The sequence below is a fragment of the Neolamprologus brichardi genome, chromosome 19 (genome assembly GCF_056152115.1).
Source record: "Neolamprologus brichardi isolate AB-2024 chromosome 19, ASM5615211v1, whole genome shotgun sequence".
In the NCBI taxonomy this organism is placed as follows: domain Eukaryota; kingdom Metazoa; phylum Chordata; class Actinopteri; order Cichliformes; family Cichlidae; genus Neolamprologus; species Neolamprologus brichardi.
Genome location: NC_142122.1, coordinates 11,817,776 through 11,927,447, shown reverse-complemented (window position 1 = coordinate 11,927,447; position 109,672 = coordinate 11,817,776). Strand labels below are relative to the sequence as shown.

Here is a 109,672-nt window from a genome sequence, read left to right as displayed (position 1 = left end):
ATTCTTAAACTACACTGACAGAGAGAGAGAGAGAGCTGTGCAGGAAGTGTGATTATTATCCTGGTGGAAGCAAAACAGCAAAAATAAGAGTAATTAATGACCGTATTTATCAAATTTAAAGCGTAGTTTGATCTTCTTTTGCTGCTGGTTCAGTGAATTTTGGTCGGAGAGCGACAAAACCTGCACCATCAAAATCTATGAGGTGTCGGCTTTCTGCGCCGAGTCTGCACTTTGTGTTTACGTCTTTGTGTTAATAAGAAAATCGATAATATAAACCCAGCCCTACTCCATGTGTATCCCCCGAACATTTGGGATGCCTTCATATGTTTACTTTTAGTATTTACCAAAGCTATTATAATTAACTAAACGAATAGTTGGGGAATGCGTCTATTGAGATTTGTGTACATTGTAATGCGTGCATGACTGTGAATTCCCCCCCCCCCCCCCCCTTCCTGGAAAATAAATGAAACTAAACTGAATTGAACTGAAAACAAACATTCAAAGTAAAAAAAAAAAAAAAAAAAAAAGCTCAATTGGAAATGCAAGTCTTTAGTAACTCTGGCCTTTACCTTATACTCTAACATGAGACAGGTAAAGGGGAATCCTGTATAACAAAGATAATTCAGGCTGGGACTCATGCTACCACACTGTGTGCACTGAAGACCACGAGGCTGCAGGGATGCCTCTATAACTTTATTTACAGGTCTACGCATTATTGCACAATTGGAACAATACTATGCTTAGTTTCTAAACTGATTTTACACCAGAGACATTTTAATGGTCCAGATGTCCCCTAAGTGCTGCTCTGGTTGGCCCCAGTGATGTGACCTTAGGGTAAAAATAAGCAGTAAACCAAACCACATTTTTACCACTGCCCCTTAGAGAGTCTCTGCGTGCCTGTGCCAAATGACAATATGCACTTGCAGTCATAACCAGTCCTGAGCGATTTTGTCCTTTATGTGTGTGTGTAGTTCCCATCTCCCTTTCTGCTCATTGCATATTCAAAAGATTGTCCAAATCTCACATGTCAAAAACCTGATGAACCTGATCATTTAAAGCTATCACCAGCAGCTGTTGAAATGCCGTGCACGTAAAAGTGACACACTGACGAAATATGCAAGATAAGTTCTTAAATGTATCAAAATGCACAAATAGTAAGTTGAGAAAAAGGAAACAACCAAGCATGCAAGCCGTTTCCTGTTTAAAAATGATTGTTGCATTTTTAGAATTGGCACTGAAACACACAAAGGCTTGAACTTGTTCAAATGTAACATTATGTGTAATACAAAATAATGACAAAACACACACACACAGGAACCTGGAGAGACTTCCTAGTTTTTATTTTGTTTCTTTTATGGGCCCCCTGGTGGCTGTGGGGCCCCAAGCAGCCATGTAATTAGCTGATGCCTGAAGCCAGCTTTGGGGTCTGGTGAAGTAACACTTGTGTCATCTATACCTATTTTAATTAAACTGCAATATGTGTTTTACTTCTTGACGCTGGTGTAGACTTTTTCTTTTAATGCCCCACTTTGTTTTTTTGTTTTTTTACATATTTATGGATTGTAACATTCCCTGTACAGTCTGTTCATCCCTGTTCAGACCCTTCAAATTACTCGTGAATGTGCCTTTGTTAGATTTAGACATTTATGATTCCTTTTTCATTCTTTTCTTTATCCTAGATTTCTTATTCTGTACGCTAATTGGTACTTGCGATGCTTTGTCTCTGGTATCTAATAAGGGATGGGAGGACAACAGTATCCTTCAATCCTTTCTCGGTCAAATCAACAGTTTTAGAGAAGCAGACAGTTCAACTGGCGAAACGCAGTTGGGACTAATAAAATGTTCAAAGTTTCACTGTGATGCCTGTAAGCGCTGGAGTGGAGGCTGTGACAAATCAAAATTAATTTCTGTGAAAAAACTTTGGTACGTTTCCTGTAAAAGAAAGTTTACTTACACAAAGACAATTTAAAGTCATTTACATTATGCATTGATACATAATAATAATAATAAGGCGCTTAAATGCAAATTACAAGAACAGAACATCAAACAAAAGGAAATAAAAACAAGTTTAGAGATGTAAGAGTAGGATAATTCATGATGAGCTTTTAAGGCTCAGCTGAAGGCAATACACAATATTAAAGGTATTAACATTTAGTATCTGAGATCTTTGCTCGGTTTTACTCAGTAACTTCTAAGTCCTTGTTTCATTTGCCCCCTGGGAACAGTTAGCATCCTTTATATGGCAGTAAAGAGTCACATTAGTAGGATTTATTAAGATGGCAAAACAACACATTAAAAGAGAAGCTGGACAAAGGTATGAGTTTAAAAAAAAAAAACAATGCGAAGGTCTAAGCCAAACCCTAAATATCCAGTCCTTCTAGATTCACTTTATTTCAAATGTATTTTAAATTAAACGTGCAAAAATACCTGCAGTATATCAAAATGTTTGGGACTATAGTCCACATAGAATTCTTCATCTGGCACCATGTCTGTGGTTTTATCATTTTAATTTTATTACCTCACTATTGAAAACAACCATCTATACCCGTACATGCCACTAGACGGAGTCGCCCAATGCCAGATTCTAGGAAGGCTAAATGTTCACTGAACAAATCCCTTTGGGGCAGCTTGAAGGCTTTTCATGGGCAATGAGGAAGAGAGGACGTGTGCGTAGCAGGCAGATGTGGTTCACTGATGTGGAAGTAGCAATGGCTCCTCGTTCTCATAATGTCATTGGGACTGAGTGGTTCATCTGAGGATAGCAGCAGCAAGACGATGGCACATGACCTACAGACATAAGCAGCGTGCTGCTGGCTGGTGGATACCCTTTGTCTATTCGTGGAAACCCCAAGAGGAGGATACTGAGAGGTCACAGTGTCCCGACCTCATGTCAGCTTCATAGCTTTTGATATGATCTACGCCTGACGTATCCGGAAAAAGGCCACACTCTTTTTGATTTAGAGTTTGGTGGGCTTCATTTTTTGCTGGGTTATTCTGTTTCTCTGCTTCTTGTTTAAAAGAAGATGCTGAAAAGGTGGTCGCACACAAAAGATTAAAATCAAGGGTACTCACACTTTCTTGTGTCTGCAACTTGGAAATACTTGTGTAAGGTTGGAGAAACAAGCAGTAACTGAGATGTAAAGAAAATAGCCTGTTAAACAAGTAAAATATGGATGGATATTACACTGTAGACTTACCTATATATTAACAAAGGATGAAACACTCATAAGACAGCAAGTGATGATTTGTCCTTAAATACACACTGCAGTAAACGTTTTTTTTAAATCTACTCTACATGAATGAAGTGCATATTAAATAAAAGGGATGTGATCAACATTACTTGCAAAGTTTCTCTGTTTCCTTGAACTCTATACTTCCTGTATTAAGTGAAATACATGTTAAAATAGCATAACAGCACGTGTCTTCACCACTAATGCATTAAAATAAAGGAAGTAATACTTTAAATGTGTAAGAATGACCTCATTTACAAGTGTGAACATCAAACTAGACAAAAAAAGTGATCAAAGAAACCCAGCTCAACATTTGCACTGCAACAAACTTGCAAGTACATTTAAGGATTCAAAAGCAGTTATCTTAATGTTTCTATGTTGCAATGAAACCTAAGACTTTTACTGCCCCTATTCTTTTAATTGGTATTATTAATGCTGGAGAACGTAGTCTAATTAAAAATAATAATACTGCTATGTAAAATTCAGCAATGAAACACTAACTAAAATTACTGAATGAGATTTTTGTAAGAACATTCACTATAAATTAGTAGTGATGAGAGTTGCTATGAATGATGCTTCCATTATGTGTGAATTGTAGCCTCAGTTTCCTGTTCTTAGCTGACATGAGTGGCACCCAGTGTGGTTTTCTGCTGCTGTAACCCATCTGCTTCTAGGTAAGACATGCTGTATGCAAATTTCTGCATACCTCAGTTGCAAAGAGTGGTTACTTGAGCTACTGTTGCTTTACTGTCACCTCAAAGCAGTCTGGCCATTCTCCTCTGACCTCTGGCATCAACAAGGCATTTTCTCCCAGAAAACTGCCACTCACTGGATATTTTCTCTTTTTTCTGACCATTCTCTGTAAACCCTAGAGATGGTTGTGCGAGAAACAGACGACAGGCCAGCAGTTTCTGAAATACTCAAACCAGCCTGGCAACAACAACCAAGTCACCTAAATCGCTTCAGTTTGAACTTCCGCACATCATCTTGACTATGTTTACATGCATAAATGCATTAAGTTGCTGCCGTGTGATTGGCTCATTAGAGATGCATGTTAATGAGCATTTGCCAGTGAGTACATGTTACTTGCCACCAATGATAGCTGATGTATGCATCGAGTGATGATAAATAAAAAAACGTGACCAGCCGCAGCCATATTTTAAATCTTTTTAATATATCTCACATTTGATTTATTTACAAAAGACAGTGGCTTTGTGACATAAAACTCTGTTTTGTAAAATCAACATGAGAAACAATGGGTACCAGAAGCATAACCATACAGAACACATACATAGATAAATAACATCAGGGGAGCGTTGTCGCCGAGGTTGTCCTCGTTACACATTGTCTCTCTGCAAACATTAAAAGGATCACGATGTATGCACCTCTGTGTGACCAGCTATGTTATAATTGTAGTACCCCGAGTTTGGTCTGACAGGGTATGTACATACAGTATTGCCTCTGCGTTGGTTAAAATGACATCAGTGACTCTCTATCAGTAGATCTGGAATGTGTGTGTGGTTTTTTTAAGTTATCTTTTTTTCTGGAATATTTAATATGAGTTTGTTTTTGTTTGGGTTTTTTTTTCCCCCAGCGGATGAAATCATTAAATACGAACATCTTCAGGCATTCTGTGAATAAACTATGAACAACAACGTACTAATGCAGATATACTTTGATATATACCTGGAATTTGACACACAATGTCTGCAAACAGTTTGGCACAAATGTAAAGGCTGAGCATGAGTAAGTTTCCCCCAGAACATAATAAATAAAATCAAAAGCTAAAACTGACATAAAGGCTGACAGTATTTGCTGAATGGTTACTTTGTACAGCACTCTACAGAACAGCTACAGGCACGAACTGAAAGAACAAACGGAAAGCTCAATTTTGCACCGGAATGCATGGTTGAAATGACGGGGAAGACAGGAACTTGCTAAATTTTTACCTGTGCAGTTTTGTAATTTTGGGACCTTTGACGCCGGATGAACTTTTTGACAGCAGGGGTCCCAGAATTGTAATTTACTTGCTATATATTATATTTGGGCAATTATACAAGTGAATCCTTATTCCAACAAAATCATTACAATAACGATTCTCCACTAATATTGTAAACCATAATAACAGTAATGATAACGCGGAGCAGAAAAGAGAACTTAATGAAAAACATCACATTAAGAACAACAATAACAGAGGAGTGTCTTTTTGTTGTTTTTCTTGACACAGTGTAACAGGTTGTTCAAACCCTATACTTAGCTTATAGCACAGGCTTAATTTACAAATCTCAAAGCAGAAAAAAATGTAAATAAATAGATCGCACTTTTTGTAGTTTAACTGAGGCAGACTTTACCCTGCGCTTCTTTCTGGGACTGAACACATCCCTCTTAAACTGCTCACCAACGTTTACCAATCAAACATTTACTTAAAAACCCGACGTTGCCTGTTTTCATATGAGATGAAAGGCTACTCTGAAGGACAAAACAGTGAGCTAGACAAAAATGTAAAATTAACTGAGACTCACTCTACTAGTGACGTAGGATAAACTTCCTTTCATGTTAACAGCTGCCTCCTTAACAGGCGAATCACTCTGCTTTTCCACAAAAAGTACAAATTCACACACAGACAAACTATATTCAACAACATGCTTCACTGAAATCTCCTTTTCTTTGAATCCAATAAATAAAACAAACTTGACTTGGTAGAATGTGAAACTATTTTGGGAAACTTCAACAAAACCTGTGACCACAACTGCACTATTCTGCAGTTAAATCCTCCATCTTCAATTAACATTGATCTTAGTTTGTGGCAAAAGATTTCTTCATGTTACCATCACATTTCACTTAAATTACCTCTGCAGTCCCTGAGCACCTACCTTCATTGCACATACACATTGTCAATATTCTCGAAATAATTAAATAAAGCTATTAAAACATTATCTACTTGCTCACTAAAACCTTAAATCCTCAAATTTTGTAACTCAAAACTAAAAGTCAGTGCCTAATTCATTACTATTTAACATCCTGAGGTGCTTCTCTATACTTTAAACCAGTGTTTCCCAACCTTTTGGAGCCATGGCACATATTTCCCATTAGAAAAATCACACGACACACCACCAACTAAAATGTCACAAAAAGCATATTGATCATTTTTGCCCGGCACCGGCCATAGCGGAATTGGTTTGGTTTGTCCCCAGTATACCTTTTTTGCTTTCTTCTGACCACTACTCATGCTAGGGCAACCCATTTAATTAGAGCAGCTAGTTGTACTGCCCTCTAGTGGAACAGAATGTAATAGTTCTGCCAGTCGCTGAGTACTAATCAGGTGGAAACAGATAACGGCACACCTGATCATTTCTTACGGCACACCTATGTGGCGTGGCACAGTGGTTGGGAAACACTGCTTTAAACAATAAATACTGAGGCTACCAGCTAGTCAGTGTCATTTGCAAGGAGGCACCATGCTGTGCTGAGCGGTACAATGCCCTTCAGGTGGTTCAGTTTTCACTGGGAGGAAACAAGGCGTGGCTCATTATTGTGTATAGAGCAGCCCCTCGGTTTGTAAGCGCACAGCCCTCTTTATTTGCAAGGGTTTGCTCACTGAGAGCACATTAGCAGCAGAATAGTATAGACTCATCGAGTGTGTTTACATGCTCCTGATATTCTGGAAACAACAGTGGTGAAAGTTCCATGCTATTCCTTATTCATTCCAAGATGTTTTTAAATGATTAAAGGAAAAATTCAGCCTTGTGGAAACTACACCTGCTTGTTTTCTTGCCAAAAGGAGAAAATCAAAATCAGTGTCAGATGTGTACTCTGGTCTGGAAGGTAAATGCAGGACAATAGCAATCCTTGCAATCACTGTGGTCACTGAAAGGTTGCCATGGTCACCAGCAGTTTGCATGAAAGACTTGTCTGCAAACATTTGCAAACTACTCACCAAGCTGTAGCGAAACTGTTTATAGTAAAACAGAAACCAGAAATGGAGAACTTATGCCGTCAAAGTAAAAGTTGTGCCTTTTGAAATGTGTTAGTTGCAGACGATAAGGAAACTTTGATATATTTTTTTTCTCACACTTTTCACAGCATCACTGTTGCTTGCAGACAAATTACCATCTCCACTGCAAACTACAGGTAGCCAGATAAAGATTTTTGATGCATCACCTTATGTGCAACTAGTTTCAACTAGCAACCAGGGGCTCGTTGACTGGTTTCTAGACCTGTGTGAGTCAGGCTTAAGCCAGTATTCTTGGCTAGAAGCGGGTGCTCAACAGCTTACTTGGTTTTGCTTGCTTTTAAATATTCGTTGAAAGAAAAATAGAAGAAACAACCAAATCTAGTGATTTTATTTTATTTTTCCCAGACAAAGCTAAGTTAGCTATTTCCCAGGAAAAATTTTTTTGCGTTGAACAATTTCTTAGACAGTTTTTGCGATTTTTAATTGCCAGGCCAATGACTTCTGACAGACCAGCTAACCCTCCTCCGGCTTTTATACTAGATTAATCTAATTTTGTCCCAGCTTAATCCTTTCATAGCACTACGAGAAAGGAAATGAAATATTCCTTAATATGAAGCTTTTCTCCAGGCTGTGACCAGAGCATAGAGCGTCTTTGCTATTGGAGACTAGAGTGGCAGAATACAGATGTGCAGGTAAACACACTCAGCATGAATTCTGAGGCAGGACACTTCTGACACTCCAGCTGTCATCATAAACCCACAAAGAGCTGGCATAGTGTGGTACAGTACCTTTATCAAGACACGAGTGCAACGTCATGCAAAAAATATCAAAACAGAAAAAAAGAAATGCTAGTGCTAATCATACAAAAAGCAATGACAGGGAACATGTGGTGACAGCAGGTCGCCTTCATGTCGGGGCATTCCCAAGGTCATGTGTGTACAGAATCTTATATACAGAATGATCTGCTGCGGTGGAACAGTTGGGAGAGAAAGCACAGCAAGCCATTCCTTAGCAGTCATGAGGGAAATCATTGGGTAATTACAGCAGTTTTTGTTTACAGGACAACATACATACTTGCTAATTATACACATCTTGCTACCAGCAAGGTGTGAAGAAACTTTTTTTTTTTCACATAGTGAAATCCTGTTAGATTACAGCATGCATTACTCTACGTGCTAATGCCAGGGGAGTTCTTGTTGTTATTGTTGCTGATTCTTCCCAGTTAATGACTGTATGTCCTTACAGGATGGGATGGTGTTCTCTTTCCCTCAGTGCTTCTGTAATCTCACTGTGCCTGGATACACAAACAGAAGAGCTTGTTGACAGCCCGAAGAGTCTAGATGAATTCGTTTTTTTTTTTTAAAAAAAGAAAAAAAGATTGTGGCAATACGCTACAGTGCATCGCTGCTTTTGGATGGAGTGTGACAGAAGGAGCCCAGTTCGAAGAGCCAAACAAGTATATTTTTCTTGGCTGATAAAGGTGCCATGCAAATATTTAGTCGGAGCCAATCATTCAAATCCAACAAATGAAGAAACAACACAGTCATTGTCATCAAAAGCTGCTGTTTCTGCAGTAATTTTATATTATCCTTTCAAATTTTGATTGATTTTATGGTGCAACAGAAAAGAAACCAAATATTGCATATTTTGATCCTGGCCAATCGTTATAATTACTATTACTAGACTTACCTCTGTCTCCACCATTCCTCATGTTGGTCTCCTCATCCTCTGCGCCATCGTCCACTTTAAAAAACAAGAACTACATTTCAGTGACAGCAGTTCCTTATGTAAATACTTGGGCACAAAAGGCTAAAATATAGCAGAAAATGCAAAGAGGACAGAAGTGCCTTTTTTAAGATAAGAAAAAAGGACTGAAGGCGAAGAAGAAGAAAAAAAAAGCTAAAAACCTATTTTGTCTAGACTAACCTGAGTGAAGCTCTTTCACCAGTGACGACATGGTGTTTGTGATTGAGTCAGCAGCAACTAAAAGATCATTCCGAAGATTTCTAGGCACACCTGAGGAACAGAGAACGGAGAAGACATCAAATGACTAGTCTTGGAGTGTAACTTTGCATAAGTATAATCTGCTTCAAATCCTCTTTGTTTTACTGGTTTCAGACGCACCCTGAGCAAAGGCCTCCAGCACATCCCCTCCCACACCTGCCAGGCAGTCCTGTGGTGTGTGAGTTGGGGTGGACCCAGCCGAGGTGGAACGTATGGGCATAGGCATCGAGCAGCCCGCACCGTGGCTGGGAGAAGAGTGAGGGGAGCCTCCAGACTGTGACTGCAATGGATAAAACCATTTATGATAGTTACAGTAATCATCAGCACATTACCTAACCTCCAAACGTAGGAACCACATGCTGAAAGTTCACATGCAAGAGGGTAGAGCACAACTTCCAGGGAGCGCTCTAAAAATAGTAGCAAAGTTGAAATTGGAGAGGTATACAACCAGATAAGCTGAAAGAAGAGACTGGCTACATTTACATCAGGACTGATTTCTGATATTTATGTGTTTGACCCTGGCAGGTACAAAGACACTAGCTGACCAGTGTCACCAGGCATCTTCTTCCAGAAGCATAGTAAGCGAAAAACAGTGATTCTACAGAAAGATGATAAAAAAACAAAGAAACCTAAATATCAGCCTAACATCAACTAATCAAATTCTCGAACAACCAGTTTAAATAGATGATGCTCTATTGGGATCACAGATTGCAGCTTTAGGAAACCTTTTTGCTTCTAAAGGTGACTTCTAATGAAATAAATCTTGACACAGATGTGACCAAAAGAACTTAATCCTTACTGGGAGAACAAACAAACAAACAAACAAACAAAATATTGGCTAAAAGCCACAACCCCCCTCCAAAAGACTTGTGGTAAAGCTATACTGATTGGCTTTACCTTGTCTGTCTATAGTACACCTTTACTGCATTCACAGGCTTAATGAGAACCATGCGTAGGTGTGCATGTGGGGCTTGTGCTGAGTTGGGAGCTATATCTCATAGAGAAAGGATCAGTGTGTGTCTCTGGGACTGTTGCAGGCCCGGGTTGATGGCTCCGTGCCAGGCAGCAGATGGCCAGCCAGACTGCAGTCATATTAGAAGTGAGTTTGTTAGCGCCAATGAAAGGAACAGGTCCCTGACATTTGGACCAAGAAAAACACAGTTCTCTCAACTCGCCGGGGTTAGAAAACAAATTTTAAAGATTGTGCTTCTACCGCTCTGGCATGAAGCTAACAAGGAAGTGGTGGAGCAGAATCAAGTTTGACAACTAGATCAGTGTAATAATGTTAGGTAGTGGAATCCCATCATCTTTCTTAACAGTCGTCTTAAAACCTATTATAAACGCTTCCTTCAATCACATCTGTGTGGAGAGGGGAGCAGTGGACTATATGATGTGACTAGAGCAGGTATTGAGCCTTGCAAACTGAATTAAGGGCAACTTACAGCCTGCTTCTGCTCCTCATCCTATCAGCCAGCAAAGGTAAGCAGAGAGTGAGAGAGCAGGGAGAGTGAGAGCAACAGAATTAAAGCAATAAAAGAAGAAGAAAGGGGTTTCTGCATGCACCACATGGCACGTTTACATAAGATTACTGCAGTCTTGGTTTTGAAGACTTAAGGAAATTTTCAATTCATCAAATAAAGCCTAATTATGTAAGGTAGAATATCATTGATAAAACCTGTGAAATATAAAAGAATAACGGCAGATTTAGGACAGTTAATATCTATGTTCTGTTCTGGGTTATTATATTTCCCTACTTGAAGATAAATCTTCTCCAAGCAGCTGAAAGTTTTACCTTTAGCAGCCTCATGAGACCCTCCAGCTGCACCATCAACTCCCGTCTGCTCTCTTGCAAGGCTGACATGCGCCTCTCCAGCTCATCCTTCCTGTGTCTGCCGAGGAAGGAGGAAAACAAAAGATTTATGGATTTCTGTTTTATTTGTAAGGCATAATTGTACACCAGTGCTTTGCTTTAAACTCCAAACAGACAACAAAAGATTCCTGGAAAATATTCTGTAAAGAAGGCGGTGTCATCTGAAACTGAAAGCATTTCAGATGAAGTCTATTTCAGAGACTTCATCAAAGTCTATTAGCAAATTATTTCATACACTTATGCACTTCCTGAAGAGCAGCTAAGTGAGGGTATTATTTTTGTGTCTGGGAGAGAGACTTGCCTTTAGGTCCAATAATCCCCGGATCAATTAGAGCCACTCCAGTAGGCAGTCCCACTGCATTTGCATCAAGTATGTGCACCATACCCGGCATTATTAGGTAATATGTTTCCTCGATATTGAAAAAATGACATCAATGTCACACCTTAAACCAAGTGTGTCAACCTACAGCCATTAAGGTCAAATCCAGCCATTAACCCTCACCCTGACACTAACACTATGCTATCAGAATATGTGTTCTTTCACGTTTTGGCATTCAGGAAACAAAGACTCCTGGATGCCAAATAACAAGGCTCTAGTGTTTTTTTTTGTTCTTGCTATGATTAAGCCCCAGTGTTCCCTTTTATTCTTCATGTGTTCTTTGTTGTTCTGAGGTCTGTTTTAGAATAAAGTTTTGATTTGCTGCTTTTCATAAAGTACATGCACAAAAAATGCTCTAAAATAATTCTTTTATATATAAAAACATGACTGTGACTGTTTGTGGCCTCTTTTCAATTATGCTTCTGGCTCTTTATCACCCCCTGGTGTCCATACTATGTAACTTTATATTGAAAAAAAAATTAAAGCACAGTAGCAATCGTTTGTATGGCTAAAGCTGTCCTATAAGAAACTTACAAACATTTGCAGATTGTAAGCAGCGGTTATCTGTTCTTCATCCTGTGGCTGTAATAAATGCAATATGACATCTGTCCAAGTACAGCTCCACACAGAACACTGTGCTGTTAAATATTTACCATTTGATGATGTCTGCCCTAAAGCAAACATACTAAGAGAGCGTATTAATATATGAAAACCTGTTTACTGGTAAGAAACAATGTGGTCACGTGACATAAGACAGAAATTACCTCATAATTACCATATTATGAAAATATTATCAACACTAACATGCCAAAAAGAGTCTGCGTGGGGAGTAAAACCGAAAAAAAAAACATGATGCAAATGGATGAATGACTAAAGATTAGTTTAGTAGCTAAACAGTTAAGCTATAAAACATTAAAAGAACATGTGATCTGAACCTTTGGCACAACTGTTGACTTGCAATGTTGCCTCTGATGCATTATTTAGGCCAGTTGACACAATCAAGGAGTCGTTCAAGGTAAAAAGTGCTGTAACATGTCCTCACAGGGTGACTCTCTCCCAGCAACTGAACCCAAGGGTCTCAGTGTCCTGCCAGCAAGACAAATGTCCATGCTGTTGTGCAAGCTAATGCTCCCTAATTAGGCACACATTAATTTTACGTAAAGAATGAGTTCAGTCCAAAAAGGTACAACCGCCTTGAGGTTTTGTTTGTTTTTATTTATTTATCTTTTTGACCCCTTAATGAGGATGTTATATGTGATGTATCGTGTCGGCAGGTTGATACCTGAGGAGTCGTAGTTCGGTCAGGAGTGTCGGGTTCTGCTGGGCTTTTTCTGGTGTCGGCTGAGAGGCCTGTTCATGCTCCAAACGCAGCCTCTGGATTTCCTGCAGGATCTCTCTGAATATAGCAGACAGCAGAGACGAAACGTGAGCTTTATTACTAATGCTGTGTTGTCACATGTCGGTTTAAAAATACCTTAAATGCAAAACTTGCATTTGAAATGATTTAAAATGTGAACGGAAAAGCACATATTGTTTACATACTGCACTCAGATGAGTCAAAGGACAAAGATTTAATAATGGGTTTACTGCTGATGCATTCACATGCAAGCAGCATTTTAATATTACAGATGGCTGAGAAACTTTCAAAGGAACAGCTTGATTAGCCACGCTGTGCACCGATGTAATATTTTTAGCACACATATATCCGTGATCATCATCTCAGCTAAAGGCTGTAACGGAAAGCAAATGAGTGCAACAAAATCATGCATCACTGCTTTACCACCAACAAGCCAAAAAATCAAATCAAAACCTGTCACACATGTATGACGATGGTCGCATGATAAGCTGTACCTGTTTTTGTTCTCCAGCTCTGCAATCAGCTGCCTCTGCTGCTTATTGGCATCAAAGTTGAAACTGAGATCTGTTGGAGGACATTGTTGCTGAAAAACAAAATTATCATAAAACAGTATTAAAAACACGGTGGGGAGAACAAAAGTTAAATACAAACAGCTATCGCGCCTGACCACAGCGAGCAGTAATGATGCTCCGCTGGAGACTTATTATGTTTCAGCATAAACAGGAACCACAGCGTCGCTTTATCCCTTCCATATATAACAAACAGTGACAAAGAAATCTACTGCTGCTGCTTCACAACAAAAGAGTTCAGCTGGCGAAACCAGCGGGGCGCTTTTTATTTTGAAGCATGTATGTGTCATCCTCGTTACCATTTTTCTTCACCAAAATGTGCCTTCAAAACGTATTTTTTTCCATTTCTTGGAGAGGTTTAGGTTTAAATTTCTAAAAGGTAGCAATGGAATATGAAAGAGTTAAGAAGGAGAGAGTTGTACTCTTCCAGCTCACGACTAGTGGAGCATAAAATCAGAAAGCAGTTTCTATTAAGACAACCTGATTTTGTTTGGCTGCAGAGTAAACAGACCCAGCAGTTGGTGTATTTGTGATAAGGAATCTGGCTTGAGGAGTATTTGTTGCATATTTGAGCCACACTTTGCTGTTAACATGTTACCAGCATAGAAAGGACTAGAACTTTTAATCAGATGACATGTGCTCCTTACTTCGCTGTATTTCTAGAAAAGTCATCAACGTAAGGGCTACCTTTCCCATTGCTTAGAGATTTTAATGCCCGGAACAGCAAAGTACCAGGTTCAACTCCCAGCTTGGCTGACCTTCAACTTGAGTCATTTCCCTGCTCACTGCCCCACGTGCCCTGCCTATTTCTCTACAGCGCTCTGCCAAAAAGCAAAAATTCCTTAAATCTTTCTAAAACAAATACAAGTCATGGAAAATAAAAGCTCACATTTCAGTTTCAAAATCCAAGTTCCCTGTGCTGATGAAGAAAACCTGACAAAAACTTCAAAGCATCAAATCTGAAATACAGGGTGACTGATGCCCACCATGGGGTCTCATACTCACTGTGGAGTTGCCCGCCTCAGCTGCCAGGCGGGCAGCGTATCGAGCGATGAGGCGGTGCTCTTCATCTAGCCGGCTGGGACTCTCCAAGACACTGCCCAAAGTCAAAGATAGAAAGACACATCATGCACGCGTGCACACATGCACACAAGCATAGACAGCAACAGTGACTCAAATGTCAAAAGCGCTTATGTAAGTAGAAAGGAACAAAAAAAAAAAATTGCATGGCGCAAGTGATTATATAAAATAATTTGCATGAAAACAAAACTTCATAATTAAGGCGACCTTAACAAAGGACAATTGGCTTTGACTGCAGCGTTGATAGACAGTCTGAGGTACAGTAATTGGTCATAAAAATGAACTGTGATGGATAAGAGAGAATGCAGCATGCCAAATGCATTTGTGACTGTGCCAATGCCCATTCTGGCCATTTCATCACTCACTGGAAATGTCAAATAAGGCGCAAGACTTTAAATGACCATGGGTGTGGCATATGGTGCGGACAGACGACAGGACATATGCTGTTCTTTCTCGGCAGGCGGTCTGCAGTGAAGAGTGAAGGACAGCTGATATGGAGTTGGGCGCTATCTGAGAGTAAGTGATGATTAAGACCATTAAACCCAATCTGGCTTCAAACCAGCTGCATCAGCAACCACACGGCCTCAAAAGGACTGATAATCAGCCTCTTAATTAACATTTGAATCTTATCTATATACAAAAATCTGCTAGTGTACTGAGATCATTTCAGCTATTTTTTTCAATGTTTTTTCCCCATAATTTCACTGATTACATCATTAAATAGTCACTGAACGATTTGACATATTTTTAGATACTGTCACCTGACTGGAGGAGATTAAACTTGGTCCACTAGAGGAGAAATCACTCAACCAACATGTCATAGCAGTCGTTTTGAGCCAGATCTCTGAAAATGTCTCGTTAAGTGGGGCACTTTCTAAATAATTTACCTTCTCGTCCTCAGGCCAAAGCACAGGCAGAGTCTGAGGTTTCTTGTAGAATTAAAGTAATGCATTAACATACGTCAGGGAGCTGTTTGGAGTGAATCTTCAGGCTGGAAGCAGCTCCAGTGTTTTGTTCTTCGGGGAGTTTCTTGGCACCACCTGATGGCCTGAGCCAGGTTTCAGACAGAGATCCATGAACTACCTTTAAGCGCTCCAAACTGGCATCTTTCCCAGATACTTATTTTAGTTGTAAGCATTTTTACTCAAACACGATTTCTCAGACACCACTGTGTCTGTCATGTTTACCTATTTCAGCTCAGCGTGGGCAGGCTCAGAGTTCAGATTTCTGGTTTCTTTGACGCTGCTATAAATAAAGACTAAATGACTTTTAAGTGACAGATTTTGGATATCAAGTGTTTACAGCACTAATATCAATATATATGATTTAGAGTAAATTCATCCATTTTCATAAAAGACAGCAAAACATTACATTAGGTCATTTGCCAACCACTATAAGTACAATAGAGTGACGTTAATATGTTTTTGAACAATGACGCAGTGTTTGTAGTTTTACCTAGGTCACCATCACATTGGATTTTAACCAAACACTAAATATGTCATTGAAATAAAGACATTCAGCTTTAATTCAAAAGCTTTGCATCAGCTGTTTAGGACATTCAGCCATTTATACATAGTTTGCCATTTTCAGAGACTCAGAATTAATTGGACAATTGGATGACGAGCAGTTTTGTGGCTAGGTGAGGCCTGTTTCCTGGTTATTTACAACGATCTAAGTGGATAAAAGATCTAACGCCTAAATCCCAAGTGTTGAACATTTGGCTGCTTTTTGCTGGCCAAATATCAGGTCCAAAGAGATTCTGATACAACTCAAGGAGTCTATCATCAGCCAAAAATCAAAATCTATCAGAGAGAGAGGAAAATTTCACACCCTACGTCAAGAACACTCTCAGGGATGAAGGTGTATTATTGTCGAAGTCTATAATCAAGAGAACCCTTCACACATATAATTACAGGGGGCTCACAACAAGATGCAAACCACTGGTTATACTCAAGAAGTAGAAGGTCACTTTGCTAGGAAACGTCTAAAAGAGCCTGCACACTTCTGAAAAAAATTCTTTGGACAGATGAAACCAAGGTGAACTTGTACGAATGTGATGGGCAGAGAAGAGTATAGACAAGAAGAGAAACAGCTCTGGGTACAAATCATATCCCATCATCTGTCAGACATGGTGGAGGCACCCCTATGGCATGGGCACGTATGGCTGCCAGTGAAACAGTCAGTGTTTACTGATGATATAAGTGCTTGTAGAAGTATCAGCATGAATTCTTAAGTGTACACGGCTCAGATTCAGCCTAATAGGACAGTGTTTTATAGTAGATAGATAATGGCCCAAAGCAAACTGCAGAAGCAACCTAACAGTTTCTCAGGTTAAACAAATGGTATATTGTTCACTGACCAAATCAGTCACCTGATCTCAACCCAACAGCACATGTTTTTTTAGTTAATAAATACAAATCTGAATGCACAGAGACTCAGCAAAGGCCTGGTAGGCCATGTCATGTGAGGAAATGAAGCATTTGGTGATTCCCACTGGTTCGGAAGTCAGACAGCCATTGATTTTATTTAAAATCAGGTTAGTTTGTCCGATTACTTTCAAGCCTGTAAAAAGCTGCCCATTATTCTGTATACATTTTAAAACCCTTGAATTAAAGCTGAAAATCTGCACTTCAGTCTAATATTAAATGCTTGACTAAAAAAATACAACGACGGTGTACAAGAATTGTGCCTTTATCCAAATGTGTATGGACCTAACTCTATCTGTTCTGTTTCATTTACTCACTAAATACACCAGGTAAGCCTGCTTCATGAAAATTATTCTCAAATTCAATGTTAAGCAAGCAATAGCAGTTCATCAATCACATATAACTACAGCTGCTTTGTCAATAGTGCTTTCATACTGACGTTTGGTCAATAGTGAGTTGACTCTGAGTTAATGCCTTTTAAGTCTGAGACAGCATTTTGTTTTTTGCTGCTATAATGCGGCTAATAAGTTCTAAATTGTGGGCTGTTGGTTTGCTTGCTTATGCTGAGATATTGCTGTGTGAGAGGGAGATGTGGAAAAGAGCAGATGCCCTGTCAGCAGAGCAGACAGTATCAGAGAGCACACTGTGATGGAGGCTAGGAGCACAACACGCACTATTTTTTTTTTTAGAGAGCCTCAGTTTTTTTCTTTTCCCTGACATCTTATAGTTCTGTTTCTGTTTTTTCTGTTGTTTGTTTCCCTGCAGTAAAAATTCTGAAAGAGTCAACAAACAAGGACTGCACTGGTGCTGCTTTTCAGTTTGAGGCTTTCAAACTGAAGCAGAGCCACAAGGAGCTTTCCATTATTCAACAGTAACATCTTTGACTCGTACATCCTTAGTAAAAAAGCGGGCAGGCTAGTGCTGCGCAATTATCAAATACAATAATATGAACCCACTTTGACCTGCCTACTGATGTCCTCACTGCCACTCACAACACAACCTATTTTAGAAGCGTCGCAATGGCTCAGTGCACAATTCCTGCCCTAAAAATGGCAGCTTCGTGGTTGTTAGGACCCCTCCGAGGCAACAGCATCTTCGGTGCATGACATCTTCCCATACAGCCATGACTCACAGAGCAAAATGTCAAGACAAAGGTTATCGGGCTTCTTCAATGCTGCCACAATGAAGCAAATCTCAGGAGAGTGTCGCCTTCTGCCTGGCCCATGCTGCAAAACGTAATGTCTTCCACTGACCTCCACAGGTTTGGATGTGAGGTATTGTTTACAGCCTCGGGTGACCCTATCTTGTTGGCTTCCCTCAATGCAAGCTGTAATCTCGATACCGTCGGGCCACACAGACAAGACTGCACTGCACAAAATGTTGATCTTGCAAAGAAAACTAAACTGGTATTGATTGCTACTTTGCTTTTAGCAAGGTTAAATAATTACACTTTGTTACCAGGTGAAGTGACTGATCTTTAAAACAGAAAAACAGGCTCATATTAACACGTCTCTTTAAAAACACAGTTAAGGGCTAAATCTAGTTGCACATCATTGGACCCTTCTTTTACAAGGTGCCCTTCAGCTGCGAGGGTCCTTGGCATAGTATTGTATGATACCTCAGCCTGGAGAAACACAAGTGGATTAAAACAAAAAACAAAATAAAAGCATCCACAGGACTTCATTAAACTGCACACTGAATTCTTAAATAAATTCTTTAGAGTTCAATCAAACACCGCATGCTAAATAGGTTTGATATTCATGCCTCTATTCATTCTCTACAGTGGACTGTAGCGTGTCTGCTAATGTGCCTGTCTTGCAAACACAAATTGCTGAAAAGATATGATAAAGAGATTGTGAACACAAAAAGGAAAATTTAACCAGCACAGACCTGCGCGAGAGAGTGCAGATACATTACAGCTCCCTCGGAGTGCTCTCCATTATTGAATTCATAACCACAATGGTTCATTAGCACTGTGAGTAAATAATAATTGAGCTTGCCTTCAACTGAGAGGGGCAGAAATAAGAGGACAATTAGGCTGCTTTCACGGGGCCCTCGCCTGCTATCTGCTTACATGATAAGGCGCCAGTTCTTTCATAATCTATTTGTCAAATCAGCCCTTTAAGTAGGAGTGCTCGCATATTCTTCACGACAGCGGAACAAATTTTCATCTAAAATTACTCACAAGGCAATGCTGTTCGGATGCAAAAAAAACAAAAAAAAGAAAAGAAAAAAAAGAAATGTGTGTCAAGTGTGAAGGAACAAATAACATCTGTAGTTTGATTCACTGACTGCCCTCTGTTATTTCCACTGATGGGAGGATCTGAATCCTGTGATTAGAAGAACTGACAGCCAGAGTGTGTAACTGCAAGTGACGTCTGGTCATCTTTTAAAGATGTTATACCTTCAAAATGACACCAGGCCTGAGGGTCGCTTACCTTTTAGTAGGAGTAGGTGCCCCAGAGGACATGAGCATTGTGTCGTTCATGTTGTTGGCCGCTGGTTTCGGCTGACTAAAAGACAAGATTAGAGGTCTTTAATGCTGCGCTGCAGAGGTCTGTGGTGCTTGTCACCAGGGAATGGAGGAGAGGGCATTTGCATTTTATTAATAATCATGAATCAGCGATCCTGGCTTCAGTTTAATCCAACTGTACCAGGAGGGTGAGGAGGGAAGCAGGAGGATCATTATAAACCACTGAGTGTGTTGCAGGAAAAAAAGCAACATGCTGTACCCCAGGTAACTTAAAATTGTTGCAAAATAATTGACTATTCCAGGAACAGCGAATTAGATGTTTTTGGGCTATTAGCTTAAACCTAATTAACATGAGCAAGAGCAAGAGCAGCAGACAAGAGATCTAATTAAACTGGAAGTCTGTGAAAAACTAGCAAAGGTGACATTGTGGGAGGTAATTTGTGAGAGTAAACAAAGCAGTGGGGTCCATCTGGCGGCTGAATCAGTGGCAAACTCATCGGAGTCCAAACCCCCGGACCACGGAGTCTCATTACCGCGCCGAAATATCACTCTGCACATCTCAGGTCCTCTCAGCTTCACATCCGACACAGAAAACAGCAGAGGAAAGCATTTGATTTTCAAATCCTTGAAGATGCATCCCCAGTATCTTTGTGTAGTTATCAGCTTTGATTCTGTTGTAACTGTTTTATTTAAAACACTCATTACCACATAAAAGAAAATGCAATGTAGAGCACTGTGTCTTATTAAGATTATTTGTCCAATCAGCTTTTCCTTTTTTTCCAAATCAAACTATTTATACCTACATTGTGCAAAAAAGCCACCTCCCCCCCCCCCCCCCCCCCCCCCCACAAAGTGCATCAACAGCAGAGGCAGTTCTGTATATTACTCAGCTACTAAAAACAGAAATCAGCACAAAATATATGAAAAAATGCAGTAGTACTTCTAAATGCATGCTCCTCGCATTAACATGGGTGCTCAAGGGGGTCAGTGTGTTCTTTTTGAAGACACACTGCAATTATTAATTCATTCAGACGTTTATGCCCCTCAAGAGTTGCCTAATGGGGTCGTAAGAGACGCAAGTCCGAGTATTTATTTCTGGGGCCGTTTGCACAACCACAGCACTGCCAATTTCTGGATCACGCATTAGGATAAACAGGAAAGCAAAAGTGTCACTACTTAAATGGCCACGCGCTGCCTTCCAGTCTCCCTCACAAACACTACGGCTAAAATCCCAGCGCATGTGAAAAATGTTTACCTCTTTTTTTTTAAATCACATTACAAGAATCCACCCTGAAGGTGAGCTCCAGACTGAGGACAGGAAGCGAGGCGCCACACTTACCTCTGTGAGGAGAGAAAGCACCTGTCTGGCTGGCAAAATACATCCAATTGCTGCTGTTGCCAGATGCCTAATCTGCCCTCAACTGAGCAGGCGAGCATCTCACTATTACACTGCTGTTGTCTCCAAGGAAACTCAGCGGTCATGTGACTTTGTGACGACGTAGATTTGCTCTCTCCCTCTCTCTCTCTCTCTCTCTCTCGCACACACTCACTCTTCTCTCTTCACCTCTCTCTAACACAGTGGAAATTAGGGGGAAATGCCTTTTGCTCAAAATACCTCCTCTGCAACCTCCAAACAAAAAAAAAGCACAAATGTTTTATCATCCCCTCAGCAGACAAGCGCACAATGAACTCTACAGTTTCTACTATAATTGCAATTACATATCCTTACTCTTCCCCTTACCTTTAGTGAGTTACATAAGTCAAAGCTCTTCACAGTTAGCCTTCTATAAATAATCAGCAGCCCTTTTTGAACATACCAATATAACTCCTGTGGCACAGCAGGGTGCCATAAAAAAGCTTCCTCTTATGTAAAGCAGTATTTCATTCTCCTCTAAATGTTAGAATGAACTCTAACAGGCATCCCGACTCGTTCACATCAGTGTCTGCAACGCTGTGATTCACTGACTCCCTAAACGCTGATTAAGGACACACAGGCCAGACATTCGGGCGGCGCCTCAGAGGTCAACCACCAGTAAATTGACACAACATTTAGGCACTAAGAGATCAAAGTCTGCAATGCGCTAAGCTTTGTGTTACCTGCGTGCAGCGAATGACAATGTACCACGTGCTATTTGTACTTGGCTTTGAAGGGGGTACTGGGAAAATTAAGTCTAGCGGCACCTCATGCACACTCGTTCGCCTTATTTCTGAAAAGGACGGGTGCCTTCAATCGTCCTCAGTCGGCTAAAAATAATAAGCAAGCGTGAAGCATCCTCTCCTGCTGTGCTCCTATTTCCCGCGAGGCTGACAGTACCTCGGCCATAAAAACCCAATGGATCACGCTCTCAGTGAAGTGAATTATATGCCTGTTCTCTACATTTTAATGACACTGATGGAATTTTCATTGACCTGGAGAGTAAAAAAAAGAAAAAGAAGAAGAGGCATAAAACAGAGGAAAGCATTTTAAAATGTTAATGGATTTCTAGGGATTATATAGAGAGTGGAAAATTGGTTACTAAATATTAAACATTGGAAGAGAGAATTTGAGCCTACAGACTCACAGACTTGGTGTGTTCCACATTAAATGCAAAGTACGGCAAGATGCCTATTTTTTGACTCTTAGTCTGTTTTGGTGCTTAAAGTCTTTTGGCAGAAGCGGTGCTAAGTCTGAAGGTAAGAAGCCGCATCAGATTTAAAGTTTCTGAGAGACAGTGCATCCCAAACCTATAACTCCTCTCTAAAACACAAATCCCCAAGAATCTTGCTGACAGTTTGAGTGGAGAGAAGAAATTCACAGCTCAGCTCACTGTTGGTCTTTGGTTTCAGATGCCAGTAAATATTTCAGAATAGTTTCAGAATAGATGCACTTTGTCTGAAGATGATATGAGAGTTTGGACAACTGGGAGACTCGTGTCCATTCGATTTGGGCGTTTTGATCAAACTTGACTCTCTAGCCTGATTCTGCCATTATTAGTCACTCACAGAAGCTCCGTCAGCCATCACAGACACACACACACGCACACACACCTAAGAGATCACTGATGTATGTCCCCTGCTTTTACGATATGAAACACCATCTCTTCATAAATAACATTCATCAGAATTGGCAAGCAGCAGCAATAGTTTTAGTATTCCAACACTGCATTTCTCTCACTCTTATGCATCACCAGTAAAATGAAGTCAATGTAGAATAAAACTAGAAGCCTGGCAGTTTTCCTGTGACTAATTATCTGAGGGATCCATTTCTATAGCCAGCAGGGAACTCGGAATGGTATGCAGATAATTGCTGTGTTCCCCCATCATTTTTTTTTATTAAACTGCCCATTAAAAAACAGAATTATTCCATTAGCGGCAGAACTCATGGCTCATGGCTACAACGAGGGCATACGATTTACAATTTGATGTTGGATTTAACGGTACAGTTCAATTTAATTTTGTCCTTGTCTTACAGTCAAACAACAAATATCATATAACATCAAAGCGTAGCTGTTATTTTTCAGTTTTTATGTTTTATTAAACATCACAGATGTAAATTAATCAGCTCCAGAGGGGCTGGGAGGCCAGATTAGCTAGCTCCCCCATTTCTGGTATTTATGCTAAGTTAAGCTAAGTTTTAAAGCTGCTTCTTTATAATTACTGAAGAAACATGGTTGAAGCACCGCTCTATTCACAGCCACTAACTGTAATTTTTATACTCTGAGCACCTCTTTTCACTCTTTACCACTGCAGTATGTCATTACAATTTAGTCTTCTCTCTCTTAGTTGGTTTTGTCCTGTCTCCCTATTTCCACTTAACCCCAAACTGGTGGAGGGCAGTGTTGGTCAAGTTACTTGAAAAAAGTAATTAGTAACTAATTACTGATTACTTCCCACAAAAAGTAATCCCGTTACTTTACTGATTACTTATTTTCAAAAGTAATTAATTACTTAGTTACTTTTTAAAAACACGATTTACAACCTGAATAGGTGATAAAGCGATAGATCTTTCAGCCCAATTCTACTTTTTCTGCATAATCCATCATACAAAATGTAATCAAATTGAAAAGTCTCTTTTTAAAACTTGTTTTATTAGTTTTAATCGTTTAACTTTATGCATCAAGCAAAAATGTAATTATATGCAACATTCTCTGACTGGAAGAAATTTGTTTAACATTTAAACCTATTTTCTGCACATTCCAGCACATAAAATAAAATATTTTTTGTGTTTACACTCACTCTTTCAAATAGATGCAAGTAAAACACAGCAGAAAATAAATAAAGTCAAAGACTAGCGGTCCTGTTGATCTATTTTCACCTGTAAAGCAGGAGTGGGGTAGGCGGAGGTTTACCCTGGTGCAGGTGAGCCGCAGCGGTCAGTTGAAGAATCCGCGAGTTTCTCTGTGAATTTCCCATTACGTGGTAGCGCACTCGGTGCTTGCTTGGAAGTTTAGGGTTTTTTTTCACTGCACTCATATGATCTGCATAGTCACCAGATCTCGCCATATCCAATAGAAATCCTGTTGGATGTGGTGGAATGGGAGATTCCCTTCATGAATGTGCAGCCGACAAATCTACAGCAGCTGCGTTTACGCTATCACGTCAATGTGGACCAAAATCTCAGAGGAATACTCGCAGCACCTTGCTGAATTTATACCACAAAGAATTAAGGCAGTTGAGAAGGCAAAAGTGGATCCAACCCTGTTGTAGCAAGCTGTACCTAATAAAGTGTCCAGTAATTGTGTAACATATAAAATGCTAATGAGGTTCTAGATTTTGTTACAGTTAGATAGAGCCATGCTAGTACTTTTCTCACATCTAAAGATAAGCAGACTTAAGTGTCATGTTTAATGTATAATTTCATACTAAGGATCATATTCCAAAGAACTAAACAACACTGTTATTTCCCCCTGTGTGTTGTTTTGCAGATGTATCTGCCTGCTATTTTGAAGACCTGCACAGTTAAATTTGGGAGCTTTTAATCCGAACCAAAATTGAGAATGACAGTCGCTGATGAATACATCTTTTGAAGGGTTGTCAGGTTTAAAAGCTTCTTTTCATTGCACAGCTGATGAGAGGCGCTACTTCATCGCCACACAAATCAAAACATAAAATCATTTCTGGAACCAAAAATAGATGTTTGGTTTCTTTTGTAAATGCCCTTTCAGACATAACAATAGAGACAAAAAGATATAAAAAGAAGGGGTCAACAGTCACATCTATTATCCTAAAAGTCAGCAAACACAAATACAGAGATGAACCTGAAAATGCCATCTGCAAGAGCATGAGGATGCACTTTGTGTTTAAAACCCTCAAAGGAGATCATAACAAGAAGTTCCTGGAATTTCAAAGAAAGAATGCCAAACATAATTTTTATTAAAGCCCAATAAGCTATTAAGACTTAAAAGTAAAATTATAAAAAGTAGAAATAATCGTGGTATAACTTCCTCTAAGCTATATTATATTCAGTATTATTTAATTAAGGGCCTTTTCTCACTGCAAATTTTAGTTTACATCAGAAAATACTGAGCAATTAAAACCGGTTTTAGAGCTCTAAACAAAAGCCCCAGCTGGTTTCTCTGTGACAGAACTCCATATTCTCAGTGACTACACTGTCTGAAATAATCAACATCATAAAAAAAAGATAGATATAGATATGGATTGCAACTTCCCGTGGCCCCTAGAAATACATAATTCTAAATATATTTTAGCCACAAACTTTATTTTTTATCAATATTAATCTACTTGTGTGAAGTAATTTCATGCTACGCAGCCTATAGTGTGCAAGCTAATCCAATCGCCTTATCTCTCAGTAGGAGAAAAACATCCGGGTCGACAGTTGGCTCTCCCTGTTGTGATGAATTGTAAATTTATGCAAATGTAAACTCCATCTTAAACGCATAAGTTTGGGCACAATGCAGAAAAAGCCCCCTGGCAGTGGGCAGAGTCTGGATATAAAAGCGAATCGGGGTAAAACAGAAAATCATGTGAATGTATTTACATTGTGTCAATTTTCTTGGTATTCACGAAGCTACTTTCTCCCCTGTGATGCAGTGCACTATCAATTACTTACTGACACTTGCCAGCAGCATAAGGATATACAGACAGCTTAGATTTATGGTCGTGACTGGAATATGAAGTGGGATTTTGTTATGAAACGTGCTATGGGAACTGTCGAAAGCTCAAATACAAAAGTTGAGAGATTTCCTGCGATCATGTTAACGCCATAGACAAGAACAACCATGGACCACTGTTTTTATACTCAAAACACAGTTAGATGTTGTCTTGGTGGAGACCATAAAGCGTTGGAGTTTCAGTGCAACAAAGAAGATGCTACGTGAAAGTATCTCAGTGGTGGAATTGATTATGTTAATAGTACTATTTTTCAGCTGAAATGTAAATGAATCTTCAGGGTTTAGGACACCAGCAGAATATAATGCATTTTCTATAATGATTTCCCAAAGCCTCAAAGCCTAGAATCTGAGATTTATACCATCGTCCCTGTTTCATTGCCAACAGACTGATGAGGATGACTGCGCTTAACGGCAGCAGCGGCTGAATCTGTGTAGTATATCAGCATTTCCATGGTAGCAAATAATCAGGGACGAGATGTCTGAGCAGGATGGCGCACTATCAGTCATGTGGTGACAGCAAAATGGAAAGATGGAGGCAGTTACATGACGGTAGCAGACTATAGATCATGAGGATACTGATCCTTGCCATGCTGTTAATCAACAAACCTGCTGGGGTTCCCTCAATAATGACAGAGAGAGCAGGAACAAATGCATTGGGAAGAGTACTTACACAGTGTGGGTGAGCTCCTGTGGTCTCTCGGCCTGCTCGGGGAATACGGGATGTGGCGGCTCTCCGATGGGGACGCAGCCTAGTGATTTACTGATGGCATGGCTCAGCTTTTTAGCCGGAGACTTCTGTGAGTTAGGCAAGACAAACAACGTTAGCTTTGCAGTTCTGTTGACTGCTGGGACTGTGTTGGAGTGAAAACAGTTTTACGCTGTTAGAAGTCATTTACATAACTAGGTCAAGACGTTGTTTACTGTGGGAAAAGTGGGGATGAGAAGTACTTGTTGCATACTCAGTAAAAGCTTCTATTGAGCAGGTTCGGTGGATTCTTTAATCCAAATGGCTGAAAAACTGCAGTGAAGCTTGACAGCAATGCTTCATTCAGGAGAAATAAGGGAAGAAGCTTCAAAATATAACAAACACATTTAGGTTTGGCTACCCTGACCAATGGTTTAGCATGATTTCCAGCACTCGTATTTCACTCTTTAGGAAATTCTGAATTATATGGGAAAAGTATACAGTACTATCCCTAATGTTTCTGATGAGTGATACTTTAACTTCTTAAGTGAAGTCACTCATATATATGATTTTTTTAATTAGATTTTCTCATACTGGCAGGTTAGAGCAGCTTTTAACATATTTTAGTGCGGTACAAGGTGGTCACCACAACAGATCATTTGCCTTCATCTCATCCTGTCCCTAGCATCCTGTTCGGCCCTCACTAATCCTCTGCATGTCCTCCTTTACTACATCCTTTAGTGTTCCTGTTTTCCACCTGGCTGGCACCTCCATGTTCAACATCCCTTGTCCAATATATTCACTATCACTCTTCTCCAAATGTCCAAACCATCTCAGTGCCTCTCTAACTTTGCCTTCAAAGTGCTTATCCTGAGCTGTCCCTCTGATGTACTCATTTCTAATCCTGTCCCTCCTGATTACTCCCAATGAAAATCTTAGCACCTTAAGCTACCTTCTACACTGCCTCATGTCTTTTTTTTTTTTTGACCAAATGTCTCAACTTATAAACTTTTCTTTTCACTTTTGTTGCTATCCTTCTGTCACAAATCACCCCGGACGCTCATCTCCACTCACCTCTCTTGCGCACTGCACTTCATGCACCTTCACTGCTTCTTTCAACTTCACCTCCCCCTCTAAGCATGACTCCATCTCTGCAGGCTCTCTTCCACCTGCTTCCTACTCTTACCACAGATCACAATGTCATTTGCAAGCATCATAGTCCTTGGAGATTCCTGCCTGACCTCATCTGTCAGCCTGTCCATCACCACTGCAAACAAGAAGGGTCTTAGAGCTGATCCATGATGTAATCCCACCCCACCTTGTCACTCCTCATGCACACCTCGCTATTGTTGCTGCCCTCATGTTCTTCACCACCATCAAATACTTCTCTGTCACTTCTGACGTCCTTGTGCAGTACTACAGCTCCTCTCTTGGCATCCTATCATGTGATTTTACTAGAGCCATAAAGACACATTGCAACACATTCTGACCTTCTCTATACTTCTCCATCAGCACTGTCAAACACTGCATCTGTAGCGCTCTTTCCTGGCATGAAGCTGTACTGCTGCTCACTAATTTTCAGCTCTCTTCTTAAACTACCTTCACCAACTCTTTCACTGGTAGCTCTGATCACTTGACTGTCACGTTGACACCTGAATGCAGGCCCAGACTGAGCCAAATGCCTCCAGCAAGTCAGATATCAGAAAGCGGCCTCATGAGGCTAATACATCCTTGCAGGACAGCTTTGAGTGCACACGGTGGACTTTTAGAGACACAGCTACATCAAGGGAGTTGTATAGACCTCTAGGAATACACAGATGCTGTCACTGAATTTGTAAACAAATGCACAGACGATGTGACTGTCATCAGAACTGTCAAGACACTTGGTGACAAGCCACAGCTGACAACTGAGGTCTATTCACCACCGAGGATCAGAGTTATCATCTGGAAACAGCTCAGCCTATAGCATACGAAGAAGCAACTGAAAACAGGCATTATGTGAAAAACTGTCAAATCATTTTACAAACAACAAGGACACGCAGCGCTTGTGGCTGCGTTCCAGACAGCAGAAGGCTATAAACCCACTGTGCAATCAGGTCTTAATGACCCCACTCTACCAGATAACACTCAGCACTCTGAACACAGACAAAACTAAGGACATGATCATGGATGTCAGGAGGACAACCTCCAGTTGTGTCCCACCACTGACCATCAGTGGATCTATAGTAGAGCAGGCAAAGTGCACCAAGTATTAGGAAGTGTATCTGAAGGAAGGTTTGAACTCCAGCGACAACACCACAGCCCTCATTAAGGAGGTAAAACATTGTCTCCATCTCCTCTGTAACATGAAAACATTGAACCTGAAGCAGGACCTCACCACTCCACCCCTGACAGTCTATTACAGAGGCACCACCGAGAGCATAATCATGTCCTGCATGACTTGCTGGTTTGGAAACAGCAGGTCTGAGTAAAGACACAAACTGAACAGGATTGTGAAAACAGCAGGTGACAGCATCATAAATGATCCCTGCCATCTATCTCGCAGCCTGTTTTCTCACCTGCAGTCAGGAAGAAGGTAAAGAAGCATTTTATTCTGCTATAATGATTTTATTCTAAATGCTTCTTAACCATGTTTTATATGATCCAGATATTTTTAAGTACCAATGTTTATTTAATTTATTATTGTTTATTATGGTCCTCATATGTTGAGCTAAATGTTTATTTTCCCTAGGGCAAGCAGAAATGGTGTTTAGTTTTTATGCACATAAAAATGATACAGTTCAAGTTCTTCCCATATCTTCATAGTGTGACTGATTAAACACATCCGTCTGTAGCTACTACAGCTCTGCACATCAACCTTGTTCTTGAAAATCGGGGCGACGTGCAGAGCTGTAGTAAACAGCACTCCTCTTTCTTGCTACGAACCTTAATGTTAGCACAACGTAGTGAGATGTGGTGTAGGAATAAAAATGCATGTCCTTGCCTGTACAATCTCACACTTGTGATTTAACAAACAAATAAAAGTAGGAAAAATGAATTTACTGCACTTGGAGGCAGATAGAGAGCAATTGAAAAATGAGCATCCATTTTTTTCTGTCACATAGCCAGTAATACTGGCAGGTAATCAGGACCGAAGTGAACGGAAAAAGCATCCAAATGGCATGCAGCAAATAATTTCACTGGTGTGCGTACAAATCATACCAATTTATCAGGGAAGCAGGACAATCCCAACATCCCAAACAGATGCATGCACCGACCCCATGTTATAATTTTCTTTCTTTTTTTTATATCAGAGAAAAAGCGTTTTGTTTTTCATGTCATTCCAGTCCTCAGGCTACAAGAGCAGTCATTCTTCTCTGTGTAAAATCCAAGTGGTATGCGAAATGGGTTCAGACTTCCCATGTTTCAATTTATAACATAATGATTGAGCTTTGGGGGAATGCAGCAACACAGTAAATTCAGTCAATACAATTTTATTTGCCAAGATGAGTAAAACCCCATTAAATCCCTGCTGAATTTGTCTGAAAGGACGAGAAATGTGGGTACATGGTTGCTATGTCATAAAATCAGTCAAGATGAGACCGAAGAGATATTGACTTTTCAATTGTATGGAAATGGGAAAAGCATAATGTAAGACTGAGAAATAATCAGAGCCTTTTCCCCTTACCCAAGACGAGTGCTCCTTCATCTGGTGCTGGTTGCTATGGGGACCATTAGCATGGCCACGCCAGAAGCAGCTTTGACAGAGCTGGTAGCCATGGCACTGTTGGCACCGATACCGGAAACCCATCATGCTCTCACTCCGGCAATAAGAACATTCCACCGGATGGAAGACTGAGTGGATAAACACGAAAACAAAGACACTTTCCTGTCAGAGTGGTGATGTCACTAATCTCAGAGCTACTTCTGTATCTGGTTTGTTTTAAATAATAAAAAGATTCCGATACTTTACATATGTCAATTTTATGTTACCTTATACTCCACTATATTTACTTGACAAATTAGTCAATGCTTTACAGATAAAGGACAATTAAAAATGACAGCCCCCCCCCCCCCCCCCACTCCCGCCCCCTCATTAGCATATGAAATGTAGAGAGAAAATATTTTTATTCATTTGGAGAAATAAGCGACGGGAAAGTACATTTATAATTTATTTACACAATTTGTTGTCATGGTCTTGATTTTGGTCTTGGAGCCAAGCCAAGACTGGTTTCATGATTTCTTCTGGCTTTTCTTATAACAGGATTTCCTTGTTGTTTTTTTATGATATTTCACTCACTTTCTAAAATGTTACCATGAGAGAAAATGTCTAAAAATAGTGAACTATTATTCCTTTCTCAAGCATCTCTTCTCAGTATTCAATTTGGTTTGGGAAAACTTACCATTTTCAACATTAGCAAGTCGGTGCATGAGCGGCAGCCACACAAGACACTGCGGGGGAGGATCTGCCATCAACACATCCAAAAATGTGTTCAGCATGATCTTCTTCTAGATACAAACACACACATGCATGCGTTGAACAAGTGTAAAGCACTGAAGACTTTGAAAAAAGTAAAGGAAAAAAAACGGATTGAATATTCTCTTCCTACCTGCTGAGGGAAGCACGTCCGCACTGAGTGCTCCGTGTAGCCGAATGATGGGCCCTCGAACACGGCTGTGGGGAGTTTCAGCACCTCCCGAAGGAACTGATCAAACTTTGCAAACACCATGACGCCACTGGAGTCGGAGATCTGCGAGAAAATATCTGAGAAAGCAAATGTCACATTTTACTTTTGAGCAAAAACAGGATGCAAACCAGCACTTGACATTTATGTGAATGGAAACTATTGATCCTAGGTACACAGACTTAATGCATTTAAAATAAATGAATACTGTATATATGTTGCAGCAGTGCCCCCGTGTGTTTAACTTGAGTAACTACATGCAGACCCTGGCATATGTAATTAACCAAAACATCAGCTTTTAAAAAAAGCAGTCAAAATTGTACTTACAGCGTAGTTTGTCAACAATCTTCCCTCCACACATTGTTGCCAGCATGGCTTTCATTGAGAAAACTGTCAACTTCCCATGGCTTTCACTGCAAGTGGAAAGCGTTATCAGTACAGTGAAAACTAGGAAATAAAAATAAAGCATTCCAAGAAGCAGAAAGTTGAATTCAAAATGAATAAAATATACATTTGTTTATTAATTCTGCTCCTATAGTACTAGGAATTTATGCTTTTTATGCTTTTCATGCTTCTTTTTTTAATTTAACCTGAAGTTTTGTCATTTAAGAGGAAAAACTAACATTCAGGAGTACGACCAAAAATAAAATTGAAAAATATGACTGCAGTGTTGATTTTGCATCCTTTAGCGTACAAAATGTGAAGAATCTTTAACTAAACCTTAAACTATGGTTGATCGTGGACGTACAAATGATTATTCACCTGCTTTATTAGGTTTCTATTCTTCTTATAAATCGTTTTAACTTGCCTAGCGAGACCAGCTTGTTTCGTCTGAGATTAATTCAGCTCTTGCTTCCGAGCAGAAGTAACAGAGTGGATGAAAGCTCTCCTGCCTAATTCAGTTTGGACCTGAGGGACAGATAGCAAAACTGCTTCCTGTGATTGCAGCAAGTCGTTTCCAAAAGTTTCACAGAGATACGGGAGCATGAATAATAACAGAGTGGGACCAGAATGGCTTTACAGATAAAAGTAAACCAATTGAATGGATCCCTGAATGGAGAGGGCAAGCAGCCAATCAATTTGAGTACACGAGGTACAATAATGAGAGAGTGCTTTATGGTCAATAATAAACCTCCCTGATTCAGGAAGCACTGAGCGGATATTAAGAGGAGGGACGTACCGTAAAACATCTCCAGGGTTACCAGACTTTGTCGACCGGTACAGGGTAGCTTATATGTCATCATTTTTGATTGATGAGCGGTTTAATATTTCAGTTAGTTAAATGTACATAGACAGGGTCCTTTAATAAAAGTAAATATGCTTGCAAAATCTTAATTATTTGCTAGCTTAGAGTCTATTTGTTATCCTGACCCATACCCACCTAAAATCCTGATTTTGAACCTACTAGAAGTTAATAACATTTTACATTCTTCATCGATTGCTGGGTCATTGATACTCTGTCCTCTGCACCAATCTGTATTTCTGGGATTTCTGAAAACAAGATCCATGGTGCCAGTAATGGTTTTACTGTATTTTGATTATGTTTGGAAATAACTCAGTCATGTACAAGTGTCTATTTAACATCCTGAAAGTTAAGCAGCTACAGGAAATGTTCTCCCCTGGTCTTTTTAATCACATATAACACAACACAAACCAGAAGGAGAACACTTGGAAGTGCCCAAGCAAATCTTTGGGAGGTGGCAGTCTTTCTGTTAGTGTGACAAATCACAGAGTCAGAAATGTGGATTTGTGAAGATTTATGGGTTGGAATTTTAAAACTGCACTTGATTAAAAAAAAGGTTCAAAAAGAGCATTGTGCAAAAGTCCAGAGCCACCTCAGATTTCTATATATTTTGCTAGGAAGATGAGAAAAAGCTCCCGAAATTACTGATTTATTAGTGAGCTTGAAAGTCAGTATTTAATTTAACCACCTAAATTCGTCAACACAACCTGAACTCTCTTACTTGCCATTTCTTTAAGTAGTCGTAAGTAATATTTCTCTTCCCCGTATATACTAATCATATGAATCCAAGACCTGTTGCCACTGATTTTCATTCCGGTTCTTGTGTAATTTGGCACACCTCAGTCTTTTATCCTAGTTTCCCTTCCTTGACAGCCAACCTACCATTTCTTTTGAGGCTTTAGCAAACAGTGGATTATCTGCAGGCTCCAGTGTATCTCTCGGGTCCTGTGTAAGGTTTTTGATGGATTTGTTTTACTAGTTTCTTCTTCTATTAAGGGGATGACTTTCGACACCATTGATCTGCTGTAGATCATTTTTAGAACTGTCACTTCTTCTCTTGAACTTGAATTGCTGAGATATTTGGGGTGGTGGGAAAAAAAATCGAACCAGCACAGTATTGTGATTTTTTGCATGGTGATACTGTATTAACCCAGGGACATGAAATATCAATATTTTTTGTTAAAAGAATGACAATAAATAGATAAATAATAAATGAAAATACCCTGGGAATACTACTCAACTGCATGACCATCCTAAGATAATGTTAGCTGAACAAGTTTACACTAAATCCTACACTGGAAAAACACTTAGCTTGATAAAGTACGTAATTGCCAGCTTGACCCATTCACTAGCAGACTGATAACAGAATGATAGCAGGTGACAAAGTTTATGTCAGTGACGCAGTGTTTTGTATTTTCAATTATTATATAGTCTTTGATTTCATCATTTATCATTTCTAGTTTCTTGGTTTCTGTTCCTGTGCTCCGTGTTCCCTGTGTCTCCTCAGTCAGTGCCAAGTCTGTATCTTTGTGATTCCTAATTCTTAAAGTTTTGTTCTGTATCTATGTTTAGTCATCTGTCTTCCCTGTCAGCTGCTCCCCTTGTGAAGTCTGCGTTGTCTGCACCTGTCCTGTGTTTTGTTGATAAATAGTTATATTTTCTAGAGCTGATTTAGTGCTATCATACCGGTGGTGGGTCTTTTTGTTCCCTCCTGTATGAGATATGCCAGGGTTTCAGCTAACAGCTCTTTGGGAATCACCTTGTTGGTGCAAAAATACTATTTTATTCCTGCCAAACTGTTTTATCTTTGGAATTTTTGGTAAATTCAACTAAAGAAATGAGAGCGACGAGTGGCTCAAGACTTTTCCACAGTACTGTATAGATCATCATTTACACTTATTTCAAATAAGAAAAAGCTTCTTTTTTTTAAGCAATGCATTTTATAAAAATTGATTATTACTTAAAAACTGATTTGAAGCAACAATGTCAAATAGTTAATGGCTTCAGCTCCTCTTTTGTGACAATGTGAGGTTTCCACATGTTTTATATTAGTGGACTTGATCCAGTAATCTGTAGCCACTTTTTGTCTTTTTAACCTATTTATAAAAACTATTTACAGTTTATTGCAAAACTCATGTTGGATTCATCTTTGCTTGTTGTTTTGTTGTTGTTGTTGTTGTTTTTTACTGCATACAGTAAATTTTCTTGCAGTCCTGCAGTTACACTTATCTTGAATTTGCTATTAGCCAGCAGATTCAAACCATGAACCATCTTGCTGTGAAGCAACAGTGCTAACCACTGCTCCAATGTGCGACCCTCTGATAAATATTATCTTAAAAAGATCCTAAATAAGAGCTGTGCCTTTACTCTTTTGTTGTTTGTATCCAAACAACACCACCTACAGACTAGACTGTAGTACTTCTCTGTGTTGTGCACCTATTCCATACCTATCATATGTGGCCACCATGAAGTTGAGCAGGAGCCCAATGGACTGTTCCACATTGATCTGGTGGGTGGTGGGCAGCCGCTTGTTGAGCTGGTAGTAAATGGAAGACAGAATAGTCTCCAGTCGTGACACATTGATTTCAGCATTGTGGTCCAATGTGTTGAGCCCGTTGTCACGAAAGGCTTCGATCATGTTCCAGACATCCACCAGATGAACTGTGAGGGGGGATTGGCAAACAGACAGAATACAATCAATCAAGTCTGCATTCATGTTCAAACAAATGTTTCTGCTGGTGTTATAACGGCTGAAAAGAGGTGACATTTTTTTCTTACGGTTACATCTCTTCTGCACAAACCGAAGTTTGCAGGCAGTCCTATAAGTTGACAGTCTGATGACATCAAAGTTTTGAGCTCCTGAAAAATAAGAGAAACGCAGTCTCAAAAAATCATCTAAACCTGACAAATGTAATCTGATATCAAAGTAAAAATATCACTTAAAGCTTTTTGAATGTTTATTTAATCAATGATACGCTCTGTGTGGGAGGAATTACACGCGAGGGACCATGCATGTTTGTGCATTACATGAGATAGTGAAAAGACATCTCTCGCAGTCGACTCCACTCACTCATTTCCATGAAGAGCTGTCTCTTCTCCACCATGGCCTTGCCTCGTTTACTGCCTTCCTCGATCATTCTGTGGCACATCAAACATAAGTGCATGCAGCACTTACTCTTACTGTGCTTACTGCACAGCAGCATAGTAATACATGCAACACACAACTCATTTCAGTGTCAGAAGTCATAGAGATAGGACTAAGAAGGATTTGAATGAACTACACGTCTTGCATACAACTAAAGAAAATGCAGATATATACAGGACAGATGATTTTTGTGGATAAAACGGAATAGAAAAGGATCTGGTGTTCAAGTCTAAATTACATTTACCAGTGGAGGACACACAGTAAGTGATCCATTATGTGGCTATAATGAATTATTGAAACACTCAGATGAACCCTTGAATACGGCTGTACCAGCAGGAAGTTTGCAATTTACTCTCTGCACAAAGAACAGCGTTAGTCATCAATATAACCTTGGTCAACTATATAGATGATTTTGCTTTGAAATTTCACTTGTTTATTACTAGTCCATTCCCTATTACTGAGAAGGGACAGAGAACTGAAAAGAAATTATATATACATTATACTGAGAGTGTGCTTGGTAAAAGAATAGCCGTGTCAGAACTGTGACTTTTATTAAAAAGAAGAGTTTAACACTGTCTGAATGATGTTACTTCCTTCATTAGGTATATAAGGAAAAATAAAAAAAATATATCCTTTCACATTTGTAGGTTTAATATGAAGCTACAATCAGGTGCCAAATAGCTTAGCTTAGTATAAAGATTTGAAAATGTGGAAATTGTTTGCTCTCCAGCTTCTAAAACTCACATAATTACCAGAGTAGGTTGTGGTTTAGGGTGGGTTACATAAGGGATATGTATATATAGTATTCCAGTATTTCTGCATAGACAGTTTTACGAGTTTCTGGCTATACTAGCTTACCAATGCGAGAATGTTATAGATCACTTACGCGATCTAACTCTTGGGGGAAGTGGAAATAACTAGAGATGCGCCAACTGACCAACAAGAGACCAGAATCAGCTGATTTCCAGTGTTCTTTGCCCAGACAGGTGACCAGCCAGTCGGCCTCATGTACATATATGGCTTATTATGGGCCAGACCACAATGGCATAGGCAAACAGTCATATGCTAGCATCTTATTGGGTGAAGACACAAACCTTGGCAAAATAAATTGCCACAAAATGGAACAACAATTTTAATAAGACACTTAAATCCCCCTCACCGAGCTGAACATGGATATTTTGAAAAGGCAGCAAAGGCAAAATGGCTAAAGCTATCAGTATCAGCCTCGGTATGAGCAATGAAAGAGTAAGTGTAACTTACTGCAGTTTGGCAAAATTATTCAATCTTATCAGTTCTTTACTAGTGAAAATGAATTTCGCATTAAAGAAAAGTATGCTGTCTATTGCAGTTCTTAGAAAGAAAATCTCAAGAAGCCAAGGAAATTACAATCTCTACAAATCTTCTAAAATATGATGACAAAATCTATTTAGCTCTAAACTCATGAGCACGTAAATAAGATTAAAAATATTTCTCAATGACCCCAAATAATTATCTGATACCAAAGAAGAGATGCCTATTGAACAGCTTTAACTGTTGCTGCCTGATTCAACTTCACGGTTGACTCTGTTGTGCATTTTCAAACAGGATTCACTGCTGCTGTATGTTTTCTTCTCAGCTCAGCAGGGAAAGAAAAGCCCCCTTTGAAACAACACAGGTTTCATTACTTCATTCACTTCTTTCTCTGTACTATTTTTCAAAAGCATCTCCATGGCTTTTAATGTTGTGATTCCAGTCACTTCTTTACAGTGTCACTTCTCTCAAACACAGGACAATTTAATTTACCGTTACCACCAATTCTTTTGGACTTGTTTTCTTATCTGACAAAAATAATTTACCGTGAAGACAATTTGCACATGGACACCGTATCCTTTCCTGCTTACCAAGCGCTTATATGACATGCTTTACATGTGACATATTATATCACACTGATTTTAAAAGTACTTACCTGCCGCACACTGTATGTCAACAAAGTGAAGCCTTAAACGTTGACCCTGTGAAAAAAAAACAAAAAAACAAATTGAAAAAGGTCAAAGAGTGTCTTGATATTGACTCGACACCACCATTACTACGAGAGATGAGCTATTCCACGCTGACAAAATGTAGTAGACTTTTAAATAAGTAATTAACACCTCCCTTGTCTACCTCCTTCAAGGACTTATTAACTCTCACTTTGTGCTTTTCTTAACCCCCCACCCCATCGCCTCCTGTAGAGATACTGGTGAGCCAGCTAGGGAGCACTCCAGTGCCTGTGGTCTGTGCAAATGATAATTCTCTATGACATCCCGCTCAGCAGTGACTGCATCCTGTGGGCTAATGACACCGACTGAGCTGCAAAGGAACCACTTAATGATGACGGACACAGAGCACATTAGGGATAGCCAATAAGCCATTAGCACTGGGTGTCCCTGGGACCAAGGACTCAAGAGTATCCCAAACATGTTTAGATTACTTGCTTGTTCTCATGGTGAATTGAGGACTTTCAGCTGATCAGCAAATCATAGAAGCCAAGGTTCGAAGTGTGTAGACAAGAAGCCCCCCCCCCCCCTTTTTTTTATTTTGCTTTCACTTCTATCCAACCTTGTTTTAGACAGACTGATCTCTAGTGTTATGACAGAGCCTATTTCCAGTCACAAACTCGCACCTCTCCCTTGTCTTGAACATTTCTCTGTGCTGCTTACAAGAGCCAGCAAAGATTTTTAAAGGGGACGTTTCACTGAAATTAAGTTTTAAATAATAGATATTAATATAATAAGAGCCACATCTAAAGACTATTCTCAACATCAAACAATCTGCTGATATTTTTCTCAAATGTTCAATCAATATTTTTGCCATGCGACAGCTTTGGGTGATATCTTTAACTACAGCCTGGCTTTCTAACAAGCAAAACCTCCCACTTCCTAAACAGCGGGTTGAGTAAAGCAGAAAATCCAGTTGTGGGAATCTGATGTTTGCTTGAAAAACCAAACGAAATGTCCGATTTTTTCCAAATAATTAATTTTTTTTGAGCAACTGAATGACTCATCTTCAGCTCTTTGACAACAACCACTCGTTTCACAAGCAGCAATAAACCACTCTGTGCAATAGTCAAAAAACAGCTTCAGTGCTTATAAACACCATCACATGTCTTTGGAGCTGGCAAAGCATGGTAGTTTGGATAAAGTCAGACCAATTATATATCATAATTGTGATTCTAAATAGAGAAAAAAGAGCTTTGGGGGCATTTTTAGAGCAGATATGTCAAAGAGGCACGACTGCCCTTTGGCAAAATGGTTAAAAAAACATTTGTTATGCAGTGGAAGACCCAGCAGAGACATGTCAGCAAAATATCACAATGGTTCATTGTAAATAAATTCCCCCTATGAGGTAACTGCTGAAATTCATGAGTATGCAACAAGGGTTGCACACTGGCAGTTCGTGTTCACAGACGTGTAACCAGAGCCTGTAAGCAGATGACAGTTTAACGGTTAAGTTGATTATTTGATGGAAGTTTTTAATAATTCATGCCAAAATAAATTCAGCACATTCAGATCACAGTCGGTGTGATCACTGTTTCAGCGGTCCCGATCAATGGGATTTCTGGCTAGTGCCATTTATTCATTTCCCCATAAACAATCACAAGCTCGTAATAATTTGGATGTCAGATGCTTGCAGTGAAGTCAGACTGTGTAGTAATCATCACAGGCCTGGAAAGGTGCATTTTACTGTAACCGCACCTTCAGCTCCAAGGTAATGACAACATCCTTTGACGCGAGTCAACATAAGGACTCGGTTACTGCAGTATCTCTCCGCCGCTGATATCATTCACTTCTCCCTTTCTATGAGCCTTAATTCTCGTTAAGGCAGCACCGCAACACTTAAAAATCACTTCTAAAGCGACGGCAGAGCATCAACGCAGCCATGTTGCTGATTTAACCGCCTATTTACCTTATTTCCGCAGTGGGGAATGTGTGTCGTGATGTCCATACATTTATTTTTTATTTTTTTAAATTTGTATTTTTTTGGTTAACAAACAATGACAATTCTGCATTTCTTCAAATCCTACTGGTGTCTCCACAGCCAAGTAAGATACATGGCGGGGAATTGGCCTTTACCGGAGGAAAATCGCGCAGGTTGCGTTTAGAGCATCATCATCATCGGTGGCAGCAGCAGCAGCATCAGATAGGGAGGATGTAAGTGGCTATGGGCGAATAAGGGGGATATTTCCTCCGTGCTGGACAGCCCCACTTCTCACCTTTAATAAATCCACGCGTTTCCCCTGATGTTAAAGCTGTCCGGGCGATGAGAAACAGCTCGGACCATCCATCGTCGTTTTTCAAGCCCCTCTCCCGTCTCATCCGACTTCAGTCTTCGCAACTGCGGTTGTAGCCGCACACAGAAACGTAGAGGCGCCCTGCTCCGCTCGGCATCGTCAGCGACCCAGCGGCAGAGGACAGTAGATACAAGCAGGCACGAAGATGCCATGCGCGACCAACTACTAGTACACTTTACGCATGTGCGCACGCACGCTGGTTAAAGGCGCACTACTATTATTAATACCGCTGTTACTCTGAAATATAATCCCCAATATTATACACTGAACAGGAAGAAGCACAGAATTCATTTAGACTCATTTAAAGGGATACTGCAGCAGTTTGGGACTTTCATAAAGAGGGGAAAGAAAGAGATGTGGCCGGCGCAAATACTTTCTAAAAGACCGGAAAAGTATCATGACTTTCTAGTTGTCTGGAGAACGAAGCTCCATAACTCCTGGGCTCTACATTTCCCATAATGCAGCTCAACAGCGTCATAGAGCGTTCCTGTTCTTTATTCAAAAACTGGACTCTTCTGGATAATATACTGACCCCAAATGTTTTTAAATATTACATTAAATATAGTTTATTTTTTGAAGCTATTTAATGAAAATAATACCCCCTCCCCAACTGTGACAGTGTGGTGACCTCATATAAAACATGTATCCCTCCTAAGGGCAGAGATCTTTAGGAGACACCCCACCACATTTCTTTTTTACATTTTTCTAAGACAGTCAGGGATAACTCAGTTACAGTAATCAGGGTTATTATGTCAAACTTTGGAGCAACAGAATTTTTTTGTCAGACTGGTTCATAGAGGGGTTGTAACATTATTGTGCTTTTTAAGAAAAAAAAATCTATATCTCTCTATATATATATATCTATATCTATATATCTATCTATATCTATCTATATATCTATCTATATATATATATCTCTACAGATAGATATCTATATATAAAATTATAAATAGTACCAAAGAAAAAAAATACAATAAAATGAAGAAGCAGTCAAAGAAGAAGAAACTTTTTCCATTATTATTTATTCATAATATTCTATTACTTTGATAAAATACACTTTGTTTACAAGTTCTGATTACTATATTACATTCACCTGGAGTTTTAAATGGAGACAAAATGACACTGACATTAAAGAAATTCACCTAGTGTCAAACATGACATTAAAAGAAGAAGAAGGGGAAAAAAAGTGGAGACCCCCCCTTCCCTTCTTCCAGCCATTTTCTATATGATGTGCTCTACACATCCAAATGCACAAACACAGTTAGCCTTAGTATTGATTGGGACTGCTGTTGGACTCATGTTTCAGTCATCATTAACCAAAATTTCAGCTGCCTTTAGGATTGAGAATGATTGTTGTTAATATTTTTTGCAGTGCAATCCAGTCCAGCAGGACTCTAACATCACTTTCAACCAAATATGACGTAAATGTTTAATGGGGATCAAAAATGAGAATAAAAAAGACATCTGTATCACTAATTCAAACATCATTATATCATTAATAAGTGAAATTTCTATGCCTTGTGAAAATCCTGCTAGATTCTAGCCCTCAAAAACAACTTTCCACAAGACACACCCACCATATAAAAAATAAAACTATATTAATTGAATGACTTTTAAATGGTGCATTAAAACATTATCTTTTCATAAAGTGATGACGCAAATAGACAAGTAAAAGCTACACTTTAGACAACATCTTCATCGAAAAATATAGACCAATGGATCCACTAAAAAACCTGGACCATACAGAATATCAGATACCTGGACTATTTGAAAAGTGATTATTCTGCACGGTGGTCTGTCCAGCCTAGAAAAAAAAAAAAACACTATAGGAAAGAACGGGACAGCCAATATATTAATATAGTGAATACCCTGTTGATTTGTCAAAAACAATTAGCAAATAGATCTTTTATATTAAAATATATTAATTAAAATATATTACTTTGATTAACTAGTCAAACATTTAAAAACAACTTCTGATTATTTTTTGTTTTCTTTAAGGTGACTTTGGCATACTACCTTGGAAATAATTGCTATAAAAGAGGTCGTGTTTTGTACCTCCAGGAGATTCTAAAATATAGTAGATGTGTCAATATTTGTAACCAGCAAAAACACAAAACTTTTGGAGATAACACTTCAAACACAGTGGCCTTTTTACAAGTCAGTACGCACTAAGCACTAATGTTAAAATCATCATAACGGGCCTGCAAAGGTTATAACAAGTGCTGACACCACTAATGTGTTGTGCATAACAAAGACAAATTACTGTTGATTAAATACATATGTGACAAATATCATTTTTACAATACTTCCAACCACAGTATTATAGAGGATCACTCTCTTAATTTCCTGGAAAAAGGCCACGTTAAAGTGAAGTGTTACACTCACTTATTGATGTATTGGTGACATATTGTACCTGTTTTTAGCATATTTCACTGTTCTTCTCTATTTTCATTCCACAGTAAAAAAAAAAAAACAAAACAAAAAAAGAAAAACATTTTGAAATAAAGAGCCAGTTATGCTCAAGCAAGGTGTGCAGCACGAATAAAATAACAATATTTCTACATCTAGGCAAATACCATACATGAGCAAGTATATACAGCAAAATAACAAAATTGTCAGCATTTTCTCCTCCCGCCTTGAGTGTTTAAATTAAGTTTGCCACTGCTGATTTATCTATACAGACGCACAAGCATTAGAAATCCCACACCAAGGGAGATCATATCCACAAACCTGATTTTTGGGGAGGAAATGCTGATTCACGCAGTAGGAAGTGACTTCAGACCTTCATTGGAAGTGAAAAGATCTTAATTTACCAACAAGGATTATAGAGGAATTATATATGATTCTCTTTTCTTTAGGTTTGATTTTAAGTGCTGTACACCATTATTACTTTATATCCAGGTGGTTTTCAAGTGCTTTGCCTTGGAAACAAGTCAGGTTGATTTATATAAAGTATAATTCAAAAATCACTCTATATCTTCTTACTAAAACTATACATGTTCATTTCTAGTTCTTAAATCTGAGTGTGTTCAGTAATAAAAGTACAGTTTCATATAAAATAGTTACTGTAAGTTGCATTTCCCTGCCACACGTGCATAAATGCCAAATAGGAGGTACTCTACATCAAATGATTATCATTAGCGCCCTTTTTCTTCTTCTTTTTTTGCCGTTAAACCATAACTGATTAGGACCAATAATAAAAAGTGTCAGTCTAAAGCACAACAGTCATTATGTTCTAAGAAAATAGCAACATTCATTTTCCCTCCTCAAAAAAAACAAAAAACAAAAAAAACTAGACGCATATATATATTTTAAAAAATATATCACACTAATCTAGCCAAGTGCAAACACTGCCAGTTTTCATTTCTCACATATCTGACAACATTTGATTGAAAATGGATGGCATTTCTATGACACAATTGCACAACACAACTTTTCTTAGATGTTAGTGGAAAAACAAGACCATCCAGTGTAAATCCTTGCCTTTCCCACAACGAACCGATGCTAGAGCTGTTTTCTCCAGAGTGTGACTTAACACATTTCAGCCTATTATGCACTGATTCGAAAACACTTGTTTCTGCTTTGTGCTGTGACAATACAACTCAAACCATTTTTTTTACTGTTAATTTGATATCATCGTACCACTAAACACGAGACACATAGTTTTGAGGGGCCTATGCAGTCATCATGGCAAAAAGCTCCACACCCTTTGCACATGATCATTGCCTTCAGTCGGCAGTAGCATTTAGACTGGACGTCCTCCATGTTGGAGCCCTCAATGAATGACTGTTCAGGTGAGGGCTCGCCCTGGTGGCCGTGGTCTAATGAGTGACCAGCGGGTATGGTGGTGACAGTCACTGAGAAGGACATAACGCTCCCGTGGATGCCACCACCATCAGCTTCTGATGAGGATGTGGAAGAGCCGGTGCCTGCAGTGCTGCGGGTCAAAGTGTGAGGTACGGACATGCTGATAGTGCCACCATAGCATGACGCTACCGGGGGTTGCTGATTATCGAGTGTTCTCTGGGATTGAAAGGCAGTCGGCCGCTGGTGACTGGGATCCACGTGGGTAAGATATGGCTCGGAGTTTCCTTGATTACTATTGCAGAGTTCGAGGTGCCTTCGGTGTGATTGAGAAAAGGGGCTGGTGTCTTTGGTGGTTGCGCTGGTGTTGTAGTTATCACCACCAGCTTCAATATACTCTGATCCAGGCTCAGTCTTTATGTTATAGTGATGCTGAAAGCCCGCTGGTTCATTAGACTTGCCTACTGAGCATCTTTGCTGCTCTGTTTTGACCCCAGAAGGAAACAGAAAAACCTTCCTGGCTGGTTGGTCCTCCTTGGCTGCGTCCTCTGCTTCTGTGGTTTCCCTTTTTGTGCTGGTTACAGACGTGTTTGGAATGGCAGACAGGTGAAGTCTCCTGCTCTCTGATCCTCTGCCATACGTGGAGACATTGAGCAGGTAATGTCCTGTCATGGCAGGCCTTGGCATCCTCCTTCGACCCAAAAAACCGACAGAAATCCTGGATCGATCCTGTCGCTCTTCTGCGTGCATCAGTTGCTGAACTTTGTACTGAGGTGACTGAGGCCCTACACCCCCTCCATAAGGCTGACTTTGCTGGACTTTCCTCTGCATTAGAGCCTGTAGGATCTGCTCCTGAGTCTCCTTGTCAGGAAGTTCCCTGTGATGTTTTGTGTTTTCTGAGAAAACACCAGCTCGGCCTGATGTATTGAACTTCTCAGCCCTGTGCTCAGCAGAATGTGACACCTTTCCCATACTACCAGAGGAGAAGTTTGACATCTTTACTTCCACCTTGGATAGCGGTTTTGGGAGGATCTGCTCCAGTGGAACTTCTTTGCCCTGCAGAAGCTGAGTGACCAGCGGGTTGTTTGCAGGGATGCAGGAGCTGGTTCTGGTTGTTGATCCAGCAGTTAATGGGATTTCCTGTTCCTTTGAAGCATGCACCAATGATGGTTGTGCTGATACACTTGAACTCTTTTGGACGCTATGGATTCCTGTACTGACAGTACCAGCAGAAAGACTTGTATGTTTTTCTTCAGTTTTGCTTAAGTACTTCTGAGACTGGTTTGGGCTACATGGACCAAAAGAGTCCACTTGGCAAGGAGAAGATATACTAAACTGTGTGGCTGCTAACCTAGCAGATCCCTGTGGGGATGTCGGGCTGGATAAGTGGTGTGTCTGCTCACTACTGCCTCCACCTGGCCCTGGGCCTGGCACCGCCCCCTTTGAAGCAGATGCTGCTGCCGCACGTTGTGCTCGGGCAAGCTGAGCTTTGGCTTTGATATCTGCCAAAGTGCGAGCACCAGTACGGCATGGGCTACTAAGTGGGCTTGGGAGGGGAGTCCTCTGTGAGATCTGGCTAGGTGACACGGGCAAGGGAAGAATTCGTGATACTGGGATCTGCAAAATGGGAAAAAAACAAAACAGAGATGAATTCCCATTTGTATATCTAAAAAATATATATGTAAAAAAAACATATAACAATATAAATAGGCTTCAAGCTGTATCCTATTTTAATTTCCTCACACATACAAAACAACAAACTCTGGGATTTACTGGGAAAACTCTAAGTCTTTTGAGCATAGTGAGACTAACAATATACCGAGCAAGTATAGTTGCCCAACTCTGAAAAGATAAAGCTACAGACCTGTCAGGTCCGCTCAGAAAATAGAGTGATCTGAGCAGACTTTGAGCTGCCACATTTATTCCTACCTTTAGTGGTGGAACCCTCTGATTTGTTGTTGAAGTTGGTGTAGCAGGGCTGGATATGGATGATGCTGAGGGAGACACAGATGAGAATGAAGACACTGAAGAAACTGAAGACATGCGGGGTCTTTTCTCTGGTGTTAATTCACCCTCTATCTCACTGAGAGACTTCCTTTTCAGCGGCTCTGAGGAGCCACTGGGCTCAGAGATGACCTCTTCGTTTTCTGCAGCAGGCTTAACCATAGACACCGACTGAACTTCTTTCAACTCTGAACTAGCCTTTGGTGGAGGGCTGCTGTACACAGACAACTGGGAGCGTTCAGTTTTCTCCTCCTTCATGTCTTCCTTGCGCTCCTTCTCTGGCATTGTAGATGCTGCACTCCATTCACCACGTTTCTCAACCTCTGGTGCTCTCACTGCAGCCGCCAGTCCAGTATTTGTGGTTGTATTCATCTTCCGATCCTCAGCATACTGTGAGCGTCGCGTCTTCATGGGTTCTGCAGTAAAGACAGGCTCTTTTTGAGCAGGCAGTGCTTTCAGAGGCTCCTGTGACGATGTCTGCGCTGGCTTTCCGTCTTTTGCAGGAGCATCAGTCAGGCTGCTGTCCTTGGTGCACTTAGATTCCTCTAGTGCTTGAGCGACAGGTCCTGTCTGATGAGAGGGGGACTGAGGCCTGGCAGACTCCTGATTCAAATCAGCCTTTGTCAGCTCTTTGGATTCCTCGTAGCTGAGCCCCAAACTGTACAATAGAAAGGGAGACAAAGAAAAAGGGAGAAAAAAAACATAAATCTATGAATTAAGTCTTTCTTGAATGAGGAAAAAGTCATTAAACACTTAGCTTTTAAATTATTTTTTAAAAAATACACAAGAAGAGTTTTGAAAATGACAATAGCCCAAACAAACTAAAAACTATTAATCGGCACTGACATGCTATTTTGCCCCGTTTGGTTAATCTGTTCCAATATGTTATACAGAAAGTAAATATCCTTTAGAAACAGATATTCAATCAATGTTCTTAAGAAAAGTGACTGTTCCATTTTCCTTTTGTAAATACTACAAGTACTAAGATTTTAGTCTTTTTTGATATTTAAGAAAAATTACTACACTGCAAGCTAAGGGAGGGTGTAACCTAGGCCAGTTTTTGTAGATATAATTTCCTGATGTCCCCTAAAGTTCCCCTAGAGGATGATGGAAAAGATGACAGCTGTAAAAGTGAACTAACTGAAGGTCTGTGTGACTGTGCCATGGCTGTTTAGACCAGGCATGAGTGACTGATGTCATTTGATACAGGACACCAAGGACAATATATAAAGAAAATTAAATAAAACCTGTCCTGATATCTTATTAAAAACTCTGCCAGGTCAGGATTAGATGACCTTTGGTAAGACTGAGAACTCTTTTCGGCTCTCATTTTCTTTGAAAGCCTTCAAAGGGCTTTCTGAGAGTGAAGACATGGGGTTTTTTACAGTTAAAGTAAGAAGTGGGTTTAGGTTAAGGTTTGGATAAAGATGTCACACTTATTTGTGATGGTTAAACTTGGGATTAGGTGGGGTTAGAGTCTTGGGAAAGCAATAACACCAATACATGTCCTCACAAGAAAAGCCAAGCAAACATGCCTCATACTCATTCTCCCTGAACACAGAGATTCTAAAATTTTAGCTAAAATATTAGAATTGGTCATCTAAACAACCCCAAACCTACGACACACTTATTCGGGGCTAAAGATCTTCACCTGCCAAGTGGAGACCGAACAGCTGGACTGACAGATTAGCAAGATACTGTATGATGTCCAAGTTCATGAGAACTAGGTAGGATTAGTGGATCAAGAAATTATAAATGAAACAGAGAACCTACTTCTCCCCATAATAGTTTTCAAAGAAGGCTTCCTTCCAGTGCTCAACTTTCTTTTCCTTCTCAATTTCTTGGCGCATTCGGAGCTGCAGTTCAGGAGTGAATTCCCCTAAAAATGGGAGTCACAAAAGAGCAAATGTAAACCTTGGTGTTGTGCTTTTTTTTTTAATGTGAATTGAATTTTGCAGTTATGAACTGAAAGCTTTTGAACTAACCCTCAGCCAGCCTGTCTTTCCAAGACTGAGCTGCTGATGTGAAAAACTCATTGTTTAAGGCAGAGCTAGTGACCTTCAGAAGGCCGTCCATGCAAGCCTGAGGAGAGAAGGCACAATGTTATGACTAATAGCATGACGATCAACATCACTGCATCGGTACATTGACTTCATTTGAATTCTGCCTATGATATAGAATTTGCATCAAGAATCATACTAATGTTTTACAGAGATTAAAAAGATATTTTATGAGGCATATATCAAATAATGACTGACAGATACTGCACACAGCAACAATTTTACTTACACATTTACATTTAATGCAATATAAATAGCAAACGTTATAACATATGCATAATCTTAGGGCTACCTGGCGGTCTACTTCTGGCAGAAGTTTGACCAGCCTTTGCTGGCAGTCTGGAGGCAAGACAGAGAAAGTGTGCTTGTTGATGATTGCTCGCAGGTTGGTGTTAACCAAAATAGAGTCTGGCGTCTCCACGTCTATTTTATACTTGGCACGTTTTATCTGCCCTGCAATACAAACAAAACAGGAAACAGATGTAAACCAAGGGAGATTCAATAATGCAAAGAAACAACTGGGAATTCTGTAGTTCACTTTTAAATGTAGTAAACTAATTTGTTTTACTTAACTGTTTTCTGTCAAAGTAGAATAATTTTACTTACACCTAAGAAATAACTATGCAGACAATTAATTCTAGATTATAAGCAGACACAGAAAAGCTGAACATATAAAGTTATACCCAACTGTCAGATTATTCTTAACACTCGAAACAAAAAGACTCAAAGGTTTCTTACTGTAAATAATTTGGTTAACCCGATGTTAGAAAATTTCACTCACATATGAATTAATAGTGCGTCTGTGACTGTTTGTGGCATACTAATGAATATTTGTGCTATCAGGTTGATTAATGTGGGACTAAATACACTAAGAGGTTGTTATTGTGTGCCATTGTGCTCCTAACTGTCCTAAAGAGTATTTTTATTTGCTTCTTAAAAACAAAGCAGGACTGCAGGGAAACTTAATTTTGTTAGTGTGATCTACTAATTGCTAACTTTTTTCTGTTAAATATTATAATTAAATCATAAACATTTCCACACAACTGATTTAAATAAAAGCAGTTGTCTGAATTACCTGCACTGAGGCGACTGGACCTTTGGGGAACCTTTCTGGGTACGACTGGGTGGCATAAATCTGTTTGGAAAGAAGAAGAGGCGCTAAAGGAAATGCTCTGAGAAATGAAAGCCAGAGATCTGACTGCTTCAGTTTCCACATTAAAGCTGCCAATTATATGAGTCATGTTTGGATGATGATACATAACCTTTTGTAGTCTAGCTATAAAAACCTGCAATAATAAACAGGATAATTCCCAGAACTACATCACTATCCATCATCTATCTACAAAACTGTGAGTAATATCATGCAATTAACATCAGTAAACTACCCAACAATTTGGCAATGTAAGAGTTACCACCTACCAGTTTTTGTTGTAATGTTATCTGCCATGTCTTTAAGGGTTTTCAGAAGCAGTCTTGGACTGGAGGAGGTTGGCATTCCCCCCTGTCTACGCTGGTTTCTCTGCTGCTGCTGCTTTAGGGCCTTAAAATGAACAACACAGAAAGACACAAATAGCCAGCAGTATGAGAAAAACAGAGTGTGAATATGTGTAACCCTCTGTTTCCCTGCAATTGCTCCCCAAGGGCCACTTGCCTGGTTAAATAACAGCTAAATAACAGCAGAGCAATGGAACCTAGGTTGCATAACAGAGGCATAAATCATCGCCTTGCTGTAAATCTGAGAACAAGTCAGATCAAATTTGTCACAAATTTCTCTACACATTTAAAGAAGCAAAGAAAGGAGGTCCACCACAATAAGATATAAAATAGGAAACAATAAACAGATCCGTCCAGTAATGTTTCAGCCAAGTCGCCATCTTGTAGTGTTACCTACGCCCAAATAATGAATACAAATTCACACCAGCACAGATGGAGTGAATTACAATGTGTGCAATCAAATTAAATCTAATTAAATGGAACACAAAAGACAAAAGACAGCCAATGGGAAATGGGTTCTTTGAAAACATTAATACTGTAAAAACAACAACAAAAAAACAGCTACAGGCATTTCTCCCTGATGTTTGAAATAATCAGCAAGATGTCAGACAGAGAATAAAAAAAACAAAGAACACCAGCTGAAACACTACCATTGAGTTATGTGCTGCCAATTAAAACAAAGTAATGAACATAATCATACAAATTTAATTGCTCATTGTAGCCCAAAAAGAGCCCAAGTCTAAGACTCCACACTCTGTATACCGATGTAAAAACAAAAGGGTGGATTTGCATATTGCAGAACACAGAGGGAGTGATTTATATGGGAGTGGGGTGTGGCAGGAACTCATGTTACTCATCTGAGTAGGGAGGATAAGTTAACAACTTAAATGTATGTTTAAAAAGGAAAAACAACAAGAAATATATGTTGTTTGCTGTACCTGTTTCAAAGCTTTCTTGCTGTGTTTCTGCGAGGGAGAGATGAGCTTACTGGTGGGGACAGACGGCGACGAGCATCGAGGCTGTGGAGACGACGGCTGTGACTGCAGCTTGGAGGGAACTATGAAATACAGAAGCACAAAACAGATGTTACCAAATACATTTCCTGAGGGCGGTGTGCAGACTTTATCACATTGTGCTTTTGTTTTGGCGAAACTGAAACCAATTCTGTAGACAAAGAAGCAGATTACATTACCTTACTAAAATATCATATTGTTAAAAATGAGCTCAACTTCAGAACAATCCCCCTCCTACTATCTGCCTTCTGTTTCTTACAGAACATCTTTCTACATTCTGCAGCAGTTCCTTCCCAGTGCTGCCTAATTTGCATTTGACTTTGCAGTCCTTTGCATCGATTATTTCAAAAATAAAGCAATATCAGAGCCCTCCTACTCAGCTGTAAACCAAGGTTATTTGCTTGGTACTTTTAAGTTGTGCATAATGAGGAAGTGGTCACGGGTCATACTGAGAAAATTCAGTTTCCTGTTTTAACCGTCGCTTAAGTTATTCAAGTGGCAGTGAGAAATAATAAGAATTGGTAAGACCACAACCTGAGGAAAACAAAATAATTGGCACTTGATGAAAAGCTCCCTCTCTCAAACTGCATTGCAATCAGGCACAATCAGGTGTTCATTTCACAATAAAGCAATATCTTAACCCCACAGAATCACAAAAGATCAGAAACCGTTGTAATGTGGCTGTTGTGCGCTGCCAGCAGGCTCTCGGTGAACAATTATCAGACAGCATTAAGGACAAAGTAAAGCTCAAAGATAAAACCCACCTTTCGCTATCATCATGTTCAGTGCTGCGTGTATTCCAGGAAATGTTTTTGATGAGGTGGTGTATTTTATGTTTGTGGTAAAGCCACTTTCCAACTTGGCATGTCTAGTGCGACTTGAGCTAGTTTCCGGTGTTTCCACAATAACCTACATCATCAGCTGACAGGGGGGTGTTGACTCTAACTGGCATAACCAATCAGCTACAATCAACTAAAAAAAAAGCCAAACATCTATTGCATTGTGATCTGTTGATGGGTTTTTTTCCTTCTCTGTTGACTGATGAACAGTGATGACACTTCAGCAAAAAACACACGCTTACTCTTTAATAAACGTTAACAGGGGTTGCATCTAAAGGTGTTTAAGGAGTTAGTAAAGACATATTTCAGTGCTTTATTAAGTAGTATTCACTGTTAATCAACATAGGCGGTCTGGAAGTTAGATAATGGTGACATATTTCAAATCTATAACACTGATCAACAAGTGTTTTGGTACTTGGATTCTTTCACCTGTACTTCAACAAAATTTACTTTTTGACCCCAAATCTGAAAACCATTTTCATCTGGTTAAGCTGTTCCAAGTACTGGACAACTGGGATGACTGAACACACACAGCAATGTGTTTCAACATTTAAGATGTAAGTTTGGTCTTGAGAAAAGTGAAGCCAAAATCAACAAAGATGTTTTTGTTAGTCCTGAAATCCGTGAACTGATGCTTGACGATGAGTTTGAAAGGAAATTGCAGCCAGCTGGATCAGCAGCATAGGCAACATTTGTGCAAGTAGCCCAGAATTTTTTTGGCAATCTCAGAGCACAGAACTTGTGTTTAACATGCTGAAATCATATCAGTTAATGATATGATGTTATTGTGTTCTCAACGTTCTTTCCATCAAATCTGAGCGATGTCAGTGATGAGCATGGTGAAAAATTTAATCAAGATATTAAAGTGATGGAAAACTGATATCAGGAAAAATTTAATCCGAGCATGAAGGGTGATTACTGTTAATTCTTGCAAGGAGAGACAGATATACAAGCAAAAAACCAAGTGCCTCGAACATTTTTAAGTGCGCTGAAAATGTGCTTTATTGTGTCTCTCATATCACCTTCTTGTTTATTTTCAGAAAAAAACACATTAAAACTGTTTTAATGGGAAATAGTTAACATTCCAGAGATTGCACTGATACATTATAATGATATTCAAGTGTTAAAAGAATATGATGGGTACTTCCAAAATCTTATGCGCAAACGTTAATTAGATTTCATATCTAAAATCAGCTTCTCACTGCAAACTCCAGCTTCCTTCCATAATCCAAAGACATGCAACTAAAACTAGTTTAACCAGGTTAGCTAGTTTGCTTTAGTTCTACTGGAAATCTAAGGTGTAATGTTGAATGTGAGCACAAATGGTTGTGTGGCTCCATCAACTAGCCCTGCAATAGACTGGCAACGTGTTTAGGGTGTACCCAACCTTTCATCTGTAATAGCTGGATTAGGTTCCAGCCCCACTGCAACCCGAAATTGGATAAGCAGAGGAAGATGGATGGATAATTTTGTTTGAAATCTGCAGGAAATATAAGCTAAACATGTAATCGAGCTATTAAGAATGAGACCCTTTCTTCATGACAGACAATCTGACTGTTCAAACTGCCCATTTATTCACTCTGTAGTCTACTATTCAGTAGAGTAAATCAGCCATTCTGCAGTGCATTTCAAAATTACAGCGGCAAATTTCATCCACTACAAGTATATATTGGTACAGTTCATACACTGACTTGGACCATAATGTTTGAGCAGTCTGCTGTCACAAGTTAAAAAACAAATACTCATTACATATTGACAGAATATGATTTTCTTACCCTCTGAGAATTCCTGGTGAACACTTAAAACTAAAAGACCTACCAAAACTGTATTTGAGACATCAGGTACAACTAAATCTTTGGCATGTCTGAAATGTGATGCTAAGTAGCCTGCTTATCAAATATTCACTTTAACAGAATTTACTGCTTTACATCAATTATGTTAATTCACAGTTACAGCTAAAATCTTCATCATTCTTAGCTAAATAAAAATACTTTATATAAAGCACACATTTTTGTGTTATGAAGTATTTCAATGCAATGATAAGTTATGATAATTACAATGAGTACTTTTTTTTTTTTTTTTAAAAAAAGCCATAATTACAAATGAGATTACAAACGGACAGCACATATTAATGTTGTAGCAGTAAAAGTAGGACCAAATTATCTTGCAACAAAGAAATGTATAATTATTTGCAAAACAACAGTCTGGAAACTCATTCCAAACAAGTGACTTTAAAATGTATGGTTATGTGTAAGTTAATTAAAGAACCTGTATGCAAGGGCACAATACCTCTTCGCATCCACCTTCCTCTTCTGCCCTCTTGACTGATAGCACTACTGTTGTTTTCTGAGCTTCGAGAGTCAGACAGATTGTCACTGCTCTCCTCAGAGCCCTCTTCCGACAGCTCCTTCACCACATCTGAGATGTCCTTCTATATGAAAAACAGAGCAAAAGTCTCCATGTTATTTTTATGCAGTAAACAGAGCAGAGGAACAGTTAAGCAGAAGTAAATAAGAAAAATGACCAGCTACGGCATGTACATTCATAACTTAATTTGTGTCCAGGTACCCGAAAAGCTGCAATTAGCAAAGAAAAACATGTGCTAGTTCTTTTTTCCTGTATTGGCTGAGTAGTAAACAGTGCCTTGTGTCTCACAAACCTTTAATGTGTAGACTCCCATTCTGCCCGGAACTTTGTAGAAGATTCCCTCCTCACCACGAGAGTTCGTGTGCAGCATTGCATTCAGACACGCCAGCGGTGAAGTTCCGCTGGATCACAAGAGGAAAAACACAGTTTACACATCTGTTCCCCCATAAATCAGATGGCTGGGAAAAGACGAAGGAAGGGGAGAGGTTGGTCTGGTAACTTGGGAGAAGCTGCTATCATGCATCAGGAAAACATGTGTGAGTTTAGGTCAGATTTGCATCAGTGCAGTTAGAGGGGAAATTTGCTCTGTGCTTTATGAGAAATCAGCTGCAGAAAACTGATCCAATGCTCATCTAATTAAAGTGATGGACCGATATACACAGAATAAAGGGGTCTGACATAAAAATGCCGGTTGCAAAAAAATTAATCTTTGTTTGAGTCATGCACAAATCTAGACTGACAAATTGAACCTTACTTTTTTTTTGTCAAATTGCATTTGTGCTGCTTTACACAGTATAACACATAAAGCTTTGAACAATATAATTACTAGAAAAAACAAAAGACTGTTTTTAATTTTTGGGAAATTCCTCTAGTTATGCTTAAATGTTTCTAATTTTTATTTTGTTAATTACTCGGGGAAAAAAATGAAAATGTAATTTTTATGCAACAGGTGGCTGTGGAAGCTCAAACTATGAATGTAGCATTGCATTTTTATGCAACCTCACCTAGAACATGTTATTCCTATTAACATGCAAAAAGGCAACTCCTAACAAACCTGCATTGCTGTGAGTTTGTTAAGATAAGCGGTGGGGGCTACTTTTTCTTACCTTCTGGATGAGAATAGTGACAGTGAAACAAAAAGAAATAAAACAATTATTAATTGCGTAAAGTAACTGTGACTATGTGAATAACAAAAAGGCACATGATATGAGCAGCTGAGAAATGACAGATGACACCTGTAGTGCTCTCATGAAAATGTCTCAGATATGAAGTGTATCTGCAGCTCCAAAGCTATGACAACAAGGACCTGTGTACCTTATTTCCTTAAGTCTTTCTCTTTGGATCACTTGCAAGATCTCTTTATGGCTCATAGGTGTATTAGGGTACTTCTCTAGAACCTAGAAAATAAAAATGCAGATGTTATATTTTGCTGATAGATTATTTAAAGGAAAAATATTCAGAAATTAAGAGGCAGCCCCAAGGTTACTTCATTAAAGATATCACATTTTTTACACATCATTAAAATTAAATTAAAATAAATAACCATAGGAACAACACTCCTCACTCCCCAAGATATTTCTGTACTCTTCGGCAAGCTAACAGGATTTTATCTGTAGTAGGAGGTACAGGCTCCCCTTATGTAAGTATAACCACTATAAATATCCATTTGTTTCTCTGTCAGTTAAACTGCGAAGTGCTCATGACTGACTGACAGAGAAGTGGCAAACGTTTTGAAGCTTTTTTTAAAATCTACTAATTGTTATTTGTTCTAATGACTGTGTGCCTTTTTAGGGTTTTTGTCTTGATTTTTATTGATTTTCTGATTTTTGATGCAAGACTTGCCTGATCCAGGACGATTTCCTCAATCTTAGCTTAAAGCCTAATCAATTTATGCAAAAACTCAACTAGTTTGTACTATGGTTAAAATGATCCAGTCAACAAGCACAGCACAGTTGTGTTTTGTATTTCTTTCTTTTTTCCACTATTAGAAATATATTTGGCATGAATATTTTGCAATCTCTGAAGAAAATGCACAGAATCCGTCTAGTAATAAATAAGGGGTGGTAAATTATTAAGTTGTAAGTTTCATTCGGGTTTGAGGTGGATGCACCACCTTATGCTGTAACATCTCACTTCTCTGAGTGTTGGCTGAAAGAAAAACATGACAATAAAAGCTTCTCATAACAGTATAATAATAATAGTAATAATAATAATTATAATTATAATAACAACATATCAGCAACTTTAAATCGGTAATTTTAAAAAACTACTATGGGTGACCTTAAGATGTAGCGCTTACACTTTTGAATTGAATTACTTTAGCTAGTGTTTTGAGCACTGCAATGAAACATAACTTTATGAGTTCTACAAACGTTATCGCTATTTATTTTCTAAGCAGTTAGCATACTACACGCTGTGCGCAAACTATTAAGTGTAAATACCTGCATGAAGCTAACGCAACGCGTTGCAGCCGATTGCAATGTGCTTAAATTATAAATTACTATTGGACGTTTTGATAATTTTATACTCGTTAGCATGCTATGCTGTCAGCTAGCTCAATGCTAACAACATATATTGTACTCTTGCAAAACGCTGGCATGACTAGACGGACTTTGTCATCGATTTTGTAGTTAAAGCAACCCAAGAGCAAACTACTTAACTACGGAAACAGGAGGTTTTGTAGTGGTTTATTTCCAAATAATACAAAACAAACTTGTTGACGAACAGAGTTGCGTTAGCAGGCGTTAGCCCATGCTAGTCGCGCTAGCGCGCAACATTGGCGTGATTACTTCACGGTTACTTCATTGGACTTAATATCCTACGAGACCTGTCAGCCTTACTATCCCCACAAAACACATACAGCGGGTTCAGAGGCATGCTTGGGTGCACATGACTTATATTTATTTCGCTGTATTTATGCTTTGAGGTGCCACTTGATGAAAGCTACAAGGCTAGTAGTGACAGCGGTCTTTCCAAATGTCGAACCGTCAACACAGGCCTTGCGCGGTGCACGCAACATTTCATCTTCACCAGCAGGTCGTGAACTCATAAACACAGTTGTACAAGTGGGAGCGTTCAAGGAAAACAACCACAACAAACGCTACATAAAACACCAAGAATACCGTTTTCGCTGCTTCCGCCCACGTCCTCCCCTTCTTCTTCTTCTGTCTCTCCCTCATTGCGAATGTCCTGTTGCAGAGTAGTCTTCAATTTCTGTTTCAGTTAAAATGTTGCTTTAGTTACCGCGTAAGATCCACTCCGTCTGCCATGTTGGACTTACTGTAAAAGAGTCATGTGACTCTAAAAGAAACGTCATCTTACTGTATGTAGCTGTCATTCCAAGTCCTCAACTTTCCCACATGTATTTACACATTTGCCAGCTGCAATTATGACAAGAAAGGAGGACATATATATAATAATGAGTTTAAGACTGTTTAAGTCTCTTTATTTTCATGTGTAAGCAAATGGACTTTGCACAATTTCACAACTATGAAAAAATAAGGCAGCTGATATAGAGAGCACTGCAAGCTTTCTTCACATTTTTGGCTTACAATTACACTGGCTACAAACTGAAGCAACAATTCATCAAGCATACAGGCAAACCAAAGTGGTCTTGCAGACACCCCCACCTCCATTACCCTTCAGTGTTTTGGCAAAGACTGATATATGGCTAAACAGAAAAAAATAAGTATTTAAGTGTTCTTATTGGAAGGGGGGGGGGGGGGGGGCAGATTCAGTAAATACAAACTGGACTAAAATACACCCCTATTAGCTGAAAAAAGCCTGGAAGCCTCGTCTGTGCTATATTGATAGGGCAGTGTAAGCCAAGAAAATTGCATGGCTTAGGCAACAAAGAAAAAAGCCAAATCTTATTAAGCCAGACAGCAAACTATGACTTTTAAGAGTCAGGCATTTGAAAAAAAATCAATAAAGGTTATCTTCTGGGTTAAGCTGAACACATGCTTACTTCACCGTTTTGCATAAGAGAACTTAAAGCAATCTAAATCTAAAGTCAAGACATATAGCCCCCCCCCCCCATCTCTCCCAGACGTTACTGGTGCCACCATTAATTAAGGCAGGCCCTACAGTACAGGTGTAATCGACACAAATCAGGGGCTTGTCTGAGTTGGACTTCCCAGTGGAAGATAGGCAGCTGAGGAAGGTCTTTGTCGCTGAGACGGAGAGAAGTTCTGAAGTTCTGATGTCAGAGTGGTGGACGAAGAAGATGATGTGACAGATGCTGCTTGTGGTGCCTGATACCTGCAAACCATTGCAAAAACCACTGACTATATTTTAATTTTTAATATCACAGAATGATGCACAAGATTTAATAGGTGAGATATAAAAAACAAAACAAAATATGTGAATTGTATTTAAAGCAGAATGGTGCAATGTATGGTAAAGTGCATGGACATGTTTTCAGGAAATCCAATTTATTAAAGAGGAAAACTGAAGACAAAATTACAAAATTATTCTTCTAAAATTTTGCTGCAAAATTCAGTTAGAGCCATAAATAAAGAAATGATCTACTTGCTGTTCTCTTACCAGGACTTAGATTTCCTGACCCTTGGTGATGCAGTCCTTTCTCTAAAGAAAACATTTGCCAGGGGATCGTGTATTAGCCTCGGTGTAAAGGCTCTCTCCAGGTGAGTACCATCAAGATTTAACGTGAACATGGTTGGGGGAGACATGTCTAACTCCAAAAGCATGATGTTCTCGGCCTGTACGTACATACAACAATAAAAATGTAGTTAAAAACACATTTACTTGCACAAAAAACCCCAGCCTCCACTCTAAGCCACTTTCCATGGAGAAGCACATTAAATTTAATCTGAACAGTCACAAGAGACCAAGATATCCCAGCTCAGTCTAATGTTGGGTTACCTTGACACTGATGCAATCCTTAAAAAATAATCGTTTTGCTGGATATAAGGATATTAATATGATTCCTATGGTGGTTATTACTCCTTGGTTGTGCTTCACAGCCTGAAATCATTGTTAGACTCTTCCATGGTGCTGACTGGTCTTCCCTGCCATGAGTGTATTTGAACTGAGAACCCGGTGTTAACGGCCACTGCTGTAAAATACCTGTCTATATTTAAACAAGATGGCTATCAGGTAATGCTAGCAGGTTTAGTTATTAAGGAGCCTCCATGCACTGTACAGGTGCATGACACAGACTGGTGACTGGACACAGATATTTCTAACAGTACACTTAATCAGACAGCTATAATATTTACCAGACAACTGCATTAAAAAGACTCCATAAAACACCAACGCCACAGACATAGATCCAATCCAGTGACATGAATTAGCTGAAGTGATTCCTAGATGCAGAGTTAAAAGTTTGGACCCAGCCAAGTTCTTTGCAATTCAAAAATGGTCTGCAACTGTTGCACACCAAAAACCTTCCATCATTTTATACCAAATAGTTTTCTTCCTTTCCAGTAAAGGCTTCTGTTGTAAAGCTTCTGCTCTTTAATGTCTTATTAACAGTATCTTAACACTGATAAAACATGGAACATTAAACAGCCATAGAGTGATGAGGGATTCTTCTGAAATGTAAACTGTATGCTTTCTTACAATAATGGCTCACTGGCTAAAGATGCGAAAGTTAAATCTGTGAATAGTTTCCATGGCTACAATGGTCTCCGCATCCTTCAGCAAAGGTTGGTGGTTGTGAACATGAAAATGGAAATTAGATCACAACTTCCCTGTTTCGCTGCTGTTTCTGCCAACTGGCCTTGTGAATTTCCAAACACTGACCTGGTATCGAGATGGGGCCCCGGTAGCTGTGGCAACAGCCATCTGTGCATATTGGCTGACTGGCCTCTTGTAACCCAAAGCTGAGAGAGGCCTTCTCCTGACCTGAGTGGGTGTACTGAAAAAAAAAAAAACCATAGGAAAGGATGAATTTATGCAGTTAAATACACTTAGGGTGGATGTCACCTGAGATGTAAACCTTTTTGAGACCCATGTTCCCCATAGATAGCCAGCTAATTAGCTTGTAGCAATATTTCTCAACATGGCAAATGTCCCAGGTTGGGAAATAAAAATACACCAGATTCATGAGAATTCATAATATATCAATATCTGTAATCCTTAAGACCAGAGCCATTGTCATGTGAAGGATTTTTTTTTTACTTTAGTGACTCCCAGTGGTAGCTAAAATTATTGTGGCTGAAAAATACCAGATATGCTGTTAGATGTTATAATTTAGACACAAATTCTATCAATATAGTCAGTATATGAAGTGCTAAAATATCTTTTGGCCAGATCCACTTTTCTGGTTATGTGCTTCTGTTACTTAATTCCTATATTTTCCAGGGGGTTGATTGAGAGCCCATAGAAAAGAAATATGCAGGTGCATTTAAGTGTAAAGCATGCAGATCAAAAGAACTATAATAGCTACAGTAGAAAGAGCACATGTGTATCCCTTATTTAAAACCTTACACATTCCAGGTACACAGCGGCTGATGTTTTTCTGTTTCAGTGATGGATTTCTTGCGTGCTCACAATTTCTTTATGAGAATGTTCTTTCTTTAATGTACCATTTACAGATACAGATATTTAATTTACTGACCTCTCTGATGGTATAACTGGTCGGAGTCTCCACTGGTCCTCTTCGCTGTCAAAGTACAGCCTATTTATAATTTTGTTCTTTTCCTCGGGAGGTATAAAATTCTCAATCAAGAGATATCTGTAAGAAGACAAGCGGGTGCAAATTGAAATCAGCCAAAATAATACAAACTAAATAAAAATGGTGTAAAATGGAAACAGAAACTTGGGCATATGTGCGTTTCATTAGGATAGTCTTAGAGTACCTTTAGATAATTGTTGTTTTGAATGAAGGTGAGACATCTGTTTAACTTGATATATATTAATGATATTATAGTGATACAGTATAACAGGAAGACACCTCAATGATGGCGTAAAATTTAAAAGCTTAGATTGTATATCTCCAGGTGAGGTCTAAAACAAGTTGCACCAATGAACAACAAAAAATATTATCTTGGTTACAAGCACGCATGAATAATTTGCATTCCTGATGACTAAGAAAGAACAACGCTAAAGACCCCAAATCATGAAAAAGTTTATTAGTTTATCAAATAAAACTTGCCAAATAACGATGCATTATAGCCAAAATTGGGTGGATTTCTTTCTTCTTTCTTTCTAAAAAGAAAAATTCCATCATGTATGTTTTATGTACTACTTACTTGTACTTGAGCTCTCGGGTGAGCTCATTCTGCGTCTGTTCAAGTTCCTGTCTTGTTGTGATGTGTTCGTCAATGATTTCTTTCATCTCTCTCTTCAGTACCTGTAGTTTGGTACACAACTGTACAGAAAGGACAGAACAGAGGTCTGCATCACGAAACCTGGAGTAGCAAAATGTTTGCATGAAAACAGTGATGGTTTATGCAAAAGTAAAATACCCCCGCACAAGAAAAGTCATTAAAACCTCAAATTTAAGCGCACAATAACAATGGCTAATCTGTACTAAGTATTTTACTAACATTGCCTGTGTAAAAAGGATTGTTTATAGTAAATAAGACTAATAGTTAATTGGTTTTCCAATAATGCCATTGGGACGCATTAGTGGGTGAGTCATCTTACTCTTTTCAGCTTCTTTGTCTTAAGTTCGATCTCCTGCTGCAGGGAGGAGTATGTTTCTTTCATTTCCACGGTCTCCTCATCCTGCAGCATCATCTGCTGTTGGATCTCTCGCTCTTGTCTTATCTGCAAATTAAACATTCAAAGCTGAATAAAAGCAACAAAAAAAGTTTCTTTATTATTGATTCGATTTTAGACTCAATTAATAACCTGTTCTGCAATTTCTTGTCTCTTCTGCTCAAGCATTTTTTGTTGTTCGTTGGTGTGATCGATTATAGTCTTTCCCCCAACTAACAGTTTGCTCTCCATGGCCTGTGAACAAAGATGCAATTAATTATTTATGCAGATTTCTTTTGTTCCACCAGTGTCTCGTTAATCTGAAATTGTACTGATTAATTCACTGGTTTCACACTTACAATACCTTATATTTCTCTATGATCTTCTCCACAGAATCTTGATCCCACTGCATGTCCTCCACGCTTCTTCTGTTTTCATTCAGGTGCTTTAGCTTTTCACTGCTTCCCTGGCAAGCCAGGACTATTGGGATGTCACCTCCATCTTTCAAGTTCACATCTGGCTCCTCTTCAACAGTCTTCCACACATCAGCATCCCTCTCTCTAAGGACGTCCTCCTCCATGCCAGCCAAACTTTTACTCAATCTTTTGCTATTCCTCCTCCTTCTTCTCTCTTTTGCGAGCATCCCCCGCTCCTCTAGCTGAGCTTTCAAGCGTGCGATCTCCTCCTGAAACTCCCTCAGCAGGGCATCTTTGGGGTCCTCATTAATCCGTGGTTTGTTCTTTATTTTCTTGGCTCTGCTGGCGTATCTCAGCGTGGCCTGGGATTCATCAAAATTCTTGTGCGAAGGCCCCACTGTTGCTATCATGACAGTCTTTGCATTGCCACCCAGGGAGTCCTGGAGCAAGCGGGTCAGTTTGGAGTCTCTGTACGGGACATGGGTGCTCTTCCCATCGACCAGAGCTGAAATGACATTCCCCAGCGCAGAAAGAGACAGGTTGATTTTGGCAGCTTCCTTCAGACGCTTCCCCTTGGCGCCTGTCTTGCTCTGGCGCTCGCTGCCAGCCAGGTCAACCATGTTCAGCTTCCCAACTCGGATGTGGTCCTCACCGTCTGGCCCTACTTCACTGCACTCCACAGTGATGACAAAAATTGCATGAGACCTAGAGCTGCGTTCATTCATGTTGGTGAATCCCACAGACCTGGACTGGTTGCCTATGTTCATCACATGTTCAATCTCTGTGGCATTCTTGGTCACCACTGAAGACAGGTCTTTAACATACACGCCAAAGTCTGGGCTTTCTTTAAGTTCCAGTTTCCTGTTGTTATCTTTGCACAGCAGGTCTCGGATTTCCTCCTGGTAGATCTCGAGATAGGATGACCTCACCAGGTATTTCTGATTCTGGGTTCTGGATATTTGTGTGAAAATGTGCTGAAATGAATTAGGTATGACACCTCTCCTCTCTGGGTCGTTTGAAACCCCTTGCATGGTGTGGGTTTTACCTGTCCCAGTTTGTCCGTAAGCAAATATAGTCCCGTTGAAGCCTTGGAGCACGGACTCCACCAAAGGTCTCACCGCATCGTCATAAATGTCGCTTTGCTTTGAATTCCATCCGTAAACAGAATCAAACGTGAATACTTTCATTGGCTCATCAGGTGGTGCCTTCGGGTTCCTGATGGTGATCTGCCCCAGTTTGTCATCAATCTCTAAAATGTTTTCAGACCCCGCTATCTCTTCTCTCCTGCTGAACGGCCGGCAGCGGACCACTACCCTGACCGCCTCACAATGTTTGGTTTTGGACATTTTAGCTTAAAAAAAAGCTAACATCCCCTCACCACGTTAAAAGGGCAATTATCTCGCGCTGAGTCCACATAATTTCTCTTCTCCGTACAGGTGCAGCAACTCCCATTTTATTTAGTGAAGACAGGCAATCAAGTCAGACACGCCTCATGTGAGCCGCTTTCATCACCCACCGATGACCGCAGCGTCTCCTCCGCCCCGAGCATCTCTCAGAAAAGAGGCGATGTCACAAGCTTGTAGAGGAGGCTGATGAAGAGGGGAAAAACCCCCCACAGACCCAGCCCACACGTCCCCGGTACACACCCTGCTCTGCGGACAATGGAAGTAAGACATGTGACTTGCGCAACGAATTAGATTTCAGCAAACCTTGTGGCCCACAGACGCGGCTCGTTTCCCATCTAAGCAGGACGTGAACGCACCTTGCAAAAGACAACGCAGGTTTATTTCATTCAAGCTTTTATTTCACATCACATTGTCCAGACCAAACCAGAAAATCTTTCACGCAGAAAAAAGAATGAAAAGGCATTCGCTGAAACATACTTGTAGACATTCATTATAGAGGAATTTCATTGTTACCATTTGGAGCAGTTTATTTTACATCTACAATGTTTTCACGTATGCAATGTGTAAATAATTAGCCCCTAACACACCTATGCAATTTTTTTTGTTAATGATAAAAAAAAAACAACTTCAATTTTAGATCATCCATTGCCAGTTTATTAGATAGACCTAACAAAAAACCAATGCAGTCTGATCTCCATGAAGATGGAAATGTTCCAGTTTTTCCTGACAATTTTAAAGAGGTATTGATTGTGTTTTATGATCATTTGGGATGCTTTTGCGCACAAATTGTTTTTTTTAAACTAGTGAGTTTAAATAAGAGAAATAAACCTTAACTGTGGGAAAGAATTCAACACACCTCAGATTGCATCCTATCAAATAATCACAAAATTAGATCTACACCACTTTAAAACACATTAAAAAACAGAACATTACAAATTTCATGAAGGCAGAATTTACTGTAGGACTATTACATTAAACAGCATTACTTAAGGTTAGGTCAAGGTTTACACTCAGTGCGTTTCCCCACCCTATACCGATATAAATGTTAGGCACATTTAAATGGCAGGCTGGAGTTTTTACTATGAGCTACAGCCACAGCATGGTGATTCGGTCACTTGTGAAATTTCTTGCTGGAATCTTTTGCATGGTCCAGTAGAAGCTGGCATGGTGCAAACTGATTCCCGTAGACGGCCTCGTATTGCCTCATCTTGTTCACCAGTTTGTCAGCACCAAAGCTGTCCACAAAACGGAAAGGTCCTGGAAGCAGCAAGATGTATGAGAAATATTAGTATTACATACATTAACCAGGAGTAACTGCAAGATGAGTATTCAGTTGTGAAGTGTCTTTGTAATCAAATCTGACCTCCAAGGCAGGGGGGGAATCCAAGACCAAACACTGCTCCGATGTCTCCTTCCAAGGGGTTGTTCAAAATACCTTCTTGCAAACACATCACAGCTTCGTTGACAAATCGAGAGACAAGTCTGTACTGCACTTCAGAGTCTGATGAACTGTAAGAAACACGAGTGGTTAAACATCCCAACCTCAAGAAGCAAGTAGAGCACTGCATGAACTTTTAGATTTAGACCTGCAATGATAGCACTTTCTCTCCCCACCCCCCCACCCCACCCCCTTTTTTTTTTTAAAATAAGAAAAGTCTGAACTGAATGTCCTTTTACTACTACTACTACCTCTATAACTGTCAACTTACACAGAGGGGTTTGGTGTCAACTTATATTTCTCAAGAATGTCTCCAATATCCGGGTTCACATCTCTGACTTTAGTTCCTGGCTGGTAGACGTAGCAACCCTTTCCTGATTTGCGGCCTTGAGAATAATAAAGAAAACATTAACACAATTGATAATCAAGTAAAATTAAAACTTAAGCCCTTAAGTCACTCACCATATTTCAGTAAGAAGTGAAGTACATACCCTTGAATCCCAGGTCCACCATAGTCTTCAAAACCTCCACATTTCCACCACCAAAGCGGGAGCCAAAAGCTTTCCCAAGGTCCTCTGCCACATGGGCGGCAACGTCAATGCCAACTTCATCAGCCAGTGTGGCCAAACCCACGGGGAACCCAAAACCTGTGGTGAGTGCATCCAGTTTCTTGGGGTCAACACCTTCCTGTAAATGCGGAAAGATAAATTAACATATTCTCTATTAAATAATGATGCTGTTACATCATTTACAGCAGTCAGCACTGAACTCCGAGCTGGAATTTGTTACTGGAACAACACTAACCTGAAGTAATCGCACTGCCTCAGCCAACATGGGAGCCAGGCATCTTGTTGTGTAGAATCCAGGTCCATCCTGCAAAAACATGTTACATTTTAAGTTAAACCATTGTTAATTTTAGTTTAAACTAAGAGGGGAAAGAACACACATGGCACCAAATCTCACCCCAACAACTATGATGACTTTTCCTTGCTTCAGGCCAACTGCCACAGCGGAGGCAGTGGTGTCCTTTGATGTCTTATCAGTGGTTATAATCTCAAGGAGCTGCATCTTGTCCACTGGAGAGAAGTAGTGCATTCCAATCACCTAAGAATGGAGAAATAAAACAAATCAAAACTTTCTGATTTCAGGTTAGGTCAACATCAGCACCATTTTTATGGATTTTTTGTTTTGCCATAATAGAAGAAATGGCCAGCAGGCCAAAATGAAAGTATACAGCATTATTTGAAAGGTGGATCTTAGGAAGTTAAACTGTTCTCAAGTACAGACCTTTTCTGGTCTTTTGCTGGCAGCTGCGATGTCCTTTATGGGCAGAGCAGATGTGTTGCTGGCAAATATGCAGTGAGGGGGGATCACCTGAGGACAAAAGCAAGATCACAGCTCAAAGTTACAGTTAGTGCTACAAATGCTTACAAACCAAGTATAAATCACATGGTTTTAAAAAAAAATTATACTCACAGCTTCCACCTCTTTCACAACTTTATGCTTGATGTTTATGTCTTCAAACACAGCTTCAATAACCATGTCGGCCTTTTCAAAACCCTTGTAGTCCAACTGGCCAGTCAGGTTAGACAGTATAGAGTCTCTCTCAAACGATGTAATGCTCTTCTTTTTGGTCTTATCATTGAGCCTTGTTTTAAAAGAAAGAAGTCATACGAGTCAGCAAAAAAAGCTATAACATTGCCAGAGGTGACCTGATCGTTATTTTATCATGACTCTGTCACTGCATCCACTGTATTTCCCATCAGGAGGTGGGTTCAGTGTTGGGTGATATAGAAATGAGCTCACCCTTTGTAAACTTGCTGTTCACCTCTCGCCAGTCCTTCCACTGTGGTGTCTTTCAGGATTGTATGCACACCTTTGTCCACGCTCACCTGAGCAATACCTGCTCCCATAAGACCTGCTCCCAAGATGGCAAGAGTCCTAGTGGTAAAGAAAGACAACCTAGATGTTAACTTACTGTCATGAGGGTCAATGTGTCATATTATTTAAAAAAAAAAAAAAATCAGCAGCAGGAATTCACACAGGACTGAAACTCATTAAAAATATCAAGGGCAGGACATTAGCAACTTTAATTATTAAAAGAGGAAGACTTGCTTGGGAATGTTCATGTGAGTTGTACTTTTTTGAAAGCTTTTGGCTTGTTTATACTTCTGTTTTGACTTCTGGCAAATTACCAGTTGTGTTAAAATTCTTTATGTTTAAACAAAGCAAAATAAAATAAAGTTGTTTTGTTTTTAAATTCCTGGATGCAAATATGCTAACCCCCTTCCCATCTGCATTACACTTACTTCACTTCTCTTTCAGGGGTTCCAAAGCGATTCTTCTTGCATGCAACCTGACCATGGTACAGACCAATCAGGGCTGCCGATTCTGAAGTTTTAGCCAACTGACCAAAATTCTGTGATGAACATGGATGGATATTGATGCCGTTTATAAACACATTTTATTAATGTAAATATTTAGGGTGCCAATAATTTAGGAAAACAACCTCACCTGAGACTCCGCTAGGTATCCAACAACAGGTCCTTGCTCAACTCCAGTTTTCACACACTAAGAGGAGGAAAAAATATATAATAAAAATGTTATATTATTTTCTTAAAATATCTCGTCATAAAAGCCAAAGGTGCAGATTGCATGAGAAAGGTTTACCCAAAAGTGATGCCATGACTTTGACTTCTCTGTACTATCCATATCTTTCACTGTATTTCCCAAAACATATTCATTAGAAGGCGCTTTTACTTACTTCGATGATTTTCAGGGGTGCTGGATAAAGTCCTTTGCTCTGCTTCATAACTTTGCCATGGACCGTTTTGTAAATCTGATTCCGGACAAAGGGGAAGCTCATAACATAGTCTTGAATCTCTATGGAGACAAGAACAGAAATTTTATCTAAGACAAAACAAGCAAGAGTAACTACAGAATCAAATGATAAACAAATCCAATACAACTTACTCTGCATTGTACCCTTTTGTTTGCGAAGAGAAATCTTTTTTTTGGTAATCCCTTTGGCACACTCAATGGCAACTTCCTCAAGGTATTCTATTGTTCTTTCCTCTGGACTCTTCAGTCCTGGTCCTTTAATACAAACAGAAATAATCTCATCCTCAGACTGAACAACATACACTCAAATACTTAACAAACTGCACAGATTATAGCAAATTATATTACTTCAAATTACCCACATGTTCACCATTTTTTAATTTTACTTGGGTAGCATTAGAGTTTTACCTAGAGGATCTACGAGTTGGTCAACAAGCTTCATCTTCTTGGCTTTATCTGCTCGGATATTTCGTCCTGTCAGCATCATGTCAAAAGCAGAGGGGAGGCCAACCTACAGGTAAAGAAAGATCAATAATGCACTGAATAATCATCACTATTTAATGTGTGGAGAAAGAAAAATACACTAATACATTTTTTAAATGTTTTTATATTAATAAATTCCAGTACTAACCATTTTGGGGAGTCTTTGTGTACCACCAGCTCCAGGTAGAAGACCCAGCATCACTTCTGGAGTCCCGAGAACTGTTTTTTTGCTCTTTGTTGCAACTCTGTACTGGCAGGCAATAGCAAACTGAAATGCAACAAAAAGAGCAGGTTAGAGAACACATTATCATCATCGATCCCTGTTAAACACAGCAAGCACTTATTTACCTCTAAGCCTCCTCCTAAGCAAGAACCATTGATGGCAGCGACAATGGGCTTTGGAGATTTTTCAATCTGCTCAAACATTTTCTGTCCTTCCTGAGAAAGTTTGGTAACCTCTTCTGGGGTTTTGCAGCCCTGGATCATACTGAATCAGATGTAGAATATTTTAAATAAAATGACAAGCCACTTGGACTCATTATTCAGAGACGTCACTCATTTTAGTGTCACACTTTGTGTCTGCACTACCACCCTTAAGGAGTTTGTGCTTACTTGATATCAGCTCCTGCAATGAAACATCCCGGCTTTGATGAGATAAGAACAGCACTTTTAACGGCATTGTTTTCCCACACTTCATTCATGACCTCTGTCATCTCTTTTTGCATTTGAATAGACAGTGTGTTGACCTAGAGGAAAACATAATTGTAGTTACATTTAACCTGCACGATGCAAGACTGCAAAATAAACTGTCTGTTACTGAGCTCACACCTTTGAGTTTGGGTCATTAATCCGTACAACAGCGACGTCTCCCTTGACTTCATAGTTCACATGTGTTCGGGCTGCAAATACAGAAAGAAAAGAGTGTAATTAGGTTCAGCGAGTGTCTGACATATTTTTATACATATGATTGACAGTATGATTGTTCTGAAATTACCTAGCATGGCAGGAGATACTGAGAAGGAGCGATAAGATGGGCCTGTAAAAACCAAGGGAAAAGACAGTGCATTATTAGTTTATGTGCCAAGTTAGTTTACTATTGGGTTTTTCCATCACAAATCTCTGTATGACTTTTGCTGATCCATGTCCCATTTGCCTGAAAATTTTATGATCTAAAGTTAGGATAAATACACTAATTGCTGTTCAATTTTAGCTTTATATATGAAATCCATTTATGATGCACTTTTTTGAAAAATGGTCCAACCCTTTTCCAACATTTTCCCCCCCTAAGTTAATTCTCAGGTAGTATTTGTACATGAATATAAATATTTAAATATACATTCAAGATATATTAAAGATAAATGCCCAAATTTTTCTTACCATAAAGTTCACTCAGAGCCAGGGGTCTTGGCCTTGGAAGACTACTTACATGAAAGAAGCTACTAATCCCCCTTTTATTACTGTTAATTACTCTGATATACATTTATTTTTTTATGTAGAAAAATATTTACATTATACTTTCTGAGCCCTTGAAATCTCTTGGTATATTTTAAACTTAACCTAAATTAACACAATCCTCCAGGGTAGCAGATGTCAAAATGGTTGGTATAGGATGAATTGAAAAGGATATGAAAAATGCATGTATTTCACAAAATCATTTTCTTAGTTATAATTAGAGTACAATCTGGAAAAATCACAAATTTTGTTTTTCTGTTATAGCTACAGATATTTCTTTCTTATTGTACAACTTGTCATATTAGCTCAATCCTGCACCAAAGTTAAGTAAGTTGATTATTCATTTCACGTTCAAAGGTATTATAGGAGTTTTGTTTTGCATAATTGTGAAATACAAGTATATATTATTTAGAAACAGTCACGTTGTCTTTTTTTATATAAAGGTTTATATTAGTGTGAGCTCAAATGTAACACTTTCTAAGACTGCTTAAATATTTTTTTTTCATATTTGAACTAAAAATGCAGATATATCTGTCCCATGTTACAGCTTCTGTTTCAATTTTATAGTAAGAAAGAATTTTAGGTTTTTACCTTTAATAGTTTTTGAGATATTAATGTTCAATGGCGTCAGATTTCAATGTGCGAAAAAAAAGCCTGAAACTGGATGGGCAGGCCTTCTATAACAAAAATCTCTTTCTTCATATACACATACGTGCGTGAAGCTAAACTTTCACAACAAGCATTATGTATGTTCAAATCTTGGGGCATAAAAGACAAATAATAATGATCTAACAGAGAAAAATGTCATGATCTGAGATGGAATAACCCCGTTGCAACCAGTTTTTAAAACATTTTGAAATATTTTAAACAACATCTTTTGCGTACAGATTTAAGAGTCAATGTCATATTTAAAAGGAACTTAAACCGAATGTCCTCGTGCATTAAATACATCTGATGTATATGAGACGTTCACACAAGATTTCCGTGACCTCAGTGCACAGCGACCTTTCACCTACATTCTCCCCTCACCAGTAGGACAGAAACCGCGGTCATCACAATTGAGAATACTTTAAATCTCAGTCTGAACTGTCTTAATCAAGACAATTTAAAGCTTAAAAGTGTAGCAAATCGATTTACAGCTTTGACCCACTTCCACTTTAACTTATGGGATTCCGTAGCAGTAGGCTAGCTAGCTCGCTGCACAGATAAAGGTTTAGGAGTGTCGCGCACTTTAAAATTCTGGTTAAACTTTAATTGAGATATACGTTTACTGACTCAAAATTAGCGTTATTTAACCTGCACTACCACACGTTTATGCAGGGCATTCATTAGCGCTAAGAGCTAGTCGCAAGCTAATTATACATTTACGACACTTAAAAAATTTGGACTCTCGCTGTCATTCTCTATTCCGACTTTGCTTAAAATGTCTGCATGAAACAAGTGTATAGTCTACCTGTGAAAACGTTATATCTCCTTAATGTGAGTCTGGAGAGAACACCAACAGCTCGTACACCGGCCATCTTGGGAGCGTAGGTCACTCTGCGGTGGCGTGAAGTGAAGCTAGCTAACTAGGAGGTGCTTTAGAAGAGAAGAACAAATACAAGACTTGTACTACTTCCTGAAAGCGGTCAATCGGACAAGGTACTTATTGGCTGTCTTTCAACAAACCCCCACAGCATTGGTCAAATCTCAGGAACTCGCACCTAATTGGACGCCCAAAGACTACAAAACGCCTCTTAACTAAACTGTTAAAAATGAACCAAACGTAAGTACTGCCGGCTGGGTTTCATCCACGCTGTCCTTATACATTTTTTAAAATAAAAATTTCAAGCAATTACTACTATTGTTATTACTATTTTGTGTATAGCGAAAATGTTCAATTTTAAAGTTAACAATCACACCGTATTCATGATGCAATCGCAGCATGCTACCACAAGGTAGAGGCAGAAATCAGTGAATACAAACAACCAGAATATTTGCACTGAGTTCTTTAAATAGCAGAGATATTTACTCATATATATGTATTTATGACTAAAATGTCCTTTAGCTACAGATTTCAGAGAAGTGGCGCCTTTTAATAAAGACAGGCAGGAAGAACTGCGTCTTTTTTTCTTTTTTCTTTTATTTATTTGCCTAAAGCTACAGTCTTCTGCATAGATAAAGGAAGCACATTTCTTCAGGTAGCCAACAATTTTGTGGTAGTCTGCATGAATGATCAGTGCAGATTTGCTCTAAGAAAAATGTGTTTTTTACATTAAGAAATATTTACACAGGAGATATAACAAATACAATTTTTGAACAAAAAAAAGGAAAAAACATTTACAATTACTGTCTACGTGTTTGTTCTCCACAGTAACAGCACAAGGGCGACATCCCGTGGGCAGTTAACGGAATTGCATTAGATTGACAGTTTACATTACAACCATGCACTTGAAGTTAACATACTAGTAACAGTTTTGCAGTTAATTCAATATTTATTAATGTTTTAATGTTCACATTTGTGTTGAATCCGTTTTTGAGAGATTTCCTTTCAGAAGTGCGATCGTTTTAGATAAGGTGGTTTGTGTTTCTGAGGAACTGCTCTACCTCAACTAACAGGAACTGATCACTTTCATGATATGCTGTTTGTGGCAAGACCAGATGAGGGGATAAAAGAAAATCTAAAAGGAAAGTAACTATAATTCCTTTTAGACATGTGCATAATAGTGAAACAATAAAATATTACTATCCTTAGGCAAAAGTCATACCAGCTCTATATTGTTGGATTATCTCTTGAACCTCTTAAATGCATCATATTCCGTATTATGGTTATATGTTAATTCTGATACATTTTTCTTCATTCTAACTTTATTATCTTATTGACAGTAAGTAGGATAGGACTGAAGAGGTTTTATCAGAAAATTGAAGTGGAAAATCTGAAGTGAGATCTGCACCTAACACTGTAGGCCTGCATTAATTTATTACATTAGGACATGCGTGTTGTTTGTATTCATATGTATATGCTGTCTAAACTGATAAGAAGTATTTATTATACTTACATTCTGACCTTTGGCACAGCGTGTTAACATGGACATTTGAAGGCAGCACCAATATATTGGAGAAGGCGGGATTATGTGTCGTTACGACGAAAGAATCCAATCAGAGGCCAGCTTTTCACATAGTAACCCCAATCAGCGAATAGGGACTGGCTGGTTGCGAAGGTAGTGGTCGTGGTGGTGTACTGGAAGAAGCAAGTGTTTCCTCTGGGCTTGTTAGCTGCAAGGTTTAGTAACAACCTTTTACTCGTGTATCTGTCAGGTTAGGCGCCGAACTTAGCGGCGTTTGATCCCTTTGTTATGCATTATTTGGTTTCTGCATGCTAATTTTGCAATCTAGCTTGGCAGGTGTATCTAAATCTGTCTGAAAGCATATTTGAATATAATAGGGACACGAAATTACGATGCCATCCCCGATGGAGGGATCTTCCAGAGAAGGTGACCTGTTTACTGTGAAACACGAGCTGAAAAATGGTAAGTTAGCTGGGAGCCGGTAAAACTCAATGATGTGAATTTCATTCGATATTTATGTTTTGGAGACACGTGTCGGAGCGAGAAAAATGTTAGCTGGGCTAGCTTAGGGGAGGCAACTGTCACTGTCAGTGATCGTTTGTAGTAAGCAGTAACATCAACGTTACACTAGTTCAAACATGGCAGAGGAAAGCTAACAACCGACTGTCATTACTACTTATAACGTTACCGCGAACTCACACAAACTAACGTTATCTGACCATATTATTACGGCGAGCTAGCGGCTAGCGTTTGTTATAAACCGAACTCAACCAGGGAAATAACATTAGCTTAAGCTAGTTGTCAGCGTGTAACTAGGTTAAAAACAGTGAAATCTTCATCGATGCTCTAAGTTAATGCCATTGTCAACGCCTTAACTTATTTTGCTGGGTTTTCCTGCTGTTACCTGTGTGTGACTGTTTTTGCTGTCACAGCTAACTTATCCTCAGTCAAAAAAGGCAGAGCCAGCTGCAGTGATGTCAAGTCCAACACGCTAATGTTAGCCTATAGTTTCATTCTGCATATTACACAATAGTTAAGATCACCTGTAACCTTAGCTACAGCTGTTGCTTCTAACAGTGCATGCAATGACATATTAATCTCCTAAGCAGCCTGGTTAACTTTATACTACTAAGCCTCATCCCTAAAAGGGTAATCTACTGAAGGACAGTATAGTGTGAGTTCACTAAGAATTTACAGTAAATCTAGGCAGGTTTCACAAATAAACAGAGATTTTAATGTTAGTGTTCGAAAGAGGGTTTCTGTGAAGAACTGAAGAAGACTGCTTAGTGAAGTTGGACAGTGGACAACTAGGTTATAATGATACAGCGCTCCTGTTCAGGCTCCAACATGACTATGCTGCACCCCGATTATTGCCCTGCCCTAAAAATGCAGTCTGTCTAGTTGTAACTTTTTTCCCTGTGTGTTTCATTTAACACAGTGAAACTTATGGCTACTTTGCATCCATGCTGTACCATTTTGTCTGTGGAGATGTCTTAGTCCAGAACAACCACACAGTTCTCCAAGCTCATATGTCAATATAAAAATATGTCAATATCGGTTGTCATTGCACCTCCCTGTCTTCCTGTTGGAGATCAAGGCAGAGCTGTACTAAATGTGGCTATGTTATCATAAAATGAGTAATCATGCTTGTGCTGGCAGTTGCACAATAAAAGAATATTCTTGCTTGTCCAGGGCTTGTATTAGATGTTGGGTCTTTAACAACAATCCCTCAGGAAACCAACCAAGCACAAAGTTTAACAGATCTGGGGTTTTTTTAAAGGAAGCATAATTTCCCTCCAATAAAGCAAAGGGATTCCTAGGACTCCTCTGTTAGGCTATTAATAAACACCAAAATCAAACTGGGCCTTGGCAGGGTAAGCTTGACAAGGGTGTTATGCAACCTGAATCTCTGACCTTAAATTTGAAGGACAGCTTTGTTGTTCTGAAATGATACAGTGTGCGCTCAAATTGCCTAACAGTTGCAGCAATTGCCTTGTGTGTAACTGGAGAAGCAGAGGAAAAGATTAAATCAGCCGCTTTAATTGCTCAGTACCCTATTTTCAGAGTGTGAGACAGAAGGAATGTGTTCACTACAATGGACATGCATGTCTAAGAGTGTGCCATGCTCAGTCAGCTGTACTGGGAGACCATGATTTAGTGAGACACAGGGAGTCACAGACAGTGTGTGCTGAATTCAGTGAAGATCTTTAATGGAAGATATGACCTTTTGCTGGTTAATTTAGCGAGTTTGCTTGCAGTGGAAGGGAGGATTATTTTGTAGTGCTGCATATTTAGGAGACAGGAAGAGCAAATGTGTTTTTGTAACACTTGTTTACATGGAGGAAGTTTGGTAATCATGCATGTGTTATTTGCGGTCATTTTTTTTTAACGTAATGGTGAAGTGAAATCACCATAACAATGCTACCAGTCTGCTGTTGTTGGTGTTTTGTTGTCTCTTGTTTTAATTTGATGGTTCTTCATTTGAAAGCCCAATTCTCCAGCTTTTAAACCTTTTCATTAAGTCTCAGTTAAGTCACATAGTAAAGTGCATCAGAATTCAAAACTTGACCCCAATCTACAAAACAAGTGTACCAAAAAATGTCTACTGGTAGACATGCAGTGTTGATAACTCAACAGTAGTTAAAAACAAATGAAGGTTTGTTTTGTTGATTAATAATAGATAACAGGAGAATTTTTTACTCATAGTCCTTTATTTCATCCCCAATAGAGCACACGAGCATGGTGGTTAACAAACCATCTTTAATCCTTATTATTTAAGACTGGAAACAGATATATTATAGAGCTGTGGGGTAAAGATCGGACCAGAAATTAGACCCTTCAGTTTTCTATTACAATGTGTATCCACAGTTTGTGCTTCTTTGAATCTTAGGTATCTTGACTTTAGTATCTAATCTTTAGCCATTAATAGTTATTTCTAGGTACTGAAAAATGCCAGGTGGGAGCTTCATAGTGCAACTGCATACAGTCAGGCTGTGAGTATAAACTGGGATGCACTATGGGAAGCACTGAGACATTTGCTGAACATTGGTATTAGCCTATATTAGCCTTATTAACTGGTACTGGGATATTGCTAAACAAAATCGCATTTGCAAATGTCAGTGGCCAATATTTATGTGTTATATCCGTTTTGCACTGGCCTGCCTGTTTCCCTAGAACAAAAGGGGGAATAAAAAAACAACAAAAACCAAATGAAAAATGAAAAATAGTCATATCCAGAATTTCAGAGCATTCCTAAATATAAAGTTTTTCTTGTAGAAAGCGTTAATTGATCTTTCAGTGCTAATAAACTTTACCTTATGTGATTTAATTGCTTTGGAGAAATCTTAAAAATATAATTTCACTGACAATTACTTTTCATGCTAAATATACAGTATGAATATATTTTAAAGTGTCTGTGTATATTGACAATCAAGCCATCTTTATTATTTCAAGTATTCACTACAAATATATTAATATTTGTATTTTTACTTTGACTTCAGCCAACCTGACGGGCCATGTAGAGAGGGTGGGGATAGAAAACTTTGAGCTATTAAAGGTGCTGGGTACTGGAGGTAAGTGCAGTGTTACTTTCCCTTAATGTAAACTTGAACATTCAGAAATGTGTTTGCACGCCATTCTGTCATCCAACAAAAGTGTGTTTTTGGAATGCTAAGCGTGTCGATCTAGTGTTTTCTGTTTACCCACCTTCATTGAACTTTGCCCTGTCTGTGATTATTTTCCTGCCAGCATATGGAAAGGTGTTCCTCGTGAGAAAAGTCAGTGGCCATGATGCAGGAAAGCTTTATGCCATGAAGGTTTTGAAGAAGGCCACTATTGTACAGAAGGCCAAGACTGCAGAACACACGCGGACGGAGCGGCAGGTGTTGGAGCACATTCGCCAGTCTCCATTCCTTGTCACACTTCACTATGCCTTCCAAACAGAAACCAAGCTGCACCTCATTCTTGGTGAGGATATTTGATAATAATTTTTTAAATTTTGAGACTAATTCAGATTTTAAATTGTTACATGAAAGATTTAAGGCCTCTGGCAACTGTCTGAACCCAGTGGAAAAAAACCCACATTTTTAACAGCTAAATATATTAATGTACGCAGAGAATAAAAATTGTCTTTCCTTGTAGGGACATTAACCAACTTACATAACAAACATGATGTTTTCCATTATAGATTATGTAAATGGTGGGGAGCTCTTCACGCACTTGGTGCAAAGGGTGCGGTTTAAGGAGCAAGAAGTTGCCCTGTATAGCGGAGAGATTGTCTTGGCACTAGAGCATCTACACGAGGTGACCTTCAGATTTAGCTCAACAGTAAACAGTAGCGCTTCTTCCGTCCTTTATGCTTAACCTGTGTTTCATTTTCTTGTTCCAGCTTGGGATTGTCTATCGGGACCTTAAACTTGAGAATATTCTACTAGATTCAAACGGTCACATAGTTCTCACAGATTTCGGCCTTAGTAAAGAATTTGATCAGGTACAGTTTGCCTTCATGTGTTTAAACCTCTCAAACCTTTTCTATTCTTAAAATACGTTTTAGCTAATAAAACCCCAAAAAAGACATTTTGCTTTTTCTTTAATGCACTCAAAAACCTAACTGTGAAGCCAGATTTTTACTTTAAATAGTGTGGGTTTGGGTATTTCACATTAGAGATATTTTTTCATCAGTATAGAGAAATAACCACTTCTCATTTCCTTATTACAAATGCAGAGAAATATTAGGATGCAGCGTCTGTTAGGATAGAGTATTTTATCTCTATTCTATGTCATATTTGTCGTACGAAATGTTTTGTTTTGTTTTTAAAAATAGGCTGAAAGAGCTTTCTCTGTCTGTGGCACCATTGAATATATGGCTCCAGAAATTGTGGAAGGAGGAGAGTCTGGGCATGACAAGGTAAATTCTAGTTTCATGTCATTGCCTGTTTGATCAAATCATGTTGCACACTCTCCAGTGAGAAGTCACGGTTAGGTGCTTTCATGCATTCCAGGCGGTGGACTGGTGGAGCCTCGGCGTGCTGATGTATGAGCTTTTGACTGGTGGGTCGCCCTTCACTGTTGATGGAGATGAAAACTCGCACACGGACATTGCCAAGTATGAATTCTCCTTGATCATCAGCCTCAGCTTGCAGCTATATTTCAGTTATAATCAGTCTATAATGCTGCTGTATATCTCTCGCACATCACAGGAGGATTGCCAAAAAAGATCCTCCTTTCCCTAAAGACATGGGACCACTGGCCAAAGACCTAATCCAGCGACTCCTCATTAAAGATCCAAAGAAGAGATTAGGGTCGGGGCCTAATGGAGCGGAGAATGTAAAGAAACACCCATTTTACCAGGTGGATTTCATTGCCTGTCTTGTAATGGTCACGATATTTAATATAACTAATGGACTGAGATGTCATTGTTTTGTACTGAATATTTCTACATGGTTTTCGCATTAGAAAATTAACTGGGAGGACTTGGCAGCCAAGAAGGTGCCTGCGCCGTTCAAGCCAGTGATTCGGGATGAGCTGGACGTCAGCAACTTTGCAGACGAGTTCACAGAGATGGACCCCACCTACTCTCCCGCAGCTCTGCCTCAGAACTGTGACCGCATCTTCCAGGTGGGAGGGAAGGAAGACATCTTAGACAAGCAGACTGTGTTTTGTTGTGACTCATGCTGCTGTTGTTTGCAGACAGGAATATTTCTTTGTGCTCCTTGCAGGTCATCGCACAGGACACCGTTTATCGGCATTTGTTTAGAGCCAGTGTTTGTCTGGGCTTTGGTAGCAGGCAGTGTGAAATGTTGACACGGATGAAAAATCGCATTATACATTATCCGCTTTTTGTCTGTGACTATATTTGACATACTTCACTGCAATTGAAGTAATCAAGTGAAGTTTTGAATGTCCTCAAAAGGTTGCTGTAAGTCAACATGAGTCTGTCTGTGTGCATTGGTATTCAAATTGACTAAAGGGTCTTTTATTGAAGTAATTGCTGCCATATGCAGCTCTTATTGAAGTAACAGATGTGAATGACTATTTTTGATGTAGCTTTGAACCATAATATGGCCCACAACTCCATGCCAGCTGATGGCTGTCTGATGTATTGCATGAAATTTCAACTCTGATTGCCTTCTGGATCCTTGAGCATGCTAGATCAATAGATCCATTAACGGGCTTCTCTCATGGAATAAAAGGTTACACTTTGAGAGCATCACCACGTCTGTCTCGGTTACGCCTTCAGTCTTTGATTGCCAACTTCATCTTGGCTTTTTTCACTCTCAGCTGCCATTCATGTAGTCTGAAATTTTGCGGTCTTTATAATTTGCAAGCCTAGCAATCTCTGCGATAACGACAGCAATCCCAGTTTTAAACCGTGCACTTGCTCCCCCGCCGTGTCGCACAAAACAAAATTAAAATTGCATTAAGAGCGCCAAGATGTAATTTCACAGCAGAGCAATCAAATATTCAAGCCCGGCAATTTAGGGCATCTCATTCATTCAACACCCATCCTTCCGTCCATCCATTGCTGTCACTACATATCACACAGCTGTGTGTGTGCCGGTGTAAAAGAGAGAGGGAGAGATTAATGCCAGCTCAAAGCTCTGTGCTCCCCACAGCTGGAATTAAGCAGGCAGCGCTCCACAATGACAGGCCTAACAATAGGAACAGCTGGACAGCCACTGTCAGTCACACATGAACAGAATTGGGCTTATTGTTGAGCTGACAGGCTGGTTTTGATAGATTTAAAGAAAACTACGCAATTTTTTTTATTTTAAGGGACTCTATTTTTCTGTGGCAGTGGAGGAAGTTTCCTTTTCTCCTGCCCTAGTCCATCTCTCGCTTTATGTCTTAGAAAAATGTAAACACCTAGGGCTCTTGTGTTTTTATTTGCAGGGTTACTCTTTTATGGCCCCCTCCATCCTCTTCAAGAGGAATGTGGTGATGGATGACCCTGTCCAGCTGTGTGGGGGTTCTGAAAAGCCAGGCTCAGCTGCGGTGGCCCGCAGCGCCATGATGAAGGTAAAATGAATGGACTTGGTTCTCCGAGCACAAACACACTTAAGCTAATGGATGCTGTCACAGACAGATGAGAATTTTTCCTTCCTTTCCATTCCACTTGAACTTTATTTTTCTTCTGTGCTAGTTTTACTGCACTCACATTCCGTTTCAGGCTTAATCCTGTTTATTTAATGGCGTTTGTTCGTGAATACACTTGCGTGTCTTTGCAGCATAATGCTTTTTGAAAAGGTAGCAGTGCATTACTTCTTGTGCGCTCAGTTAGCTTAAAGCTTTCTCACCAACATCCTGGGAAACTGAGCTGTTTTGCAAACCTTAGCATTTTCTATTTATTATGAGATTAGTCATAATGGTGAAAGGTATTGTAATTATTTATCTTAGTCCTTTTCAGTATGCTGCTTCAATAATCCAAGAAAACAGAGGGAAAAACAAGAAATTGGGCTTTTAAATTGTATCTAAACAATGAAGGAAATCAGTGGTTTAACTAGCTCGCTTTTCTTTTCTAAAGTTTCCACTGGGTGCACATTGTAGGTTTTAAATCAGATTCTGGTTAGCAAACAGGAAGCGTATTAACGGTATTTCTGTCTTATCATGTGACGATCTTAACTCTTTTAGTTCAGATCTAAAGTCGAGACTTTCAGTGCTATTTTTTAAGTCCTCGTCACATTTGTATTTCTTCTTTTCGATTTTGCATGTGAAGTGTACAGGGTTGGTGTGGTGATATACTTAAAAACAACCCTTTGTGTAGCATAAAACTAGAATGAGAGAAGAATTATTATGAACATTATTATGGGTGAAAAGAGCTTTGGGGATTCTAGCTGTAATTGAATCAGGATTTTTAATAGAAATTCTGCATACAACCTCCAGAAAAGACTTGACTAAAAGAAAGCGAATAGAAAGAATGAAGAATGTCAAGTGTACCAAGTATTCTCTGTAGAAAACTGAAAGCAATTAAGGCCCTGAGATAATACTCAGATAATTGGCAAATTAATTAGGTCATAATTAATGTAGGAACTTGCAAAATCTCTACTTTAATTCTACGAACAAACATCCTATATCAGGCTATAATATTTAATGTGAATTTTATTTGCGTGATAATAAAATGTACACATAATTCGTACTTTTTGTGATTATTTTTATGCGTATTTGCAGGACTCGCCTTTCTATATGAGTTATGAGATGGACCTGAAGGAAAGTGCTCTGGGGGAGGGTAGCTTCTCGATCTGCAGACGGTGCACACACAAGAAGACTGGGCAGAAATATGCAGTCAAGATCGTCAGCAAGAGGTACGAGTTCACTGGGTGCACACATGTGTTTGTCAACTCAGATGCTTTTGGCTCTGTCTTTTGTTTATAGATTTACTGGATCAGTTGGACCGCCACCGTCCTCCACTCCCCAGCTCAGCCAAGTCTGAAGCCAGTCTGAGAAGGCTAATAAATGTTAAACTAACAAAGGCCAAATAATGTCATAATTCGACCTGATTACATATTTTCCTGATTTTTCCCTATGAAAAATCCAGGTTATATAAGTAGATTACTTGGTTGTTTTTAATGCCACGTCCTATAAAATCCCATGTATGCTTACAATACACTCCTCCACAGTTTGGCACCCAGTATTATAGTTCTGATTATAGTTGACATTAGGACTGATGCAAGGCAAACCCATGTCCAGTATTTTCCAGCTCTTCGTTGGTTAGAGCAAAACTGCCCTAAAATATTTTGGAAATTCCCCTAAAGTAAACAAAATAAATAAAAGAAACCTAATTCGACACAGTCTGCTGTTAGTGATTTGTGGTGATATTTTCCAGTGTGTTCTGGGTTATAAAAGGATTTCTTTTTTTTATACTGTGTTGTGCGTGTTATAACAAAACGTTAACGCGGTACAACTAATAGTGTTGTAATGTGTGTAAATGTTTTGTCTTCTTTAAAAAAACAGAAAATCTTAGCATATTGTGCTCCTAAACACGTAATGCAAAAGTAGGAAAATGTTCCACTTCTCCTGTGTGTGTATTTGTGACTGCCTTTGCTGTAGGATGGAGGCCCAGACTCAGCGGGAAATAGCAGCCCTGAAGCTCTGCGACGGTCACCCTAACATTGTCAAGTTACATGAAATTTACCACGATCAGGTAAAGATAATCCCGTCCGTTACATTTGCCTCCATAAATTCTGTTTTCCATAGCTCTCTGCCTTGTCTGTGGGGACTGCAGCCTTATTAAGTCGAGGAAATGGAACAAGGCAGATTAATGGGGATGCTGGTAGCCCTCTGGGTGTTTCTTTATCTCTTTGCATATTGTTTCATGAACATCTCACACTGTGCTCAATATTTCGCCTCAGATTTATTTCTAAACTGCAGCTGCACAAACATCCATTTTCCGCCACTGAATAGTAACAACCTAGATTCACTTGTTTTGCTAATCGAGCCGCACACTTAACCCAAACTAAGCGCGCATATGTTCTAAATGTAGCTTACCCCCGGTATATGGAAGGTGTGACCGTGTGTGTGACTGTGTACAGCTTCATTAGCCTCGGTCCTTCATGCCCAGGAGCACCACTTTAGTCCTGATGAGCTCAGTGGGGTTATTACTGTACCTCACAGGTCTGTGACCCAGATCAAAGCAGCGCTGCCTCACCCGCCTCAGCTGAGTCCTGTCTTTGTTCCCTAGATCCTGCACTAATGAGAAGCTCAACCCCGCTGCTCTGGCACATCATTCTCCTGCCACTTTGTTTGGCCCCTTTCATTTTTACTTAATACCAATGTGGTTTAATGTCACCATCATGAGATCAAGGATGTTTTTTTTGTGTGTTTGTTTCTATTTGTTACGCAATAGAAAAATTACAGTTTAATGTTTCACACGTCACTTTTCAGTTGTTTTCAATGTTGTGTTCAAGCTTTGAAAGCAAAATTGATGATATTTTAGGAAAGACAAACTTTCCAATATTTATTTAATTGCCAAACATTTAAGAGTGTTTGTGCATACCGAGCTAATTCAAGGGTTGTTAAAGAATATTGGTTAAGAGTGGGTGTAACAGATGTAACCTTATCCTGTATGTGTTTGCTGTAGCTTCACACGTACCTGGTTCTGGAGCTGCTTGGTGGAGGGGAGTTGCTGGAGAGAATCCGCCGGAAACAACATTTCAGCGAAACGGAGGCCAGCTGGATCATGCGCAAACTGGTGTCTGCTGTCAGTCACATGCATGACGTAGGAGTTGTGCACAGGGATCTTAAACCGGAGGTATTGGAGAGCTACTCAGCCGAGCTATTGCCAGAGATTTCTTTCTGTCCAAGCACAGTTTGTGTCTTTGTGATGAATGCAGGCTGGCTGGATTGTACGTTTCTGAAACAGAATTACTGTGTTTTTCTGAACTTTGTATGATCTGTCCTTCTGTCGTTCTCACTCTGCTATTTTTTTACAAAACAAGAGTAAAATTGTTTGACCCCAACGTGGGTCACAAGTACCTGGTCAGTCATGATGTACAATTTACTACTTGAGTGAACCAGTTCTGCTGAGCTGAGAAAAATGATTGCTGTGCGTGTCTCAAATTGCTTTGTAGAACCTGCTCTTCACAGATGAGAGTGAGAACTCTGAGATAAAAATCATAGACTTTGGCTTCGCTCGACTGAAACCACCAGACAATCAGCTCCTAAAGACTCCCTGCTTCACCCTGCAGTATGCTGCACCAGAGATACTCAAATATGATGGCTATGATGAGTCCTGTGACCTGTGGAGTCTAGGGGTCATCTTGGTGAGTGGAGCAGCCAAGCTCAGGTTAAATCAAAGCACTATTAATTTGACCGAGGATCATTGATTGTTCAGCAATCGGGGAGAGAACAACGAGCCAACCGTTATTTTTGAATGGTGAACAAGCTGTTTATGCTAACGTTACCATTTACACTATATGAATGATAGATTGTAGTGCATTTATTGACGTTCATGTGGTGAGCCTAGGCCTGTTGCATTGTTGGTAGGGTTCAGTTGGCTGGAAATGGAAGGGTATTAGATCTTTAAGTTACTTTAAATCCTGAATTAAGGCTTTAATTTGAATTCCATTAAACTGTTCTATTATTAATATTTTTAGGTACAATTGTTAATTACAGTTATAGCTGATTATATAATTAATCTTTTTTATGATTATATAATTAATAGATTAATAGGCCTTCTTTTTTTATAGATCAGTACATTTTAATGACCATGTTCAGAGCATCGCATTGCATGGCGACCACTGAGTAGTAGGGTAATGCACTAACATGGATCAGTTCCTCATGCAGCTCCACTTAAGAAGATCCATACCAAACCTGTCACCCTTAGTAGTATCTGTTATCCAAAGAATGGCTGGCTGTTCATAGGTGTGGTGCTTTTTCGTAAAAAAGTCAGAATATAAATTCCAGGGTATATTAGTGCGTTAAATTATTTTGCTTGTTGAAATGCTATATTCTTGGCAAGTAAAATTTTATGTAGCTGTCAACTCAAAGACATTATGAAAGTATTGCTCTGTACATGAAAGGTAGATTTTTGATGAAACTCATGGCTCTCACAGGTTGTAATAGAACTAAATAACTGATCATTGATTAGCCCTATTCAGGAGCATCCTTCTTTGTGACTTAACGCCATCACTTTCCACAATGCTCCAGGAAAGTGACCTGATTATATAAATGTATAATTTACACAAATCTTTTCAGAACCCAGATTCCCACTTTAAAGCTTGTCTAAAAATGCCTTTGACTGAAGTGTTTCTATAACCAAATAAATGTTTAATCAGAAGCTTCATATACTCTTGATTTGCACATCTTATCCAGTTTGAGGATTAAACATTTGACGCAGGCCACTCTGATTAAGCAATCAGCTGTTATTTTAACTGATTTTGGTAGTAGATTAGGCTAATCTGTTTTGGATGATATTCATCTCCTCTTGTTCAGCAATACAAACTTCAGCATCCTGTGGTGAGTTGACACAGTTTATGCTCACCACAAAAAGAAGCAAAACCTGCCCCACTCTTAGACCTGGTAAAGGCTATGTGGATATGTCATCCTTATTCAACTTTTTTTTGCATGGAAGAGAAGAATTAAAAGGAGAGGTAGACAGGATAAGGAAAGGACACATAGTTGAGAGAAAGATTTCTGTAGTTGGCCAGTCATCCGTACAGAGCCATGGCTCTATGTTTAAGTGCTGCTTCCCACCGTCGCCCCCTGGAGGGATATGGGTGTACTGTGCCTCTTGGAGTTTTGATGAAATGGCTACTGACATGCTTTGTGCACAATGCCCTGGAAGCCAACTGAGTTGAGATATAGAGGGAGAGAGAGAGAGATCACAGCACAACAGAGGCTTTGCTGCCAAAAGGGTTCTTCCCAACTACTGTCATTTTAATGAGAAATATGAGGGCAGATGCATTCAGGCCAAGGTGAGAGAATCCTGTTCTTTCAGCTGAGCACAAACCGCTCTTCTCTTGAGTGCTAGTTCAGCCATGGTCAACAACTTGCAGCATAACAATGGAAAAATGTGGACAGTCGTGATCGGTCAAGGGCGCTTTTAAAACATGTTATTTTAACAGTAAATGCGTTTAAACACTTACGTCTAGTTACTTAACCAGCTTATTGAAGGTAGTGTGGCACTGACAAAAACGAGCACGTCGTGTTTTTTCATCCGCAGTTGTTGTATAAAGTGTATAAATTAGATTTTCACTAGAGATACCTGATTTCTGAGGACAAAGGCATTAGAGATTTCAATGGAGAAAAAAGATAGTTGGGATGTTTTAAAAGATGTAAATTAAAAAAAAAATGCAGTTATTCACAAAACATCAAAAGCACATATAAAGATAAAAGAAAAATGTCAAACCGCTTACAATATCTGTTCATTTAAAATTTAATGACAGCATGTTTAAAAGGCCAGTTAGGATCCTTGAATGTTTTACTACAGAGCCACACTGATCTGTGCAGAATGGGGTTTGATGTTGTGTTGCTAGAATAGCCAAGATCTTCCCCGAAAAAGACGTTTTCCTGATGAGAGCATTTGTCGCTACCAAACCTGTATACATAATCAGCATTAATGGTGCCTTTACACATGTGTATGTAGCTAATTCTATATCGTTTGCAGAGCGCAGCATCCATGAGTCTCAAAGAGATGTTCAGATTTTTCATATTTACTGTAAAAAGTGGTGAGTTTAGTGACAGTGCAATGTCTCTTTCAAGATTATATTGTTCTTTCAGTTTTATTTAGGCCTTATATAATCTTCAAAATCATTGGATTATTGTGATATTTTGGTGATATACGTTTTACACAGCATTCCAGTTCCTGGAAATCAAGGTTGCACAGTGTGTTGTACTGAAAACAGAAAATAATGGAGTCGTTATTAACTTTGCAGTAAAGCTTTTCACAAAAACACTGCTTAGCTACACACTACTGTTCAAGTTTTGACACAGTTGTGCTATTTGTGCTACCCAATTTTGTCAAACTAGCAGATTTCACATTTAATTCTATTTTATTTATACAGCACCAAATCACATCAACAGTCACCTCAAGGCACTTTATATTATAAGGTAAAGACCCTACAATAATACAGAGAAAATTCCAGCAATCAGACCCCTTTTAAGAAAGCACTTGGTGACAGTGGGAAGCAAAACCCATCTTTTAACAGGAAGTAGGTGTCAGAGGTGCATCTACACTTTGTGGCGAGCTATGGTTGAGTCACCACAGTTTGATGATGTGGCAGCTAATGTTAGCTCAGAGACAGAGAGGAGCTGAGAAAAATTAATAATTAAATTAATTAGGTGACCAACAGTTGGCCTCACTCCAAGACTTTTCTCAACAATGTAACAAAAACCTAAATAAACGTCACTCTCTCTTTAAAGTCTATAACTGAAAAGTTAAGAGAGAGCTATTATAAACTGGTAAGCCAGTCTAAATGTGACTGTATTGTAAAAATTGCATTGAGATCTCTAAATCATCTTTATTTTAATATGTTTATGTTCATAGCAGATTGCGTGGTCTTCCTTTGTTTGCAGTACACCATGCTGTCCGGCCAGGTGCCTTTTCAGTGCCAGGAGAAGAGCCTGACCCACACCAGTGCTGAAGAGATTATGCGCAAAATCAAACAGGGAGATTTCTCTTTTCAAGGAGAGGCCTGGAGAAACGTGTCCCAGCAAGCTAAGGACCTCATACAAGGTGAGGGGAAAAAACTGGCTCATTTTCTTTTGAATAACTTGAGCTTCGGTTTCTTTTTTCCCCATTTAAAAACATAGAAACATAGTGCACTAAATTTATAAAATTCCACTTAAATAGTACTACAAATTTTAGGATATGGTTATGAAAGTGAGTAGTGTTAGCTTGCAGCTCCAAGACTTCTGTTATCATTAGATTATTTGTTCCAGGCTCATTTTTTCAGAATAAAATATCGACTTTCAAAATAAAGTAGTCCAGAGCAGGAGGTATGAACTGTTTTTATGAAATTGTAAATTAGTTAAATAAATAAAATGAGGTTTATGCAAAAGCTTTGAGTCGTGTTTAGGGCAGATTTTGATGGTGCTGGTAGAGTCTGGAAGAAGAAATGGACAAGTAGTGCTCCATTAGTGCAATGTCAGTAAGTGATGACGTGTTTTGGATGAACTTTCTACTCACAAAGCAGCTTTCAGAGATCAGGTTTCCTAAAGAGGAAATAATGTCCTGCCGGTGTCTCACCTTTTCTCACCTGGATTAAGAGCGTTAAAGGTAATTATCTGCGTCTTGTTCCTGCAGAGCTGCTGACTGTCGACCCTAACAAGAGGATTAAGATGTGTGGCCTCCGTTACAACGCCTGGCTCCAGGACGACAGCCAGTTGTCCTCCAACCCACTTATGACCCCAGACATTCTCGGATCCTCCACTGCCTCTGTCCACACTTGTGTCAAAGCTACTTTTAATGTATGAAATGTTCAGAAGGGTGCTAATGTTAGATAGTAGGTCAGAACGTTCCAACCTAGTGTAAAATTTGGATTGTGTAGCTTCTGCTAAGTGTCAACCGGCTGTTATTAATAGAGATGGAGACCACATTATATTAACCGTATTGTGGGGAGATTAATTCAAACAAATGCTAAAGATATTAGTAATTTAAAATGCATCAAAAGGCACTTTGATACTGCAACAAAGCGGCAGATGCTAGTTTTTGTCTTACTTGAGGTTGGATTTGTGTTGTTATTGCAATTCATCAAAATGCTGAATGGATATTAATGCGACTAATGATCTAATTATGTGACCTGGGTTTTGGCCAAATATTGATGGGATCTGAAATGTAAGATCCCTTGAAAAGAGATGAGAGCAGTGCATTTCTTGGAAACTAAAATTTATAGAAAGTCTAACCAAACATGTGTTTTGTACTCGCAGGCATTTAACAAATGTAAGCGGGAAGGGTTCCGCCTCCAGACGGTGGACAAGGCGCCTCTAGCCAAGAGGAGGAAGATGAAAAAAACAAGTACCAGCACAGAGACCCGCAGCAGTTCCAGCGAGAGTACCCATTCGTCCTCCTCCTCCTCCCAGTCACAGGAGAAGACTTTTCAAGAAGGAGACCCAAATCGACAGCACTCTAACATCACTCCTGTCATCACCCCTGTCAACACACCGGTGCCCTCTGGAACAGATTCTGGGCACCAGCCAGCACCTCCAGCCTTTCCCTTCTCAGAAGGACAGTAAGACAGCCTGAGGATAATCCAGATTCAGACAGTTGGGTCTGAAAAAAAAAAAGAAGAAGTTTGGCTTGGACTAGTATAGAGACATCCTTCTTCTTTCTCTCTGTCTCTGGCTCAATTGCATGGATGTCAGCACGTCTCTAAAACCAAGCATGCAGCAGGAGCAGCACTGTCACCTCTATATCAATCAATCAATCAATCAATCAATCAATCAATCAATCAATCAATCATCACTAGCAATAGCCTATCCTATCTTTTGCTCTGACTTTCTCACACAGACTATCAATCAGGGACTGGACCAGGAAGAAGTGTCACCAGTGTCCTAAAAGAAAAGGGCTGCCCTACTGCCCCCGGTCCAGAGAATGGAGAGACATCTTCAGTCTCGTCATTAAATCACAACATCTGTCCTCTCCTTTTCTGTCTTTGTCCGAGTTTTTAGAGATTTAAAGGGAAAGTCAGCGTTTACACCACAGATGCTTTGTAATTTCTGTCAAAAGGAGAGAGAAACAAAAGGCCACATGCCGGAGGATAATCTTACGTCTCTGCTATACGGAGCAGCTTATTTATATGTGAATTTTGCAGACTGAAATTTATTTATGATAAGCTATATTATTAACTTATTTATGGTTCATTATGATCTGAAAAGAAATAATGGATACAGTGAGACTAAAAAAAGAAGATATTTTGTGTATGTGCGTGTGTGTTTTCCTATCAGCTCAAAAAACTTTCCATATAGTCAAATGGTCTTTCATATATCTTTCTAGTTAGACACATCAAAGAGTCTAGTAGGTCAGTTTTAGTTTGTTTTGTATACATCGTAAGAGTCAAAGTCATGAAACCAGAGTTCTTTATAGGTACTGCTAATTATTTAAGGTGAATTTTAAGATTGATATTTGTTTAGTGGCTTAAAAAATATACATTTCCTGATTCATATAAAAGATGAAAATGTGTGCACATCTTTTTTGTAAGAACCAAATGTGGATGTAGTATGTTCAGCCAAATCTGTGATTTTTATCAGTGAGTACTGCTGCCTGAGGCAGTGCAACCTGACTAGAACAGCTATATTTAGACTTTTTTTTGTCTCTTATGTGGGAGTATGGCTACTGCCGGACTTAGCATTGCTGCTGTTCCATGTGGTCTGATTCTGAAGTCAGTATTTAGCCCAGCAGTAGAGACCTAATTGTCTCATTATCACTACAACCAATTGGATTGAGCAGAATGTCCCAAATGGAAAATGAAGATCAGCTTAGCGTAAGGGTTGAATGCGTCAAGTAGTTTGAGATTTGAGCCTTCTTGGAACCAAGATGCCTGAGGGCAGTTTCAAGTGACCTCTTTTTTTTTTCTTTTAGATTAAAAAATATTAATTAAAGGAAGGCTTATGTGCCAAACTGCATTTGAATGGTAATGTTTGCGTTTAAAGACGGTCAGACACTAGGACATTTGGAGACAATGTAGAGCAAAAGTAGCCCCGTTTTGTCTTCAGTCATAAAACTACTGCAAAATGCCTAACTTTGATGATTACAAGTTGTTGAGCACAAATTAGGGATGCACTGATTGATTATATTAGCCAAATGTTGGTATCTGGCTGCTATGGGCCTTGTTGACTCATTTCAGCAATTAAAAATGTCTGATGTGCGAATCATATCAGTGTTTAACTGGCTTAGTGTTCAAGTATAGTGTGATGAAGCGTTGAAAGACTTCAAGTTCAGTTATGCTTATTTATAGTGAAGATTTCTTTGCTTCCCTGGAACAGAAGGTGGAATAAGTACATCAGAATTTGCCAGTCGGCCCAGAAGTTAACGATCAGTGCATCCCTACCACATGCTTCTTTTTACTATTGATGCCGTCCTCGCTCTATTTACCATGTTGTACTGCATGACTGAAAAGGTGATCTTTGCACTGTGTGACAGCTCGCACTTTGAGGCAGATATCTTGTTAGTATTAGGTCCCCAGTGCATGATATGACCCGAAACATCAACCACTTCCTTTATTTGCCTTTGTGGGCTTTTTTGGGGGGCAGATTCTTACTTGATTTAATGTGAGTTTGTTTATTTGCTTAACCGATTTTCAATTCGGGACTTTTACTGTTTAAAATTGTGATGGGTGTACCAAAACCCCTTGTTACAATAGCCTAAATATTGTAATATCCCAGTGTTACAATTCTGGTGTTAGTTGGGATAGTTAAGGGAAAAAAATGCCATGCTTTGTTAACTGTTTTTTTTTTTTTTTTTTTAATTACGTCTTTGTCTGTTTTCATTGTAATAATTGAAATACTGTATTTTGCTGTTGTGTGGGGTACTTGGTGATCCGTGTGTGAAGCTACCTAGAATCAGATCCTCCTGCTCAGCCAGGATACAGATTTTCAGTTGGACTACTGTGTGCATTTAAACACACGCTGTCATCCTCTTCCATTTTTACTCTGAATCAGAACCAAAGCATTAACTTCAAGGTAGCTGCTTTAAGCTGCATGAGACATGACCTTTCATGCAAATATGCAAAGAAATGCTTCATTTATCACATTTTCTGTTTGTTCGGGTTTCTTTTTCTTGGTCCATTCAATGAACGATATTTTTTAGTACAGATGATTTTCTTTAACAGCACACAATGTGTTTTCTTCAGAGATTCTTTATGGAATCAATAATATCAATACCCAGCACATTATCATGCTTAAATCTATGCATCTCTTTTACACTTTTGTGTTGCTTGTTTTGCCATTTCACAAAGACCTCATCGAATGGGTTTAAGCAGAGTGCTTGAAAAGGTGTAACAAAATTTCTATACGCTGATCGTCTACAACACCAAATATTGTGTAATGTCCACATTGTGCCAGAAGAAACAGCTCTGACATGTTGGAGAACAGACGTGAGATACTGTTAGTTTCTGGGACAGGGCAGATGGACTGCTGTCAGTCAGTTTGGAGACCAGTTTAAGACCTTGGGCTCTTGCTCATGTTTTTTGTTTAATTTTTGTGGTGTGGCAAGGTGCACTGTCCTGCTGGGAAAAGCAGTTATTTCGGTGGGAAGCGTACAGTGAAGGAACATCCACACGAATGGCGCGATCCAAGGTTTCTCAGCAGAACATTGCAGAGAGTGTTTTTAATGTTTTGGCTGATCAGTGTTTACTGTACTTTTACTCCCATAACGTCAGCCACTGTAGAAATGGAACAGATGGAAAAGATTCCCAGTATGAAAAAGCTGGAATCCTTGGAGCTAAACACTACAAAGCTCTTGTCTAACTTAGTTCGCATGAGTTCCCCGTTGCCGCCTCATTAAGCCTCTTTTCTTTTGTTTGGGTGTATTAATAGCTCAAGTGGAGGAAGAGGAAGAGTGTCCTATATTGAGCTCCCCTCTGGGAGCCAGGCTCTATTAGCTGATGTGCTGCAGTGCTGTTTGTTCCAAAGAAAATACCGTACTCTACTCACTGCCTCTGTGGGACCCAGCTCACTTTCTTTGTAGGGAAAATAACAGTGCATCACAGGAAAGGGTTGGTTTAGTATCACTGTCTCTTGGGGCTGATTTCCAAACTAGGCTTTCCTTCTTTTGATGAACATCTTGTTTATTGTGCCACCACGAGGAAGAGAGACAGAGGGAGGCCGGTTCTTATTTTAGGCCTTGTTGCCTTTGATACATTATGTTGTCAGTTCCCTTAAATTTTAACAAAAGTTCCTTTTCTGCCTACAGTGCTTCCTCGTTTCTAAGCCTGAAATCGTCACACCTAATGATGCTAAACCTTTTTAGCATTTTTCCAACACTTAATTAGAGGGCTGGTAGTTTGAATTGTTTTGTGTAAACCAGCGACTGCTGTTGTACATTTTAGTCAGAGAAATTGGCTTGGGATGTTGTGGTGTGTTTTTAGTGCTCCGGTCCATGAAGTCACACATGGGATTAAGACACTAAGGGCAGCGTTGAGTGACATCCTGTACTGATTCTCAGTATGGTGCTCTTGTGCATGTGTTGTTTGTGAACGTCGAACATTTTGGACACACCTTGCAGCTAGTGTGGTTCTTTTTTGTCAACATTAAGGATGTGTACAGTACTGTGCAAGAGTCTTGAGCCAAGCTTCTTTTCTCTATATTTTGCCAGGAAATTGGAAATATGTGCAGTGAATTATCGGACACATAGAAACTAACTTGGAAATATAGTATATAAGCAAAATCAGAGTTTGTACAAAATGTTTCATTGTATGATCTTTCTTGGATGATCTTACCACATTAACAGTGTGTTTGGGGATCATTGTCATGCTGAAACTTGAAACCAGTGCCGATAAGATGCTTTTTGTTTTTGCATGGTGGATAAAATCTGATACTACTTTTCTGCATTCATGATTCCATCAGTTTTGAAAAGATCGCCAACGCCACTTGCTGAAATCAAACCCAAAACAATGACTGAACCTTCACTGTGTTTTACAGATGGCTGTAAAGACTGTTGTACCTCTCTCCTGACTTCCAAAATGTTAAAATTTGGATTCATCACTCCATAAGACCTTCCCACGTATTTTTAGTCCAGTACTTGTATAGTTGACACACCTCGGTCTTTTCTCCCAGTTTCCCTCCTTTAAGAGTGGTTTCTTTAGTCACTATTCATTTGAGACCATTTCTAATGATCAACTGAAGGACCAGATGTCTATCTCAGGTCCTGCGTTAGGTCTTTGTTGGATTTTTCTTTTTTCTTGTCTAAAAAATGAATGAAAAAGCAGCCAGTGTCCACAGACCAACTTTTAGAAAGATTACAGAACTTTTGCTCTAGAAAATGTTAAAAAAAAAGTTAACAGAAAGTATGTTTCCTTGGAAGCAAAATACAAAGAAGTGATGGGTGACTCAAGACATGTTGATTGGTCACTGCCTTATGTATGGAGCTGTCCAAGGTGCTGAAGTGGTCAAACTATCAGTTGTTTGAGAGAAGTGTAATAGTGCGATCCTTTAAAATGACCAGGCGTACATGATTGTTAAGTGGCTCAACTAATCCACAGAAAAAGTGCTTCAAAACAAACAAAATCTCCCGCTATGGCTAATGATAAGTATATTTATTGATACAATTTAGAGCACTTCCAAGTAAGGTAGAGCTTTCATCAGTCATGAGTCAGGTGTAGCAGCTTTGAAGAGCGAGAAAAGAAAGAGTGAAGGGATAAAATGTCCTGCTTTGCTGTGCTTCTGTGTTGTAGATGTTTATATCAAAGTCTAAAATACTTCAATCAATGTCTGAACATGTAATCTCTGCGTGGAAAAAGCTCAGACTTCAGGCCGCTCTAAATTCTTGGTTTCTTGTTTTTTTGGGTTTTTTTGGTCTATTGGTCTTTGAACCTGACATTTTATGATGTCAGTGAGAGCAGATATCCCAGATATGGGCGATCAACAGAAAGTTGGCTTGAAGTGAGCAGGAAGGGAGAAAAGCTCAGTATATGATTAAAAAAAAGAGATTAATTTGAAAGGTGAATCATGCAAAGGCACCCTGGTAGTGTCCACAAATGGCACTACTGAGATAAAAAGGACCTAATAAGCTCCACTTTGGATACAAATAATGTAACTAATAATGTTAAATAATATCCAGAATCATTTTAGCTAGGAAATGAAATATGTGAACTTTTTTTGTTTTAATTTGGGACTATATACTAACAGTTACTTTGATTAACAGTATCCAACTACAACTACACTGATGTCTCTGGGGCAGTGACAGCCATATGTATATATACCCCCCTTACAGTTCAGCCTTTTAGAAGCAAGTGGTGAGCTACAAAGTGGCCTTGCTGAGCTACACTTACCTGCATGAGGACGTGTTCTCTTGCGTTAATTTATTTGACTCAGCGAGTGTTGCTCTATGTAAAGTTGGTAACAGATATTAATGCTTCCACATCCATGGGTTGTAAGGGATGTAAAGGCATCATCCTCATCATCGTGATCATCATCATTTTCGTCACCAGTGCAGCCATCATGCATGTGCTGATGTTGCTTGATTCCTGTCAATCTTTCTGTTCTTATCAAAACTTGTCCAAACGTACTGTAGCAGTGAATCCCTTTGAGATTGGTCACTAAACTGGTTTAAAACACAACATCAAGCTTTAAGGGCAAAACTTTGCACTTACATGCTGATTTAGTCACGCATATGTTGCAGGAAAAATGTCCTCTTTTGTGCAGGTTCAAATGTTTCTCATCTTTCTGTTTCTCTTGATGGTTGTTGTCAGATAATTCTAAGATAAAATAAACCTCAGCAGTAGTACTTTTTAGATACGGCGAGGAGACACCATGTGCGTACCTGCTTCTTAAGGCACTGTGAAAATCATCCTTCAGGACTTTTGGGCACACCGTCGATAGTATGAGGGGAAAAAAACCCTCGATTTGCTTCAATAAATGCTTTACGTGCTAGCTGAATACATGTGTACGTTTGATAATCTGATACCAGTAATGAGTCTTTTAATAGATCCTCTGCTTCATTGTATTTTTAAGTGTTTACGTCATTAATGAAGATATTTTGTGATACCAGGATTTGTGTGTATGAGTTGTCAAAAAGACAATAAACGTACGATTTCCTGTTCACTTGATGATTTTGATTTTAATAAATCAGGTGTGAACATGTCATGTTGGCAAGGGTTCTAAAAATATGTCAGGCGGCAGCCACCAGATGGCAGTGTTTAATAAAGTTTAACCAGAAGAGCAGTTTACTGTTCAATAAGCCTTTAGAAACGAGTAGAAAATTATGTTTAGCATATATTATCTTAAACATTGCTATAATAAATTGTGTCTTCAAGGTTGTTTAAATCACCACCAGATGTAAGGTTTATGCCATGGGTGCCCTAAATTAACATTATTGATAATTACCAAAATAATTTTGTATATTTCTTTAATGGTTAATTCACCAGTTAAGCTCTTAATATGAAGTGAATTTTTAAATGTCTTTTTTCCCAAAAACATAAAAATAGTAAAGCACATTATTATTATTATTTTTTAAAGGGGTTGAATATTAAGATTGATTCATTTCCGACTACAGTGTTCTGTCTTAGATTTAGGCATGAAAACAAGAATTCTATTTATTTGCCTCATAAATAACAATATAGTTTTTACTTTTAAAATCCCATTTGATGAATTTAAAATAGTAATAATTGTGTTTTCTTGCATTTGTTACAGTTTGTCTTTTAAATTTGTTAAGCACCCTAAGACTGTTTGTCTCCATAAATATGCCAGTCTCCTGTTATATCATTTTTATGTTTTGATTTACTTAGTTGCATACAGGGCAGTATTTATAGATATAAGACAAATGTAATAATTTAATCATCTGGAAATATGTGAAAAAAGGGTTCTCAGAATATTTAAAAGCAGAATTATTACTGTTTGTGTTTAGTGTTAGAATAATGTTTATTAAACCAGCTTTATCTGTTTTCCTCAATACCAACATATTAAATGTCTTTTCCACTAAATTGTAAATTATTTGTAAATCGTTAGCATTATTTACTCATTTGTCGATTAAGTTATTAATCATAGTGTACGTGCCACAATTGAGAATCGGTGAAGTATGAATATAGTTTTTGAAATAGTTTTCTGCCAGTTTACTTAGCTGGAAGTTACTGTGTAATATCATATGCCACCAGGAGAGGATGCTCTACACCTCTCACCGAAGAGGACTCTATGTCCAGTATAATTCATCTACATCTTCTGAAAAAAGTCCCAGAAAAGTGAAGGAGACGGAGTTTTACATATTTAGGCAAAAGAATGTACAACATCAGTCACAGTTTCTTTTGCATCAGTATTGTTTATAACAAAATACAACATATTTACATTAAATATTTGTCATAACTGTTATGACAAATAATTTTGCAGCTATATGGTTGTTTTTTGAAGGACATGGCGGCAGAAATTCTACAGGAAAACAGCATTTGTTCATGCAAATGTTTACTTTGCAGGGTGTTCAAAAAGATACTGTTCCCTTTATACTTTTTCCACCATCAAATCAAATGCCATTTTAATACAAGCCAGTAGGCAGGTCATGTTTTTGAGTGTAAGCTGGCTTTTGCAGGACACAGACTGATACAGTACTCCTGCATAATATTTAAAAAACAAAGCAGATTTTTCCTATTCATGGCTTTCAATCCACTTATTGTGGTTTCACCCCACTTGCTACTATATGCAACAATACAGATGGTGCACTTACAGAGCACTTTTGCCGGGCTAATTTTGCAACATGGACGCTCTGCAGGAGAAACTCATTATACAGTGTGTGTGTGTGTGTCTGTGTGGGGATCTGTGTGCGTGTCTGTGTGTGTACATGGACATAGACATGATATTTCTTTTCTTTGAAATCTCTCTCTCCACTAACATGCTAGCCATTACTAAACAATGTGTGGTATACAGTAGGTAAGTATTCAGATGGAAGGTCTGTGCTCTAAAACCCGAAACTGAGAACTATTTGCCAATACACCAAAAAAGACAAAAATAAACACAGAAAGCAGAACAGTGATTAAAATGCACCAGAAATTCAGCTAACTGTAGTAAAGTGAAAACAATGTAGACCTTTGTATGATACAGCACAATTTATGCAAAGCCTTTTTTGTTCACCTTCAAAGAGCACAACCTGAAATAATGTTACTTTTGTTTGTGTCCGCATTTTGTCTCTCCTCATCTGCCACTACTCAGCACTACGCAAAATGTTAAAATGATTACAGACATTTCTCAAAGATAATTCATGCAGTTAGGCACATGGCTTATTTTATGCATCGCCACGCTGAAATAATGTCTCAGATTAGAAACAAAACCTGCTTAAAATGCCAATTACAATTAAAACAATACTAAATGTGCAATAATTTATATATGATATTGCTATAATTTGTCAGTCTATAAAGAAGGTTACAATTTAAGAGATATACCAAGTATTTAATCGTTCCAGGCCTTCATTTTTTTTTCAAATGAGAAAATTTGTTGTTTTACTTCTACTTGTTTTTTCTTAATAGAAACAGTTTTAAACTTGATGGAGCCAAGGACCTGGAGAAAATATTCCAAATGATCCAAATGTTCAAAGGCCCCCCTCTTAAATAAACAATAACCAATAATTTTACTAGAATTTTAAGATGCCATGAGAATAATTTGTTTACTCAACTTTTTTTTAATCTAAATACTTTGGATGTGACATGATGCATCATGTTCATCCTAGAATTTAAATATAACATAAGAGGGAAATTTGGACATATAATTATTGTTTTGTCATTCTTAATAGTGATTTAGATTTTAACTTTATAAAATTACATCGTAGTTTTTAAATTTTTAGCAAATTATTTTTTCACATGCCTTGCTTGGGCTCTACTGTCCCAGTAGTACTAGTATTGAATATTTTTTCATATATTTTGTAGTCTGCAGCTGCTTTTAAAAGCAACAACACACAGTGTTATTAAATATAGAACACGAGCTAAACCAGTAATCTAGCTACACTCTATATATGTCAAAAATACTTTAAGTGAATATTTTAAACCAAAAAGCAAATATACCAACAAATCTCAAAGGTTTTGCACAGCCTCTGATTTAGTTGCAGCTCCTCCCAGGTATGTCCTCAAAGAGGAGAGCAGCGTTTGAGAGATGAATGCAAAATGGGACAGAGGGCAAGGGAGGAGGTTGAACTTGGAGTGTGGTTTTGATGTGTATGTGTGAGATACTTTTACAGGACCAATAATTTTTTATTAACGTTTTTCAGAGAGCTGAGAACTTCCTCAAACTGGAGGATGTTGCAATAGATTAGATGGTGTTGGGGAGTGAGCATGGCGAATCATGGCAGAATTTTTTTGTGTAGCTCTGTTATGATGTCATGATTCACTGCTTTAGATCTAAAAATCTTAATAAGTTGAAGTTTAGAAGGAAGTAAATATAAACCGAGGCATTGTTGTCTCTCTGGTATGGGCAAAGTAATGTGTGTGTTTCACCATGTGTGTGTTTGTACTCCACAGGGTGAGGTTTAAGCTGGACTGCAGAGAGGTGAAGTGCCTTCAATCCCTGGGAGTGGAACGCATTTCCTTTTGTTGCCCTCCAATTTTTGACTGGCTTGCCCCAGCACATGAGCATGATGGGGCTGTTCCTATTATCCAACTTCCCAGACCCCTCCCTCCACCTCACCCCCACCCTACCCTGCTCTGCCTATTCCCAAAGCGACTGGCATTCCTGGGGGCCACCAGTGAAGCAGCTTTTAGAGGGAAGGCCCGCTGGCTCCTGGGTGGCCTCTTGTGCACAGGCTCGAAGGGGAGGAGACAATGTCTTATTAATTGACTGGGCGTCTTGGGCAGAGTGCAGGAATTTGCAGAAGGGGGATCCATGGAGGGGCGGGATGACTGAGGAAGATTCACAGTCCACCAGCAGAGATTCATTGACCTCTGTTTCAGATTTATGTCCGTTTGATTTACACTGCGGCAAGGAGGACAAGATAGGAGGCAATGCGGAGGTGGCTGCACTGCAGTAACACAGAAACTATTTTTTAAAATGCCTTTTAAGTCAATAACTTTTAAGTTCTGCAATATTAAAACTTTCCAATTTGGCTGCAATTAGATATTTTTCAAAACGTCTCAGAGTCCAACCTAATTTCACAACATAGATGGTATTTCTGAGATGTATAATACACTAATTTTAGTTTATTTGGACCAAAATAACACATTTTTCTTCTCATAAAAATTGACATATCTGTTTTCATTTAATCCTAGTGTATTTCTACTTTCCTGCACATTTTATTTCAAGTTTAGCCTGACTTTATTTCATTCAATATTACATCAGTTTTATAAAGCAGCTCCAAATACAGGATGACAATACTACTTCCTGTTAATGCAGTTCACTTTGGTTATTTCTCCCTTCTTCCCCAGTGGCTATTGGTTAAATACATGATGTTCAGCATCATTCACCATAAAGATTTGTTTGGCGTTACCTTTAGGCTATAAAAAAAAAAAAAAAAAAAAAATTACATGAATTCAAGTATAGTGACATAGTTTTCTGTTGACGCTAAGGTGCTGAAAAATGTCAAACATCAATGTCAAACAAAGACCCTTCTGCATATGACTTGTGGGTTTGTGCAAGTTTGATGGAGTGGGACAGGACAGGGAGGGGTTGTTTTGGGTGGGGGGGTGGTGAGGGGGCTGGGATGGGGATGAACTATCTCCCCATGTGGTCTCCCCCCAGGTGTCCTCACCCTAATCCTGTTACATGTGTCCCCCATTAGCACTAATGGAGCAGCCATTGTCCCCCCGTTGTGTGCTGTTGCACCCTCGGCCCAGTCACCTTGAGTCAGTAAACTCAGCTCTGTCATGTTTGGACTGCTTCCCACAGCCAGAGGTCTCCATGACGACTGTGGACCCCACTCACTCACACATGCACTGACTCACTCACACACACTTCATTTTGTATGCATTAAAATGTAAAAATACATTTTTCTGCTTTTGGATGAGCTGACGCCTTAAAACACAATCTAAGATGCATGATGCATGCATGATGGTGTTTAGTAAATGACAAATATTAATGACCCTTTTAGTACATTATTTGGTTTGTGTTACATCAACACTGTTGTGTAAAGTCCAGAAACTTTGTGACACTGCTTTAAAAATATTTATATGTTATTAATAAAGTGTAGAATTTGCTTTGTAGATAGAAAGTGCCTTTATTATCACTTTTATGCTTTAATTTAAACAAAGGTTTCTGCACAAAAATATGTTAGACCTAAAATGTCCCTAAAATGTTAATTTCTTTATTTTTTTTTAAAAAATCTTGCTCTGCAAATGTGCAGAAAACACAGATGTTTCCCACACTTCTTGTAGAAAGATAGACAGTTGGATGGGTAAAATGAGCGGAGACGAGCGCGCATGTAGACATCTTGCTTGGTACATTTTCAGGTGACCTGGCCCCCATGCTGCATCCATCATGTAGAGACTGATTGAGCTGACCTTCAGGCCTGCCCTACCGACCCCTGGGCTTCCTGTTCTTTGTCAGCCTCTCACAATACCACTGGTATCACACAGACAGGGGAGGTCTGAGAACCGACCAGGGGAGTCCACCCAGGCCACGCTGGGGATGCGGGGGGTAGTGATGGGGTGGGGGCAGGAGTAGAGAGGGTCTTTGGGGAGGGAGCTGAGAACCCCCTTTTCAATTTCACCCGGTCTTTCCAAATTAGAGAAAAGGCAGAGAGTGGTGTCCTCTGTCACCCTGCCACACAGGGACCTTTAAAAAGCAGCCTCAGTGGTTTTTCAAGTGAGGTGTCTTCTCAAGAGACAAAAAAAGAGGAGAAGAATAAGTGGGCGAAGAATTTAATTGTGGCCCTGTGTGAGGACTGGCAGTAGGAGGATGGCCACTCTAGGTTTGTAAAGGATTCAGGCAGTTTTCTTGTCCTTCCTCTGTGCCTTTCTTTGGACCCATGTATTCTGAGGGGCCTTAAGAAGATGATCTTTCTCAGGTGACTCTTATTAACAGTGATGGAAGACATACATTTAGTGAGGTGAGTTCCTGTATGGCAGGGTGAAACTACAAGCCCTGAAATTAAATTCTTACTTAGGTAGAGGAGAATGCAGCAAAAGCATAAACAGTTCTGAAAGTGTGTATTCCAAGAGTCCATGGGGTTTTGGGGTTGACTTTTTCTGTAAAATATTTTGTTACTTTACCTCTTTTGGGATTGACCTGTTATACTATCTAAATGAAGCCAATCAAGACATCTAAAAATTGACAAGGAATCCAATTAAATATTACTTTTTGGGAGAGTGCAAACAAGGCAAAAAAGTTGGGGACCCACTCACACATTAAGACCTTTGGCCTTCCTGGGCTAAGATCTGCTTTTTAAACAACTAGCATACACAAAAGGCTTGCTTGTACATGTGTAAAAACTGCCAGGTCAAGGTGAGGATAGATGAATATGAAAACTCTGCACACAGCACAGTGTAGGTGAATTCTGCACAATGGCAGACTTCTGCTATGATAAGCTTGTTCTTCTTATGTAAAATTTCAATGTCAAATGTAAAAAGGAAAGGTCCTACAGTCAATAGGTGTAGCGGAATTTTAAAAAATGGATTAGTACTGAAGTACTACAGTACTGTGTAAAAGTCTCAAGTTGCCCCTTATTTCTTTGTATTTTGCTAGGAAAAAGGGAAATAGAGGCAATTTAGAGACATACATGGATCTATAGCATTTAACTCAAAAGCAGAGTTTGTACAGTTCTAACAAGTCAATATTTGGTATGACCATCTTTATTCTTCTTCACAGCCTGAACTCCCTTAGGCGAGCTTTCTTGTAATTCCTTTAAGTAGTCTTCAGGAATAGTTCTCCAGGTATCTTGAAGGACAATCAAAGCTCTTCTTTGGATGTTGGCTGCCTTTTGTTCAATTCTATTATTTGTTCAATTCTTATTATTAATTTTGACGTCTGGCTCTGGGGAGGCCAATCCTTGACTCATGGTGTTCCATTGTGTGTTTTTCTATCCAGGTATGCTTTTACCGCATTGCCAGTTCGTCATGCCAGTGTCATGTCATGCTAAAAAATGTAGTCGTTACCAATAAGATGATAAACTCTTATTTTGGACATATAAAGCAAACAGACTAGTATATACACACTATATATATACAGATATACACAGATACCTGCATATACATGTACACATACGTACACATATTTGCTCAAACAAAATAAGCAAAGTCTCGGTGACTTGGAATAATCCCTGCCCCACAGTCAACACTCTACAGACTTACCATATTCATCCTTATCCCCAGTTCCCTTTAGCACTATAATCTATAATGATAGATATCATTTAGATATAAATTAGCATAATTATATATACTAGCAGTCATCAGTTTTATTAATTTCATATTCTATTAGATACTATTGCATGGTGGATCAAAATCTCTCTGTTTCTCTTACTTAAACATGGCTTACAGCCGCCCTTCCACTAAGACTATTCGTGAACAATAGATCATTTGTCTGAAAGTGATCAGGAACACGGACTGGTCTGAAAATGATTGAAAAAGCAGCCATGTTAAAAAAAAATTATTTTAAAGACCTTCAGAAAGCTTGGAGAAGTATTGCTCAAGATAAAAAATAACAAGACAATTTAGCTCCTAGGAAGCAAGATATGGCACATAGTTACTGCTCATTAAGAGCAACATAGAGAACCAACTGCTTGGGCTGAAAAGGATCCAGACAAATTTTAAAAAGAGTATGCTTCTAGTTTTGTATTTATTTATTTATTTTTAGCAGCGTTCACAACACCACCTTTATGTTTCTCTCTGGTTTATTCATGCTTATACCTTCATGTTCATGTGTGCGTTCCAGTTCTTAGTCATGAGGATACATGAAGTGCTGTCTAAAGTACCTACTGGTTACCATGACAATACTTCTTCAGAGAGGTTTGGGACAATCACCTACCTGTATTCCTTGTATTTCTTCAATGTACAAGTGATCTTAATATGAGTTGTCCTTGTGTCCCAAGATACATGACTGTGCGAATAAATTGTGTTAATCGATTCTGGATTCACAAAGGTCCATTCATTACATGGTCAAAGTAAATGCTTATTACCTCCACGCATGCTGCTCTTTCAACACACAATATGTACAACATCCTTGTAATGGTTAATTTATATGAATAAAATCAATAACGCTGCATTGAGCGACCCTGAAGGTAACAAAATCCTGGGTAAAAGAAATGTTATGTGAGTTGTCATGAAAAAGAGGGGCTAACAATATCTTAATGACTATCGGGGGAGGGGGGAGGACAACTCATAATAGTGAAACACAGAAATTTAAAATAAATACCAGTTTATGATCATAAATATAAACCTATATGACACATATTTTACTTGCTGTTCTATTTCACTGTGTAAATATGTATTTTTTTTTGTTTTACTTATACTTACACTGGTTAACCCATCAAAGCTTAAATTCTGTTATAGAAACCTGAAGTTTCACTTAGGTTTGTAAAATGCTTGCCACAGAGGGGAGTGCAATTTGGCAGAATTTCATCCCTAATGCCCTTCTTGATGCAAACACAGACCAGCTAGGGTTGAACCAGCAACCTTGGACTTGCTAAGCAAACATGTAAGCCATTACACTATGTAACAATTTGTAACAATTTTAATCACCCATAGTTTTGCAACGGCTGTGTCAGTAGAGCCTGTAATTAATGCCTTTTCATTAAGTCATGAATGTTAGCATCACATCCTCATACATATATTGTGTTTTTAAAAATGATCTAATCATTGTTGATGTTATTGGTAGCAGCTTTGGTAGCCTGATGATTTTTTTCCCGAATGAGAATGAAAATCCTCATGAAAAATGAAAATGTATTTTTTTTGTAAAATGACAGTTATTGCTGTGGGACTATGATTTGTATGATACAATGTGGAAACTAAGGTTTATTGTTTTCTTAAAGATAGAAAGAAAGTATTGATGAGAGACTCCACCAAGTAATAGAAGGTAGCAGAACAAAGGCTAACACCAACCTTTGCATGACCTTTAATTGCAAACAAATTGATGTTATGGTGCATAAAGAAACCTTATAAATCTTTTAAATGTACCCCTTTGAATCACTACTGCATTTCGATTCCTGTTACCTACCTTCATCAAGAATAACATGAAATGTTAAAGCTAACAGTGTAGCAACTATCTCAGTGACCTACTGTCAGCTGCTCCCTGTCCCTCAGAGTCCTGGAAGCACCTGGTCAGGATGTGGTCGTCTCAGCCCAGACTGCAGACCTATGGCCCAGCACACTGAAGCTCCACTTCTTTTTCTTCAAATTCATTTGCATTGCTAATGCGCAGGAGACAGCTGTCATCTTGCTGCGACCATGATCAATCCAAAGCCAGGGGGAAAAGGTGGAGGGAAGGAGAAAAAAAGATAAATAAAACTGCCGGATAAATAGGTTGGCCTATTATCTTCTGGCCTTGCATGGGTGCTGGTCCTTGAGAGAATGAATTTCAATGAAAGTCTCTTTTCACTGGGGGGGAGAAGAAAGAGAATAAAATACTGGGGGGGAAATGCCTAGAGAAACAATTGGAAGCAGAAAATTAAAAGAGGGTTGAAGGAAAGCAAACAAGTTTTGTTTTCAGCTCCCTTGTTGAAAGTACTCTCCATAAAACAATGGAAAACATCATAAAGGTAAGGTGATTCATCCTGAGCATGTATCCATGTGAGGGCTCTTCATTCAGCATGTAGACGTGTCTTTTCTTGAGAACACATATACCTGATTACTCAGTTTTCTTTTTTTGTGTGTGTGGTTTTTTTTTTTTTTTAGATTTCCTGAAAGTCTGTCTGGTCAGGATTGTTTACAGCAGTCTGGTGCAGCAACAACAGTGTTGTATTTTTTCCCTTGAAGTAAATGAAATGCCCTTGTATCAATAGGTCTTTCATTCAAACCCTGTATTTTCTATTTGTGATGTAGCTGACAGTTATAGCTTTTGATGGAGCCATGTGGGGGCTGATTTTTATTTTCATAATGTTTTTTCAGTTTCTAGTATTAAAGAGGGAAAACATACTCGAAGAATATTCCTGGTGTTTCACTGAAGTTACAGGTAAACACTGATGAAAAGTCATACACTTCACTGAAAAATGTTAGAGTGTCATCTTTTTACATACTAAAGAATATTACCTGATTACATATTATTTATTTAGAAAGACTAATAATAAGAAATAGTGTGGTAATAGTGGTGTACTAAAGTGGAAACAAGAAGGTAATAATATGGAGATAGCGGGTTATTACCAATTAATTACCAAAGCAATAGTCTAGTACTAATAAATAAATATTGGCACCAACTTTGTCACAACAATGGTTTTAGCCATGTACTATTACACTAACATTTACATAATTTTGTAATAAAGCGCCATAGAGGGACAACAATGTGGCTAAACCAATCAATAGTGTTAGTATAGTATTATAAACTAGTATTAATATAGTAATAGCTGTATAGTAATATTATAGTAATTAATAATTCATTTACAAAATGCATATACTGACTTTCAAGTGATAGTAATCTCATAATAATAAGGCAATACTGATTCATGATTGAACACATTTAACATAATATCATATATTTTATCATATTGTACTACAGTAATAAATGCTTTCTTATGTTGCCAGCATCCTTCTTTCGAGGTAAACGGTGTAAATATTATGTTTAACTTGCTATTTTCGTATTAATAGCTCCCAGTTTCCACCTTATTACACAACTATTATCACCTTATTACCTAGCTGCAATCAAAAGTACAACTAAAAACACATACAAGAGAAAACAATGGCATGTCATTGACTTGGGTATTAATAATACGGCAAAGTGCTACTGGAATTTTTTGGGGGCATTTTTTCTAAAATTGGATTTTTTGAAACGTAAGGTATATTAAAATGTGAAATGTAATGCTTTTGATTGACTAACAGACTACTTTGCTGTAATCCTTTTTATCTGTGATCATTGCAAATAAGAAGAGCTCTGATTCAAAAGCCTTCTTGAGTTTGTGCCTCAATTTGTTCATTTATTTGTTTATTTAGAGGATATTGGAAACAGCTGCTTAGTGTGTTAGGTAAACCCAGCCAAAGCTAATGCAGTCTAAAAAAAGCCTTCCTTCAATAAATCCATCCTTCATGAAGCTTATATTTGGGATTGATGCTGTATCCACCTTTTTTGTGTCAGCAAAACCAAAAATTATGTCCTCGAAAATGTTCATATAGTTGAATCAACAGCCCTCAAAGGAACTTTTAAGACAATCTAAGGTTAATTAAGCCTTAATTAAGGTTGTAGGACTCCTGTATTAGACTGCAGAAGTTTAAGCTGAACTGGGTAGGGATAGCTTTTTCTTTTTATTGCTACTATTGCATACAATATCTCGTAATAAATGCTGCACTAATTAGTTATCCTGAAGGAGCAATACTGGAAGTGTAAGATTTAAACAAAGTAGCCAGACAGAAGCCTTTAATTTGGAGACCACATGATGACAATGGAGGTAAGTGAAGACACAAGAAGCTATTACTTTTCCTTCACTGCCTTCACTTTCTCTGCTAATAATGTTTGCTTAAGCGGGACTGAGGGAAATGAGGTGGAAAACTCGGAGTGTGCTTGTGTGTTTGTTTGTGTGTGTGTGTGTGTGTGTGAGAGAGAGAGTTGGGGGTGGATCTATTTCTGTGTGTGGGGTGGGTTTGGTGTGAGGAGGGAATCAATTGATTCCTGCTAAAGGAGTAGCAACAATGTTTCATCTTAAGATGTCATCTCTCTCTATCTCCCTTGCTCTTTCGCACCCCCAACCCAACCACCCACCCACCCACACACACACACACACACACACACACACACACACACACACACACACACACACACACACACACACACACACACAAGGCTGTTGATGTCAGGAGCAGCAACAGTAATCCCTGTTCTAGGCCGCCCAGATCATTATAGACTCTGATCTGCAGTCCCTGAAAGAGGGAATTAGCTGGGAACACAATCCCAGCGACCTTTGTGACACAGGGACAAAGCCTCAGCTGCCGGGGGTCCACATCCCTAAATCAGCCCATATGGCTCAGACAAAACTGTTACAATGGTCGCTACAAAGGAAGCACAGTGGGAGGGTTGGCCGGACTGCCTCCCTGTATACGTGTTCCCGCAATATCTGTCAGTATGTCTGTGTTTGTTCATTAATATGTTGATCTTGATTGTGGATTATCAAACGGACAATTTGTGCTGTAGGAACTCCCCTTCAAGTAGCGTAAGAGGTGTAAGAGGTTTTCCTCCTACTTCTGTCATGAATAAGAGCATCATGCAGGATTTGAGACAGTGTGTGTATTTGTATCTTTGTGAGGAACTACTTCAGATAAGCAATTTTTGTGACCTTCGTTTTTTGCCACTTTGCAACACACATCCAAATGTGTAATTTGGGGTTGATACTCTGGTGCAGCTTAAGAGTTAAGTAGTTCCTATGTCACAGAGCATCCTCACAGAGATGAAAGTGCAGACGTTTTTGTGTGCTCCTCCTTTAAAGCATGTTTTCTATATGTAAGCCTTTCCTCTGCCCTTATGTGAGCTGATAGGCTTCCTAAGAGCCCCCCTGGTGAGTTCATGCTCGGCAGCTCTTTGTATTTTCGGTGATTGGGAAGAACCCCCTTCTTTTAGAATACACACAAGCGCTCTCCCACTCTGCTTCTCTCTGTGTCTCACACATACACACACATATTTCTTGCATCACCTCGGATTTTTTTCTTAATCCTCAAAACTTTTGGCTGTAGTTTGAGAGGTTTGGAGACCTTTCGAGAAAAAAAAGAGCAGGATCACTCCCCAGACTGCCCTCCTTCTCCAGCTCTCCGCTGTCACAAAGGCAAATAAGGCAGTGCCCATTCAGTTTCACACTGGAGGGTATACTCTGCTCTACTTGGTGAAAGTCCACTTTTATTTCATATGTGTGCTCTTTCACTCTTTATACTAGCCTACTATATACTGGCCAAAGGTTGTTATGGATTTTCTTTCTTTCTTTTTTGTTTTGTTGGGTACTGCAGTTTTAACATAGAAATTTATTATGTGTTTGTGTTCACTGTTTTGAAAATGTATGTATTGTGGATGCTTTCGACATGTTTGCTCACATCACAACTATCCTATTTTGTCAGAAACTAATAATGGAGGAGCAAGGAAACAAGGTTTATGCACACCGCATGTCTTCATTTTGGCTCAGATGCAAAATCTTATAGAAATTCTGCTTAGTTTTCCTCCATTTTTCTGTTAGCTATCGTCTGGCGGGTGGAATATTACAGGATAACAGCACTTATAATCTGTCATTGCTGGACTATTGCCGTCAATATGATGAGCCTTGCTCCTTTTTGGATGTTTTGAACACGCTCTCAACTATTCAGACTTCCACAAAGGCAGCAGCAAACTGGAAATGTACCTTGAAGTGATGTTCACTTATTTTAATCTATTCAGGAATTTAAGAGTGAAATCATTTCATACTTTCATACTAGCCTAACATTTGTTGCTTTGAGCTATTTCAGAGGCAGCGCTAATAACAAAGGTCGTCAATAATAGTGAATTGCATGCTTTGTCTCGCAATGAATCCAATTCACAAAAAGTGGGGAGTACTTAGTGCTGCTAGATGGTTATGCGGCTACCGTTTTCACCTATCAGAACAAGATATTTCTCTAATGGTCCTTGCTGATTTGAAGTGGTCCACTTTTTGCTCCTATGGCACACTTCATCAGATATTTAAAACACTGGAAATTATTACACAAAGCTCCTATTGAAGCTGAGAATATGAACGCTGAGGTACCGTGTGCTTCCGCATGACCTGTTTTCCAGGCGTGGGTCCTGTTAACGTGTGTCATGGTCCATGTTGAGTCAGTAGTGTTACAGCAGAGGTGCATTTTCTCTTGGGGCCATATTCTCTCTTTCTCTCTTCTCTCCACTCTCTTCTCCACTCTTCACCCTCTCCAATTAGGGGAGCTCCAGCTGTGTACCAGTCAGGATCAGAGGCTCGTTCTATTAGCCAAATCCATTTGTGTAGCGATTGAATCACTCCCCAATCTTCTCTTTTCATCCCCCGGCCCCCACACCCCAAATACACATCCATACACCCATGCTTTCATGAGTGCCCCTTGGAACCCCCACCCCACCCAAGCCTTGCTGACAACTCTGCAAACCCTAAATCTGAAGACATGAAAAATGAAATACAGATACAGTATGTCCACCTTAACCAGTTGTGTGGATGACCCTGCAGAAATACTTTGAAAATTCAATTCAGGTTGTTGTGGGGTTTTTTTTTTGTTTGTTTGTTTTTTACACAAAACAAAACTGTTGGATTTATAAGATATGACTTTTTTCCATAAAGATGATGTTCAACTAATTTGTTATTAAAGAAAGTTCTTTAAAAAGAACCAGTGTAATACTAATTACTGATGGAAAGGAATTAACGTGAAATAAAGAAATATGCCCCATTCGTGTTGAACTGAATGCTAAATGATTGACTCAAGAAAATAAAATTTATTTTTTGAGTTTCTGCACACTGATCAGAATGCACGGAGAGTTGATGTATTTAAAGCTGTTTTAATAATAATTCTGACATTTAAAGTTAAATAAAGCTTGTCTACCTTAATAAGGAAAGTGAATTAAAATTAATGTAATACTTCCTAGGAATTCAGTTAAAGTTGCAAAAAGCAGAAGTAAAGCAGACTTGCAGAGCTGCAGAGAAGGAACAGAAGCAGAACCAGAGAAAATAATACATACCGTACACCGAAAAGCAGTTTTCCCTCGTCTTACTGTGCTCAAAAAAGATAATTCTTAAATTCAGTCCCTGTTGAATTCTTGCCTGTCCTTGATAGATTTTCCCATTTATTCCAGAAGGTGGCACAATTGTGTAGGAACTGGTCACAAGCTTGGCATTCATCATGGTGCCATTGAAGCAATATAAAAAGCTTGTCACTGAGGTCTTGTTCCTTAGACAGTCATAGAAAACAGTATATCCTTCTTTGTGCACTGTATGTTAAGAGACCTCTTGACCCTTTGCCCTGAAGACAGTGTTAACAAGTTGCCAAAATGTCACGGTCTTTTAGTTTTGCAAAAAAAATAATAAAAAATGTTGTTTGAAAAGAAAGCATCAGATGAAGAGTATGTAGCCCTTCCATGGAGTCATATAATTCAAACCCACCAAGGGCGAGTCTTTTATAAATCCTCCCCTTAGTCGAGTGTACTTTCCTGTCTTCCGCTCGAACTCACACTTTTTTCATTCTCTCTCTCTCTCTCTCTCTCTCTTACACACACACACACACACACACACACACACACACACACACACACACACACGCACACACACACACACGGGCGCGCCTTTGTTTCTCTATCTCTGTCCTTGCTTGCTCTCTTGAGTGACAGTGTCTGGTCCTCAACAATTTTAATGGCTGTCAATTTTAGCTGGGATAAAACACCAGCAGAAACCGACTCTGTGGTTCCCGGTGTTCTGCAGCTTACAGGACATTTGCGTGATTAAAAACTATTTAAGCATCTGCTAACCTAACCTTAACAAAAAAGAGCATCACTTGAAGATTTTTAAGTTTAAATAAAAGTTCAATATCCTCACTGAAGGTAAACCTTGTGTTTTATATGGCAAGATTTCTCACAGGGACTTTACACGGACCCTTTTTTATCCCTGAACTTTGAAATTATTGTGACAGAAATGTCTTCAAAATACTGTTTTGTCCTGCTTTGAGGAGGTGTGGACATTGTTAATG

General features: G+C 39.0%; 5 protein-coding genes across 8 annotated transcripts; 1 reads left to right on the top strand and 4 right to left on the bottom strand.

Annotated features, from left to right (window-relative positions):
• Positions 1-4,389: 4,389 nt before the first annotated feature.
• Positions 4,390-39,606, bottom strand: dtnbb (dystrobrevin, beta b). Of its 4 annotated transcripts, none has more exons than XM_006798799.2 (19): positions 39,422-39,606; positions 37,136-37,181; positions 35,116-35,183; positions 34,824-34,904; positions 34,493-34,706; positions 31,130-31,215; positions 30,728-30,882; positions 30,521-30,626; positions 29,806-29,972; positions 26,124-26,248; positions 14,370-14,460; positions 13,290-13,378; positions 12,721-12,834; positions 10,982-11,078; positions 10,632-10,652; positions 9,310-9,469; positions 9,112-9,201; positions 8,875-8,928; positions 4,390-8,479 (listed from the first exon to the last, which is right to left on the bottom strand). In XM_006798799.2, exons 3-19 carry the CDS (start codon positions 35,180-35,182, stop codon positions 8,454-8,456), a joined length of 1,743 nt encoding a protein of 580 aa, XP_006798862.1. In that variant the 5' UTR covers position 35,183; positions 37,136-37,181; positions 39,422-39,606; the 3' UTR covers positions 4,390-8,453. The 4 variants fall into 4 exon arrangements, with proteins under 4 accessions (XP_006798862.1, XP_035766983.1, XP_087688961.1 ...); XM_035911090.2 differs by having other exon boundaries at positions 30,521-30,623; XM_087832835.1 differs by lacking the exons at positions 37,136-37,181; positions 39,422-39,606 and adding an exon at positions 19,309-19,383.
• Positions 39,607-40,505: 899 nt separating this feature from the next.
• Positions 40,506-56,355, bottom strand: asxl2 (ASXL transcriptional regulator 2). The gene is made up of 12 exons (XM_006798798.2): positions 56,203-56,355; positions 54,395-54,477; positions 53,373-53,481; positions 53,003-53,144; positions 49,800-49,918; positions 48,787-48,907; positions 48,443-48,502; positions 47,660-47,820; positions 47,293-47,389; positions 47,081-47,186; positions 45,233-45,965; positions 40,506-44,920 (listed from the first exon to the last, which is right to left on the bottom strand). The coding sequence occupies exons 1-12, from the start codon at positions 56,257-56,259 to the stop codon at positions 43,133-43,135; spliced, it is 3,576 nt and encodes a 1,191-aa protein (XP_006798861.1). The 5' UTR covers positions 56,260-56,355; the 3' UTR covers positions 40,506-43,132.
• Positions 56,356-56,797: 442 nt separating this feature from the next.
• LOC102787882 (kinesin-like protein KIF3B) lies at positions 56,798-62,879 on the bottom strand. The gene is made up of 8 exons (XM_006798796.3): positions 61,113-62,879; positions 60,902-61,003; positions 60,695-60,817; positions 60,298-60,416; positions 59,664-59,780; positions 58,847-58,961; positions 57,626-57,801; positions 56,798-57,340 (listed from the first exon to the last, which is right to left on the bottom strand). Exons 1-8 carry the CDS (start codon positions 62,508-62,510, stop codon positions 57,190-57,192), a joined length of 2,301 nt encoding a protein of 766 aa, XP_006798859.1. The 5' UTR covers positions 62,511-62,879; the 3' UTR covers positions 56,798-57,189.
• Positions 62,880-62,946: 67 nt separating this feature from the next.
• Positions 62,947-70,385, bottom strand: hadhab (hydroxyacyl-CoA dehydrogenase trifunctional multienzyme complex subunit alpha b). Its single transcript, XM_006798795.3, has 20 exons — positions 70,238-70,385; positions 68,327-68,368; positions 68,161-68,231; positions 67,945-68,078; positions 67,681-67,819; positions 67,481-67,600; positions 67,258-67,360; positions 66,982-67,104; positions 66,773-66,891; positions 66,523-66,579; positions 66,318-66,427; positions 65,815-65,949; positions 65,485-65,656; positions 65,296-65,382; positions 64,972-65,112; positions 64,813-64,881; positions 64,500-64,695; positions 64,280-64,394; positions 63,934-64,079; positions 62,947-63,827 (listed from the first exon to the last, which is right to left on the bottom strand). Exons 1-20 carry the CDS (start codon positions 70,302-70,304, stop codon positions 63,682-63,684), a joined length of 2,292 nt encoding a protein of 763 aa, XP_006798858.2. The 5' UTR covers positions 70,305-70,385; the 3' UTR covers positions 62,947-63,681.
• A 1,586-nt stretch (positions 70,386-71,971) lies between these two features.
• On the top strand, positions 71,972-91,439 carry rps6ka5 (ribosomal protein S6 kinase A5). Its single transcript, XM_006798794.3, has 17 exons — positions 71,972-72,293; positions 75,332-75,403; positions 75,579-75,797; positions 76,018-76,133; positions 76,219-76,320; positions 76,654-76,737; positions 76,832-76,935; positions 77,030-77,180; positions 77,286-77,447; positions 78,723-78,848; positions 79,998-80,131; positions 80,877-80,970; positions 81,907-82,077; positions 82,397-82,588; positions 85,842-86,001; positions 86,572-86,735; positions 87,195-91,439. Exons 1-17 carry the CDS (start codon positions 72,224-72,226, stop codon positions 87,498-87,500), a joined length of 2,427 nt encoding a protein of 808 aa, XP_006798857.1. The 5' UTR covers positions 71,972-72,223; the 3' UTR covers positions 87,501-91,439.
• The last annotated feature ends 18,233 nt before the right edge of the window (positions 91,440-109,672 follow it).

What these genes read in the sequence shown, in the direction of transcription:
- dtnbb (XM_087832835.1), bottom strand. Translation starts at nt 35,182, where the DNA reads ATGATCGAGGAAGGCAGTAAACGAGGCAAGGCCATGGTGGAGAAGAGA. An exon ending in GGACGTGCTTCCCTCAGCAG is followed by an intron (nt 30,627 to 30,727) that starts GTAGGAAGAGAA and finishes GTTTGTATCTAG; the next exon opens with AAGAAGATCATGCTGAACAC. An exon ending in TGAAGGAGCACTCGTCTTGG is followed by an intron (nt 26,249 to 29,805) that starts GTAAGGGGAAAA and finishes CCTAACTCACAG; the next exon opens with AAGTCTCCGGCTAAAAAGCT.
- asxl2 (XM_006798798.2), bottom strand. Translation starts at nt 56,259, where the DNA reads ATGAGGGAGAGACAGAAGAAGAAGAAGGGGAGGACGTGGGCGGAAGCA. An exon ending in GTCCAGTCGCCTCAGTGCAG is followed by an intron (nt 47,821 to 48,442) that starts GTAATTCAGACA and finishes TTTGTATTGCAG; the next exon opens with GGCAGATAAAACGTGCCAAG. An exon ending in AGAGGGTTCCACCACTAAAG is followed by an intron (nt 44,921 to 45,232) that starts GTAGGAATAAAT and finishes CCCATTTTGCAG; the next exon opens with ATCCCAGTATCACGAATTCT.
- LOC102787882 (XM_006798796.3), bottom strand. Translation starts at nt 62,510, where the DNA reads ATGTCCAAAACCAAACATTGTGAGGCGGTCAGGGTAGTGGTCCGCTGC. An exon ending in GACAAGAAATTGCAGAACAG is followed by an intron (nt 60,818 to 60,901) that starts GTTATTAATTGA and finishes TTTAATTTGCAG; the next exon opens with ATAAGACAAGAGCGAGAGAT. An exon ending in AGACAAAGAAGCTGAAAAGA is followed by an intron (nt 60,417 to 60,694) that starts GTAAGATGACTC and finishes CTTTCTGTACAG; the next exon opens with TTGTGTACCAAACTACAGGT.
- hadhab (XM_006798795.3), bottom strand. Translation starts at nt 70,304, where the DNA reads ATGGCCGGTGTACGAGCTGTTGGTGTTCTCTCCAGACTCACATTAAGG. An exon ending in AAGTCATCATAGTTGTTGGG is followed by an intron (nt 64,882 to 64,971) that starts GTGAGATTTGGT and finishes ATGTTTTTGCAG; the next exon opens with GATGGACCTGGATTCTACAC. An exon ending in TTGACACCAAACCCCTCTGT is followed by an intron (nt 64,080 to 64,279) that starts GTAAGTTGACAG and finishes TGTTTCTTACAG; the next exon opens with TTCATCAGACTCTGAAGTGC.
- rps6ka5 (XM_006798794.3), top strand. Translation starts at nt 72,224, where the DNA reads ATGCCATCCCCGATGGAGGGATCTTCCAGAGAAGGTGACCTGTTTACT. An exon ending in ATGAAATTTACCACGATCAG is followed by an intron (nt 80,971 to 81,906) that starts GTAAAGATAATC and finishes TGTTTGCTGTAG; the next exon opens with CTTCACACGTACCTGGTTCT. An exon ending in GGAGTCTAGGGGTCATCTTG is followed by an intron (nt 82,589 to 85,841) that starts GTGAGTGGAGCA and finishes CTTTGTTTGCAG; the next exon opens with TACACCATGCTGTCCGGCCA.